The sequence below is a fragment of the Schistocerca piceifrons genome, chromosome 10 (genome assembly GCF_021461385.2).
Source record: "Schistocerca piceifrons isolate TAMUIC-IGC-003096 chromosome 10, iqSchPice1.1, whole genome shotgun sequence".
Classification (NCBI taxonomy): domain Eukaryota; kingdom Metazoa; phylum Arthropoda; class Insecta; order Orthoptera; family Acrididae; genus Schistocerca; species Schistocerca piceifrons.
Window position 1 is genome coordinate 93,298,787 of NC_060147.1, and position 144,179 is coordinate 93,442,965.

General features: G+C 40.8%; 1 protein-coding gene and 1 long non-coding RNA gene across 3 annotated transcripts; both read right to left on the reverse strand.

Moving 5' to 3' along the window:
* Positions 1 to 30,836: 30,836 nt before the first annotated feature.
* Positions 30,837 to 105,611, reverse strand: LOC124719001 (F-box/LRR-repeat protein 20-like). Of its 2 annotated transcripts, none has more exons than XM_047244671.1 (8): positions 105,447 to 105,611; positions 91,088 to 91,401; positions 78,276 to 78,381; positions 66,708 to 66,928; positions 51,871 to 52,081; positions 46,150 to 46,412; positions 38,742 to 38,990; positions 30,837 to 31,141 (listed from the first exon to the last, which is right to left on the reverse strand). In XM_047244671.1, the coding sequence occupies exons 2-7, from the start codon at positions 91,396 to 91,398 to the stop codon at positions 38,753 to 38,755; spliced, it is 1,350 nt and encodes a 449-aa protein (XP_047100627.1). In that variant the 5' UTR covers positions 91,399 to 91,401; positions 105,447 to 105,611; the 3' UTR covers positions 30,837 to 31,141; positions 38,742 to 38,752. The 2 variants fall into 2 exon arrangements, with proteins under 2 accessions (XP_047100627.1, XP_047100628.1); XM_047244672.1 differs by lacking the exon at positions 30,837 to 31,141 and adding an exon at positions 31,688 to 31,733.
* Positions 105,612 to 117,145: 11,534 nt separating this feature from the next.
* LOC124719005 lies at positions 117,146 to 118,152 on the reverse strand. Its single transcript, XR_007005964.1, has 2 exons — positions 117,905 to 118,152; positions 117,146 to 117,715 (listed from the first exon to the last, which is right to left on the reverse strand). It is a non-coding gene; the product is annotated as an uncharacterized LOC124719005 (long non-coding RNA).
* Between the last annotated feature and the right edge of the window lie 26,027 nt (positions 118,153 to 144,179).

Sequence of the window (144,179 nt, forward strand, 5' to 3'; positions counted from 1 at the left end):
TTTCTCTAATTTTATGTATTCTGTGTCAGTTTCCATATTTTACTAGGTTTTGGCCATTTTACATATTTAATCGCCTTTACCTCAAATTTTACTTATTTCACATCAATTTTTCGTGATTATACCAGGTTTTCCTCGAGTTTTAACGATTTTTTGTCATTTTTCATATTTTTTCCACAGTTTTCCGTATGTATATGGTCATATTGCCGACAAACCCACGCGCTTTTGATTTTCTAAGAGAATATTAACACATCTTTTACACCAACCTACTAAAAAATCTAAGACTTGCCCTCTCCCTGATCCACATGCATGCATTTTGGGTAGGATAATCATGAAAAGCATAATAACAGTCTCTTCAGAACTGAAGACTCGATTTATGTCCAAGATGTGACAGAGAAATGGAGTACTTTGCAAACGTCTTCGTTCGTCTAGAGGAGAGTGTTGAAATAGGTTTTTCATCGATGAACATGATTCATCACACATGCGTTGGAAGCCCTCTGCTGACTGTGGTTTGCTGTTAACGATTGCAGGTAGATAGCGCTCTGTCACACACTGAACACGCAATTGTATACAAGTCGATCGTAAGTTATACAAGGCAACTGATGAATCCAAGCGAACAATCGAAAAAATGGTTAAATGTGTGCTGAATGACCTGCACCAATATCTCCCTCTCTCTAAAATACATCATCAGTCTGCCATTAAATCATACCTTGTTACAACCCCTCTGAAGCGATCACTCCATTTATTTTCTATCATCCTTTAATGCAGATTCATGTCAGTTTAGAGGCTGATGGTTCTCTTTTGCAGGAAAGCATCTAAGACAGCAGTCAACTTGCATGTGTCACCATTACCTCAATAGACATACAATAGAATGTTATTAAAAAACCGCACAGCAACTGTTCTGTAAGGAATTTGTTACCTGACACCGCATGGTTGTAATTGGTGGAGAGTACAGATAGGCACATTGTGAATACTGATTGTTAGGGTGCAAAACACCTAAACAGTCTTGCACAGGATCAAACTCAAGATATATTCTGTAGTTGTATGGGGTTTGTCAAGAAAGTAAGTTCCGATTGGTCGCGAAATGGACACCACAGTGAAAACACAATGAAGCTTTGCTCAGATGTGTTGGGTAGTGTCTCTAGTATGACCGTCGATCGCATCAACACGCTCTTTTCAGTTGTGAGCGCACTGTGAGCGAGTAAAGGTGCCTAGAACAACGATGTCTCCCGCCAAGTAGGAGGGCCCGCTGAGAGGCTTCGCCTTAATGAATGCAGCCCACCTAACACAACTGCCACACCTTCCTTCTTCGTGGCAATTCTCAGCCGCACTATGCAGGGGCAACGAAGACACTCCTGCAGCCTTTTCGATGGGGAGTGTTCGATCACCCACAATACAGCCCTAATTGGCTCGTCCTGAGTACCATCTCTGTTCACATGAAACGCTGGATACAAAGACAACACTTGGGCGCAGGCTACAAGCTATAGACCACCGTAGAGAATTATCGGAAAGCGCAGGCGGCTGCCTTCTATGACGATAGTATTGGAAATTTGGAATAAGACTCCGACAAATGTCTTTAAGTCGGAGTGGCTGAGCGGTTCTAGGCGCTTCAGTCTGGAACCGCGCGACCGCTACGGTCGCAGGTTCGAATCATGCCTCAGGTATGAATGAGTGTGATGTCCTTAGTTTAGTTAGATTTAAGTAGTTCTGAGTTGTAGAGGACTAATGACCTCAGATGTTAAGTACCATAGTGCTCAGAGCCATTTGAACCATTTGGACCATCTAAGTCAGAGTGGCGACTATGTAGAGAAGCATCTGGAAAGTGTAACTAACTATTGCAAATAAAATGTTTCTGATTTTCACTGTGATTTCCATTTAGCGACCAATCGGAACTTACTTTCTGGACAACCCTCGTATATTGCAGTCACCTCAACTGGTAATACAATGTTCTTTAGCAAAGGACGCTTTATAAAAATCTATAAGGCGGTTGCCGGTAAATCTGGAGTCACACCTGGGCCTGTGATCCGACATATATAAATTTATTGCTCTAGATTTGGTGGTCGTCCACGTTAAACATCCAATTCCCACTATCTTATCGCTGTCGACGAAGAATGACTGTTTCCCTGGTTGCCGGTCTTATATATCAACTTTCTCTCGTATTCCTCTTGCTGTCGCATACTCGTTGCCACGTACACGAATTTTCCTGCACCAAGCAGAAGACATGCAAGTACTCCCACATTCCCCTCAATTTCCCCGCATTTTGGCGTATTTGCCCTCAATTTATATGTATTTTTCGTCATTTTATCGATTTTATGTCATTTCTGTCCATACGATCATGACATCACTTATCACCACTTATGCTAAAACTGGTTGTAATTGTAATACAATTGCCAACATCTAGCACAAATGCACTATTTTTCTGGTCAGACGATATAGTGTAGCACTGTACTCTATAGCATCCAGATAGCTCCTACGACATATTCTACTGTTGCAGTGCACTTGCTCTATTTTCTGTGTATCTGTGTCTGTGTGTGAGTCCTTAGCCGAATCACTTGTGATACGGTTATTTTATTACGAACTTACACCGATATCGACGTCCACTCGCACTTTCGGCCTGTTAATACACACCCCACGATCACCGTCTATATTCAGTGTCATGGTAAATATGTGGAAGACCACTTCTTTCGGAAGCGATACCATACCTCGATTTATAAAGCATGTACAGTTTTTAACGTGGATGTCGTTGGCGATATTTGTGTTTACCTGTAGAACCAAGACTGCTTCTCATGCAGGGTGACAATAACATGGTTGCTGCGATCATGTTTTTAACATCTGGTTGCTCACTAGACGATTACGTCTCTCTTTGTAAGATGCACTGGTGCCACTCGCAAGAAAAACAAATGAGGCATGTCCATCCATCGTGGATTTGCTCTCAGTATCGTTTGGTGCCACCAGAATTCAGTTACTGGCCATGCAGTATACTTAGCAGGGGATGTGTGACAGATTCACCGAGATTGGCAGGCTTGTGTTGGGGTGTAAAGTTACTGTAGCCATTGTTCCAACTCTTACAAAGAAAATGGCTATGTCTGGTCGTAAGAGAGGTATAGATTTGACGTGGGAGATTGAGATTTCAACGTACTTATAACCAAAAGGGGGATGAAGGAATTTATGTGGAAAATTATGTCCAGTCATAAGAGGAATATAGATTTGATATTTCCATAGCCACAGCCAACAGAAGGAGGTACTTCATTCATTGCCCATTGTCATCTGACTGAAGCTGCAATCGTAATATTTAATTGTAATCTATATATATAAAAGAAAGTCGTGTTAGTTACACTATTTATAACTCAAGAAAATTGGTGGAGAGGTAGCTTAGAACCAGGAGACGGACATAGCATACTTTTTATCTCGTTCGACCACTATAAAGCAAAAACGCATCTGGCATGGAATAACAGAACGAAAATATCAGCTAAACGTCACTATAAAACGTGGTATAACAAAACACATCTGACATGGAGTAACAAAACGCAAATGACAGCTAAACGTCTATCACGGCTGATTAAAATTACCGTTAAATCTTCAAGCTATTGAAGAACCAACATGCAATATTACAAAAAAACTCAGCAATGGCCAATGTTTTATCAGCATCCAATATCATCATCTGGGACAAAAAACACAATGGCGCATAAACGTATATTAGAGGCACTTAACCGAACATTGAAAGATCTGCGCAATGACTCGAGATGTTTTGGAGGAACAATGATTTTACTGTCTGGCGATTTCCGCCAAACATTGCCAGTACTTCCAAGATCAACGGCTGCAGACGAAATAAATGCTTGCCTCAAATCATCGAATCTATGGTGCTATGTGAAGAAACTTCAGCTGACAACAAACATGAGAGTTGCATTGCTTAATGATACATCTGCTTAAGATTTCTCTGAGCAGTTGTTAACTATCGTTAATGGTCGAGTGCTTGTCGAAGAATCGAGCGGATTGATTTAATTTCCTCATAATTTCTGTAACTTTGTGCCATCGAAAGACGAACTTATCAAGAAAGCATTCCCAAACATCATTACTAACTACAAAAGTAATGAATGGTTGAGTGAGCGAGCAATTTTAGCGGCTAAGAATAAAGATGTAGATGACCTAGACTACATAATTCAGAGTGAGATCATTGGTAAAATGCATTCATTCAAATCTATTGACTGTGTAACAAATGAAGATGAAGCCACCAACTATCCAATTGAATTTTTAAACTCCTTGGATGTGCCTGGCTTACCACCGCACAATTTACGCCTAAAAGTTGGCTCCTTAGTAATCATGCTTCGAAACATAAACCAACTAAAACTGTGCAACGGTACGCGTTTGGTGGTAAGTAAATTGATAAACAATGTTATTTACGCGACGATACTCAAAGGAAAATTCGAAGGTGAGAAAGTTCTCATTCCGAGGATGCAGATGTTCCTAACCGATATGCCGTTTGAGTTTAAAAGACTTGAATTTCCGATCCGTCTTGCATTCGCCATGACCATTAACAAATCACAAGGCCAATCCTTGAAAGTTTGTACTTTAAATCTGGAATATCCATGTTTTTCACATTGTCAATTATATGTGGCATGTTCAAGGGTCAGAAGACCACCTGCGTTGTTTGTCTTGCGCCTGATAATAAAACAAAAAATGTCATGTATCACAAGGTACTTAATTGAAGAGTGGAAGCTTAGCACCAAAACACATAAAGAATAAAGAATCATTAAAATACTTAATTTTTTATTTGTATTTCCTAATAAAAAATTGAACTTTAACATCCAAAATCTGATTATTTATTGGCTTTAAAGCGGAACAGAGTTCGCCGTTTTGGCTAGTTACAGTGATAAATACGTGGATGGTTTCCTAGGACGACATAGCTGAATAGCGAATGCATTGCGCTGTCTCCGCGGTCACATGTATTTTCAGTGGAAAACTCTGCAATTCAGTATAAATTCCTGTAAAGTGTTGCCGCTGGACATATTGATAATATCCAAACTCCTACCACGCCATTCATCCCTGGGTGCCCTCCGTGGCTGGTGTGGTACACTCTGGCATACACGTGTGTCCACAACTGTGGCAGTTTTCCCCAGCCTCTGACAAGGGAACCTCCCCATTGCACCCCCCTCAGATTTAGTTATAAGTCGGCACAGTGGATAGGCCTTGAAAAACTGAACACAGATCAATCGAGAAAACAGGAAGAAGTTATGTGGAACTACGAAAAAATAAGCAAAATATACAAACTGAGTAGTCCATGCGCAACATCAAGGAGAACATGAGTTAGAGCGCCATGGTCCCGTGGTTAACGTGAGCAGCTGTGGAACGAGAGGTCCTCGGTTCAAGTCTTCCCTCTAGTAAAAATTTTACCTTCTTTATTTTCGCAAAGTTATGATCCGTCCGTTCCTTCATTGACGTCTCTGTTCACTGTAATAAGTTTAGTGTCTGTGTTTTGCGACCGCACCGCAAAACCGTGCGATTAGTAGACGAAAGGACGTGCCTCTCCAATGGGAACCGAAAACATTTGATCGCAAGGTCATAGGTCAACCGATTCCTCCACAGGAAAACACGTCTGATATATTCTATTCGACACTGGTGACGGCATGTGCGTCACATGACAGGTATATGTTGTCGACCCACCTAACTTGTACACTTGGCGAATGGGTAAAAAGATTCTACTACCTTGCCCGATTTAGGGTTTCTTGTGGATGTGATAATCACTCCCAAAAAGTGATGAAAACATAAGAGTTTGTCACATAAACTGCAACAAATGAATGCAACAGTTTCACAGTCACACAGTTTTCCCTGTGCTCTGTCAAAACATATGTTTTTAACGTTTTCAAATTTTTCCGTGTGTGGACCGTCAAATCCTGCATACGTCCAAGCAAATCTGAACATGTCCTGGAATTTTGGAGAGCGAAGTTGATTATGTGTGAGTGCCTGAACTTTGATTATTGTCTGAAAACAAAAAATTAAACTTTTCACTCGAGGGAAGACTTGAACCAAGGACCTTTCGATCCTCAACTGCTCACGCTAACCACGGGACCACGGCGCCCATAACGCACTCCGTCCTTGATGTTGCCTATCTTGCACATGGACTACTCAGTTTGTATATTTTGCTTATTTTTTTCATAGTTCCACACAACTTCTTCCTGTTTTCTCGATTGATCTGTGTTCAGGTTTTCAAGGCCTATCCACTGTGCCAACTTATAACTAAATCTGAAGGGGGTGCTAACTAAATCTGAAGGGGGTGCGATGGGGAGGTTCCCTTGTGAGTGTTGACGTCTGTGATGAATGATGGAATGGGTGCGCTGCGTGTGGACATCTGGGGCTGAGTGAGCTGTCGTTTAGATGTTCTCAATACATTGCAGTGCAGTCTGTCTTGTTGTTGTTAGTGTCCTGTCACGCAGAAGACACTTCCTCATCCCCCTCGCCTCTTCCTGCTCATTCTCCGTCCTGGTGTAGTTGAGAGAACCAACTTATGGGTAACATAATGCTTTAAAAACCCACCAGTCCAACAGGCACTGTTGACCGCACAGTTGAGCGCCCCACAGAGCAAACATCATCATCATCATCTCCCTCAGATGCATCGCCAATAGAATAACTGTGGGACGAACTTAGACATCACATCTGCTCCAGTGCTAGCATCCACGATATCCAGGAGCATTTACAATAGTTGTGTGCCATCTTGCCTCAGAAGAGGATAGAATGGCTTTATCACACCCTTCCCAACCGAGTCAGCCTATCGATGTCAGACGGGGTGAAACGTTATAGGTATAAATGGGCTCAGCGACCAAGTCCTTCGTGTATCTGATGCCATTTCGTAATCACTGAAATAACATCTCATATTCTTTCAACCCCTGAAGTTCCACTTCGTATCCTCCACCGCATTCGGGTGGATCACTTTAGTCAGTCTGTGAACTTCATTCCTAAAAACGAGTTGATTAGTTGCGAATAAATATTGTTAATCATTAAAAAAAATTTTTACTCTGAGGTCATTCTCGTCCTCGCAAAACTTGTCGAAGAGCTTCTATATTATATCCGCAATATCCTTTCTTTCAGGAGTACTAGTTCTGCATGTTTCGCAGGAGAGCTTCTGTAAAGTTTGGAAGGTAGGAGACGAGATACTGGCAGAAGTAAAGCTGTGAGACCGGGCTGATTCGTGCTTCGGTAGCTCAGATTGTGGAGCACTTGCCCGCGAAAGGCAAAGGTCACGAGTTCGAGTCTCGATCGGGCACACAGTTTTAATCTGCCAGGAAGTTTCATATCAGCGCACACTCCGCTGCAGAGTGAAAATCTCATCCTGGAAACATCCCCCAGGCGGTGGCTAAGCCATGTCTCCGCAATATCCTTTCTTTCAGGAGTGCTAGTTCTGCAGGTTCGCAGGAGAGCTTCTGTAAAGTTTGGAAGGTAGGAGACGAGATACTGGCAGAAGTAAAGCTGTGAGTACCGGGCGTGAGTCGTGCTTCGGTAGCTCAGATTGTGGAGCACTTACCCGCGAAAGGCGAAGGTCCCGAGTTCGAGTCTCGGTCGGGGACACAGTTTTAATCTGCCAGGAAGTTTCATACCAGCGCACACTCCGCTGCAGAGTGAAAATCTCATTCCAGCTTCTATATTGGTTTAATTTGTTTGTCGTCCGCCCCCGGTAGCTGAATGGACGTGGGCGATACGTGTGTTGTTGTCGAGCTGAACGAACAAACTTCAACACAGAAGAAAATGAATGATATTTTTGCCGGCAAGGTAGCTCAGCGTGTTCGGTCAGACGGTTAGCTACTCTCTGTAATAAAAGAAACTGAGTGAACGGATCAACAAACAACCTGAACGGGTGTCAAGAGACGTCCGCCCCGAACATGTACCACGAACAAAATAGAACAAAATGAGATCAACAAAGAATTAAAAAAAAGTGGTCAGCGCGACAGAATGTCACTCCTAAGGGCGCGGGTTCCATTCCCGGCTGGGTCGGAGATTTCCTCCGCTCAGGGACTGGGTGTTGTGTTGTCCTAATCATCATCATTTCATCCCCATCGACGCGCAAGTCGCCGAAGTGGCGTCAAATCGAGATTTGCACCCGGAGAACGGTCTACCCAACGGGAGGCCCTAGTCACAAGACATTTACATTTTTAATTTGTTTGTTAGGCAAGAAGTCCTATGCAGCTTGCAACGTCCATACTGTCAGGCTGCAACGTCTTACGTGGAGCATTAATTCTTTCTTGCGGTTAATATTGAATCTGAAAAGGGTAAGATTATTTTTTAGGATTTATTGCTACACTTCGTTTGTCACATTGTTTACTCTTAAGAATTATGTTTTCAGAACCGTAAGAATGTCAGTGAATCTCTTGAGTGTACATGCGGCTTGTTATCTGCCAGCCCAACATGGTGGATTTAGTATCTTTAGCATTACTTCGGAAGAAATCACGGAACAAATTCTTAATTCTTCCCACCGTACCAAGTTGTGACAAAAAAAAGATGTTTCCAGCTTTTTCCAAATACACGGCTTTTTCTTGAGTAGCCTCTTAGCCCCTACAGCGCCATTAAGGAGAAAATGTAAATTGTGACTCAATTATTTTTTTGATCACCATTGAATACCGATGACCTGTCACAGCCTTGACCGAAACGCTTCCCAACATCTAGTCCCTATGTATTCAATTAACTGGCGTTCGTATTCTAATAAAGCCTGATCTTTTACATGGGTAAATACGGAAGTGATTCTCATATCTTTACGTCACAATGATTTCCACGACAAAATTTCATCATTTTAACATAGCAAAAAACTTCTCGACACAAAGATTTCGCCAAATTTTTCTCTTTTTCTTCCCATTTTAATTTCTCCCCATTTTTTGCCTGTTTTATCACTAGACAGTTTACTTAATCGTGCGGTAGTTATTTTCTGCATATCCTCTCAGAGTAAACAACACATCCCGACGTGCCGCGGCTTTCAACAATACGGCGCCATTGCGTAGCATCAGTTCGAGACGAGGTGACACGCGAACAACAGGAATGTATCCGTCCCCTGTCAGCAAAATCTTACGAAAACAAGGCAGTACAGCAGAAAAGTGGAGCCACGATGGCAGTCAGATGGTAAGCCATCATCAAACAACTGAGCTTCTTCAATACAGACGAACCAAGACACAGGCTTCACGTCAAGTGCACCTTTCCCCAGACGCATACAGGGGTGTATGCTTGATGAATATGGAGATGATCGACACTGCACTTACATTCACGGTAATTTGGTTTTGCAATCTTGTCATCTAGACTATTTATAAAAGACTGTCTGAGATGGTTTGTGTTGGAGGAGCACCAATTTTACAAATCTTGTAACTACAAAAAAGCGGCCTACTACCAATTACATATTCCCCTTTGAATTTTCCGTGCCAAATGATCTCTGTATTCGCTCATATGGGTATTGTTCGGCAAGTCATGTGTGTGTCAACGTCGTGTCTTGAAACATACGTTTTTCATTCGCATATCATAAGAATAATACATTTTACTAGAATTTATAATTTGAAAAGTGATGGCGTGTTACTGCCAGAAAACTAATAGGCCTTTTAAATCATAGGCATACGTGTCTCATAAACGGCATGAAAACGATTTGAAATTGTCGTATCTGCTAACGTATAATTAAATAAGACGGGTCAGCTTTCGTCTTTGCGCCAGAGCAGTTCGTATCCTCAATCCCAGTACAGCACACACTTATTTTCTTGTCTCCCCAGTACTGAAACGTTAGAGGTCGGTGGTACTCGAGCTACTAACGTGTTGATCCTTTTCGCTGCCAGCTTCGGCGATCCAAAGAAAGGATTACTGTATGCAACTGGCCTCTTGCCGTGTCAGCGAGACTCATCCACGAGTTTTACAGACCTGTGCCTTGATGACTAAAGTTCTTCTTGGTGTCGTACCGCGTCATGAATAAATATTTTAACTGTAAAACGAACGTTTCGACGGTGTTACAACGGCCTTCCTAGGGGGTTATACTAGCTTTGGTGGAGGAAAGGTGGCTCTTATTTATTGCAGACGATCGGTGTCAATACGTCATATTTGTGAAGTTTTATTGGCCCTCGAATATAATAGGCTAGTCATGACGAAAGGGGACAGGGTGGGAAACAAACAATTGGGGGGCTAGCCGGGTTGTCTGTGACTGGCGGCTGTCTGCCAATCAGCGATTCGTTCATGGAAGCTTTTGAACAAACGGCCGTAACTTCTGCACCATTACGCCCCCATTGCTAACTACGGTATGTAGATGACACATTCGTTGTCTGGCCACATGGGGAGGTGCAGTTGGGAAGCTTCCTTCAGCATCTAAACAGCCAGTGTCTTCAAATGTGTGTGAAATCTTATGGGGCTTTAACTGCTAAGGTCATCAGTCCCTAAGCTTACACACTACTTAACCTAAATTATCCTAAGGACAAACACACACACACCCATGCCCGAGGGAGGACTCGAACTTCCGCCGGGACCAACCGCACAGTCTATGACTGCAGCGCCTCAGACCGCTCGACTAATCCCACGCGGCTAAACAGCCTGAACAGGAGTATACAGTTCACTCACGAAACCGAGAACAACCGAGCGAGGTGGCGCAGCGGTTAGACACTGGACTCGCATTCGGAAGGACGACGGTTCAATCCCGCGTCCGGCCATCCTGATTTGGGTTTTCCGTGATTTCCCTAAATCACTCCAGGCAAATGCCGGGATGGTTCCTCTGAAAGGGCACGGCCGACTTCCTTCCCCATCCTTCCCTAATCCGATGAGACCGATGACCACGCTGTCTGGTCTCCTTCCCCAAACCAACCAACCAACCAACCAAACCGAGAACAGCACGCTGAGTTACAATTTTTGGACGTGGAGTTATATATAACTGCGGATGGTACACTGGGGCATTGTACCGGAAGCCAACCCACACAAATGTACCTGCGCGCCAGGAGGTGCCACCAGCCAGCTCCGAAGTATTCAGTTCTGCACACGCAAATTTCCCGTGCCTGCCGCATAAGTGACACTAATATTATCAAAGATGAACTGAGGGAGCTGCACCACACGTTTCGCGCCAACGGTTATGACAACGTTATAAGAAAGGCGACCGAGGCCAACCGAAATAAAATAAGAGAAGGATGCACGGAAGAGAAGCTTTTGCTAGTGCACCGTATATGAAGAGCTTCAGTGAACGGTTAGGCAACGTACTCCGCCGACGAGATGTTAAATAGATTTTCCGCAGCAGCCATTGGATCCACAGCATGATAAGGTTCCACCAAGCATGCAGTCAACAACTAAATTCTATAGGAGTATATTGACACTATACCGTTCGGCGACGCCACAGTGGTGTGCGCGAAATAGCGGTCAACGGCCGGCGACACCACAGTGGTGTCCTGTGCATAGTATCGCGCTGTGGCCGGCGACAGCTCTTTAGCATCTTTTGCATTCTGTTGGTGTTTTGTTTAGGTAACTGTAAGTTACACATGACAACAAGTTTCTTTTTATGTACTTGTGCCCTTTCATCATGGCGGACGAAAGAGGCAATAGGATGATTTACGATGAATCCGTGGACGTCTTGTCTGACGTTCCGGACGACTTGGGAAGAAGACATTGGATATCAAAAGAATGAAAGTGAAGTAGAATCGTAGGAAGATAGTGAAATACGTCCAAGGAGAACTCGGCGAACGCTACGGCTGCCAACTGATTCGGCTGAATCAGACGAAGAAGACAGTGCACAGTGGTCAGACTTTGATTTACCGAGGACCAATAATAAATTTGAAGGATCCCCAGGTCCAAACATATTTCCCAAATATACACAGAGCGTCCGTTGGTAGACACACCGGTATTTCGCAAAACGATGTTTATTTATTTATTTATTTATTGTTCTGTGGGACCAAATTAAGGAGAAGTCTCCATGGTCAAGGAACGAGTCAATACATGAAATTATAACACGATATTAGAAACAGATAAAATGAAATATAAAAAACATATTCAGGTGACAAGTCGTAAATTTAAATAAAGAAAATCAACACTGTAACACTGGAATTTGCTTAATTTTTTAGCTCTTCCAGAAGCTCCTCGACAGAATAGGAGGAGTGAGCCATGAGGAAACTCTTCAGTTTAGACTTAAAAGAGTTTGGGCTACTGCTAAGATTTTTGAGTTCTTGTGGCAGCTTATTGAAAATGGATGCAGCAGAATACTGCACTCCTTTCTGCACAAGAGTCAAGGAAGCTGCACAAGAGTCAAGGAAGTGCATTCCACATGCAGATTTGATTTCTCCCTAGTATTAACTGAGTGAAAGCTGCTAACTCTTGGGAATAGGCTAATATTGCTAACAACAAACGACATTAAAGAAAATATATACTGTGAGGACAATGTCAGAATTCCCAGACTATTGAATAGGGGTCGACAAGAGGTTCTCGAACTTACACCACATATAGCTCGAACAGCCCGTTTTTGAGCCATAAATACCCTTTTTGAATCAGAAGAATTACCCCAAAAAATAATACCATACGACATAAGAGTATGAAAATATGCGAAGTAGACTACTTTTCGTGTTGAAGTGTCACTTATTTCAGATACTGTTCTAATGGTAAATAAAGCAGCATTTAGTTTCTGAACAAGATCCTGAACGTGGGCTTTCCACAACACCTTACTATCTATCCGAACGCCTAGGAACTTGAACTGTTCCGTCTCGCTTATAATATGCCCATTCTGTCTGATCAAAGCCGGCCACAGTGGCCGTGCGGTTCTAGGCGCTACGGTTTGGAGCCGGGCGTCCGCTACGGTCGCAGGTTCGAATCCTGCCTCGGGCATGGATGTGTGTGATGTCCTTAGGTTAGTTAGGTTTAATTAGTTCTAAGTTCTAGGCGACTGATGACCTCAGAAGTTAAGTCGGATAGTGCTCAGAGCCATTTGAACCATTTGTCTGATCAAAATATCGGTTCTCGTTTAATTGTGAGTTAGAAACTGTAAAAACTGAGTCTTACTGTGTTTTAGCATCAAATTATTTTCCACAAGCCACGAACTTATTTCATGAACTACATTATTTGATACTGTTTCAATATTACACACAAGATCCTTCACTATCAAGCTGGTGTCATCAGCAAACAGAAATATTTTTGAATCACCTGTAATACTAGAAGGCATATCATTTATATAAATAAGAAACAGCAGTGGCCCCAGCACCGACCCTTGGGGAACGCCCCACTTAGCAGTGCCCCATTGGGACTGAACATCACTACCACTCTCAATATTGCAGAGAATTACCTTCTGCTTTCTGTTCTTAAAGTAAGAGGCGAACCAATTGTAAGCTACTCCCCTTACTCCATAATGGTCCAACTTCTGCAGTAATATTTTGTGGTCAACACAGTCAAAAGCCTTCGTTAAATCAAAGAAAACACCTAGCGTTCGCAACATTTTATTTAATCCGTCCAAAACCTCACAGAAAAAAAGAGAATATGGCATTTTCAGTTGTTAAACCATTTCTAAAACCAAACTGAACATTTGACAGCAAATTATGTGAATTTAAATGCTCCAGTAACCTTGTATACACAACCTACTCGATAACTTTAGCAAACACCGATGGCATAGAAATAGGTCTATAATTGTCAACATTATCCCTGTCTCCCTTTTTATAAAGTGGCTTCACTACCGAGTACTTTAATCGATCAGGAAACCGACCACTCCTAAAGGAAAAGTTACAGATATGGCTAAGTACTGGGCTAACATACACAGAACAATACTTCAGTATTCTGCTAGATACCCCGGCATATCCATGAGAGACCTTGGTCTTTAGTGATTTAATTATTAACTCAATCTCCCTCTTGTCAGTATCATGGAGGAGCATTTCAGGTAACAGTCTCGGAACACTTTTTTCCGCTATATGATTCCCTGTTGGGACTAGGTTTCTATTGAGTTCACCTGCTGTATTCAGAAAGTGATTTTTAAATACTGTACATATATGCGACTTATCAGTAACACGGACATTCCCACTACGCACTGATTCTATATCCTCGACCTGTCTCTGCAGACCAGCCACTTCCTTTACGACTGACCATATGGTTTTAATTTTATCCTGAGACTTAGCTATTCTATCTGCATACCACATACTTTTTGCCTTCCTAATAACATTTTTAAGCACCTTACAATACTGTTTGTAATGGGCTGCTGCATTTAGATTTTGACTGTTTCTAACGTTTTGATATAATTGCCACTTTGTTCTACAAGATATTCTTATCCCTCTAGTCAGCCACCCAGGCTGCCTGTTTGTGCTAGTACCCTGTTTTGAACGTTCTAACGGAAAGCAACTTTCAAAGAGCACGAGAAAAGCATTATATTTATCGTCTACTGTATCAGCGCGATAAACATCTTGCCACTCTTGTTCCTTGATAAGGTTTACAAAGGTCTCTACAGCAACTGGATCAGCTTTCCTAAACAGCTGATGACTATATTTAACACGTGTTGCAACACAAAAATCTTTTAGAGCTAAAATTTGTGCATCATGATCTGAAAGGCCATTCACCTTTTTGCTAACAGAATGCCCTTCTAGTAATGAGGAATGAACAAAAATGTTGTCTATGGTTGTTCTACTGTTCCCTTGCACTCTCGTTGGAAAGAATACGGTTTGCATAAGATTATATGAATTAAGGAGGTCTACCAGCATCCTCTTCCTTGCACAATCACTTATACAATTAATATTGAAGTTACCACATATAACTAACTTTTTGTATTTCCTATAAAGTGAACCAAGAACCTCCTCTAGCTTTAGCAAAAATGTTGTGAAATCGGAGTCTGGGGATCTATAAATAACAACAGTTAGGAGTTTAGCTCCGTTAAATTTAACCACAACTGCACAACATTCAAACACCTTTTCAGTGCAGTACTTTGAAACATCAGTTGACTCAAATGGGATGCCGTTTTTCACATACATGGCTACTCCCCCACACCGCAAAGAGCTCCTCGAAAAGCTGCCATCCAACCTGTATCCTGGTAAAGGAAGCCTCTGAATTATCTCCTTATTTAAGAAGTGTTCAGATATACCAATAATTTCAGAGTCAACATCTATAAGTAGTTCACTACTACTTAGTATAACACCTTGTATATTTTGATGAAATATACTAATTCCCTCATTACTCGGATACCTAAGCTTTGTCAAAAATGGTTCCTTTGTTAGAGAGATTTCCCTTAAGCAGGAATACCTATCAGCTGACTTCAATCTAAAAAAGGTGCAGCTCTAACACAATACATGGCTACTCCCCCACACCGCAAAGAGCTCCTCGAAAAGCTGCCATCCAACCTGTATCCTGGTAAAGGAAGCCTCTGAATTATCTCCTTATTTAAGAAGTGTTCAGATATACCAATAATTTCAGAGTCAACATCTATAAGTAGTTCACTACTACTTAGTATAACACCTTGTATATTTTGATGAAATATACTAATTCCCTCATTACTCGGATACCTAAGCTTTGTCAAAAGTGGTTCCTTTGTTAGAGAGATTTCCCTTAAGCAGGAATACCTATCAGCTGACTTCAATCTAAAAAAGGTGCAGCTGTAACACCCAATACTGCAGGAATTTTCCCATGAGTGATCCCACCAACCCCACCTAAGCTGTCACCTATAAGCTTTGCCAACCTCCCCTTCCCACACCCGTTGAGGTGCAGGCCATGTCTAGTGAAACCCGTCCTGCTGATAGACTCCACCGCAACTTATTCAGACAAATATCATTTTTACGTTTTTTCAACAGCAACAATAAACTGGCTAATGCCGACGGGCTTGTCAAACTGCAATTAGTAATTTATTATTTTTCCAGAAAGTTTAAGGAAACGCTTAATCCAAGTCAAAACATCTCAAATTGAAGGAATGATGCCGTGGTGTGGACGGTTGAACTTTAAAAGTTTACAATCCGTCGAAAATTACGAAATACGGCATACTCTTTCGGATACTGTGTGATTCGAGTACGGGATACATTTCCTCATTCAAGATATATTCCGGCGCTGGACAGCCCTTAGCAAAAACAGTGATGGAACTATTGACACCTTGTGATGGAAAGTGGAATCACTTCCGCATGGTTGATTATTACAACAGTGTAGAACTTGCAGAAAAGTTCCTTGAGAAGAAAATTCGAGTTTGTCGAACGATACGGCAAAATAGGGGATTTCAGGAAAATTAAAGCGCGCAAAAGTTAATGTATTTGAAGCTTGTCATCAACGGAAAGGTGACAAGCGGCCGGCGACGAGCGCCAAGTAATCCAAACTAGTGCTGCCGGCGCCAAGCGAATAAATTTGTACGAGACATGCGGACGGCAAAGTGTTAACTACGTTGTGAGTGCGGAGCTGTCTATGTAGGAGAGACCAGTTAGTACACGAGAAGCAGGACACGAACGCTATTTGCGATTAGCACAGCATAACAAATCGGCGACAGCTGAACACCACTTACCTTGTTCCAGGAAGCTCGTGTGCTGGCGAAGAAGTTGTGGACGTGCCAACGTAAAATTCGCGAGGCGACTGAAATTATCAAGCAGCCAGACATCGATAGAGAGGACAGCTATTAACTTCGCCGTCCTGGCTGCCGCCTTCCCAGTACAACGGGCCGCGAGCGGCCGCAGGGTAAATGCCTCACAGAGCATGGACGCGACAAACTAAACAAACAGCTATATGGGAACTCGGTGCATTTCCGCGCAATAAGACGACTTGCCCACCAGAAGCCAAGCGCCGATTTGCCGACTGTCGTCAATCACTGACAAGCCAGTTAGCTCACCCACAGCTCCTGTCCTACCCTCTCCCCTTTCATGACTAGCCTAATCCGAGTTGCCGATAAAATTTCACAAATGTCACGTATTGACGCCTATCATTTGAAATAAACAGAGCCACCCTTGCTCCACCAAAACCAATCCAGCCCTGAGGAAAGCCGTTGTAATACGGTCGAAACGTTGGTTTTACAGTTTGTAATTAAAGTATTTATATAATGATGCAACAAGACCCAAAACAATTTTAATCATCATGTGACCGGCTGCAGAAACCTATGTAGTTAAGCCTGTGACCATTCGTTCTGCCCTTCATAGTGTGTGGTCAATATCTCCTGTTGGTCCTATTTGATATGAGGTCCAAACACTTGAGCAATATTCTAGAACAAGTCACACGAGTAATTTGTAAGCCATATGCTTTGTAGACTGATTGCAGTTCCCCAGCATTCTACAAATAAACCCTAAGTCCACCTGCTTTACTACAACTGAGCCTATGTAATCATTCCATTTCACATTCCTATAAAGAGTTCTAGGTATTTCTATTAGTTGGCTAATTCCAATAGTGGCTCATTGACATTATAGTCAAAGGATACTAATTTTTTTTTGTTAAATGCACAATTCTACATTTTTCAACATTTAATGCAAGCTTCCAATATTTGCACCATTTTCGAATCTTATCAAGATCTGACAGGATATTTATGTGTCTTCTTTTGGACAGTACTTCATTATAAATAACTGCATCATCTGCAAAATGTATGAAGTTACTATTAATATTGTCTACAAGGTCATTAATATACAACATGAACAGCAAGAGTCCCAACACACTTACCTGGGGCACACCTCTAGTTACTTCTACATCTGACGATGATTCTCCACCCATGGTAACATGCTGTCTCCTCCCTACCAAAAAGTCCTCAGTCCAGTCACAAATTTCACTTGATACCCCATATGATCCAACTTTTGATAATAAACATAAGTCTGGTACTGAGTCAGATGCTTTTCGGGAATCAGGAAATACTGCATCTACCCGATTGCCTTGATCCAAAGCTTTCAGTAAGTGCAAGTTGGGTTTCACATGATCAGCATTTTGGAATCTGTGCTAGTTGGCATGGAGGAGGTAATTCTGCTTAAGATATCTCAGAATGTGTCTAAGATTCTATAACAAATTGATGTAAAAGATATTAAATAGTAGTTTTGTGGATCACTGTTGTGTACATAGTTCCGCGTAGTCAGCGCATACACAACTTTCCCACTAGAGCGCACCCCGCTAAGCACAACAGCACAGGCGCAGCACTCGTCCGTCTCTACACTACGAGATGGCGCTGCCTTAGAGACGGACCAAATTCTGCTTCCGCTGATCCGCGTATTAATATGTAACGCAGCCAATGAGATCGCTGCTAATGTAGAACCTTTTATCCTCGCAGATCACACTCGCGCAGTGATACATGAACGCACGAGGTATTATAACAAGTGTACAGACCTCTGATTAGTCAGTCTGCATTTGTCTGTACCAGTCTATAGTCAAGTTTCAGTCTGCACCTAATAAAATTATCATATTCCTGTACATAGCCATGAAGATAAATGAATAAGACACTTTGTCAAGTATCAGAGATATGTGAGAATAAGATTAACGTACCAAGACCAAAGCAAATTCAGATTGTCAATTGTAAACAGCATCCAGAATCAAGTTACGTAATATCTACGCTTTTTATTATTTTAATAAATGTGTGTGAAAATTAATCAAGTTCTGTTTAAAGTTGGTCACCGTCAATCTGCTACTCTAAGCGTGCAAGTGGCATTTCTATCGTCTGACCTAACGGCAGAAGATAAACACGCCACGATAAGACTACGAGACATATTGTTGACACTCGCCTACTTTGTTAGAGCAACAAGTCAAATAATCTGATGGTGGGTGTACCGAAGGTCTTACAGTACGCACACCACAATCACATTACCTACCCTTCTTGTAGATCGGTGTGACCTGTGCTTTTTTCCAATAACCGGCCACAGTTTTTTGTTTGAGGGATCTACAATAGATTATAGACAAGATATGCTAACTTAGTGCCAAATTCAGTATAGAATCTGATAGGGATTCCATTTGGTCGTGGACCTTTGTTGAATTTAAATAATTTCATGTTTTTCAGCACCACTGACACTAACACTTATTTCACTCATCTTTCAGTGGCACGAGGATTAAACTGTGGTAATTCTCTGAAGATTTTCTTTGTAAAGGAATGTTTGAAAATGGAGTTAAGCATTTCAGTTTTTGCTTTGCTATCCTCAATTTCAGTCGCGATTAACTAGAAACTAACTTCGGTGCCACTAACTGCATTTACAAAAACTAACATAGAATCAGAGCACCACACAGTGACCTTAATTCCTGTACTAAATGGATGCAAATAGTTCGTGTCCTAGTTTCAGCTTGTTCAAAAAATGTGTACATTGGATACACTGTATTAAGATATCTTCATGGGACTCAGACCAATGCAAGAGTAATTTCTCTGGAGGAAATAACAATGAAGCTACAAAATGATCTGAGAAACTAAAATGATATTTAGCCTTGCTTCTTTTTCCTACTCAGTATTGTCCAATTTCCTTCTCTTCCACAAGCAGTCAGTACTTCCGTTACTGCTGGTAACATCAATTTCTTCTCAGATCTTGATCTTCAGCCCTCTAAATGTTACAAAGGAGTGAAACAATTTGGGACAGAATATTAAAAAGGTAACTTTGATTAGTGACATAACTTGATGGAAGAATTCCAACCAGTAATTAAAACTCCAATTGGAAACAACCTTTTTATGATCAAGCTCCATGTAAATTGTAGTTTCATCCTTTACAGAGTCACCTTAAAGTATCCGGTTCTTCCACTTAATGTATCGTTTTTCTGGTGGTCATAAATGTGTTTACAGATCAGGACTGAAAATTCCACCCAGTAGAGCAAGATCAAAGCAAACAACACTTGATCACTGTGTGTTGTTAGTTGATACTGGCTTGTTTATTATAAAACTGACTTGATGAGCATAACAATGCATATTTTATGTACAGGGATAAAAAAAATCTGATATCCCACTAGAGGAACCAGCCATAATGGATGCTTAAACCTAAGTCCGTTTTTGGGGAAATTAAAAATTGGAAAGTCCAGGATGGAATAACAACAATATGGAAAGAATAGACTGCTGCTATTCACCACACAGAGGATACTTGGAGTCACAGTCTGTTTTAGGGAGTTTTATTTACTTTATGCTTCTTTCAATCTGTAAACACAAGCAATGTTAGTGTGTTGTGTTTTGAAAGAGACAGAAAACTCATGAACCCTTGCTATTTGGTTTGTCTCTTATTATGAAACAGAAGACAATGGCCATCTGAAAAAAATTTTGAAATGTCACTGGTTTCATTTCCTATAATATTATTTTGGTATTTCTTCCTGGCATGCCTCAAACTTAATGTGTAAAAATTCACTTTGGATTGTTTTTGTTGTTCCTTTGAAAAAAGTTGCTTTTTCTAAATAAAATTTTAGTACAACATCCAATTGGGTACTAAAAGTAATTAGTCTCCTGAAAACATGTATGTCTGAAGACAGTCCAGTTTCATCATAACCCCTTAAGGTCAGTTCAAAAGAAATGTGAAAACAATATAGTTTATTAAAATATTTAACACTTATCTACAATGCCTAACTTTTCCATAATAACCAGCAATTTTCTTTCCATTTACGCTATCTAGTTGTGCAGATACACGGGCATTTCCAGAAAGTGACAGCCTTAAACAGTTCTGTATGTGTAAAACTGAAGATTTACATTTCTTTAAATGTCTGTGACACTTACTCTGTTCCCTGCACGTTCCCCATCAAACAGCAGACACGGGAAGCAGAATAACGCCTTTCTTAACTTCTTAGCCACATAATGAATCACTATTTTTATAAATATCCCTTTTAATTGTTCTCTTTAACTGTCTCTTTCTAGTGTTAATATTTTGCACAGTTTTAAAATTTCGTAATGGTCTTCCAAGTGTCATTATAGTAAGTCTCTCTGCATCAGAAAGGCAGGAAAACTAATTTTAAATCATTCACACTATTCACTTCCACTCACACTCTACAATACTGACACAGTACTCAAATCCAGAATCTATTGATATAACAAATGCTAAAAAATTATTTGAAACCAAAACAACCACACCAAAATTTATAGCATGTGCAGAAAGTATACGTAACACCCACATTACACTGACATTTCACTTAGTCTAGTCACTTTGCACCATGTGACAATTTCGGCACTAATCTCGATTTACCTTTGACAAAAATATAAAATGAAGTTATGCTGATGAGAAAACATGTCCTCCGAAACTCTATGTTCATAACAAATTTGTTTCTGAACCAACATATGTATGACTGCTGACGAAATGCCACTGTTGATAATGTTAAGGGTGGACAGTAAGGTGTAACCTAGCAGCATGGAGAGTAGGTGTCATTATGCAAAGTGAGAAAGCAGGAATGAAATAATCTCTGAAGATATTTCCTGTTACAGGGGTTGCAGGCATGATGCTGCAACACCTGCTGACAGACACAAGTGAGGTTTTCACCTGCTGCTACCGACAGCTGCTCGCTCGTCCCTGCTGAAACTACACTGTGGCGGGCAGTCCACTAGGGACTTGCAATAGGAAAGTAACACCCACATTTCATTCGAAGCCAGCAGTGTTTATCAGTCCATTGGGCATTAATATGTCAACCACCCAGAGACAATTAATTTTAACATATTTTACAGGATATGCTATGTACTTTAATGTAAAAGATTAGAAAAAGGTGGAAATGGGTGTAAAATTACTTGGAGTTGTGCAACATTGGAACTGCTAAAAGAAGCTTCAATGGCTTAAAGGACACAAGGGCAATTGTATTCTGGGAAACACGCATAATCTGCAATAGCCAGGCACATTCTGGGGCTAGAGAAACATGAATTTGGTTCTAAAATATTTATGTTTTATTAAAGTCCAATCATTACTATGTTAGAATGGACCACAATGCTACAGAAATTAAAAAACACGCATATACACACAAAATTAACAGATAAGAAGGCAGCCTGAAACTGGACAAGTCACAGGACTTAGGGCGAATACAGACTACTCAGACGAGACTTGGAAACACGTGGGCTTACATCATAACGCGCGTGATATAAAAATCCAACACAGGGTTTTCTGCGTTTATGTTTATATTGAGCTGAAGTGACGTGGGAGTGCGTTGGATGATGCAATCTGACACTACACGCCTTATGACACGTGGGAAGAATATCTAAAGTTCTAGATTTTTGTCAGTCGTGGGAAGGCGTGATTTTTGTCAGTCGTGGGAAGGCGTCAGAAGTGTGAAGTGGTTTCTCCTCTACCGTTTGCAGTTATTATTTGAAGATGGAGGAGATGTTGATTGAATATTTTCGGTCAAATCCGGTGCTGTATGACCCTACAAACCGGGAATATCATAACCAACATTCAAGGAAAGAGGCTTGGGACGAAATAGGAGAAAAACTCGGATTTACAGGTTAGTGAAAACAGTTACTTTTTCCACATTTTTTATTAGTTTTTCTTTTTTACAATTTATAATAGTTCAATAGGCGTTATATTTTATATTGATAGGAAAAAAGTATCAATCCATAACAAGTAAAACCAGATATGAATATAAAAGATATCTATTATATAAACTGGATTATATGAATTTTAATTAAAAATAACACCCAATTGCACTTAAAATGGTCTGTTATAACGAATGCACGTATTAAGTAAATAATACTGGACTTGTCATGGAGCAACTCTACCCTTTCTAATGGAGTGCCATTGCCAAGGACAACTTGCTGAACCATAATAAGAAACGAAGTACTTTTTGAACTTATCTCTGGTGATGGCCACTTCTCTCATGAAATTTCTACGAATGGGCTCGAGGTTGGCTACACCATGAATGTGTTCACTTTCCATTCTGATTTGTTCCTCGAAAGGGGAAATATTTGTTGATGTATTCCGAAGCATGATGTGTAGACAGGTGGAAGCTAAAACTATTAGACTGACAATTTCTGGTTTAGTTTCAATAGGCTTTAGAAATATTCTCCAGCGCCCGGCTAGAATTCCGAACGCATTTTCTACAGTCCGTCGAGCTCTTGAATGACGGTAGTTGTATACCTTCTCTTCGTCACTTGTAATGGCTGCTTTGCTATATGGATGCATCAAATAGGCTTTAAGAGGGAAGGTTTCATCTGCAATAATTACATAAGGAAGCTCCATTGCTGGTAGTAGCTCTTTGTCTTTTGGAACGGCGTATTTGTTGCTTTCAAATCTTTTCCCCATCTCAGATCGGTCAACAGTTCCTCCATTGCTATTTTTGCCGTAAGCTCCAACGTCAACAAGTGTGAATTTGTAATTTGCAGCTACCAAAGCCAATAAAACAATGGCATATATTCCTTTGTAGTTATAGTACAATGAACCAGCACCAGCTGGACATCGGATTTGAACGTGCTTGCTGTCCAAAGCTCCTATGCAGTGTGGATAATTCCACTTCTCATCATAATCCTTGGCTATCTGTTCCCATTCATCTTTGTTTGGTTCTGGCATGTAAATCGGTCGTAGAGTTTTCCAAATTACCTCACAACACTCTAACTATTTCTCCAATAGTTGAAAATCCAATCCGAAAAGAAAAACCCAATGTTCTGTAAGAATTGCCAGTCACCAAGTACCTGTGAACCGTGAAAAAAGCCCACTTATTGAATTATTAATCTTCACGTTGTCCTTTGGCGATTAAGCGACCTTTGTCTTTTGAGCGCCAAAGGAGAATAAATGAATAATTAATAGATAACTACGGTGCATTTAAAATTACTTGCGACTTTTGACAGTTCGGTACGGAGCGAGTGGAGGGGAGTGTTGTTGCCAACGCGTGCCAGCAGGCGGCAATATCTCCACGTCTAAAAGGAGCTGGCCGCCACATAAACATTCTTTAGCGGTAATGAAACGACAATAATGAACAGAGAACGTTCTTTGGCGGCAAAGAAACAATTGTGGTAGTATTTACCTACGGCCTGGCGACAGGAATGCCTTACAGGCTGACACCAGTGGCGGCTCGGGGGAAAGCCTGGCTCGCCATTGGTGTTGCCTTGGCAACAGAGTCACGTCACCTCCGGCAAGCTGAACGTCAAAATTCGCAACTAATTTTAAACGCACTATAAAGACTAGCCTAGAATTGTAAACTAATTTCTCTGTTCTAGGTAATGAATGTAAAGACAACTGGAATAAACTGCGGAATGCATACATCCAGGCTAAACACCGTAGAGCCACAAAATCAGGTCAGGCAGCAAAGAGTTTGAGCAAATGGAAATTTGAAGATAAAATGGCTTTTTTGAATCCAACTCTCGTAACAAGAAAAACTTGAGGAAATGTAGAAGACAGCCCCAATAATGAAGATTATAAAGGGAACACGAGAAGAAACTGGCTTATGTCCGATTGATGAAACAGACTCACAAGTGGCCTCATCAGAAAGTTCCCAATCCAATCCACCAAGAAACGATACTGAAAAGTGCAGTCCCTACAATGGTGGAGGCCATCGACAATCCCACTGCTAATGTATCAGATTCTCCAACAACTTTTACTCAACCTTCAGCGAAGCCCGTAAGGCCTTATGTTGGGGAAAAAAAAAACATTTGACATCATCCGTACAAGAAATGGTTAAAATAATGGAAGACAACCAACGCTTCCGCTCTCAAGTACTTCTTCAAAGTGCACACGCTGCATCAAGTGACAACGTGGACGATGAATGCGAACTTTTTTTCCTCAGCATGGCAAATGTGAAAAAATTGCGTCCTGATGAGCAAATTAGAGCGAGCAACACTGTTTTGGGGGCAGCGTTGCAAGCAGCACGTGGGAGCTTATTTCAGGTGAACCCTGGTTACCACAATACTCTTAATACAAATCCATCATCATTCTATCAATCCTCCTCAACACCATCTCCTCAACGATCTGAACACAGCTTGGACTGCTCAACGGACTCAATGTTGTCCTACACTTGGCAAGAGAAACAGCAAGAAAACTTTTGTAATTTGTAATTACCTTTCTGATGTATAATAAAACACACTTTGTGAAAAGAAAATCAATAAAAATTCCAAAATGTCTCTGTGATAATTTTTTCCCTCCCAGATATTTAACACAATAAAGTATTAGCACTTACCTCAAGCAAACTGCAAGTCGTATCTCTGCCGGAATGCTTTCCCTGAGTTGAGTGGAGCGTTTTTCTATTATCGGACCAACCAAGCTCAGGAGATGGTAGAATTCAGTTTCTGTCACTCTGTAATACCACTTACACCGCTCTTCGGAAGAGCAAATGGATGCAATACACAGAGCAGCCATTTCTTCTTCTTCTTCTTCCAGCATGTCAACAACACACAGTACATTCATGGTTGCAGGTTCAAAGCAAAACTGTCGGAAAATACAATGCAGACGAAGTAGTTGTTTCATGCTGCTATAAGTCAGGCCAATGTGAACACAGCTTCATGTCTGACGTGGTCCCACGCTGTCTGACGTGACGTGGGAACACATCACATCAGAGTAGTCTGAGTTCACCTTTAGTGCTAAATAAAGCAAACAACACAAATTATTCTCCATTACAAGCTCCATAACACACTGGCATGACTCTGTGATCTTTGGCAGTAGTTGGGTGACATCACGAAAAGGGGTGGAAATAACTTTTTGAAACACCTATGCAGTGGAGCAGGTAAGTGTACCAGTTATCAATGCCCACCCGTTTACCCTGATGGAGCCTCATTTGTGAATGACTGGCAAAAAGGTATTTCTTGTAATCGAATAGAGCCTTGAATATAACAGTAACTTGGAAATGTCATCATAGCCTAGTGATTCAGTTCTTTAGCTGTTAAGATGATGATTGTGGATTCAGGTACTATGGGGTGCCATCAATTTTTTTCATTGTAATGGCTGAGATACATATTTTCTTTTAATTAATTGTTCTGAATATATGTTTTTCCTCATTTCTAGTGCTTTGCCACACCATTTTATTAATTTCTTATTTACTCTAATCTTTTCTTCTGTTTATTCTTTTTCATATGGAATCTTTGCCCTTGTGATTTTAATCTTTTTACTTATAATATTTATATGTTTAAAAATACTAATTCGTCAACTAAAAAACAAAATATGAAATAATATTTTTATATTGGCTTTGAATTGGTAACAAATATATGTTTTCCAATACACTGTACATTTTTTTGGCTGGTAATCATCGCACAAATATATAAAACATAAATACTTCCCGCACCATAGTCAGAATATAAACATTATCTTACCTCAATCACATTTTTGCTTTATAAATTCAAAGAAAAGCACACTTCATTAACTTTAGAAAATACTGTATTTTCATTACATAATGTTGATCTACACCAGGCACACCGTACCATATTACTAACTGCTCGTGCGTGGTCTGATGCACACAAAGCAAAAACCAGCAACAGTGAGTCACCTTCTCCCTCCCAAACTGTATCACAATTCTCTGACGATCACTCTATGTATGAAGATGTGTATCTGACTCACCCAGGTCAACTGACCTCAAATCTAGTGGGAACATGTAGGAAATTAATGAGAAAGATGCATGCACCTGGAGTCACCTCTGACCTATCTCCCTAAATTCTGAGAATTGGATGAGCAACCATAAGTCACGCCATAACACTGACGAACACAAGAGCTGTCTGAATAGAACTCTGGAAATAGTGTGGTGTTGCAACAGACATTTACAAAACTGTGTTACATGACTGGTTGAGATAGGCGTGCGATGCTGCTGCAGTCAGGCCACTGCAAATGTCAGTGATCTTGTTGTTGTTGTTGTGGTCTTCAGTCCTGAGACTGGTATGATGCAGCCGATCCCTTCATCTAGTCAAGTTGTGCCACAAACTCCTCTTCTCCCCAGTTCTATTCAATACCTCCTCATTAGTTATGTGATCTGCCCATCTAATCTTCAGTATTCTTCTGTAGCACCACATTTCGAAAGCTTCTATTCACTTCTTGTCTAAACTATTTATCGTCCATGTTTCATGTCCATACATGGCTACACTCCATACAAATACTTTCAGAAACGACTTCCTGACACTTTAAGTGTCTCATTTCCTAATCTAATTCCCTCAGCATCACCCGACTTAATTCGACTACATTCCATTATCCTCATTTTGCTTTTGTTGATGTTCATCTTACATCCTCCTTTCCATTCCGTTCAACTGCTCTTCCAAGGCCTTTGCTGTCTCTGACAGAATTACAATGTCATCGGCGAACCTCAAAGTTTTTATTTCTTCTCCATGGATTTTAATGCCTACTCCGAACTTTTCTTTTGTTTCCTTTACTGCTTGCTCAATATACAGATTGAATAACATCGGGGAGAGGCTACAACCCTGTCTCACTCCCTTCCCAACCACTGCTTCCCTTTCATGTCCCTTGACTCTTATAACTGCCATTTGCTTTCTGTACAAATTGTAAATAGCCATTCGCTCCCTTTATTTTACCACTGCCACCTTCAGAATTTGAAAGAGAGTATTCCAGTCAACATTGTCAAAAGCTTTCTCTAAGTCTACAAATGCTAGAAACGTAGGTTTGCCTTTCCTGAATCTTTCTTCTAAGGTAAGTCGTAGGGTCAGTATTGCCCCACGTGTTCCAATATTTCTACTGAATCCAAATTGATCTTCCCCGAGGTTGGCTTCTACCAGTTTTTCCATTCGTCTGTAAAGAATTTGCGTTAGGATTTTGCAGCTGTGACTTATTAAACTGATAGTTCAGTAATTTTCACATCTGTCAACACCTGCTTTCTTTGGGATTGGAATTATTATATTCTTCTTGAAGTCCGAGAGAATTTCACCTGTCTTATACATCTTGCTCACCAGATGGTAGAGTTTTGTCAGGGCTGGCTCTCCCAAGGCTATCAGTAGTTCTAATGGAATGTTGTCTACTCCCGGGGCCTTGTTTCGACTTACGTCTTTCAGTGCTCTGTCAAACTCTTCACGCAGTATCATATCTCCCATTTCATCTTCATCTACATCCTCTTCCATTTCCATAATATTGTCCTCAAGAACATCGCACTTGTATAGACCCTCTATATACTCCTTCCACCTTTATGCTTTCCCTTCTTTGCTTAGAACTGGGTTACCATCTGAGCTCTTGATATTCATACAAGTGGTTCTCTTTTCTCCAAAGGTCTCTTTAATTTTTCTGTAGGCAGTGTCTATCTTACCCCTCATGAGATAAGCCTCTACATCCTTACATTTGTCCTCTAGCCATCCCTGCTTAGCCATTTTGCACTTCCTGTCGATCTCATTTTTTAGACGTTTGTATTCCGTTTTGCCTGCTTCATTTACTGCATTTTTATATTTTCTCCTTTCATCAATTAAGTTCAATATTTCTCCCGTTTCTCAAGGATTTCTAGTAGCCCTCGTCTTTTTACCTACTTTATCCTCTGCTACATTCACTATTTCATCTCTCAAAGCTACCCATTCTTCTTCTACTGTATTTCTTTCCCTCATTCCTGTCAATTGTTCCCTTATGCCTGAAACTCTGTACATCATCTGGTTCTTTCAGTTTATCCAGGTCCCATCTCCTTAAATTCACACCTTTTTGCAGTTTCTTCAGTTTTAATCTACAGTTCATAACCAATAGATTGTGGTCAGAGTCCACATCTGCCCCTGGAAATGTTTTACAATTTAAAACCTGGTTCCTGAATCTGTGTCTTACCATTATATAATCTATCTGAAACCTGCCAGTATTTCCGTGCGTCTTCCATGTATACAACCCTCTTTTATTATTCTTGAACCAAGTGTTAGCTATGATTAAGTTGTGCTCTGTGCAAAATTCTACCAGGCGGCTTCCTCTTTCATTTCTTCCCCCAATCCATATTCACCTACTACGTTACCTTCTCTCCCTTTTCCTAGTACCGAATTCCAGTCACCCATGACTATTAAATTTTTGTCTCCCTTCACTATCTGAATAATTTCTTTTAACTCATCATAGATTTCTTCAATTTCTTCATCATCTGCAGAGCTAGTTGGCGTATAAACTTGTACTACTGTAGTAGGCGTGGGCGCCATATCTATCTTGGCCACAATAATGCGTTCACTGTGCTTGGAATGTAGTTGAATTAAGTTGGGTGATGTTGAGGGTATTAGATTAGGAAATGAGACACTTAAAGTAGTAAAGGAGTTTTGCTATTTGGGGAGCAAAATAACTGATGATGGTCGAAGTAGAGAGGATATAAAATGTAGACTGGCAATGGCAAGGAAAGCGTTTCTGAAGAAGAGAAATTTGCTAACATCGAGTATAGATTTAAGTGTCAGGAAGTCGTTTCTGGAAGTATTTGTATGGAGTGTAGCCATGTATGGGAGTAAAACATGGACGATAAATAGTTTGGACAAGAAAAAAATAGAAGCTCCCGAAATGTGGTTCTGCAGAAGAATGCTGAAGATTAGATGGGTAGATCACATAACTAATGAGGAGATATTGAATAGAATTAGTGAGAAGAGAAATTTGTGGCACACCTTGACTAGAAGAAGGGATCGGTTGGTAGGACAAGTTCTGAGGCATCAAGAAGGGATCACCAATTTAGTACTGGAGAGCAACGTGGAGGGTAAAAATCGTAGAGGGAGACCAAGAGATGAATACACTAAGCAGATTCAGAAGGATGTAGGTTGCAGTAGGTACTGGGCGATGAAGAAGCTTGCACAGGATACAGTAGCATGGAGAGCTGCGTCAAACCAGTCTCAGGACTGAAGACGACAACAACAACATGCTGTTTGTAATAGCTTACCCGCACTCCTATTTTTTTATTCATTATTAAACCTACTCCTGCATTACCCCTATTTGATTTTGTATTTACAACCCTGTATTCACCTGACCAAAAGTCTTGTTCCTCCTGCCACTGAACTTCACTAATTCCCATTATATCTAACTTTAACCTATCCATTTCCCTTTTTAAATTTTCTAACCTACCTGTCTGATTGAGGGATTTGACATTCCATGCTCCGATCCATAGAACGCCAGTTTTCTTTCTCCTGAGAACGACGTCCTCCTGGGTAGCCCCACCCGGAGATCCGAATGGGGGACTATTTTACCTCCGGAATATTTTACCCAAGAGGATGCCATCATCATTTAATCATACAGTAAAGCTGTACGCCCTAGGCAAAAATTACGGCTGTAGTTTCCCCTTGCTTTCAGCCGTTCGCAGCACCACAACAGCAAGGCCGTTTTGGTTAGCGTTACAAGGCCAGGTCAGTCAGTCATCCAGACTGTTGCCCCTGCAACTACTGAAAAGGCTGCTGCCCCTCTTCAGGAACCACACGTTTGTCTGGCCTCTCAACAGATACCCCTCCGTTGTGGTTGCACCTACTATCTGTATCGTTGAGGCACGCAAGCCTCCCCACCAACGGCAAGGTCCATGGTTCATAGGGGGAGTGATCTTCTTATGTCAACTATATTATACCTCTCTCATTATGTTGTGTGATTTATATGAATCTTTTGTCCATACAAATCAGGTTTATGCCCTTGGTACCAAAACCATTATGATTTGTAACACATGCTAACAAAATTGTGAAAGGAGGATAACAGTTTAATATTCTTGATTTGTCAGAAAAGGCCTTTTCCTTTACATTTGACTCATAACAGATGGGTCTTTCTCAACTTAAGCCTGAAACCTGTTTCCCCTCCATTTTTTTCAAGCTCTCCTTAACTAACCCTTGTTTCCTCCATGGTCGCAGCAACTGTCTAAGTTAACATAGCATGTTAGTGGAGTTGATGTGACTATCAATACTTTCTTCCCCTGATGATTTATGGAAGAAGGAGCCAAGTTTGGAATCATGGTGTAATGGGGCACAACCTGTGAGGTTCATGTAGTTTCTGATAAAGACTACTGTCTTAGGAAAATGATTAATAACATCCAATTTTCTTTTCATTACTCCTTTGAGTTTGGATGCTGTGGTAAAAGCAATAACAGTTAATGATTTCCAATGAAAATCTTAAAAAATTTGGCAAGTTTTTTAAATAATGTCTGTGTTCCCATTTATTTCTCTACAAAAAGTAACAAAATTGCTGACTGAACAGTCTTCTTGCTCTGATCATTTCCATTAAGTGTTATTAGGTAAGTTCACAACAATACTTTCAATAGCAAGGGAAATGCCAACAATGATGAAAATACTATAAAAATGGTAAAAATATTAAAAATATGAAAGTTCCTTGTCGAAAGCTGCATAACACATATCAAATAATTATGGAAGACCCGTGTATAACTGACTACTACAAGAAAATTCCACAAACTTTTTCTTCAGAACTCTCTGTCGGTAACCTTTTCCCACAAAGTCCTGTTATGATCAAGTGCACTTGCAAGCACCCATCAGTTTCTGTTCCTTACTTGAATACAAGTGCATGACCTAGAAAGAAACAAAGCACACTGAAAATTGTAACTACAGGAACAATTTATTCCTTTAAATATCCAAGAAAGAATGCAACAAGTTGTATACACCTTACTTATTATTACTGCCACATATAATCAATTACTACTACTATTACTAATACTACTATTTGATATCGTAATAAAGCACTGGAAAGTCAGCCTATGACAGATACTGCCTGAGCAGTTAAGCAGAGAGCAGGAGGTGTGCCGTCACATTCTGAGGACTATTAGGTATTCATTAGATTTTTCATTACTACTACTATTACCAATACTACTATCTGATATAGTAATAAAGCACTGGAAAGTCGGCCTATGACAGATATTGCCTGAGCAGTTAAGCAGCGAGCAAGAGGTGTGCCGTCACATTCTGAGGACTATTAGGTATGCGTTAGATTTTTCAGAAGGATTGTTTTCAGTTATGATGGCCAGATCACACAGTCCTTAAGACGAATAGACAAGTGAACTTATCAATCTTATCCTGTCATTTTCTGTACAAACGTTGAAAATCAATGTTATCAAGTTTCCTGTTTACTGGATTCATAATTCTTGGTATAATGTCAGCATATGCACTGAAATGACAATACACTGACTCATTAATCAAATAATGTTTCAAAATTAATATATAATCCAAGGGTTCATGATTAAAAAACAATTTGCTTTTCAATATCTGAGGGGGGAAAAGAATGTTACCAGTGCATTTCACAAGAGAATTGTACCTACACACGCTCTTGTGTATAATGTGTTTGTAACAGTGAGTCATTACAAATTGATAATAGGTATGTAGTACACAACGAAGTGTAATTTTTCTGCCCTGTTTATTTGGATATGAGACAACATTTGATTAAGTGGCTGTTCTTGAGTAACAAACAGAGTAAATAAAGAATACATTCACGTCCTGAAAATGAATCTTCAGTGCCCACAGTTCAGTAGCACTGTTTTGTTGCTCAGTGACCAGAGAGAGTTGGCCTATGACAGATATTGCCTGAGCAGTTAAGCAGCTAGCAGGAGGTGTGCCATCACATTCAAAAACAAATGTGATGGTGGAAGTGCATAGGCTTCCATGGTCAGGGTCAGTTTGAATAAAACACTTCTGGGCATTAGGCCACATCATTCTGAAATACTAGACACAACTATGAAACTGATGTTTCGACCACCTTTGCAGTGGTCTTCTATAGGGCGACTAAACTTACTTTAGTCATCCTTAACAGTATTGCTACAAAACAGTACGGATATCAGTTTCAAAATTACTTTTATTTCAAAATTAAATGCCCCAAGAGTTTTAGTCAAAATGTGGGTGCGTAATAATCAACAAGTTTGTCGTATTCAATCCAGTGCTTTTCTACACCTACGTCTATACCCTGCAAACCACCACAAAGTGCTTGGCAGAGGATACATTCCATTGTGCCAGTTATTAGGGTTTCTTCTTGTTCCGTTCACATATGGAGCAAGGGAAGTATGATTGACTGAATGCCTCTGTGTGTGCTGTAATTTTTCTACTCTTGTCCCCACAATCCCCATGTGAGACCTGTGCAGGGGGTTGTGTCGTCATCTAAAGCCAGTTCTTGAAACTTTGTTAGTAAACTTTCTTGGGATAGTTAACGCATATCTTGAAGAATCTGCCAGTTCAATTCTTTCAACATCGCAATGACACTCTCCCACAGGTCAAATGAACCTGTGACCATTTATGTTGCACTTCTCTTTATATGCTCAATATCCCCCAGGTCTCACACACTTGAGAAATATTCTAGACCCAGTCGCATGAGTGACTTGACCCAGTCGCATGAGTGACTTGTAAGCAACCTCCTTTGTAGACTGATTGCACTTCCCCAGTATTCTACCACGTGTACCGCTCGCTTTACACACCACTGAGCCTATGTGATCATTTCATTTCATATTCCTACGAAGTTTCACACTCAGATATTTGCACAAGTTGAGCAATTCAAACAGTGACTCGTGGATATTATACTGATAGGCTTAGGATACTACTATTTTTTTTTTTTTTTTTTTTTTTTTTTTTTTTTTTTTTTTTTTTTTTTGTGAAATCCACAATTTTACATTTCTGAAGACTTAAAGCAAGTTGCCAGTCTTTGCACCACTTTGAAATCTTATCATGATCTGACTGAAGATTTATGCAGGTTCTTTCAGACAGTACTGTATTACAGGTAAGCACATCATCTGTAAAACATCTGAGGTTACTGTTAATACTCTCTACAAGGTCATTAATATACAACATGAACAGCAAGGGTCCCAATACATTTCCTGAGGCACACTCGAAGTTACTTCCACATCTGATGATGACCCTCCATCCAAGATAATGTGCTGTGCCCTCTCTACCAAAAGATCCTCATTCCAGTCACAAATTTAGATTGATATCCCATATGATAAAACTCATGACAATAAGCGTAGGTGTGGTACTGCGTCAAATACTTTTCGTAAACAAAGAAATACTGCATCTACCTTTCTGCCTTGATCCAAAGCTTTCAGTATGTCATGTGAGAAAAGTCTGCGTTAGGTTTTGCATGACTGATATTTTGGAATTCATACTGGTTGGGATGGAGAGATTCTGTTCGAGACACCTTACTATTTTTTGAGCTCAGAATATGTTCTAAGATTCTACAACAAATCGATGTCAAGGATATTGGGCAGTAGTTTTGTGGATCACTTCTACTACCCTTGCAAACGGTTGTGACCTGTGCTTTCTTCCTAATACTGGCAGTTTTTTTTTGGTTCGAGGGATCCATGATAGATTATAGTTAATAGAGAGGCTAACTCAGCAACAAATTCAGCATGAAATCTGACAGGGATTACATTGCACCCTGGAGCTTCATTCAGTTTTAATGATTTCAGTTGTTTCTCAGCAACACTGACAATAATAATTATTTAATTCATCTTTTCAGTGATACAAGGATTAAATTGGGACACTTCTTCTGGGTTTTTCTTTTTAAGGGAACGTTTGGAAAGAGAGTTAAGCATTTCATTTCAGCATTTGCTTTGCTACCTCCAATTTCAGTTTCTGTCTCATTCGCTAGGAGCTGGACACTACCTTTGGTGCCACTAACAGCCTTTACATACAATCAGAATTTCTTTGGGTTTTGTGGAAGATCATTTGATGGTAGTCACTGAAGGCTTCATGCTTTGCTCTCTAGACAACCAAACACGTTTCATTCAGAATCTCTCTATCTATACCTCTATCCTTTATTTTACACCTGTTATGCAGTAATCTCTATTTCTTTAGAGGTTTCTTTACAGTCATTGTATACCATGGGGAGTCCCTCTTATTATGAATTGTTCTACTGGATATGTATCTATCCAATGCATGGTCAAGCACCCTTTTAAACTTGAGCCATAGTTCCTCTACATGTTCCTGCCCCGCTCTGAAAGTCTCAAGTGCACTGCACTGATATATGACACTACTGATTTTTTGTCTAGTTTACTGGACATGTACATCTTTCTACTCGTTTATTTTTCCTTTGTACTTTGCTAATCATTGTTGCCACAACCGCATTTTATTTTCTATCTGTCATAGCAATATGATAAAGGACATTTAATCTTTGGTTCGGGATGTCCGCTGTTTCTACAGCAATTTTGTGGATCTTTCTCCACATTGAAGTCCTTTTTACTAGCTCACTTTCCTTCCGTCAAATTGGCTTGACATATAGTTGCTTTTTAAGTTCTTTTACTTCTTGATCATCTAAGGTTATGGCTTGGGCACTTATGGCCTTAGTTGTTTCTGCACCCTCAAACAAATAAAACAAACTGCACCATGGTCACTGATACCAGTTTTGGTGTGGACATCATCATAAAGTTCAGGCCCACTTGTTGCCATTACCTCAAATACACTTCCATCATGAGTGAGGTTCCAAACTATCTGTTCTAAGTAGTTTTCAGAGAAAGCATTCAGTAATGTTTCACTGGATGTCTTATCATGCCCACCACAAACAAAACTCTAATTTTCCCCAATTGATTGTTGGATGATTAAAATGTCCACCAATTATTACAATATGATTGAGGAACTTACATACCAGTGAACTGAGGTTCTCTCTTAAAGTTTACAGTTACCTCAAACAATTTCATGTGCAGCTTCGATTTCTATCTTGCTGGATTGCGACAAATACAAAACTCCGGCACTTTGCTGCGAACGCTTTAGCAGTTAACCATTAGGATTTTAACTCACTCTCCTTTGAGAGGAATTTCTTTTGATCTGACACTGATACTTCTGGATCTGCTACAGCTATCATTACCTGGATTCAATGGAGAGTCACCTAATCCAAAAAATTCTTGTGTGTACCCCACAAAGTCAGCTACAGTGGCCTTTGATGTGTAGCGTGCACCTGGCCCATTTAGGGGGACCCTTCAGTTCTTACCCCTACGTTGAAGTCCAGAAAGTCGCAGCCTAGCTCATTACAGAACCCTCTAAGTCTCTGGTTCAGCCCTTCCACTCAACTCAGAACCAAAGAGCAACAATCAGTTCTGGCGACAATGCTACAAGCTGTAAGCTTCATTGAAACTCCTTGCGCAATGCTGGGATTCTCAACCTTCTCTGCCAGTTGCTGGAATGACCCAAGAGTGACTTTAGAGGTCAGACGAAAGGCATCATTTGTTCAAACATGTGCCACAATCTGCAGTTGTTAGCTTTGTCTAGTTTAGTTTTTTAGTTATGAACAAAGAGTGACTTCAGAGGCCAGACAAAAAGCATCATTTGTTCAAACAAGTGCCACAATCTGCAGCTGTTAACTTTTGTCTAGTTTATTTTTTTAGTTATAATTCAATTCTATTTTGTACCTTCACATTCTCATGGTGTATTAACTGGTTCATACAACTGCAGGACAAAGTTTGGTTATGACTGATTTCCCAAATTTTATGGATCAGTTCTATTTTCTTTCAACTACATCTAGTGTAGTGAAGGGTGAAAGTTCGACAGTTGAAGCTAAACAGAGGAAGAACAGCATGATACATAGACAAGCACCAAACTGTTTGTAAAAGGAGAAAAATGATTACTCAGTGAAGGGAATTTTAAATCTTTAAAACATTTGTAAGAAAAAGGACACAAAAATACAATGAACTCTGTGATAACACTGCACGACAAAGATGAAGATACCAGAGAAAAAGCGCTTGTAGAATAAGTAAATTGCAACATTGGACAATTTCCAGAAAGATAATATTTGTAATTTTATAGATTACTATCACTGTCAAATAGATGTAGGTAGATCAAGGTTTAGCATCCTGAAGGCAATGAAGACTTTAGAGACAAAGCATGAGCTTATGTATGACATGAATGAGGAAGCCATGTACTTTCCAAAAGAACCATCCCAGCATTTGTCTTAATAGATTTAAGGAAACCTAAATAAAGATGGCCCTAATGGTTCTGAAGTCCGTTTCTCTGGAATGCCAATCCGATGCCTTGACCACTGTTACACCTTGCCAAGTAACCATTATTGGAAAAATGAACATCTGATACTGTTTTGTGTATTCTGAAAGGTGGCTTCCTCTTTCATTATGGCCTCTGTATGATCTTGTGGAGCACATTCATAGATTGAGTTTTCTTCTTCTCCCTCAAAACTTCTTCACACTTTTCTTGTCTTCTCTCACACACTTCTGAGATCTTCAGTATCCTCTTCTCTTGTCTGCTCCACTGGCAACACTCTCTGCTTTACTGTCGTTGACATCTGGCATATTGGCGGTATGCACTTCCGTCTCCCATTTTGCTTCCCATTCACCTTGATCCTCATCTCTGAGCAATCCTTCCCAAATTTAACAACCCACTAGCACTAGGTTCGCATCTTTCCTATTGTCACTCCAGCTCCCCCCCCCCCCCCCTTTCTTGCTCTTGCTCATATGCATCCTGATCACATGTCCCACGTATCTCACCCTTTTCAGTCTTGTTTCTCCTGATATTTTTCCTAGTGGTATGGTATAGTTCTTTGACAGGTCTTTGCATCTGTTGTCAGGCCTCTTTATTTTCCTCAATATTTTTCTCTCTTCTTTCTCTAATTGATCCATGTCCGGTCTTCCTCATGTTACCATCTCATCTACATACGTACATACGATACAGCTTTACCACCATTGCCTTACAATGTGTGGTCTTTGTTCTGTATGTATTTATTTTACTGTTTGTGTGTGGAGGGGGTGTGGGAGGGAGGCATACAGAAAGCTCGCTCTATCTCCATTATCCTCTCTATTACCACCTCACTGTTCCTGGGAACTCAAATGGGGCTCCCTGGAGGACAGACAATGTTCTTTTCGCAAAACACTATTGAGAAAATTTAGAGAACTGGCATTTGCAGCTGGCTTCAGAATGATTGCATTGCCACCAACATACATTTCACATAAGGACTGCTAAGACAAGAGAAGACATATCAGTAATTGTACAGAGTCATATAGTCACTCGTTTTCCCTCCATTCCATTTACAAGCGGAACAGGGAATGAAACTGACCAGCAGTTGCACACGATAACCTCCGCCATGCATCATACTGTGGCTTGTGACATATGTATGTAGATGTATATGTTATATATTCTCATAGGTACATAAATTTGGCCACCTTCTCTATGTTACTTTCAGGACTTATCCAATTGCCAGTGGTACTGTGTTTTTATTTTGCTGCATGCAATCCTTGGCTTTCTAACTTAAGTTACACTGTTGTTGTTTCCCATCTTCTTCCAACTCATTTACTATCGCTATGTCACAAAAAAAGGGCTGGCAGTGCACTTGGGTTCTAGTGTCCTTTTTGTCTCCCATATGTGTCTTTGGTATTCCTCTTTGGTTGTTTATTGCTCTTTGCTGTTTGATTATTTTTTTCCACTGTTATGGTGATCTTGAAAACAGTAAATTTTCTTAGTGACCAGTACTGAAAGACTAAGCTTCAGTATGAGGTTATTCATGTGTAAAAAATATTTCCTGAAAAGAGAGAAGTTGTTTTTTATGCACAAAGATAAGAATTAATAGTGGCTACATTGATCTTGGCTCAAGGTCACTCACTCACCACAGACACATCTCGAGTGGAAAATGGCAGTTTGTAAAGTAATGCAGGTATATGACACTTTTGTACTAAATTTTGCATTAATGTTTTGTTCAAAAAACAGAGGTGATTATTACTAACAGATGAACAGCATAACTCTCCCAAAGTGCATTCATCATCTAATAGAAATTCCATTAATTTCCAACCCTGTGGCATACACTGGTGTTGAAGAACCAAACAGTTTTTCTTTTATTCTATAGGCAGCATTTGTTGCTAACCTATTACAGACTTTTGTACTTTAATATTAGAATGGTTTGTGGCAGCAACATGAAGTCTCTACAAAACTGATTTGATATTTTGTGTCATGATAATTCCAAATTTATGTGAAACTTAATTGATATGCAGTGAAAATGTAAGAGTTGGCGAGAAATGTGTAAAATACCTGTGTATGATAAGACAATGGGGATTGAAAAGTGTGTGTGTGTGTGTGTGTGTGTGTGTGTGTGTGTGTGTGTGTGTGAGTGAGTGTGCGCGTGCACGCACACGTAAGAGGACAATGCTTGAAAAGATGTGGGTGACATAAACATTTCACCAAGTTATATTAATGCAGACAGATTTACCTTTTGTAATTTCACCGATCCTCTGGCCCAACAAGGTCACCTATGACGATCTTCAGCTGGGGCATCAGAGTACGCAACACCCGTAACCCACCTACACCAATTCCCTCACAGAAGGAGAGTTTGAGCATCCTCAGATTGTGGAGGTGTTTCGGGAACAGTCCCAGTGGCAAGACGGACACAATGCTGGAAGTCAAGTCCAACGTCTCTAACTTTTTAAGTCCTAATAGGTGGCGCAATCCAGGACGTAATCTGTGGAGAAAATGTTTAGTTCAGATAACTGATACACAGCAAAAATTTCTACAGTGTTAATACAAAGATTTTCAGCTGCTCCCTTGGTTAACGCTCGGTCAAACAAGGTGTGGGCTGGTTGAATGCACTACTGCTACATGTCTATGTACATCTCACTAGCAGTGAGCACAGCACATACTAGCAGTGCAATGACACTCTGTTGTAGCTTACTGGCAATGGCAGGCAGTTGACATGTGATGGTGTGAACCCTTACTAAAGAATCTCAGTTCCAAGTTAGATCTACCTATATTTACTTTGAAGCATTTAACTGAGGCCCCATCAATAATTACCCAAATCCACAACTCTTGTGGATATACCCCTCTTTGTTGATGTCAGTTTAGCCAGAGTTATAACTGATTGATGTCAGTTCATCCTGAGTTATAACTGATGGCTTCATTTAATCTTTGAGCTGAATAACAGAAAATATTTACAGAATGTTTGAAAATGTACTTGGAGAGATAAAAAATCTACTCACCAAGAGGAGGCAGGAGAACACACACACATAAAAGGTATAACAGTTTGCAAGCTTTCAGGGCTAGTCGCCCCTTCTTCTGGCAGACAAGTTGAAAGTGAAGAAAGAAGAGTGAAGGGAAAGGGCTGGTGAGGTTTACCAAAAGAGGCAGAGTTGGGAAAAGTCACCCAGAACCCCGGGTAAGCGTGGACTTACTGGACAGTATGAGAAGGGAAGAAGGTTTGTTTATTTTACCTTACAGCATAAATACACATATCTATTACTCTGATATGAATGTATCTGTGTTGCAATCATACACTTCCCCAAAATGAAAACAGATTGTAATATAATGTGACACACAGCACATATAGACTTTGCCTGTTGTGGTAAGCCCACAGCACATACCTTCAGGTGAGGCAGCTTATTTTGTAATGGCAGTTTGCGACACTGTTGCAGCTGTATACCATACTCGGAACATTCTTTTAATTTGTATTACTCTTTACATTAAATAATGCTGCAGGACTAGCGATCCACACTGGCTTTGCAAGGTTAGCACTACGTGCCTATGGCTGGATGACTTGTCTGATGTTGCAATAATTTTGTTTATAGGGCAGTGCTTAGGGTTATAATTAAAAATCAAAGAACACTGTTAGGTTATGGAAAATTAGCTCCAGACTTTAATAATGGTGTTGAACAAAGTTTGTTGAGTTTAACCTCTAGAAGAAGCCTTTAAAAGCTCACTGTTTACTTTTAACTGTGGCCCAGCAGATATTATCTGCATATTTAATACATTTCTTTGTATACAACACTGATTAGGTGCAAAAATGAACATATTACGTAGCGATGTCACAGGGCCATGTACAAGTGACTATATGACAAACACTGCACACTTAGTTCAATTCCAGCAATGTTCAGTGTCTGGACTTGTGCTTTGTTAATTGTTATACCAAGAGTAAGTGTAATGAGGAATTGGAGCCATCCGAGCAGGAAAGGTAAGTCTGTGGCTATTATTGCTGTTCCTGGTATCAAAACAGTTTGTCCAGCACTCAATCAAAATATTTTTGACACTGGTTATTCAGTGCTTTGTTCTGCTGGAAAATTGAGATGTGTTCAAATTTCTCAATAAAATAGTAGGTGCACCTACTTTTGGTATTAATGCATGCAGTAAAGTTTCAGTCAGCATCGATTTAAAAATTCAGTAGGGTGATGCACTGCTTCCTCTTTACCTGGGACCAAGTCAACACAGTAATGAATTTGTGATAGGGCCTCAAACGTGGACAGAATGAAATCATTTACTCTACTGACTTGTTCATTTAAATGAAATTAATAATATAAGGCAAAAGGTAATACTGCTGCTTGCCATAAAGATGACACATTGAAATGCAGACAGAAACAACGGAAACACTGTTACACATTTAGCTTTGACCCAAAGCCTTTTTCAGACAAGGAAACACTCACACAAGCAAGCACACCTCACACACACGACTGCCATCTCAGTTCAGAATGCAGCTGGGGAATGGATAACAGGATACGGGTGTGGGGAGAGAAGAGCGCTCTCTGGTGGAGCATGAAGGGGGCATGACAAGACTCTTGACAACACTTCTGATCGATTCCTCCCCTACTGGCATTCCCCACCCCAGTACAAAGTGCTAAGCTATATTGCAGATGTAGTTCTTTGCTTGAGCATTGTCCTCAATAATATTTACATAAAACAAAAATATGAGGAAAGACGAGCATTGAATAAAAATATGAGGAAAGACGAGCATTGAATAAAATATTCCCAGAATCGCAGTCACTGTCAAGTGCAACTAAGTGCCGTGCTGTTGCTGGGCCTCTCCCTACATGGGCGTAGTACTGTGCTCCGTCTGTCACTGTATAAGCCAGTGTTTTCATCATGCATCTGCCTTACCTCTTTAATCTTGGGATGGGCAGCTTGCATACTGTGCTCAGGTGCAAACCACTGTCTATACTGAAGGTGTTATTGGATATTTTGGTCTCTATAGCTTCTGTAATTACACTATACTAGGCACCATTAGTCTCCATGATGATAGAGGTGTCACTGAATGTAATTATACAACACATGGCAAAAACAAGCCACTTTTTGTTCTCCTCATTCGTACATTTCAGCTTGCGGGTATCTCCAGAAAGTGCCCACAACATTTGTTTGTTGCAGCTACTCTCGCACAACACTTTTCATGGGCAGTTAAGTTGTGTGAAGTTTTTGGTGTCAGAGATTCCACTGAATGAACCCGGTCCCGGAACAGTCCACTTTTCAGAGTGGTAGTGGTGGTCAAAAGTGTGCAGGTACTGGTCTGTATGAGAGTGTTTTCTGCACAGACTGCCCTTGAGGCACCTGTATGGTTTTTGGTCAACAAAGATGTCACAGAGGAGCGAGGCACAGTCTTTTCTGACCTCCGTCATGAACTTGAAGGCAGTGTCTTCCCCTACCGTGACACTTTATCCACAAAAACCCTGTGGGTTTCTGAGCTGCAGCATATACAAAACTTGTGCACATAGGCCTGTATCTGCACACTTTCAGCAGCCACCACCATCTGCTCCAAAGGTGAACTTTACACAAGACCTGAACTGCCTATAAAAAGCCTTTTGCGAGAATAGATGTAACAGACAAACACACTCCTGGAAATGGAAAAAAGAACACACTGACACCGGTGTGTCAGACCCACCATACTTGCTCCGGACACTGCGAGAGGGCTGTACAAGCAATGATCACACGCACGGCACAGCGGACACACCAGGAACCGCGGTGTTGGCCGTCGAATGGCGCTAGCTGCGCAGCATTTGTGCACCGCCGCCGTCAGTGTCAGCCAGTTTGCCGTGGCATACGGAGCTCCATCGCAGTCTTTAACACTGGTAGCATGCCGCGACAGCGTGGACGTGAACCGTATGTGCAGTTGACGGACTTTGAGCGAGGGCGTATAGTGGGCATGCGGGAGGCCGGGTGGACGTACCGCCGAATTGCTCAACACGTGGGGCGTGAGGTCTCCACAGTACATCGATGTTGTCGCCAGTGGTCGGCGGAAGGTGCACGTGCCCGTCAACCTGGGACCGGACCGCAGCGACGCACGGATGGTGTGGGGAGCGATCTCCTACACTGGCCGTACACCACTGGTGATCGTCGAGGGGACACTGAATAGTGCACGGTACATCGAAACCGTCATCGAACCCATCGTTCTACCATTCCTAGACCGGCAAGGGAACTTGCTGTTCCAACAGGACAATGCACGTCCGCATGTATCCCGTGCCACCCAACGTGCTCTAGAAGGTGTAAGTCAACTACCCCGGCCAGCAAGATCTCCGGATCTGTCCCCCATTGAGCATGTTTGGGACTGGATGAAGCGTCGTCTCACGCGGTCTGCACGTCCAGCACGAACGCTGGTCCAACTGAGGTGCCAGGTGGAAATGGCATGGCAAGCCGTTCCACAGGACTACATCCAGCATCTCTATGATCGTCTCCATGGGAGAATAGCAGCCTGCATTGCTGCGAAAGGTGGATATACACTGTACTAGTGCCGACATTGTGCATGCTCTGTTGCCTGTGTCTATGTGCCTGTGGTTCTGTCAGTGTGATCATGTGATGTATCTGACCCCAGGAATGTGTCAATAAAGTTTCCCCTTCCTGGGACAATGAATTCACGGTGTTCTTATTTCAATTTCCAGGAGTGTATTTCGCATGCTCCACTGTCATGAGCATCACAGAAAAGTTGTTGAAGGACAGGGCAAATGACAATGGGTGACAAGCTGTTGGATGTCCATACTTAATTCAGAATGTGGGTGTCGACGGCTTGCCTTTTCTGTAAAGCAGCATATCACAGCACACCATTCAGAGCACATTGTTGAATGTGGGGCTGTGCAGCAGATGGCCTTTGCATGTCTCAATGTTGATCCATCAACACTGCCAATTATGATTGCCGTGGGCACAGGCTTTTCAACACTGGAGCCTGACAGATTGATAGTCGTGTCTGGTTATGCCATCATCCTGGCAGACAGCTACTTGACCGCTCATTGCACCATGGAGCTGGGATTCCATGGGAACTGTGGCCGTAATCTAAAGGATCATGAAAGTTGTGGACTACAGTACATTATTGTGGACTAACTGTGTCCATTCATGCTCGATGTCTTCCATGACGGCAATGGTACCTTCTAGCATGATAACTGTCAGTATTACAAGGCCAGAAATGTAGTACAGTGGCTTCAGAAGCATGACAGTGAACTCACATGAATCTCTCAGCCAACAAATTCATTTGATTTGGACCTGATGGACCACATCTGGAATGATATCAGCATGCACATATCATCAGCCCTTAATTTACAGGAATTGTGCGACACGTGTGTAGACATCTGTTGCCACGAAACACTGGAAACCTACCGAGGACCTGTCGAATCCGTACTATGCAGAACTGGTATTGAACTCCATTCCTGGGTGGCCCAGCACACTATTAAATAGGTGGTCATAATTTTTTGGCTCATTTTTATACATCCAATTTAAAAAAAAAATGGTTTTTTATCTTGTTGGTACACATATTCTTGATGTAGGTTTGTATTTTCAGCTGTTTTGAATAATTAGTTTGTTGATAGCTAAAAAGGTTATATATGTGTGTTTTCGAATGCCTAATGAACTTTTACTTAAAAAAAAAAAAAAAAAAAAAAAAAAAAAAATTGAAAAATTGAATTGCCTTGGACACCCTAGCATGTCAATTATTGATGACAATGTGGAGGAAGTAAAGATATTGTTCTGAAGAATCACTGAATCACCATCAGAGAGTTTGCTGATGGTTTCTGCATATCCTGCAGCTCATGCGAAGCATTTTGTTTGGATGTTTCGGGCAAGAAATGTGTAGCGGCAAAGTTTGTTCCGAAATACTCGAATTGCAACCAAAAACAACATAATGTAGACATCACTCAGGAATTGCTGACTGAAGTCAATAACAATCCAGAGCTTCTAAACATGGTTACAATAGTTTGTTGCGTCCCAAGCATGGGTTTTACTTGAGACTGAACAACACAGTTCGTAACAACAGATTAGGTGATTGGCCGTAGTGCAAGGGAGACTTTTGAACTAGCTAAGAAGTTAAAATCTCTGGTATAAAGGTAAATAGGCTCTGAGATAACAGAAGTAACTCTCCAGAAACATCATTCAACAATCTGAAGATTATTCAGACACAGAATGAAATCCTAACTGCTCTGGCTGAGATGTTTCCAATGAGCAGCCAAGTCTGATACAGAGACTGCAAACAACAGTTGTTGTTCTGTCTGCTCTTCACATGTGACCCATATGACTAATCCATAGTCCCACAGCTGCTGCCTATCTGATCATCAGCTCCGGATGCTAACTCTGTAATGAGCCCTGGCTCTCCCTCCAGCTCCTTGCATCAGACCTCTGTCTAGCACTCTTCTACCAATCTTCTGACTACCGATCTCTCTCTCAAAGTGTCTTGTTGACAAGTTTTGTATACTTCTCCCCTTTGACCCTGCTGGCTATCGCCATGACAAAATGTGTACTGTTCTTCAGAGGCTGAGAGGAGGGGTAGAGATGCCTCTCTTAATAGGGTCACACAATGCATCCTAAGCCCTGTATCGGCTTCGCATGATGTAGTGCTGTGCCCATCAAAGACCCTCTCTCTTTCTCCCTCTCAGCACTTGCTCTCTCTCTCTCTCACCAGAAGTGCTGTTCGCCTATTAACTTCAGCCCTAATCCTTGCCAAGCACCCTGTTGTCAGAGGTACACAGAGCCCTCTTTGTGCCTATATAGCTTATAGCTTTTATTTCTTTATCAAACTTGGCTGCCCATCAGCCTGGCGCCAGCCAGCCAGCCCACTTCCAGGTCTGTCGCTCCTCTCGCCGCGCCTAAATACATTATTTGCTTCTTTTAATATTATAGTTTCCCTTTTTGTTATTAACAATGCCTTAACAGGTCCTTGTTTTGTTATTAACAATGCAATTCACGCTTGGCTCCACTCATGGATATAACAAGTTGATGAAACATGGGTATATGTGTATGACATCGAAACCAAGACCCAATCATCCCAGTGGAAACTATCCGAAGAGCCGAGATCCAAAAAAATTTGACAAGTTCGATCACATGTGGTTCTCCTCACTGTTTTCTTTGATTACAATGGGATCACAACCACTTGTGGGAATTGCGTCATGATAATACCCCCTCTCACACCTCAGTGCTTGTTCGTGATTTTTGGGCAAAAAACAGAACTGTTATGTTGCCTCAGCCACTGTGTTCACCAGACAGGAGCCCCTTTGACTTTTTTCTATTCTCATTGCTGAAGAGAACCATGAAAGGACACAATTTTTCCACCATTGATGAGCTAAAAACAGAATCGTTGATGGAGCTGAACACTATAATGAAAAGTGCTTGCAAGATTGGAAACAGTGCTGGCATAAGTGTATTATATTTGAAGGGGATTACGTTGGAGGGGACAAAGTTGATGTTGATCAATAAATAAAACTCTTTAAGAGAAACAAAACATTCCACTACCTTTTATCACCCCTCGTATTTGGTATCAAAGGAAAATTCAATTCAGAAAACTAATAAATTACGACAAAGAATTAACTGCAAGTAGTTAGCTTCACAAGGTGAAATGCTTAGTACTCCTGATAGACACATACAAGAAGGAACTATTACACACACACACACACCTGGACATGTCCTGGCATTGGAGCTGGAGGTTTCGCAGCCCTGGGCAGCACCTGGCGATGGCCGTGATGGCGCCTCCACCCAGCGAGCAGCAGTTGGACAGGTCCAGTGTCTCCAGCCCATTGCCCAGCAACTGGAGCCCTGCATCTGAGATCTGCCTGCAGCCACCAAGCAGAAGCTCGCACAGCTCCAAGCAAGACCGACAGATTGCCAACAGCGCGTCGTCATCTACGGCCAGGCCACTGCTGCGCAAGTCCAGCTTCTTCTGAAAACCAATAACACATTTGCTTACTTCTCGCCGCCTTCTCAAATTAACCTGTTCACTGTTTTCTCCTAGCACCAGTCTGATATGTGCCAAGCGCACAGGACACCAAGTTGTCTGTGAGCAGAATGGAGTAGGTCCTCATGTCAGTGGTGACAGAGATATACAGGGTGGGTCCAGAAACTAACGCATTGCAATTTTTTTTTATTTGACTACATGTTGTAGAGTGGCCAGATCGTTTCTGGGGGACTATTAGCTTCCCATCAGTAGGTCACTCAATTGCCTTCATGCTCTTGTAGGGTTAGGATGGCTTCTTTCACAAACCTCTATGTAGCAGTTGTGTCAAACTCACAATACAGAAAACTTTAGGCAATGCTATGCAATAAAGCTTCACGAGAAGCTCAACAAGACACCACTGGAAACTTTTGGAATGCTCAAGGAAGCCTTTGGGGATGACTTCCTTTCCAGATCACAGTCAAACAGGTGGCACATGATGTTTAAAGACGTGCGGGGCACACGTCAACATCATGAATGGATGACCCTGTGACTTGTGTGTGCCAATTACTGAATTCATACCATCAAATGAGTGTTTGCTTGATTTCAGAAATATTGGACTTGCTGAAAACTGTTCTCCATGCGACTGTATTGGTAAACTCAGCCATGTGGAAGATTTGCACAAAACTTGTGCCTAGGCTTTTAACCAATGATCAAAATCAACACCGAGTGGAAGTGTGTGAAGAATTCCAGCAACTCTGTGAAGATGATCCCAATTTCCTCGACAACATGACCACTTGGGGATGTCACGGGTCTTTCAGTATAACTCAGAGTCAAAGCAGCAGAGTGCAGAACGGCACACGATGTCTTCGCTGCACCAGAAAAGCCTCCAGGATGAAATCCATGCGCATTGTTGTAATTTTTTTTAATGGCTCTGAGCACTATGGGACTTAACATCTGTGGTCATCAGTCCCCTAGAACTTAGAACTACTTAAACCTAACTAACCTAAGAACATCACACACATCCATGCCCAAGGCAGGATTTGAACCTGCGACTGTGGCGTTTTTTTAATGCAAAGGAGATAGTACACTATGAGTTGGTACCCCCTGGGCTGAATTTTGTAAGGCAGTGCTCCAGAGGCTGAATCACAGAGTTGCCCACATTCACAAGGAGTTCCGTGCATTTTGGAAACTGCACCATGACACATGCTGGCTCACACCGCTTTGTTGTTACACTCTACCTAACACATATCAAGCGTGACAAAAGTGCCATAGCTGCCCTACAGTCCCGACATGTCCCTGGGAGACATTTTTTGTTTTTGTTTCTTTGGCTGAAAAGGGACCTCAAAGGAAAGCCTCTTTAGTCATGGACAATGTGCACGTTACTTTGACGGCTTCGCTGAAGAGCATCTGATTGAGGTGTTCCAGAAAGCTTATGATGCAGAGAAATAATAATGGCAAAAACGTAATGCTGCAGAAGGGTCATGCTTAAACAATTTTAAGTTGTTGAACTTATATGAGCAATACTTTCTGGACAATCCCTGTAAAGTCAATCACATTGAGTCTGTTTATTCTAATGATGTGGTTTACATTGTGACCCTCCAGAAAGCAGTTTTAACCATTCAAGCCAGCAGTTTACATTCTCAAACCTAGGCAGCAGTTTACATGGCTGGCTGGTGCAGGAATTCAGTATTTTAGTTCAATGGTTCCAGCTCAGGAGTTATTTGTTGAACCTGCCAATGCTCTTGCCATGTTCAATACACCAGTTCTTGCCTTATCACCAAATTAAGCAATGTTGGGCCCGGTTAGTACTTGGATGGGTGCCTACATGGGAGCACCAGATGCTGTTAGCTCAGGGACACGCACATCATCGAAATGGCATGCAACTTCAGCACTTGCAGGAGGCCTTTAAGCCATATGACATTATTATTATTATTATTATTATTATTATTATTATTATCATCATCATTATCTGTCAAAAGTTAATCAAACGTTCAGGAACTGTTAACAACAGACCTTTAACATGTTTAAAATGGACATGATCAGTGTGATGAACTTTGAAGCACTCTTAAAACTGACAATTTACAGTCATGTCAAAATAAATAGAGAGGGAACTGAGGCAGAAAACCTGTCTGCTCTTGAGTAGAATCAAATAACAAGAGAGGCACATGACAGAGCTATACACCACAAGAGAGAGAGAGAGAGAGAGAGTGCATGGATCTCAGTGCAGGAAGACACAGGAGGAAGTTGTGTGTCTCCTGAGTGGTTACTGAAAGAATGCTGGACTATGCTGTGAGTCATTAAGGACTCTGTACTGTTATCCATCTTTGGTCCATCAATTTGGCTCTTATGTAGCCAGCATGTGTGCCTTGCTAGAACAACGGCATACACAATACTAAATCTTAAAGAGAAACATAAACAAACAACTTATTCAGTGCTACATCAATGGTAAGAGTAACATATGGAGAGGAAATAATAACTGTGGTAGAAACTTCAAAAATGTTAGGTGCCCATATGGATAAGAATTTTAAACTGGAAAAAACACATTTTATAATTCCCAAACAACTTAGTTTGGCCATATTTATATTTATGTTTTGATTTATTACAAATCTATCGGAGGGACAAATCTGTAAGTTAACATATTTTTTGTATTTTCACTCAATAATGCAATATGGAGTAATTTTTTGGAGTAACAATATTTAATACAGAACATCTTCACTGCTCAGAAAAGTGCTGTAAGGGTAATATATGGCACTCATTCACAATCATCTTGTAGACATCTGTTTAGGGATTCAGTTATTTTGACTACTGCATCACAGTCTATTTACTCCCTCATGAAGTTTATTGTAAATAATCAACTACAGTTCAAAATGAATAACGATATACATAATCACAAAACCAGAAAAAATACTGACATTCATTAATCTACATTATGACTAATTTGGGCCGAAAAGTAGTGCAAAATGCTGCAACCAAAATTTTTGATCACATATCAAATCATACAAACACAAAACTGCCTTTATTACGGTGTATTGATAAGTTATACGTTTTAGAAAATCGTGAATGCTACCTTCCACTGAAGATGCCTTGCAGATAATAAAGGCGGAATGCATATGACATGAAAATTGTGTTTCATTCAGTTGTAGTCAGATGGTCCAAGAACAATATATGGTGATACTACACGCAACTGAGGAAGACAAGACTACAAAGTTAAACAAAATTGCGTGGCGCAATCACAAGTAAAACCTAATTTCACTATGCTGTAAATGGACTATTATTCAATATATCTGATCTTCTTTCAAAATAATCTGATATTACGCCCTCCCCCTTCCCCCCACCACTGGGTAGGAGTGCAAGCACCGTGGCTGACTAGAGTTTTTCTGCCGCATAGTATAAACAGGCTGTTATTATGACAGCAGCGCACGCCAAAGATACTGATAGGACGAGCTCCATAATGACTCATAGATGCTGTTCTTGTTTGGCACTAAATTATTGTTACTTGGTTTTTTAGGTTGATTAGGAAGCTCATCACAATAGCAATAAGTCTTTTGCATTAGCTCAGTTGAGCAAAGTGTAATATAAAATGGAATAATATATTAATCAAACAATGGAAAATCCAAGATGGAATATATCACAATTATGAAAAGGAAAGTTGCTTCTCACTATATAGCGGAGATGTTGAGTCGCAGATAGGCACAACAAAAAGACTGTCGCAAATAAAGCTTTTGGCCATTAAGGTCTTCGTGAATAACACACACACACACACACACACACACACACAACTCACATACACGACTGCAACATAATATATTAATGGAATAACATATTAATATAATGGAAGGAAACATTCCACGTGGGAAAAATTATATATAAAAACAAAGATGAGGTGACTTACCGAACAAAAGCGCTGGCAGGTCGATAGACACACAAACAAACACAAACATACACACAAAATTCAAGCTTTCGCAACAAACTGTTGCCTCATCAGGAAAGAGGGAAGGAGAGGGGAAGACGAAAGGAAGTGGGTTTTAAGGGAGAGGGTAAGGAGTCATTCCAATCCCGGGAGCGGAAAGACTTACCTTAGGGGGAAAAAAGGACAGGTATACACTCGCACACACGCACATATCCATCCACACATACAGACACAAGCAGACATATTTAAATATGTCTGCTTGTGTCTGTATGTGTGGATGGATATGTGCGTGTGTGCGAGTGTATACCTGTCCTTTTTTCCCCCTAAGGTAAGTCTTTCCGCTCCCGGGATTGGAATGACTCCTTACCCTCTCCCTTAAAACCCACTTCCTTTCGTCTTCCCCTCTCCTTCCCTCTTTCCTGATGAGGCAACAGTTTGTTGCGAAAGCTTGAATTTTGTGTGTATGTTTGTGTTTGTTTGTGTGTCTATCGACCTGCCAGCGCTTTTGTTCGGTAAGTCACCTCATCTTTGTTTTTATGAATAACATATTAATATATATTAATTACCAGCAAAAAATACTGGACTACATTTTTAAGTCATAATGATGAAAACAAAAATCATAATTAATTTTTTTCTGAGTTAATTGCCTTTTTTCAAATTGAGGCAGCTATCTAAAAGGAAAATCTCAAGAACGGGAACCATTATACTGGCAGACATAAAAGTTAAATTTGAAAACAAACTGAAAACGTTTCTCCTTGACAACTCCACCTATTTCGTAGCAGAATTTCTATTTTTTGTAGTCTGTAAAATGTGGTGGGTAGGAATTACTAACTCAAATCTGTATTAAAAAGTAACGCGCCTTGTTAAATGGTCAGAATGTAGCCATATTTACAAATTAATTTTTAATGTGAATGATGACTCATTCCACACCATTACAATTAGTCATACAAATGATCTATGGAACAACAATTGATCCATGCAACATGAAACTAATTACATCTTGTTTTGTGAAATTTATGTTCTGTTTGTCTTTCATTTATAACTAACATAAAAAAACAGACTTTGAGTTTATGATTAATAACCAGTGTATGATCAAAAGACAGAAGGTATTCAAAGTATGCTATAAGAACTTTTCCAAAGATCCAAAATTTATAATTTTCTGGAAATAAAAGTGATTATGACATGCTCTGATTACATTCCTGCAGTAGGGACACTTTTGCTGTTTATTTTTATTGATTAAAATTCCACATGAAAGTGCACTGTTTATGATTAATAAATGTAATTTTGGTAGGTCAGCTTTTCAAGGCAGATAATATAATAAATCCATCACCATATAAATTAACTTCCTCTTGAACAAAGACATCAGGACTTTTACAACTGATAGGATGTTTTACATCAGGAATGCCATACAGGAGAATAATTCAGTATCTGCCATCTGCATAAATTTAAATATGATCTCTTAATAAAATATCGTTTTGTGTCAAATCATTTATTACACATAATATAGTACTTCTATTTCTAAAATTTCTGTTGCCTGTGTTACTTAACACTCACCAGTCTACAGATTGCTGCCCCACTGAACACCTGTGCCAGTATGCCAGGTGGCAGCCCATATGCGTACGGTGCCGCCAACTCCTGCAAGTTTACAAGGTCACGCAACGAGAACAGGGCACTGGCAATTCTGTCGATAGGCACGTCATACCATCCCAAGGTCAGACGTTTCAAACTAGCACCACACAGAGTTGCCACCATTGGCAACACACATCTACAAAAGGAACACAAGATATTTGCTGCAATAAAGTAATTTTATTTCTTCTTATTATTATTACTGTGATTGACTCAGAAGTATGTCTAATAGACTGGATCAAAATTTAGTGTACAAGTAAATATGCTCTTCCCACTTCCTCTTCTCATTACTAAAATGCATTTTTATCTTTTATTTATGACTTGTGGCTGTATAGTCAGGTGAAGGGATGGTAGCTGCCTCCCACTATAGTGAAAAATTATGTTTGTAAAATGAACTTTCATCCTACCCAAAGACACACAGGTGTTATTATTCAAGGAAGCCAGAACATGAAAAATGACAATGAATGGTAGCAAGTGTGCACAGAGCCAACTGTCAAGAAATCTTTGAACTCTTTTTACTATTTGCTGCTAATCTCTTCACAGCGGAAAATACCACACAGTTCTGTTTCCTAAAAACCTTCCAACAGCACCATAAGTTCAATTTGCGGGGTTCTTCTGGTGTTACCAGCAAGTATAAAAAACTGCTAAAATATGTACATTGAAAGCATTGGCAAGTTTCTGTCTGACAGCAAAATTCCATGTGGAAGACTCAATACTCTCCCAGTTAAGTACACTGTAGGTAGTAAGCACCTATTATAAAGTGGTAGCATTAGTATGTTTGCAGTTTAATAAACAGTTTAGAGTTTTATAACAACAGTGTAGGAAATTCCTGGATAGGTAATACCTAAAATAAAGGAAAAGCAACCACTCATCTATAGCTGACTGACGTGTAGCACCCAGAAACAGATCACAGAGACAGTATTTTACTACACACCAGTCAGCTGTAATGGCTCTGAGCACTATGGGACTCAACATCTTAGGTCATAAGTCCCCTAGAACTTAGAACTACTTAAACCTAACTAACCTAAGGACATCACACACACCCATGCCCGAGGCAGGATTCGAACCTGCGACCGTAGCAGTCCAGCGGTTCCGGACTGCAGCGCCAGAACCGCTAGACCACCGCGGCCGGCCCAGTCAGCTGTAGTTTAGAATTTTATTTAGCAATAAATACATCTCCATTTCCTCCACCCCTGCTCCTTTCCCAAAACTAATACAAGCCTCTCTCCACCATCTACACTACTGGCCATTAAAATTGCTACACCAAGAAGAAATGCAGATGATGAACGGGTATTCATTGGGCAAATATATTATACTAGAACTGACATGTGATTACATTTTCACGCAATTTGGGTGCATAGATCCTGAGAAATCAGACCCAGAACAACCACCTCTGGCCGTAATAATGGCCTTGATACGCCTGGGCATTGAGTCAAACAGAGCTCGGATCGCGTGTACAGGTACAGCTGCCCATGCAGCTTCAACACGATACCACAGTTCATCAAGAATGGTGACTGGCGTATTGTGATGAGCCAGTTGCTCAGCCACCATTGACCAGACATTTTCAATTGGTGAGAGATCTGGCGAAAGTGCTGATCAGGGCAGCAATCGAACATTTTCTGAATCCAGAAAGGCCCATACAGGACCTGCAACATGCGGTCGTGCAGTGTCCTGCAGGGATAGAATGAAGGGTACAGCCACGGGTCGTAACACATCTGAAAAGTAACGTCCACTGTTCAAAGTGCCATCAATGTGAACAAAAGGTGACCGAGATGTGTAACCAATGGCACCCCGTACCATCACGCCGGGTGACATGACAGTATGGCAATGATGAATAAACGCTTCCAATGTGCGTTCACCGCGATGAACGCTTCCAATGTGCGTTCGCCGCGATGTCGCCAAACACGGATGCGTCCATCGTGATTCTGTAAACAGAACCTGGATTCATCTGAAAAAATGACGTTTTGCCATTCGTGCACTCAGGTTCGTCGTTGCGTACACCATCGCAGGCACTCCTGTCTGTGATGCAGCATCAAGGGTAACCGCAGCCATGGTCTATGAGCTGATAGTCCATATTGTTGCAAATGTCGTCGAACTGTTCGTGCAGATGGTTGTTGTCTTGCAAACGTCCCCATCTGTTGACTCAGGGATCAAGACGTGGCTGCACGATCTGTTACAGCCATGCAGATAAGATGCCTGTCATCTCGACTGCTAGTGATACGAGGCCGTTAGAATCCAGCACGGCATTTGGTATTACCCTCCTAACCCACCGATTCCATATTCTGCTAGCAGACATTGGATCTCGACCAACCCGAGCAACAATGTCACGATATGATAAACCACAATAGGCTACAATCCGACCTTTATCAAAGTCGGAAATGTGATGGTACGCATTTCACCTCCTTACACGAGGCACCAAAACAACGTTTCACTGGGCAACGCCCGTCAACTGCTCTTTGTGTATGAGAAATCAGTTGGAAACTTTCCTCATATCAGCACATTGTAGGTGTTGCCATCGGTGCCAACCTTGTGTGAATGCTCTAAAAAGCTAATCATTTGCATATTACAGCATCTTCTTCCTGTCAGTTAAATTTCACATCTGTAGCACGTCATCTTCATGGTGTAGCAATTTTGATGGCCAGTAGTGTATGTTACCAAACGACTGACGTGCAAGTTGGGCCTCAGTACCAGTTACCACTTTCAAATGACTTCCAGGGGATTTTTATTTTTTTCTATATTTCGCTTGATTATAGACTAAATTTAAATGCTGTCATAATCAACTCATTAAAAGGTATAATCTTATATTAAATGTTTAGCACAATAAGACAAGTATTACAGTTAGAAATAGTGTGTCTGTCTTGAGGCGGTGTAATTGATGTCCAGCTAATACCCAGACTTTATTCATCCAGTATTTGAGAATGAGAGCACTTCGGGACTTCCTATAACCTCTACATGTTATTTCAAACCTTTACAAAACTTTTCCTCGCTGACCCCCACAAAGTGATGAAGATACAAAGTTTATTGCTTACATCACTTTCACTATTCTTGCAGCCAAACTTCAGCATTAGGAGTGACGTAGTATTTATTACTTCTCTACTACTGACTCTATTTGCAACACAGTTTACAGGCAGTATCCACATATAAGACTGAATCTACTCGCAAAATTGTATCATTCTAAGACACATAGTTCAGGAGATATGAGGCCACTAACACTGATATGCATGAAAAACTAGCTTTCGCTTTGTGTGTCCTGGCTTCCCAGAGGAGTTTTACAAGAAAATGCAGAACCTAGTACCACAGGTGTAGATATCATTAATTTGTGTGGCTTGTCTTCAACTACACTCCTGGAAATTGAAATAAGAACACCGTGAATTCATTGTCCCAGGAAGGGGAAACTTTATTGACACATTCCTGGGGCCAGATACATCACATGATCACACTGACAGAACCACAGGCACATAGACACAGGCAACAGAGCATGCACAATGTCGGCACTAGTACAGTGTATATCCACCTTTCGCAGCAATGCAGGCTGCTATTCTCCCATGGAGACGATCGTAGAGATGCTGGATGTAGTCCTGTGGAACGGCTTGCCATGCCATTTCCACCTGGCGCCTCAGTTGGACCAGCGTTCGTACTGGACGTGCAGACCGCGTGAGACGACGCTTCATCCAGTCCCAAACATGCTCAATGGGGGACAGATCCGGAAATCTTGCTGGCCAGGGTAGTTGTCTTACACCTTCTAGAGCACGTTGGGTGGCACGGGATACATGCGGACGTGCATTGTCCGGTTGGAACAGCAAGTTCCCTTGCCGGTCTAGGAATGGTAGAACGATGGGTTCGATGACAGTTTGGATGTACCGTGCACTATTCAGTGTCCCCTCGACGATCACCAGTGGTATACGGCCAGTGTAGGAGATCGCTCCCCACACCATGATGCCGGGTGTTGGCCCTGTGTGCCTCGGTCGTATGCAGTCCTGATTGTGGCGCTCACCTGCACGGCGCCAAACATGCATACGACCATCATTGGCACCAAGGCAGAAGCGACTCTCATCGCTGAAGACGACACGTCTCCACTCGTCCCTCCATTCACGCCTGTCGCGACACCACTGGAGGCGGGCAGCACGATGTTGGGGCGTGAGCGGAAGACGGCCTAACGGTGTGCGGGACCGTAGCCCAGCTTCATGGAGATGGTTGCGAATGGTCCTCGCCGATATCCCAGGAGCAACAGTGTCCCTAATTTGCTGGGAAGTGGCGGTGCGGTCCCCTACGGCACTGCGTAGGATCCTACGGTCTTGGCATGCATCCGTGCGTCGCTGCGGTCCGGTCCCAGGTCGACGGGCACGTGCACCTTCCGCCGACCACTGGCGACAACATCGATGTACTGTGGAGACCTCACGCCCCACGTGTTGAGCAATCCGGCAGTACGTCCACCCGGCCTCCCGCATGCCCACTATACGCCCTCGTTCAGTCTGTCAACTGCACATACGGTTCACGTCCACGCTGTCGCGGCATGCTACCAGTGTTAAAGACTGCGATGGAGCTCCGTATGCCACGGCAAACTTGCTGACACTGACGGCGGCGGTGCACAAATGCTGCGCAGCTAGCGCCATTCGACGGCCAGCACCGCGGTTCCTGGTGTGTCCGCTGTGCCGTGCGTGTGATCATTGCTTGTACAGCCCTCTCGCAGTGTCCGGAGCAAGTATGGTGGGTCTGACACACCGGTGTCAATGTGTTCTTTTTTCCATTTCCAGGAGTGTATCTTAAGACTTATACCACTGATGATTAACTAAAGCAATCACACACCAATTGTTGCACACTAATGTACAGTGAGCATTGCTTTCACCTGTGTTACTTTTCAAAAGACATTCTGGTGTCTTATTATCTTTTACTGGATCTGCAGCTAATGACCACATAGTGTGGGCAACACTGAGATACACAAATTTCTGCTATGTGACATAATTACATTGATGTTCATGGGGAAAACGTAACCTCCCCCCTCACTTATCGACCTTAATGACAGTGAAAAATTAAACCGCGTGTACCTAATGGAAATTTGGGAAAAGCAAATGTCACCGAAGTTAATCTATCGGTAAAGAGGGAGGAAAGGGTTACATCTAAATGAAAGGAAAAATGCAAATGAAACTGGTGGAAATTAATTTTGAAAAGGGGTAAAGTTAATAAAGAAGGTAAATGTGCAGCCGTTACGTTAACAATTAACTAGCGGTAATTAGGTATTTGAGATTTGGGGAAATCACGGTCGCCAGTCCTAAGGACAATTACTATAGTAACTGAAAAAGAAAGGTTATTACACATATAATTAGCACTAGAAGCGTGGCAATTGAAGGTTGACACGTGTAATGTGAAAACTGAAAGTTTGTCAGAAGTAATAAATTTCGCTACACCCTGACTTAATTTAGCAAAAGAATTAATAAAACCGGAAAATCGAAAGTTAATTTAGTGACTGAAGTTAATAGTGAGCTTTCTTTCTGAAGCACATCGAAATTCAGTAACATACAGTTAGTCTTGGACTACCTCAACAATCATTTCAAAAGCAACTTGACTCTACGCAATTTAGAAACAAGATATTTAACTTTGAACTTGAATTAAATGATTCTGAACTATTAACAATAGTAAAATTTAGTACGTACCAAGCTGAGCTGCAGTCACAGGTAAGCTAAAATATGCTAACAAAACTCGCACTCTAAATTTGTGCTCGTGTAACCTAAATATTGTAGCCAGCTACTGAACTTTGAAATTAAAGCAGTGAAATCTAATCATATTATTTTAATGCTGGCGTTTGAATTTCAACGACACTCGGGTTCATTTCGGAAAAGGAAGGGACCCTGCTTGGCAATGCAATTGGGACAATGAGCAACAAAGGTTCATGCTAAGTTGCTGTAATTTTGCGAGGCAAATGGAACAATTTGAAAAGCTGAGGTCTGCCATACAGTTCTGAAACTTTACGTGCTTTTAGTCTTCCTTGTTGGTTGATTGAAGGTTTGAAGCCGTCGATCGAGGAGGCGGCGACAGTCACTCATTGTCGGCCGTCGCTGTTGCAGAAGCTGGATGTTGGCGCGCCTTCTTCTCGACACGGTCACCAGGCGAAACGGGCTCTTGATGTGCGCCAGCTAATGTTTCCCGTCCGCGACACCATGTCAGAAACTATTATCGCGAGTCGAGCGCAATTACTTGCTGCCAAACCCCGAAAGCGCGGCAACTCGCGGGAGCGTCACACGACACCTGCTCCACTCGCTACTCCCGCCAGACTCTCACTGCCCTGCCCGCGCTCCACGCGGCAGAGTTAACACTACCAAAGATCCTACACACTTTGATTCTTCACACGACCTATCGATGTAATCGTTCGATAGCAGTTTTCCCTAGGCAAGACCCAGCGTAAAAATACAAATAATATTTACGAAACAAACCAATTATACATCGACATGAGTGCATAAATATATATATACAAACAGTAAAACAATTACAATATATAAAGAGACAGAAATGTCATATCTTGAGGTAACAAAACAAGGAAAAAAAATAATAGTACAATAGATGGAAATAGGAGTATATGCATTTCCGGCGTTACACGTGCCCCACATTGTCTGAGGATGTTCGTGTAACGTAAACAGACTCAGAAAATGTCCCAAAAAAGAAACAGCGGAAATGCATATGCTCAAAACATCAACAAAATTTAGCATTCGTCTAATTAATCATAAATCAATTTTTAGACCATAATAATTGAGTGGGGACACTCCTAATCTTATTCCACTCTGTCATCTTGCACAAAATAAAACAGGTTGACAACATATTAAAATTCATAGAAGATATAGAAAATGGTTTAGCTATTCCAAAATCATTAAAATTCGTAACACTATGAGAAATGGAATACTATTTGCAAAATTAATCAGAGTACATGGTCATAAAAACAGGTAGATCAAAATACGCAAATTAATAATTAATTACATAGAATACACATTTTTACATAACCTTTTCATAATTAATATCTCGTCATGAGATTCCACTTAACGCTAAACAAGAAAATAATATTCAGTAGATCGAAAAAAACATAAATATTGACAGCAGAATTCTTTCACATCAGCTGTCCGGGAAGAAAAACTATTCCGCCTTTCGTACTCGCAAGTACAAAGAATGCCGACAGCGGCACAAGAGCCAACAGCGGCACAAGGGCCGACAGCGGCTCGCCTCGCCAGTATTGTTGCGCCCGCGTGTGCGGCACGCTTGATCTCACTCGCCCTTGTGACGGCGTTTCCAGAACGTCCGTTTCACTGAATTCTTTAGGAAAAACTCACTCCCGAGTAATCTCAAGGAGTCCCTTAATACTATCACAGTGGATAACTCAACACTGTCCATCATCACACGCATGTACTAGCCTGAAACTTAAAACAGCGTCTAAGTACATCGGCAATGACTAGTAAAACACACATTCATGAAATCTTACAGCTACTTACAAAATCATATTTACGTTGCTTAATCTACTGTGACTCAGCTGAAAACTTAAATTAGCAGCTTGGATTTTTCAATTGATAAATAATCACTCTCTCTTAAATCATTTACTCAAAATTAATTACTTATTAATTACAACTTCTTTAATGTCCTCTTGGTCAGTCAAAAGCATGGCAATCTAGCAAACCTTAAATCTTACACTCTATATTTTCATATTGTACAAATTACCCTATCTGTGGTACTAATCAATCCTTGGTTGGTACAATTTCAGGTCTACAATGGTCCATTATAAACAAACTTAAATTTAGAGATTTCATTGTCTATCTCGCTCGATTTCTCATGAGCTTTTACAAGTACTAAGTCTCCGATCGCAAACTTAGCAAAACGCGCTTTAGCGTCATGACGACGTATGCGAGCATCGGCTTTTAGCTTCATTACTTCTCGCAAACGATCTTTTTTCACACCAATACTAATGTTAATCCGTGGAGGGAATTTGATTATCTCTTCCACTAAACTTGTACTTCTGTCACCCAACAGGATTTCCTCTGGAGAAAATCCCGTAGATTCATGTCTCAAGGTGTTCATAATTCTCTTAAATTCTGCTTCATATTAGCCCCATGTCCTATGGTTGTGATGACAATAGGTACGGGAAAGTCGGCCTCGTCTTTGTTCGTGTGTTACGTTTGACACACCGTCTACAATACTTTCCAATTCACTTTCTACATTATTGTCAATGCCGAGATTCCTCATGTTACGGCAGTTCAAACTCATTCCTACGTCAATGTCATCCGGCCAGTTAACAATGTGTATAGGCTGGTATTGCCTATGCACACCGTCTCCTGCCTCGTCAAAACCAACTACCATTGTTTTATCTAGTGAGATACATGTCAAAGTTTTGCTTTCGCAGTTAATCACTGCACGGTACTTTAATAGCCAATCTAACCCGATAATTACTTCCGTAGTTAAGTCCGGCACGACGACAAACTCTTGTTCAAATCGTGCCCCACATATCTCGAAGTTGACAAAAATCTGTTTTGTGACCGGTTTACTGGCCTTCCCAGTAGCACCGATAATTTTCACTCCTGTTACTGGCATAACTACGATGCCAGGTCTGTCTTTCAGTAACTCAAATATTTTCCCAGATACAGCACTCAATTCTGCACCGGTGTCAATCAACACGTTTAGTTGTAGGTCGTGCATATTAACAGACACTACTATCTGTCTACACTTGTCCTCGACTGTTTCTTTATTTTCCCACAGTAAATCCTCGTCTATATCCAGGTCATTCCAGAAAAAACCATCCGGCTTTGATCCTAAATCCGGTTTATCTGGCGGCTTTTTCAGCTTCTGTTCACATACAGTTTTAATTTCAACACGTTTGTCCTGAGGCTTAGTCTGTAGCTTCGCCTCCAATACCGAAATCTTTTCCTGTAACTCGTCAACTAGTGAGTGCTGCTTTGCTATCAATTCATTAATCGTCACCTTCGTTGATTCCACTTTGGTCAGATTAATCTCATCCGCCAATCTACCTGGAGGAATGTGCCCAGTCGCATCTGAAATTACTTCCTCTGGATCTGCGCAACCCACACTGCTACCGTCTGACCGCATAACGTCAGCTCTAACCTCATACACGCTGAAATCTATGTGCTTTTCTACCAATTGTGTCCGGCTATCACTAAAAATTTCGTAATCTTTCCCCTTAATACTCTCGCAATGTTTAAACTGGAGGTTTGCGTCGGATGGGTCGGCTACTTCTACCACTATAACTTTCGGTAAAGTCTGCCGGTTAGGGCCAGAACTTTCCGTTACTCCTTCAACATCTAACTCCTGCGGGACGAAACACGACGAATCTTGCTCGTGCTCCCCATTAACATCAACTATTTCTGGTAAAGTCTGCCGGTTAGGGCCAGAACTTTCAATCACTTCACAAATACTATCTTCCTGTGGGACGAGACGCGGCAAATACTGCACGCGCTCCCCATAAACACTTCTCCCATACAGACCCCTATAATCTCTTAGTTCGTCGTATAAGCGACCGAACTGCCTTAACCAGACCTCATCCCTCTCTGCATCCCCTCGCTCGATGACAGACGTTTTATCCGACATCTGATCTTCTCTCAACAATTGCGAATCATTCTTAAACTCAATCTCCAGTTCCGCTGTGGGTATTACAGCTGCCACTTTATAATCGATTTCCGGAACACTACTTAAATTGTCCTCACTGACAGTGAATGTATTTTCTACTGCCGTGTATACAGCTGATCTACTACTTGTGGGCGCACTCCTTTCTCCTAACACTGGCACACTCTCCCGCCGTTGATTATTCCATACGGAATTTTCATAACGACGACACCTGGGTTTTCTCTTGTTATTGGGCCGCCAAAATTTCTCCACGCCCGGTCGGCCCCTCACCGGCGCGGCTAATGGTTTCCCTGTCTCGTCCCAGCAGATACGCTCCCCGGATACTGCTGAGGCGGCTGGTCACACCTTCTGGCGTTATTACTATTCTGCGCAGCCCGTATCACGCTAGTATGATACTGGTTTCCGTCATTCCGGTTATTATTTGCATTGTACCGATTGTTATTACGGTCCGAACCATTATTGTTATTGCTGCCATGGTTGCGGTATGCATTATTCCCATGGTTATCGTTGGTGTGGTTGCTGTGGTACCCGTTGTTGTTACCACGGCCTCTACCACTGTCGCGATTATTGCGCCAATTGTCCTCGTCCTCCACTCTTTCCAGAAAATCATTTATTGTCCTGTAATTGCTTCCTACGTAGCGTTTTGTATCATCTGGAAGCTTTTTGTAGAGTTCCCAGACTATTTCGGATTCCGTGCGGCGATCACGCAAATATTCCAACTTGCGGATCCAGCCCTCACAAAACTCCTTCATCGAGCCGCGCGAATTCGCATCGAAAGGCCTCGATACGACAAATTCGCGCCAGACACTTTGCTGTTTTTGCTCTGACCAGTATTCAGCCAGAAACAAATTTTTAAACTCGTCAAAAGTCAGGTTCGTAATGTTGAGATTTAGGCCTCAACGCTTGGCATCACCAGCCAACACATCAATAACCGCATTAATTTTTCTCTCATCAGTCCATGATCTGGGTAAAACTCTTTCACAATTTTTAATGAAATCCGTCGGGTGTATACCGCCTTTTTTCAAGGGGTCGAACCGCTCCTCTTTCGTCAACAACTCCGAACTATGTGCACAGATTGGCACATAGCTCTGTTTTTCGTCAAGTTTCCTTTCTAATTCCGACACCCTCGTAATCACTTGGCAAGTGGTTGTCGCAAGCGTTTCCACTTCCCTCTTTTTCTCTTCGCAGGTGTTAGCCTGCTTCGTCACTTTGGTATCTACTTCGGATACTAAAGCCTTTAAAGTTTCCACCTTCTGTTGATCCTCTTTTCTCACTAATTGAATTTGTTCCGTCACCTTATTCTCGATGATCGGAGCAACTGCGTCTCCTACACTTTTCTCGATTCTGCTAATTTCGGAATCAAAACGAGTATTTATGCTCGCAATTTCCGCCTGAACGCCTATCATTTCCTGTTTAAGGTTACCGATTTCGGTATTAATCACGACAATATCGTCTTTGATTTTATCAACTTTTGTGTTAACAATTTCAACATTGTTGTTAACAACATTAATAGCTTTGTTCTGATTGTCTAGCATTCGTTCAATTTTTTCAGACAGAGCTACTTGCTTGGCAGCCTGAGCTGCTTGCTCGGCAGCCTGAGCTTCTTGCTTGGCAGCCTGATCTTTAATTTCTGCCGATTTACTCTTGATTTCGTTAATCAAAACATTCAATAAATCAGTTAAATTCCCGGAAACCACCGGTTTTACTTCCGTAGCGGCTTCCTCTTTCATTGTCCCCCCGTATTCGTCATCAAGGGATTCAGATTTGATTTTCACTTCCGATTCCGAAACATTTTCTAAAGTCTAGAATTCCATTTCTGCTCTTTGTTGCGTTTCGGCGGTCGCATCTTTCATGCTAGCCGCCTGTCCCTGAACAATGGGTACCGCGGTGCGCGTTCCCCACTGTTCGACCGATTGTTCCTTATCCAAGCCTACCAAATTTTGGTAATTGTTGCCTTCACTCATTTTAATAATTTTCAATATAAATGCCAAATCTCAAATCTAATTAGGATTCCTCACACTAATATTCTCGCTGACGTATCGACCATTTCGTAACCAGTACTTTGTTACGAGATTTTTACAATGCAAAATTCGTGTCCAGAACAACCTCAAAACTGAAGATCGTCCTGTCACGGTCGCCACGTGTAACCTCCCCCCTCACTTATCGACCTTAATGACAGTGAAAAATTAAACCGCGTGTACCTAATGGAAATTTGGGAAAAGCAATCGTCACCGAAGTTAATCTATCGGTAAAGAGGGAGGAAAGGGTTACATCTAAATGAAAGGAAAAATGCAAATGAAACTGGTGGAAATTAATTTTGAAAAGGGGTAAAGTTAATAAAGAAGGTAAATGTGCAGCCGTTACGTTAACAATTAACTAGCGGTAATTAGGTATTTGAGATTTGGGGAAATCACGGTCGCCAGTCCTAAGGACAATTACTATAGTAACTGAAAAAGAAAGGTTATTACACATATAATTAGCACTAGAAGCGTGGCAATTGAAGGTTGACACGTGTAATGTGAAAACTGAAAGTTTGTCAGAAGTAATAAATTTCGCTACACCCTGACTTAATTTAGCAAAAGAATTAATAAAACCGGAAAATCGAAAGTTAATTTAGTGACTGAAGTTAATAGTGAGCTTTCTTTCTGAAGCACATCGAAATTCAGTAACATACAGTTAGTCTTGGACTACCTCAACAATCATTTCAAAAGCAACTTGACTCTACGCAATTTAGAAACAAGATATTTAACTTTGAACTTGAATTAAATGATTCTGAACTATTAACAATAGTAAAATTTAGTACGTACCAAGCTGAGCTGCAGTCACAGGTAAGCTAAAATATGCTAACAAAACTCGCACTCTAAATTTGTGCTCGTGTAACCTAAATATTGTAGCCAGCTACTGAACTTTGAAATTAAAGCAGTGAAATCTAATCATATTATTTTAATGCTGGCGTTTGAATTTCAACGACACTCGGGTTCATTTCGGAAAAGGAAGGGACCCTGCTTGGCAATGCAATTGGGACAATGAGCAACAAAGGTTCATGCTAAGTTGCTGTAATTTTGCGAGGCAAATGGAACAATTTGAAAAGCTGAGGTCTGCCATACAGTTCTGAAACTTTACGTGCTTTTAGTCTTCCTTGTTGGTTGATTGAAGGTTTGAAGCCGTCGATCGAGGAGGCGGCGACAGTCACTCATTGTCGGCCGTCGCTGTTGCAGAAGCTGGATGTTGGCGCGCCTTCTTCTCGACACGGTCACCAGGCGAAACGGGCTCTTGATGTGCGCCAGCTAATGTTTCCCGTCCGCGACACCATGTCAGAAACTATTATCGCGAGTCGAGCGCAATTACTTGCTGCCAAACCCCGAAAGCGCGGCAACTCGCGGGAGCGTCACACGACACCTGCTCCACTCGCTACTCCCGCCAGACTCTCACTGCCCTGCCCGCGCTCCACGCGGCAGAGTTAACACTACCAAAGATCCTACACACTTTGATTCTTCACACGACCTATCGATGTAATCGTTCGATAGCAGTTTTCCCTAGGCAAGACCCAGCGTAAAAATACAAATAATATTTACGAAACAAACCAATTATACATCGACATGAGTGCATAAATATATATATACAAACAGTAAAACAATTACAATATATAAAGAGACAGAAATGTCATATCTTGAGGTAACAAAACAAGGAAAAAAAATAATAGTACAATAGATGGAAATAGGAGTATATGCATTTCCGGCGTTACATAGTGTGGGCAACACTGAGATACACAAATTTCTGCTATGTGACATAATTACATTGATGTTCATGGGGAAAACATTTTACTGATGGACCTGGATCTAATCCCTTCACTACTATACTCATGAAATTGTTTCAAAATGGACTTAGCTCTGTTTCAGTTCAAAGATGAGGTTCATTCATCAGCATCTACATCTTAACCACACTGCTGGCTGCTAACAAAAAGACACCTAATCTAGCCACTGGACCAGAAATTGTACATTGATAATAGGCATCATTTAACAGACCAACTGGTTCTTACCAACTTTCTCAGATCTCAAAATATAACTCTCAGAAGAATGGTTATACATACAAGAATCAATATGCCACAAAAAGCAACCACGTAAGTTTATTTCAATTTTAACAAATGTGGACAAGTCTGTTTCTTCGACCAAAGCATTCTCTAGTTCACTTTTATCCCCAGCATACAGAGGCTAAAACACAATTAAGTCTCTGTTGAATCCCTTTAAACACTAGCTGCTTATGAAACACTATAGTAATTTCATACGAAGCCTTGTAGCTGAATTTAACAGTGCAGATTCTATGCAACATAACTTTCAACTTTACAAGATCCCAACTAGTGAAAAACTATATCATTTGCTTATGTTTGGGAGGTTGCTAACCTGGCCACTTCACTCTGCCAAACCTACCAAAACTGAAGTCCAAAACAAGTACAGAGGACTGTTCAACATTCAGACTTCCACATTTATGAACTACCAATGGGTTCCATCCACCCTTTCCTCTTGATGGTACCTTTAATTACTGTTGTCTTCATTCCAATATTCAGAAAAGTTTTAACTGATTTTGTAGAAAACTCTCTGACAATTTAGATCAGCCCAAAACTCTCACAAAGTTTGTCAGTCAACACTGTGAACCTTCTAAAGTCAACTCCGCTCAGTTTAGAAAATCCATCTATTCACAAAATGACAGTTAGCGTAGGGGAGACAATTACTAATGAAGAGCTACAAAACTTCTATTGCACAAATAGTAGCGCACTAAACATATGCCACAGCTTACACAACTAAAGTAACATCCCTGCAACAGTATTCATGTACACCATATTTAACTTGTGTTTAACCATACCCCAAATTAAAACACAAATCTGATAATGTACTTGTGTAAAAGCTCATTACCTAGAGACCTGGAACTGATGTTAGAGTTTTTACTCAATAAGCAAATATGCATCTTTATCACATATCACTTCCAGGAACTGAAATGTCTTCAGTGCATGTTATCTGTTGGGAAATCATCAAAACTTTCAGCAAAGCTTGTTGCTCTGTTCACAGCACTAGGTAAAACAACACAAATACATCTTTCACATAAATGTCCACAAAGTTTTTCCTGGTGATTGTGCACATTTTGTTAACTTATGTGCTCACCTCCTATCTGAAGTCATCCATCGGAGCTCCAGTGCTTCTATCTGTCCAGCCTTAACAGCAAGAAAGTTGTCCAGTTCATCACCAGCACAGAACTGGAGAGGAATCTCCAGACATCGAAGTTTGGGGCAACCATCAGCTAGCTGTTGCAGCCTGAAAGGCTGATACGTCAATGTCCGATACTCAAATCGCAGTGACTTCAGGTTTTCCATCTTGCTAATGAGCTGTAACAGATGTGACACTTTTATGAATATGATTAGTGTTCAAGAGTAACAAAAAATAAACTTTCCTTATATTTAAAGTTAAACAAAAATATATGCAATGAAATTGTGGTTTTTAAAGAAAATACTCCAATAAAATCTCAAAAAAATAAGCTATCACTGTACTGGTTCCACATTTTATCAAACTTTTTTTTTCTTCATGTTTCATACTCATAGGTACTCTCTGACTTTAGTGAGTAATTTGTGTTCGACTGATGCATTTCGTGTGTGTCATCATCTGTAGGGAACCATTCAAACTTTTTGTTAATACGAAACTTTGAACCAACTTCAAATTTTGTGTAAATAATAGTGTTTAATTTATTTCTATGTCTGTCAAGCCAGATATTACAAACAGCCTAACAGAGTGTAGGAGAGTAACAAGTACAGGTATAGGAGAAAAGACATTAAGCTTGCATTTTAATACTGATACTCAGCTCCTCTTCATAGATTTAAAAAAGGCATATTATAGCATACACTGACCAAACATATTAAATGTATTGTGAGAATTACATTTGCCCTGTAGGATTATGTGACTAGAGAGGATCTTTTAGGATAACCATTCTGGAAAGTTACAACTGGCAGAAGGGAATCTGTTGGAGTTCTTGGGCGAAATCTGGTCCAGGACAAGAATACATGTAATCCAAAGTACTAAGTAAACCTAGTACTAGAAGGAACTGACAGAAAATTCCAAGTGTCAACCAAGAGGAATAAAAGTATGCAGAGTAGATCTACCCCACTATGTCTATGCAAATCCCATCGTCCTAGTAAGTAAAAACACACACCACCTCATTGACATGACCAGTACATACAGAAACATGGTGCTACAGGCAGGGCTCCAAATAAATGAGGAGAAAACAGGAGTATGGTGTCTTCAGTAAAACTGGCAATGGAAAGAAACATCTAGTAGTCCGTGACTGGTCACTGAAACGAACAGACAGCTTTAAATACCTGGGAAATATTTTCAATGTACATAACAGCTATGGAAAGTAAGTTAAGGAAAAAACTGTCGACAGATTAATATAGCACCTCATACACTTTAAGAAACAAATCACTAGGAGGAAGTGAGACTATTCCAATACTCTGGTCAACCGGTAAACCTCTATGTATACACATCATAAACTTCCCAGAATGCAATGGACAGATATTGACAGGTTTTGAACAGTAGAAACTAATAAAAAAATTGGGCTCTATGGCAGATCCTTAGAAACAAGAGGGAAGTTAAAAAAAAAAAAAAAAAAAAAAAAAAAAAAAAACGAAGAACTGATAGATTAGTACTAACATTCCAGAGCTGTGAAGTTTTCTGCATATAATATATCAGAAATATCAGTGACTAAATTTGCACAGCAGATGACATTCGTCAAAAATTGAGCCACACCTAGGGCACTATCATTTGCAAGCATAAGTTCCTGTGAAGTGAAACCCTGAAATTTAAGGGAGGACTTTGCCTTATCAGCACCAGTTCCCAAGTGGTTAAGGGGCCTCCAAACACAATACTCCTTGTTGTGGCTGGCCAGAAGATGCCTCACAATTCCATTGAAAAAGTGTTGTCTAGTCTGGATGGAGTTTCAAAAGTTCTGCTGTTTTAAGGAAACTTTTTATTGAATTTATCCTAGACTAGTGATGTGGACGGGGCAAAAGCCCAAAATCTGAGTATTTATAAAAAAAAAAAAAGTATTTTTTAAAGTTTTTGCTGTTAGAATGTACAATTTACCAATTAAATTAAGGGATGTGATGATACTAACAACATGAAAAGTTAGTAAATGTTTAGACTGACTTACGGCTAAGAATATTATTGTTTGCATTTATTGCTAAGACTGAACTTCTTTTTTTCATTTTTTATTTTTTTAACTGGTATTCGAACTTGCTGTACCGAGAAAGGGCGCTTGTTGTTGACAGCTGCTTATAATTTATAATGTCCTATTTCGTTTAAGGAGTTCTACTCTTCACTCTCTCTCTCTCTCTCTCTCTCTCTCTCACACACACACACACACACACACACACACACACACCTTGCTGAACAGCTGTGTTGCGATAAGCCGGTATACAAAAACATTGTCCTTAGATCTCTCTATAATCTATGTTGAATCTCTGATTATTACTGATGAATGATTATTAATAACAAAATTATTACTAAATGCATTAAACAACTGGCAAAGAGTTTTTTAATGATTGAGACAATTATACTTTTCTATTCTGCTCCTTTCTTTATCTACTTTCATATGGCTGCACTGCTGCGAAGATTAAATGAGAACATGAATATAAAAAAGATTTAATAACAAAGATTCGATACCCAAAATGATGGAATTGTTCATTTCTGATAGGAGTCAATTCCAAGAGAAACAGCAATTCTTGGAATAGTGGAATCAGAGTCTGAAAATGACACATCCCTAATTAAATTCATTATAGATAAACATTTTTTACTCTAATTCCAGTTATATTCAGGTGAAGCTATGTTGTTGTTGTTGTTGTTGTTGTGGTCTTCAGTCCTGAGACTGGTTTGATGCAGCTCTCCATGCTACTCTATCCTGTGCAAGCTTCTTCATCTCCCAGTACCTACTGCAACCTACATCCTTCTGAATCTGCTTAGTGTATTCATCTCTTGGTCTCCCTCTACAATTTTTACCCTCCAATGCTAAATTTGTGATCCCTTGATGCCTCAAAACATGTCCTACCAACCGACAAGTTGTGCCACAAACTTCTCTTCTCCCCAATCCTATTCAATACCTCCTCATTAGTCACGTGATCTACCCACCTTATTTTCAGCATTCTTCTGTAGCACCACATTTCGAAAGCTTCTATTCTCTTCTTGTACAAACTGGTTATCGTCCATGTTTCACTTCCATACATGGTTACACTCCATACAAATACTTCCAGAAACGACTTCCTGACACTTAAATCTATACTCGATGTTAACAAATTTCTCTTCTTCAGAAACGATTTCCTTGCCAAGGAGTCAGAATTTCATGATTCTTCAACTTGTGAAGTTCAAGAAACTGATTGAGAACAATTTTTTAATTTTTTTTTTTTTTTTTTTTTACATTACTATAATTAAAAATACTACCAACAGCCTACCCGCTTAATGTAAGCTATACTTTACTTGAAAAATTACTTTTCAACTTGAATGTTGTTTCCTCTTCTTCTTCTTCTTCTTCTTCTTCTTCTTTTATGTACTACCCCAAGAACTGACTTCATGAAAGATGCAAAAAGTCATATTTACAGGCCTGTTTATGTCCTCTAATAACTCTTCCCTAACTCTCAAGAAGCTTGATAACCCCTAAAGAAGCAGCGTTGCAAAACACCTTTTCCGATACAGGATATCGGATTAATTTTTCTTTTTTTCTCATAAGCACCACTTACAAATTATCTTTAAATTGCATAAATTACCAGGTATTTATGAATTTGGGACATTTGCCCAGACTTTTATAGTGGGCACTTGCCCCAACTTATTAATGCCCAGTCATTTTACACCACTATCCTAGGCTGAGGTAGTTAATGGCCAAACCAAAGTTCTATGGCTTCAGTCCTTCTTGATTGGCAGCAACTTCTCAACAAATATCTGAAGGAGAGATACCAGAAGACAATAAATCTTCCCAACAGGTGCAGGTTTTAAGTACCCTGTAATAGCCTGCAAACTTTGTTTATTGCAGGGTGCACAGTTTTGGCATGAGGTGATTTACACCAAACAGTGGAGGCATACTCCACTGCAGAGTAGCGAAGGGCCAAGGCACTGGTCGTAAGAACTTGTTTCTTAGTTCCCGTGTCAGTGGCTCTGAACATTCTCAACATGTTACTCCAAGTGCTGGTTTCCTGTATGACACTGGAGAAATGTTTTCTGACCATGGGGCACAGTCCAGTATTGCTCCTTCTAGGTACTTTGAAGTTGGTCAAAATTGGTGCTATTTCAAGACACACTGAATTTTCTTGATGCCTCCCTGTTCCTGAGATGGAAAGCACAGAGTAATAGTATGTACCTATTTCATTAAAAGGTGGTTTAATTGATGATGATACAAGGTAGACTGGCACTAGAAACATTCAGAGAAGTAGTGGACAGCAGCAGCAGCAGCTGTGTGTGTGTGTGTGTGTGTGTGTGTGTGTGTGTGTGTGTGTGTGTACGGGCGCATGCCTGTCAGCAACTAAACGCCCCTACTGTTAGCTGAGTTGCGACCTTTGTTCCTAAATTCATTACTTTATGACAATTAACATCTTTACAAAGTAGTTCACAATACTTACAAGTCATTAAGCTAAAATTAAAGACTGCTGTAATAATTTTGCTCTTAATTAACTTTTTGCTGCAGCCCCAGAGAACTCAATATTAAATACTTCAGTTTAACTAAAAATATTCTATACTGATTATTATTTTTTGGTACTATTTGACGTACATCTCCATGGTATTTAAAAGTTTCTTTGCTTGTCTTCCACACTTGTTTTGCTTCTTTTCTTTATGGTGCATCATCAATGCCAATTTTGGGCCCTGCAGAGGTGCAAAGGAAGGATTGTACGAGATTGCCATTGATGATACTTCGTAAATAAAAGAACGGAAATTAATATGGAAGACAAGCAAAGAGACTTTTACAGATACTAAGAAGATTATCATGATTTATGACAAATACAAGATTTAGTATTTCTACCTACAGAAAAGTTTTACAACAATATCTATTAAATTTAAAGTCCAAAATCATAAAACGAGCTCCATAAAATGTAAACAAACCAATATACAGATTATTCATAACTACATCTGTGGTTTCAGAAGATGACTGCATGAAAACTTTAAGACACACAGAAAGCTGACACTCATCACTGGATAGAGCATCTCTACAAGCTTTTAACTCACTTTACAGGTGCTCAATACTGACACTATTTGTGAGGCAGCAATCATCAATATAATATTTAAAGTCCTGCCATCTAAAACAAAGTGTGGCCGAGCACTGTCTCAACTGCCACACTGTAATTGTGGCATTAACCATTGCTGCAGCATGTCCAGGTACACCGGTCACAGTTTTCTTCACAGAGAAAAATGATCGATATAATTTTGAAGAGGACATGGTATAGAAGACATTAACTTAAGATGAATCAGAAATATGTTCCACATTCTTCAGAATGAAGCTCACTGTCCCAAGCATTCTGCCCATGTAACAACTGCAGCCAGCCCCATTTTCCACACATTATGTTTGCGTAGAATCCACCAGACAGTCAACTGCGGTATCTGCACATATGGCCGATTTCTTTATGCTCTTGAACGATTCTCACACACGTACCATCTTTTTTTGCTGACGGTCCCAGCAGGACTCTTTTCTTCATCACATGAGCAGCCAGCCTCGTGCAATATGCTCGGACCATTTCATTTCTTTGAGCATTTATCTGATATCCGGTATTAAATCATCGCTGTACTGCCACAACTGACTCACATTTAGTGAATCAGAGGACACAAAATGCAAGCATTGCTCCATTATATGCTGTGTTCTGACATGCCTGCTTCCTAGTGGTGTACTCTGCAACTATGCTGCAGCATGTATTATGAATGAAAACCAGGAGAGATGTTTTATCCACTGATACGTGTAATTTTTATGTACATTTTGTAGTTTTCAAGCATTCATCTTCTCCAAGCCTGGAGGTACTAATGAATAACCTATATAATATTTCCTCAGCTACTGGGGAACATGCTGTTATACCATTATGCAACCATATGAACAGGATTAATCTATGCTGTACAGTATGAACTGAGACTGCCACAAGGGAATCAAAAATTACTACATCACATGCAGCTATAACAAAGGAAATGTATGTTTTGCTTTACGCTCCTACAACTGTTTCATTGATAGTCTCTATTTGACACACAGTGTGAGGATTTCTTAGATTGTTCTATCCTGATCAAGTATCCTGCCCTGTCTACTGAGATTAATTCTGCCATCTTGTTAATTGTTCTTTCCACTGTCTTCATGTTTCAGACATCTTCCCAAACTGAAAGAGGCAAGTCCTCAAAGTACTAAACCAGAATAAATGAACAGGCATTAGCAGTGTGTGCATGTGAACATCTTCCTGTCCCAAAGAACAAAAGACCAGAATGTCAACAATGACAATTATACTTTTCTGTTCTTGTGCACTACTCATTACGTCATCTTTAAAAGTAAGTGATCCTTTCAATCCTTGTTTCCGGTTCATCCACAACTATGCATTTTGTAATTATAATCCTACAATAAATTATTTTCAATTACAAGTCTAAATAGTCGGAGCATTATTGGAACATGCTAAGCTTTAGATAACAGCTTCGTTTACTGAAGTAGCTTGTCTGTTACAGAATTTTGAATTTATTTTACTTATTTTTGAATCACTGAATTTATACTAATTTTTGAATCATTGAATTTGTGAAATTTGGACCCATTAAGTAATTTACAGATGCACCATACAGCAACATGTTTCATCAACAATACTGCAACGTTTTGCATAAGGCTGAGGAGATAATTTCACTTTTTGTATGTTAGATTAATTTTTTGTGAGTGAATTTAGTCTGACACAGCAGTTCTGTTGCTTTTTCTTTTGAGCTATTGCCTCTATTCTTTCCAAATGGGTGAGTGATCCCATAAGAGTGATAATTACAGAAGTCTGTGGTCTCTTTAATATTAACCATATCATTTAATTTTTTTTGTCAAGTACAGTTTTTAATGATGCATCAGTGAATCAGTTCCAACACTGTCTTTAACTATTTTTCAGAGAGCATGGCCTTAAAATTTACAGCATGACAAGCTAATAGCAAATTTTCTAATTTGTTACATCATCAGACATTTCACTGCAGAATCTAGAATCTACAGAGTATTATTTTTGTAATAAAGGCTACCTTTCTTGGATGTATTTTTTTCCTGCTTTGCTTATGAGAATCCCCAGTGTAAAACCTGTCCCATGCACCCTCCCACCACCACCTACTCCAGTCCTGTAACCCGGAAGGTGTACACGATCAAAGGCAGAGCCACGTGTGAAAGCACCCACGTGATCTACCAACTGACCTGCCTACACTGTGACGCATTCTATGTGGGAATGACCAGCAACAAACTGTCCATTTGCATGAATGGACACAGGCAGACAGTGTTTGTTGGTAATGAGGATCACCCTGTGGCTAAACATGCCTTGGTGCACGGCCAGCACATCTTGGCACAGTGTTACACCGTCCGGGTTATCTGGATACTTCCCACTAACACCAACCTATCCGAACTCCGGAGATGGGAACTTGCTCTTCAATATATCCTCTCTTCCCGTTATCCACCAGGCCTCAATCTCCGCTAACTTCAAGTTGCCGCCACTCGTACCTCACCTGTCATTCAACAACATCTTTGCCTCTGCACTTCTGCCTCGACTGACATCTCTGCCCAAACTCTTTGTCTTTAAATACGTCTGCTTGTGTCTGTATATGTGTGGATGGATATGTGTGTGTGTGCGAGTGTATACCCGTCCTTTTTTCCCTCCTAGGTAAGTCTTTCCGCTCCCGGGATTGGAATGACTCCTTACCCTCTCCCTTAAAACCCACATCCTTTCGTCTTTCCCTCTCCTTCCCTCTTTCCTGATGAGGCAACAGTTTGTTGCGAAAGCTTGAATTTTGTGTGTATGTTTGTGTTTGTTTGTGTGTCTGTCGACCTGCCAGCACTTTCATTTGGTAAGTCACATCATCTTTGTTTTTAGATATATAAAATCATACATGGTATCAAAAGAAAGCCAACAATTAACTTTCAGTTTGTGTAAACAAAAACTTTTCAGCAGAGTACATTCAAAGCTCGAAGATATTTTGTCTGATACAGTTATTAATAAGGGCTCACACAGCTGCAAAATAATAGTTAAAGACAGGGTGATCAGTTACTCAACAGTTGCACATCTATTTGCCAGCACATCTGCCCAGCTTTTGTTCAGCCCTGTCATCTATGGCAGTTGCCTTAGTGCTGGTTTTGGATAGCACCATTTTGCCAAGCATGGTGGCATGTCCGAAGTTTGCAAATTCAGCCATTTCAGAAATGCTTCCACCATTGGCCCAAAATCCAATGATCATACCCGTTTGGACATTAGATAGATCACTTCATTTCCGCATCAGCCAATGACTGCACCATTTTCTGTGTCTACCCAACATATACCCTCCACTTCTAGTGCTGTCCCCTGCTGTGTGTGAGCAGTTGTTATGTTGTTGCTGAACATAGTTGGTTGTCACATCAATGTGAGTGGTCCATGTACATTACACCTAGCAAGGAAATAGGAAAGTATTATGAAACTGAGCTCAAGGTCTGTCACAAAAGTGACTAGTCCTGTACAATCTTCCTGTTTATAACATTTTTCACTTTCCATTATCAGTGTAAATTTATCCCTCTTTTTACCTGTTTTCTTCTTTGTCTCTAGCTTCTTGAATAATTTAAGGAACGTACTATTTTGTACTCTCACAATTATTTTGATCTCCGAATGGTGCACTTATTTTTAGACCCAGTTGTAATGCTCACACCACCTGTCAGTACACAGGAAAGATATAATACTGGTAAGGGCTAGAGCTAAGTGAAGAAATACTTATAGGAACCCAAAAAAGCAGGCAAAGTGTGAAATTGCAAAGTTAGACACATATCTTGCTACAAAATAATTTCATGTTATGTCCATGCAAAACACTCCAACTGCAGCATCCATGAATTGGTGGCTACATTCCTGAGTTTGCGCTACTTCCCATGCCACAGGTGCTGATTAGTTCTGATGTAACCATCAACTTTTCTCAACTTCTTTTTCCCCCTAGCCTTAGACAGATAAGGGGAGAGTTAGCAGTATTATGTAGACACTTTAATGTGACAACTGGCTGTGAGTGTAAACAGGGCACAGGGCACTTTGAATGCCATGGAAGTTCTCTACACTCAAAGGGTTAATTCTCAACATATAGTCCTGTCACACAGTCAACTAAGGTCGATTCATTCTGGATGTCAGTGGAATGGAAGGTAGTGCCATAATCAAATGGAGGTGTCGTCACACTAGACAGTACATCAATATGTCACATAAATTAGCCCAATATCGAATGACTTACTGACTTTTTTTCCTTCTTCTTTTGGTCCACACTACGACCTCTCAAAATATGTGAAGAAAAGGACTTGCAGCAGTAGAGACTTATTTCACAGTATTTAAGATGAAGAAATGCTTATAGCTGTTAAGGTATGCATTTCCAAGTTTACAACATTATTTTGCCTCAAATTATTATTTCTGTCACATCTCTGAATACTACCCAATGCTGGGGGTCAACCTGTATATACATAGAAACACATCAAAAATATTTAGATGGGAATATGTAGAAGGTTTTTATGTTATTCATTATGTTTTTGTCTTCTTTCTAAGTGCTGAATAATGTCAGAAACAACAGTACAGTTAAAACTTTTACCTATTACTATGTGGAACTTTGTGAATGTGATGAATAAAAGTTTTCAGAAATAAATGCACACAGCTGTCTTTTGCGATGGTACAACACAACTTCTATTTTACCTTGACCAGTTTCAAATCATTTAGCAACTTCTTGTAAGACGGTACCAGTTCTTAGCATTGTTTGTGGGATTGTTCTGTATAGTTATTAGCCGGCCGAAGTGGCCGCGCGGTTCTGGCGCTGCAGTCTGGAACTGCGAGACCGCTACGGTCGCAGGTTCGAATCCTGCCTCGGGCATGGATGTGTGTGATGTCCTTAGGTTAGTTAGGTTTCACTAGTTCTAAGTTCTAGGGGACTAATGACCTCAGCAGTTGAGTCCCATAGTGCTCAGAGCCATTTTGTATAGTTATTTGCAGCCATAGGAACAATCCTGGGCACAGATCACTTTGGAAAACACAGTGTTGTGCCACAGCTTTGAGAGGAAGCAATGAACTCTTCTTGCATCAAACAGAATGACATCACAGAGAGGGGAGCAGCTGTTGGCCTGATGACAAGGCGCCGTTTGCTAAGAGAGCATATTCAGGACCAAAAACCACGCATTCAGTAAGCTAACACCACAAACTATGCTAACCAGTATAACTCAACCAGTTCTGATTCCAGGATGGGGGCGTTGCTGTTGGAGATATACTACTCAGCAACTCTCATGTATACTCTCCCTCTCCCCCACCCAAAAAATCAGACCATCATTCTCAGATGTTCTTTGTACTTAGCAGTAACCATGTACATACTGTGTGATGCAATCTACACCGGTCAATAACTACGAGACAGACAGCATTTGCAGTAGTACAAGATGGAGCAGCCATCTGCCACCCACAGACTTTGCCACCTGTAGGTGCAGGCTTCTGCCACCATGCTGTTGCCAGAAACTGTGGCTTCACACACACACACTGCCTGCCATTTGGATGAAATGCTAACACAGGCATGTTGTTTGCCCATGGCCAACTACATCACCAGGCCTCCATCCTGATTTGTGGAAAATGGTATTCCATCCTGATTTGCCAGCAGCTAAACTCCTGCCACAGTACGGGTCACGTCATGACCCCTACAACACTTTGTTTAGTTATGTTCATTACATCCAGATAATAACTCCCATATGCTTTACAGGAAGTAACCAAACCATGTTTCTCAAAATGATCTGTGCACCACAATTAATCTCAAAGATGCAAATACCTTTACCCAACGACCCCCACAACACTACAGGCGATCACAATCTGACGAAGAGGTGCCTGGTAACCTGAGGCCACTCTTGGTAAAATAGAAACTTTACTGTGAAGAGGTGACTGGTTGCAGTTACTTCCGAAAACTGTAGTTTTCTTGTTCAATACAATTGACGTTTTCATTGTTAAATTTTTTTTAATGAAAATGGTTCCATCAATTTACGTCCTTATTTACGTATAGTGTACACTTTCTCTTTCTTTAGGTATTGTAAAGTGTAAACCAGTTTTCACTTTCACATATTAGACTTCTTTTGTAAAACAACACACACAGGAAAAATATCAAAAGTCCACAAACACCTTCTCAAAATGTCACAATGCAAAGCAAACAAAATAAAGACTAAGAAGACAAAAAAGAGCAAAATTCAGTACTGCAGTACGAACGAACTCACTGAGAATAGGTTAAATTCCAATGACAGAGGACAATGCCACCCCCTCCCTTCATCAACTGATGTGTAAATGTCACACCTTCCTTCTGGGGAATCCGTGATGTCACCGTCTCGTTCTGGCCCCATTCTGTCGACAGACTGTGTAAATGTTGCTGTAAGAAACGCATTCTGTTCCACGACATCGAGTGTGAATCGACCTTAAAACTGGTATTATTGCATGCACACAAGAAGAATAATATGCTTCTGTCAGCTGCAAACAGAGCAACCTCACTCCAGCAGGTGGGCCATACCTCCAGATGCTCGACCGTTGTTCGCTGGCCAGGCACTACAAGCCTCTCTATGTTGGGGCAGTTCTCGACCAGGCAGCTGAGCTCAGAGGGCAACAGCTTGTGTCTCCTGAGGGCGGAACACAATAACAACAAAGGCTCAAACTACTGTTGCACAATCTGTGTGCAACAACACAATTGGTGGTGTACAATAACATCATAATTTCAATTTCCATAAAAAGAAAACCTTGAAATATGGGCTAACACTGTCCTGGACACCAACATATTAAAATTATTTATGAGGAAGAATTGCTGGTCAGTAATTACTTTCAGGAGGTGAAATATCAGTACTGCCAATAGGCAGATGTAAAAATAACGAATCAGAACAAAAGTTCCTTCTAAAAGAGCAATATGTTGGGGATGTTTAAAAGGGGGTAGGTAACTCAGCCCCATTGAGAGGGGGGACAATATGAAATGGGAGGAAGGGAGTGGGGTGTTGTCAGAAGGAGTAGGTAAAAGTACGTTGGTAAGCACTATGCCAGCTTTGCCAGCTTCAGTCAAAAGAGAGAGAGAGAGAGAGAGAGAGAGAGGTAGGGAGGGACAGAGGGAGGGTGGGGTGAATGGAGGGGGCCAAAGACAAAAACATAAAGGCAAAAAGAAAGTATAGAAAGTGATGAGACATAATACATGTAACAAAAAAAATGATTATGACAATCTTCTGTCATTATCAACAATGTTAAGAAATTACTCAACGTAAAACATGACCTGTTCAGTTGCCGACAGGCACAGTGGAAAGAATGTTAAAGATTATAGCTCTTGGCCAAAGCTGTTTTGGGAGGGATTGGAATGATCTTTCTCCAATGTCCCTCATTTCAGGGCATTATGATAGATAATCAGACCACTGATGAAAGATGTGGTTCAGTTGTTCCACTTCGGTGTGGTATTAGGTGACAAAGGAGGGAAGTCTTTTGTAGTTGGCTATCTTGGGGAAAATGGCACAGGAAATCTGTTTGCGGACTAGGTCTGTGGGATAGAGTCTGTCTATGAAGGCTTTGGTGAGATTTTCAGTACACTGGGAAAGGGAGTTCTTGTCACTGCAGATATGCTGTCCCCCGGGTGATCAGGCTGTATGGGAGGCATTTTTTCATGTGGAAGGGATGGCAGCTGTCAAAATGAAGCTGCTGTTGATGAATTTACTGTAGACAGAGGAGTGGATAGAGCCATCAGAGAGTAAGAGATGCACGAAGGTGCAAAGCTGGGTTGACGATGACCAGGGTGTCTTGGCCCTGAGTCCATATCATCAATGAACCTGGACCAGATCAGGAGTTTGGGGTTTTAAGAGGCTAGGAAGGTTTCCTCTAGATGTCCCATAGACAAATTGGCATAGGAAGGTGCCATGGGGGTGCCCATGCTTGTGTCACGGACCTGTCTGTACACCTTCCCTTCATAGAAGTAGTAGTTATGTGTTAAGTTAAAGTTAGTTAGTTGTATGAAGAATTAGGCAGTGGGTTCAGAGTATGGCTGTTGATAAAATATTGATATATCGTTATTTTTTACAAAAAAAAACATCGATATATATCGGCAATATTTTTTCACCAATATATCAATATCAAAATGGCAATATCAGGTGTCGATATTTTATTTTATATTATATTTGCTTGCAATTTTTGGTAAATATTGAACTTGTAGTAGAATATAATTTTGCTTTCCCTGTGTGAAAGCGTCTTACCACTTTTTGAGCTTTCATCATGTCCATTCTTTATCTCTGACTGTGTGAAGCAAGTACAGATGTCACAAAGAAGAAGTCTGATTGCACTGGCAGGTGGCCATGTGAAAGGTAAACCCGATATCCAATGTGAAGAAAGCTTACTTGTTTAGCAGTCTTTTGTTGTGCTGACCTGCAACTTAACATCTCCGCTATATGGAGAATAGCAATCTGTCCTTTTCATAACATTGTATTATTGAAACCTGGATTTTCCACTGTTCGATTTTGCCCAAAGTGGTATGTACAATGATTGCAATTTAACAAGGGTTGTTGGAAGCTATTGCAAATGAGCTCAGAATCACACTTGATGGAACATACAAAAATTTTCATGGCCCATTTTACAGAACCTTAACAACCTGTTGTGTATCCTGAAAAGCTAGCAAAGATTATCACCCATAATTAAGGCACACAGCATACAAAAATGAATTCAAATTATGATAACTTTATAGTGAGTTTAATACATGAAGAAAATTTTCCCTTACCCACTGTTTTCTTTTTCTTTTGAGTGAAGGAATTTGTCATTGTAATTTATTGTACCATGATTATTTTATGCTACATTTCTCAGACAGGATACAATTTCTCACTATTCTTGTCTCTGAATGCTCTCCAAGTCATGAAACAATGTAATTTCTGGTTAACTGAAGAGAATGAAGGCAGCAAAGTGAGCAAAGTGCAATATTGAGGAGAATAATGTTGACAGTGGCTAAATGAAATGGAACTCATAACTTTAACCTTCGAAATGATCTAATGACAACGTTCTGCTGGTGGCCAACTTCTTAACAGCTGACAGTGAGGACGCACCCCAAAAAGCCATTTCTAAATTAAATATAACTGTACAGAACAGTAACTTAACAATCTTGACCACAAAGTCAAAGCCCAAGACCAGGTCCCAAGAAAAAAATGCAATAACCGACCAGAAAATAGAGAGATTCAATGAATTCTCCTTCGCAAATGAAAAAGATATACTGGAAAAAAATGGAAGATTCAATCATATTAATGGAAGGAAACATATGCAGAATGCTGAGAAAAAAGGTGAGAAAAAAAGCCTTAATGAAGTTCTACAAAACAATGGCAATGCTAACTACACTTGATGGTAGTGAAACTTGGAGAATAACAGTTGGAAACGAAGAAGAATATGAGCTACAGAAATGGAGAGCAACTGACTACAGACTACCTGCAATAACAATTGGGACCCGAAGGTATAAATGAACAGATCAAGGAGTACAGAAACGAATGTAGAGTTCATATCACAAGAATGAATGAAAATAAAATGCTTAAAATAATAATGAATTACTGACCAATAGGGTCCCTGCATGTCACATTAAGAAAGGCCAAAATCACATAGAGCAAGTACATAAATACACATACCTTGGCACTACAATAAATGACCAGTGGGATCTTTCTGATGAGGTGAGAATTTGAATTGGAAAATCCAGGGCAGTCTTCAATAAGACAAGTAACCTTTTCAAGAATCATGGCTTAGAAATGACGACGAAGGTCAAACTTCTACGCTGCTACGTATTTTCCACCCTCTTCTATGGTGTCGAAACATGGACTCTGACAGAATCGTTGGGTAAGTGGCTGGAGGCTTTTGAGATGTGGCTGTACAGGAGAATGTTAAGAATACCGTGGACAGCGCATGTCACAAATGTCGAGGTTCTATGAAGAATGAAGAAAGAGAAAGAAGTACTGGCCACTGTGAAAGCAAGAAAGATCCAGTACCTGCAGAACAACAACAGATAGCATCTCCTCCAGATCATCCTGCAACGAAAAATACCAGGGAAGAGAAGCATTGGCTTAATAATATCAGAGCATGGACCTCTAAAACATCTATAGAGCTATTTAGAGCTGCAAGTGACAGGAAAAGCACTGCCAAGATGGTTGCTAACATCCGGAATGGATAGGAACCAGATGAAGAAGAAGAAGACCAATAGGGAAAGTTCAAAGGGTAGACCAAGAAAGAGGTGGAGAGATCAAACACAAACTAACCACAGGCTACAGAGGCACTGAAAACAATGAAAGAAGCAGAAGAAAGGGGAAGCAGAAAGAATATTTGCAAAGCACACTCATAGCTGGCAAAGAAACAAATTATTTGGTGATATGTTGTTGTTGTGGTCTTCAGTCTTGAGACTGCTTTGATGCAGCTCTCCATGCTACTGTAACCTGTGCAAGCTTCTTCATCTCCCAGTACTCACTGCAACCTACATCCTTCTGAATCTGCTATGTGTATTCATCTCTTGGTCTCCCTCTACGATTTTTACCCTCCACGCTGCCCTCCAATTGGAGGGCCCTCCATTGATGTTAAATTGGTGATCCCTTGATGCCTCAGAACATGTCCTACCAACCAATCACTTCTTCTAGTCAAGTTATGCCACAAACTCCTCTTCTCCCCAATTCTATTCAGTACCTCCTCATTAGTTATGTGATCTACCCATCTAATCTGCAGCATTCTTCTGTAACACCACATTTCGAAAGCTTCTATTCACTTCTTGTCCAAACTACTTATCGTCCACGTTTCACTTCCATACATTGCTACACTCCTTACAAATACTTTCAGAAACGACTTCCTGACACTTTAATCTATATTCGATGTTAACAAATTTCTAGGGACCGATGACCATAGCAGTCTGGTTCCTTTAATCCCACAAACCAACCAACAAATTTCTCTTCTTCAGAAACGCTTTTTTTGCCATTGCCAGTCTACATTTTATATCCTCTCTGCTTCGACCATCATCAATTATTTTGCTCCCCAAATAACAAAACTCCTTTATTACTTTAAGTGTCTCATTTCTTAATCTAATTCCCTCAGTATCACCCGACTTAATTCGACTACATTCCATTATCCTCATTTTGCTTTTGTTCATGTTCATCTTACATCCTTCTTTCAAGACACTGTCCATTCCGTTCAGCTGCTCTTCCAAGTTCTTTGCTGTCTCTGACAGAATTACAATGTCATCGGCGAACCTCAAATTTTTTATTTCTTCTCCAGGGATTTTAATACCTACTCCAAATTTTTCTTTTGTTTCCTTTACTGCTTGCTCAATATACAGATTGAATAACATCGGGGAGAGGCTGCAACTGTATCTCACTCCCTTCCCAACCACTGCTTCCCTTTCATGCCCCTCGACTCTTATAACTGCCATCTGGTTTCTGTACAAATTGTAAATAGCCTCTCGCTCCCTGTATTTTACCCCTGTCACCTTCTGAATTTGAAAGAGAGTATTCCAGTCAACATTGTCAAAAGCTTTCTCTAAGTCTACAAATGCTAGAAGCATAGGTTGCCTTTCCTTAATCTTTCATCTAAGATAAGTCGTAGCGTCAGTATTGCCTCACGTGTTCCAATATTTCTACGGAATCCAAACTGATCTTCCCTGAGGTCGGCTTCTGCCAGTTTTTCCATTTGACTGTAAAGATTTCGCGTTAGTATTTTGCAGCTGTGACTTATTAAGTTGGTAGTTTGGTAATTTTCAGATCTGTCAACACTTGCTTTCTTTGGGATTGGAATTATTATATTCTTCTTGAAGTCTGAGGCTATTTCGCATGTCTCATACATCTTGCTCGCCAGATGGTAGAGCTTTGTCAGGACTGGCTTTCCCAAGGCTGTCAGTAGTTCTAATGGAACGCTGTCTACTCCCGGGGCCTTGTTTCAACTCAGGTCTTTCAGTGCTCTGTCAAACTCTTCACGCAGTATCACATCTCCCATTTCATCTTCATCTACATCCTCTTCCATTTCCATAGTATTGTCCTCAAATACATTGCCCTTGTATAGACCCCCCAGTGCTCTGTCAAACTCTTCACGCAGTATCATATCTCCCATTTCATCTTCATCTACATCCTCTTCCATTTCCATAGTATTGTCCTCAAATACATTGCCCTTGTATAGACCCCCTATATACTCCTTCCACCTTTCTGTGTTCCCAGTTTAATGTGGAATCCAAACCACCTATTGTTCCTGGCAAATCTTCACATTACTAAGAGATGAAGGCTAGGTTAAAAGCAGACTGAGAGATTCCACTATCCAACCACAATCCAATCCCATGATCTTTCAGTTACCATGCATGTTCTTTACCATTAGAAGTGACTACTCCTTCCTTAACAATTACCCATCATTAACAGATATGAATTGGTAATATAAAAAAACAAAAAAGTAAAAATTTCCAGAATTGTTTACATCTAACAGTTTTTTCTCACTCTACTTATAGGAGAATTTGATGTTTAAAACATATTCATTAGATGAGACATTTATCAGTATCTGATGAGAAGTGTTTCAGAGAAATCACAATAACCTAAGACAATATATATCATGAGTTAAACTATTATATTCTCACTTAAAAGCTAAAAATGTTACTAGGTGTGTATCATAGTCTTGTTGTTGGCATCATTATGTCAATAACAACAACAACAGCAATAATAATAATAATAATAATAATAATAACAACAATAATAATTCTTTGTGGCTTCAGCAGCCAGGTGCACATCTAGCAATTGTTCACCACTTTGGTGACATGCATGCCTCTAATCTAAACCAGTAATTTTACTGAGGAAACAGTTTAATGTGGAATCCAAACCACCTATCGTTCCTGGCGAATCTTCAAATTACTAAGAGATGAAGGCTAGGTTAAAAGCAGACTGAGATATTCCACTATCCAACCACAATCCAATCCCATGATCTTTCAGTTACCATGCAAGTTCTTTACCATTAGAAGTGCTTACTCCTTCCTGAACAATTACCCATCATTAACAGATATGAATTTTTAAAACAACTGATGACAGCTATTATCAGGAAGGTGGTCTTTTATTACTCAAGTACTATATTCACAGCTTAAAATACAGGTAAATTTCACACTCTTTTCTTTTACATTAGTTGACTTATATTTGTCTTAGGAATGTCTTTGACCACTGATTCTACAGAGAAAAGGCTCCCCAAAATCACAATACAGATAGTAGTTTGCCGACAGTAAGGCGTCAAAGTTGAGTGAGTGTGGGAAGATACAAGATGACTTAGACAAAATTTCCAGTCGGTGTGATGAATGGCAGCTAACCATAAATGTGGAAAAATGTGTAGTAGGAAGATCAAACCTGAAGTGTTCTGATACAATATACTGGTGTCCTGCTTGACATAGTCAGTCATTTAAATATCTGCGCTTAATGTTGCAAAATGATATGAGGTGGAACAAGCATGTGAGAACTGTGATAGAGAAGGCGAATGGTCGATTTGTAACGTTCGGATATAGTACTACTAGTATCCTGCTTGACACAGTCAATTTGTTTAAGTATCTGCGCATAAAGTTGCAAAGTGATATGAGGCGGAACAGGCATGTGAGAACTGTGGTAGGGAAGGCGAATACTCAACATCATTTTGTTGGGAAAATTTTGGCAAAGTGTAACTCACCCATAAAGGAGACAGCATATGCAACCCATTTTTGAGTACTGTTCGAGTGTTTAGGATCCGCACCATGTCATATTTAAGGGAGACATCGACACAATACAGAGGCGGGCTCCTAGATTTATTACAGGTAGGTTCAAACAACAAGTGTTACGAAGATGCTTCTGGAACTCAAATGCAAATTCCTGAAGGGATGGTGCTGTTCTTCTCAAGAAACACTTGAGAAAATTTAGAGAACAGTCGTCTGAAGCTGACAGCCAAATGATTCGACTGCCACCAACATACATTGTGCCTAAGGACCACGAAGATAAGATATGAGATATTAGGGCTCATACAGAGGCATGTAGAGTGTAAAACTTCCTGGCAGATTAAAACTGTGTGCCCGACCGAGACTCGAACTCGGGACCTTTGCCTTTCGCGGGCAAGTGCTCTACCAACTGAGCTACCAAAGCACGACTCACGCCCGGTACTCACAGCTTTACTTCTGCCAGTACCTCATCTCCTACCTCCCAAACTTTACAGAAGCTCTCCTGCGAACCTTGCAGAACTAGCACTCCTGAAAGAAAGGATATTGCGGAGACATGGCTTAGCCACAGCCTGGGGGATGTTTCCAGAATGAGATTTTCACTCTGCAGCGGAGTGTGCGCTGATATGAAACTTCCTGGCAGATTAAAACTGTGTGCCCGACCGAGACTCGAACTCGGGACCTTTGCCTTTCGCGGGCAAGTGCTCTACCAACTGAGCTACCGAAGCACGACTCACGCCCGGTACTCACAGCTTTACTTCTGCCAGTACCTTGTCTCCTACCTTCCAAACTTTACAGAAGCTCTCCTGCGAACCTTGCAGAACTAGCAATCCTGAAAGAAAGGATATTGCGGAGACATGGCTTAGCCACAGCCTGGGGGATGTTTCCAGAATGAGATTTTCACTCTGCAGCGGAGTGTGCGCTGATATGAAACTTCCTGGCAGATTAAAACTGTGTGCCCGACCGAGACTCGAACTCGGGACCTTTGCCTTTCGCGGGCAAGTGCTCTACCAACTGAGCTACCGAAGCACGACTCACGCCCGGTACTCACAGCTTTACTTCTGCCAGTACCTTGTCTCCTACCTTCCAAACTTTACAGAAGCTCTCCTGCGAACCTTGCAGAACTAGCAATCCTGAAAGAAAGGATATTGCGGAGACATGGCTTAGCCACAGCCTGGGGGATGTTTCCAGAATGAGATTTTCACTCTGCAGCGGAGTGTGCGCTGATATGAAACTTCCTGGCAGATTAAAACTGTGTGCCCGACCGAGACTCGAATTCGGGACCTTTGCCTTTCGCGGGCAAGTGCTCTACCACTTGCCCGTGAAAGGCAAAGGTCCCGAGTTCGAGTCTCGGTCGGGCACACAGTTTTAATCTGCCAGGAAGTTTCATATCAGCGCACACTCCGCTGCAGAGTGAAAATCTCATTATGTAGAGTGTAGTTTATCCTTCATTCTATTTGCAAGTGGAACAGAAAAGGAAATGACGAGTAGTGGTACGGGGTACCGTGGTGGCTTGTGAAGTATCTATATAGATGTAGATGTAGGTGAGAGGGGGCAGCTAAAAACAGACAGGTCAGAAAATGAAAGGTGTAGAAAACTAAAACGGAGTGAACAAAGTAGTAATTACTGTGAACAAATGCTGAGACAGATGCAGAGCATGCTCTACAACATGACAGTCATGTAATCAGTGCTTGTTTCACTGCACACACCATCTTGATTCTCCCCTTGGACTCCAGTTTCTCATAACTCCACAGGTGGGAACTACAGCTACAACATATCCTCGGTTCTTGTCACTCACCTCACCTTAATTTACATTAATTTTTTCTGTCTCAGCATTTCTTCACAGTAACTATTCCTTTTTTCAATCTGTGTAAGTTTTCTACTTCTTTCATTTTCTCAGCCTCCTCCCTCCTCTATTACATACAATACATTTGGATTTTCACTCTTTATTAGCTTGTGCACAGAGTTTCAGCAGTAACCTCTGTCTTGCATACTACCTTGTCTTCCATCTTTAAGCTCTTAGGTTTTCAAATTCTTTCTGGTGCAGTCCCCTACAATCAGTTTTCCTTCTCGTGCCATCCAGTAAGTGTCCCCTGATCCAGGTTTCTGGCTGAGTTTTCCAAGTTCTATCTCTTTTCCTAGACCTCTCCAGTGCCTTTCCCTTTACCCCTCTACCTTCCCCTTCAACCCTTCTGCTGGAAGAAGGACCCACTGGCTAGAAAAGCTTGCGTTAAATTAAACCTTTTTTTAAATGTGTATTCTCCTGTCACCACTTAGTGAGTAGATTTTTTTGTCCATCCAATACCAAACAATGGAATATCCAAATGGAATGTAACAATGTTATGAAAAGGAAAATTGCTACTCACCATATAGTGGAAATGCTGAGTTGCAGATAGGCACAACAAAAATACTGTCACAAATTAGCTTCCAGCCAGTATGGCCTTCATCAAAAATAGACGATCAACACACACATGCACACACACACGCACACACAAACACACACACACACACACACACATGACTGCAGTCTCTGGCAACTGAAGCCACAGAACTGGCCAAAACCTAATTTGTGAGTCTTTTTGACAGTCAGTCAGACAGACAGACAGACAGACACACACACACACACACACACACACACACACACACACACACACACACACACACACACACAACTGCAGTCTCTGGCAACTACTGGCCAAAAGCTAATTTGTGACAGTCGTTTTGTTGTGCCTATCTGCGACTCAATTACATTATACTGTTATTAGTTCAAAGGAATAACAAGTTGAATTTGCCAACTGTTCTGCACTGTTTTAACAGTACCATGGGTATTGATCAGTCTAATATATAATGCCTCCCAAAAAGAAGGACACCCAGAAGACATGGTCAGATGTCAATGTAGCTACACACCATCAGCAGACATGTAAATGATTACAGAGTTGCAATACTCTATGACAAGTAGAACAGCCACCAGAGAGTATTACCATATTTTATGTTTAGAGTTACCACCAGGACTGGCAGAGTATATAAGGGATGTAAAGTGCATCAGATGTTGAGTGATTATTGTGAAGGATACAGAGATGCAGAGTACTCATGTGACACACTGTTATCAACACCTGACAGTTTGAGAGAAGCCTCATTGTGGATCTCCATTGCCTGACTGGTAGAATCATAACATCCAGTTTTTTGGGGTATTTGGATGTGACAGTGACCTGATGTCAGGCTGCATGGGAATGTGACTCAGCGTCAGGGTTCTGGTCGACAACAACTGAATACCATGAACTGTTCCTGCTGCCTGAGAATGAGCAGTTGACTTCCTGCGGTGAAGTGTTACCCTGCACGACTGGTTGGAGACTAGCAGCAGCAGGACTTGGGTATTAATGTGCAGTGGTGCCATGACAGGGGAGCATGGACTACTGATGAATGACATCGCATGGTGTTCAGTGGTAAATCGTGACACTGCACTACCCCCAATGACCACTGTAGGTGAGTATGGCAGCAACACGTCGCGAGGTCCCATTCTACCAATGGTTTGGAGAAACACAGTGGTGTTACTCTTGATGCCATGGTGTGGGGAGCAATTGGATATGACTGGTCACAGCTGATACTGGTTTGAGGGAACTCTGTCAGCACAACAGTATGTCATGTATATCCTACACCCTCATGTGTTGTCTCTTAAGTGACACTGTGGTGCCATTTTTCCTCCACCCATGGCATGTGTCTCTATGAAATGACTGCATGATGTTGAGGTACTCCCGTGGCCAAAAAGATCCTCAGATCTGTCCCTGATGTATGTGGGACCAGATCAGACATTAATTCTGTCCCCGCACCTGTTTCAAGGATATGAAAGGCCATTTACAACAATTGTGGGCCGGTTTGCCTCAAAACAGGATAAAATCACGTTATGACACCCTTTCCAACTGAATCAGTTCATGCATCCAGGCAATATCATACTGATAAGTGGGCCCCTATTGTCATGTACTTCACAAATTTGACTCAATTGTCTAATCACTGCAACAATATCATATAACTTTCCATCCCACAAAGTTTCATTTCGTTACCTGGTCTCTTCCGGGTGTTTCACTTTTTTTGTCAGGCAGTGTAGGTTTCACTTAATGGTTTGCTCACTTATTTTTGCATCCTTCAGTTCACTTTGTAATTTTTGCAATGTGGGGTATCAGTTTGTTTATTTGTATTTTACAGAGACAAACTTTATACAATTTATGAATCCATGTGGTTCTGTCATGTCAAAGTCATCTTCGGGATACTCTGTATATTTCTGCCATATTTTAGACTATCTGCAATTAAAAGAATTGTTTTAAATCAAGTGTTTAATTGGGAATGTTTGTAGTAGTTATATTAACACTGAAAATGTAATTTTGTAAAGAAATTGCATTAAAAATAACAATATTGGTTTTATATGTCTGAAATATTTGTTTATCACACCATCTCTTGTGAACACACGACTTTGCTAGGGCACTGACGTAGCTTTTGTGAGAGTCAGTTGCAAGAATAGTTCACAATTGAACTAAGTTGTGGTTGAAGAAAATGTACCAACAAGAATAGAAATAGATGCTGTATCTGTTGATAACAAAGTCTGAAAGTGTGCTCACTGTTTACATTTGAAATATTTATTCAGCATGATGTATGTGAATCTTACAAAGAACCTGAGATACCTGTAACTGTTTAACAACTGCCTGCAATTGCCAGCACACTATTGACCTACCAGTATGGTTTATGTTGATGCTGTGTACACTTCTATCTTGTTTACAGCATGGTGCTGTATAGTCAACTTAATCACAGACAACCACTTTTAGCATGCTATCCGCTTTTATCTTGACGATGGGACTTGGTTCTAAGCAATTACTTTGCTTTGCCACGACAGTTTATAAATCAGGCAGTGTGAAAGATTTTATTCATCATGCCAGCAATGAAGTAAATCAGATAAACGAAGATTTTGTTGCACTGCTAGTTATCAGTTTTCTTCACAATGTGCAAAATATGCATTATACTAGAATTAAATGTACATGGAATAGATAAGTCTTTACCGTTAGGTGAGAATGAGTATGTTACAATTATTGGAAATAAGAGTCTGATCAGTAAAGTACTTTCCAATTTCTTTCTGATATATATGTCCATGTTTCCCAATCCTTATTTCTTTTTCTTAAATGATGGCAACTCTAAAACATAAGCAAAAACACAAAGTAACCAATCATTGAATTTAAAGTGATTTTGAGGCTTTGCTCCATCATCAAATGATATTTCCGGTGTTTATCAAGCATACTTTGCTCCTGAGAAACTAATGGTGTTGAAATATCTACAGTGTTTCAAATTGATCATTTTGAGTGCAGAAAGTTTTTGGGGGGTTAGTAAGAAGAAATTCTGCAATAAAAGACACTTATTTAAAATATTCTAGATATTTCATGATGGTCAATTTACCGAGCAATGCGCCTGAGCTAAACAATGGAACTGACATCTGAATATGGACCAAAGCCCCCAGAATGCACTGTAAACACACACACACACACACACAGTTTAGTGACTTGTTACTTTTTGTTTTTATTTATAATTATTCTGCACTCCTATGTCGCTAGCCACCCTGGAGTACTTTACAGGAAACATACCGACCTACCAAGCTTTCAATAGTTGACAGCTGGACTTACCAGTGTATCTCGAGCTCAGTGAGGCTGTGGCACGTGCGGAACACGTGATGCAGCATGCCAGACGGTAGCATGCGCTGCAGCCTGAGCACTCGCAGCTGTGGCATGCTCATCACCAGCGACAGGGCCTCTTTGTCAGTCTGGTTTTCACCGACGACGTAGTCACTGTCGCGCCAGAGTGTGTCATCATTACACACGGCCTGCCATCGCCTGTTCACATGGCTCGGCCCTGCGGCCAGCTCCTCTCGGGACAGGTACGAGAAGATGTGTAGGAGGATTTCATCCGGGAAATCACTGATGTAAATGGAACCCATAGCCTATTTGGAAAGCACACATGTTAATTATGTAGGAATACAAATTTGAATGCAACTTCAAGACTTGAACAAGTCAAACTCAAATACAAGTAGTTAACACACAAGACAGAAAATTAAGACAATTCATCGGAGACATTACGTTAATACCTGGTAGCACTGTGTCCAGCCTTGACACCGAACTTAATCTGGCAAGGAAGAGAGTCGACAGGCTCCTTCAGTTATGCCATATCCAGTTTGTAATGTAACAGACCAAGATGTGTTATTGATGAATGACTAACACTGACTATGTCACTTACAAGCATAACCAATATCACTACTACTCAACTATGTTTGCCACATAAACACAGCAAAATTACTAGTATTTTCATAATCCCAAATAGAAGTAAAAGTACAACTCTGTATAACATTAAGTTTTGAAAAACAACCATTAGTAACATGTTTGGTAAATTAATTAGGTGTAGTTGATGTGAAGACTTCTGACTGGTAAAAACATATATTTCACAAAACAGAATCTAAAAGGATGTATATTACTCGACTATGACTAGAAAATCTGTGTTTAAGTTTTATTAATAACGCCATGATGCATTTCATTTTAATAGATCTATAATCCATTTTTTGTAATTATAATTTAGTTAAAAAGTAACTGTCAATAATACACACACTGGTTTTGACTGTTAAGAATATACTTACAATTCAGTGGCTGTGCCTGTGAAACCAGTGCAAATTTTGTTCATGTGAGTGCACAAGATCATGTCAGTAGGCGTGCATCAAAGTTTTGTGGAAATTCAACCAAGGTAGTTTAAAAATCATTACACTAAATATGTGATTAGATTTATTGCATACATGTTATTATTTCGAGTACCAACCATGCCAAATAACACACCTCATGACTATGTTACTGCAGTGAGCAGATATAATCAGCAGTTATCTTCGACAACAGAACATTCAAGTTCTCAAACAAAACTGTGACTTTTTCTGCCAAGAGGTACTGAAATTATACCAAACTTTGTAATTACATTGATATACGCACAATTTAAGTGCATATTTAATCTGAATTACAGCCTGGAGGGATGGTACAGGCTGAAGCCACTCCTCGATAATTAGATCCTACAGAGCTACCAAATTACAGGGATGCTGATTGGTGCATTTCACCTACTGTTGAAAACGGCCACAGACATTTTCCACGTAATTAAGATTGGGATACTAAACAGGTCACTTGAGGTGCAATAGGGAGCCTCCGTGTTCATCAAAACCAGAAACATTATGTGTGCAGACCAGTGAACATGGTTTTTGTTGTCTTGAAAGATGCAAGTCTCCACAGCACACTCATGATGAATATGTACAGGGAGACACAAGTAAACTTGAACTAATTCAATGGGTCATAATTTCCCTCTGAAAGCTTGTAGAAATGGGAGAGTTGTTTTAATGATTTCAGTAGCTCTGTGAGAGTCAAAGTACTACCCATTGTCGGCAAGTTGATTGTTGTTCCAGAGCATGAGGTCCTTTGTCTGGTATAATGCCATGCTTGCTTGGATTGTATCAGTTAGTTGGTAGCCTCAGCCGTCACCGCTTGTGAAGTCTCTGAGTGTGTAGTTCTTACTGCATGACAATAATGGGCAAATTAGTGATTTGTTTGCAGTCTTGAGCTGTTAGAAACATGCAATACACACTTCAAGAGCGGGTTTTTATAGTGAAAACATAATGGAGGGCAGACTCATTGGTTTCAACGAAATGGCATTCCAAAGAGAATTCAATATGTGCAATTTTCTGAAGAGAATTCAATGTTTGAAATTCTCCAAGAAAAGCAACAATTTTATTAACTGTTAAGGAAGCTGGAGATAACTGGTGTACTAAACAGTGACACTGGTAAACATAGACCATCACTGAGTGCAGAGGTTATTGATAATGTTCGAAGATGCTTGGAAAACTCTGCTAGTGATTAAGCCAGGAGACAGGCATTTCAATTGCATATTGTGTATGTCACAAAGCTGCAAAGAAATCGGCACTGCTACCATACAGAGTGTAATGATGCAGGCATTGCAAGAAACAGATCATGAGAAAACAATGTGTTACTGTCAATAGTTTCCTGATTTGAATGTCAAGACATTAACTTAAGTTTACAGATTATGCATGATTCCATCTGTCAGGTTACATCGACACACAAAACAGCAGATACTGAGCTGGTGTAAACCCATTTATCATCCACAAACCACCACTGCATGATGAAAAGGTTGGAGTGGAGTGTGCAGTGTCAGCTTCTAGGCTTGTTGACCCTAATGTGTCACATGTCTAACGTTTTCATGCAACTTGTAACCAGTTTCTTTGGTGACCAAAATAATCTCAAAAAAATCTGCCCTCCCTCCCATCACACGACCTAACCCACCAAGATTTTTTCTTGTGGGGGTATCTTAAAAGTTGAGTGTATGAGATTAGACCATGGACTACCACAGAACTCCATAAGGCCATTTACACATGAAATAAGCAGCACTGGTGAGGATTCACTTCACAGAATGTCGCGGAATATGATGAAATGAGTACTGTTAGGCATTGATGCTGGCAGGGGCCACTTCCAACATTAGCTGTGAGGACTTCATCTCCCAAAACTGCAAATGTGCCCTATTATTGGTTACAAAATTATGACTCATTAGACTAGTTCAGGTTTATATGGATCACGCTGTAGAAGAAAGGGCAACACTTGCCTGTCAAGAATTTTGAAATAAATATCCCAGTTCATGTTCACTGTAATCTGAATGAGTGGGCACAAATCATGGTGTGAAAGACACCCCAAAAACATAGAACCACCTACAACCTGAACTACACCCGTCACACACTGAGGGTTAAACATCTCATTTGGCAGTCAGTGCACTAAATGCCTTAATTGAAAGAGAGATGAAAATATAACTCTTTGGATCACACTACATGCCTTCTGTCAGCTACTATTCACTTTCTGTGTCATTCAGCCCTCAAAGACGTGCACTTTCATGTGCCACTGTGAGCTATGGCCATTACAGAGGTACCTAATCCCTAATGTCTACTGCATGCAGTTCTATTCAGGATGTTCACTTGCAAACTGGTTGGGTTGGCCTTGCATTCACTGACTCACAGGATTACACTGGCACCTCATTCCTAATGCCTACTGCAAGCAGCTCTCTTTGAAATGTTCATTTGGAAACTGGTTGAGATGGACCTAGTCACTGATGGCCTTTAGTTCCTTTTGGACTTGAAACTGATTCTCATTGATGATGTGTGACATTGGTCTCTGTTCTCCATCTGTTAGGTTCTTTTTACAAGCACTGTTCTTACATTCAATTACATAGTAACAAGCAGTACACCTTTCATGTAGACTCACTGGGTAGGCTGCATTAATACGCCAACAAATTGACCAACTTCATACACGGTGCAGTCAAGGATACATCCAAATTCAACAGCTTCATTCTTTTGCATCTCTACACAGACCTATCTTACTGCACTGATTTCGCACAACTGACTGGCGTATATGCATCACTCCACAGGTATGACACATCAGTGGTCCAGGGTCATGTGAGTGCCTGGTACTAATTCTACATCACCTCATTGTTACAAAGTGACCAACAGCAGGTGAACAATATTTTGACCACTATGTGTATATTTACAATCTTGGAAGTTATGAAGAAAAGGAGAACTAGTTGTAGCATATAACACCAGCAAATAATAAAATGAGTTAAACACACTCACTTTCACAATCAAGTTTGCCATACAAGTTTCATCTAAATCTGTACTCACAAGCCTTTATATTGTGTGCACCAGGGGTACATTTTCTCCATTTGTATTCTGTATGCAGGTCCTACATGGGAAAAGAGATTGTTGGTATCACTCTATATGAGCCTAAATTTCTCTACATTTAGCACTGGAGTCATTACACATATTTTTTGTTAAAGAAAATATAATTCACAAGTTATTGTTGAACGTCAGTTCTCTGAATTTAGTGAATAATGCTCTCTATGAAGCTCAACATTTTTCTTGGAAAGTCTTCCACTGCTGTTTGTAAAAAATTTCTGTGACACTTTTGTGCTGGCTAAACAAATCCCAGACAAATCACGAAGCTCGTTTTTCAATATTTTCTTTACCTTCCATTAATCCAAGACTAACAAACTCTACTGAAGAACTGACCAAACAAGTATGACTTTTCTTCCAATAAATATGAATCTGGTATCTGCATTCCCCATGGCTAAATTTATGTGGTTTCCTGTAGTGTTACAAATACAGTAGAATCATGACGATTCAACTTCCGATCAACCAACTCCTCGGATTATCCAACCATGCATCTGATCACCCATCTGTGCTTTGCGCCGAACTGTGTGACAGCATTATCTATTGATTTTACTAACCACGTACAACTGTATTCCTAGGTAAGCGCCAAGCTACCCCTCTGAGACTGAGCTCCAACGAAGTTGCATGAAAGCTATGTTTTTGCCCCCCGCTTACCCATAACGAATGGACCTGGATGTTACTGGGTGGTTAGAACAATGTTACATGAGAAAATACATCAGCACTTTTTAGAGACAACAGAAGAAAGTTGTGATCTTTTTGAAGCAATGAGAAGCCTTGACACAAAGTATGCAATTTACTACATGGCTGCCAAAGCTTGGGAAGAACGTAGAAAAACCATTCCAAAAAATAATGGAAGAAAGTTTTTCCTAACCTAAATCAAAAGCAAAATAGTGCCAGATACTGCAGATTGAGTTGCTGGTTTAAAAACTTTTCATAATGATATCCATCCTGCTAACAAAGAGGAATGGGTAGAAGAAAGTGACATTGATTCTATTACGAATGAAGAACTTGAAGATGATCAGAGCCGTGCTCTTGTTTTGCAACAGTATAGTGGTAAGCAAGAGGAGTCAAATTATGAAAAGAAGAAGAGATGAAAAGATTAGCTACTCTGCAGCGATGGATGTGTTCTGGACTGCCCTCAAATATTTAGAACAACACCCAATCGCTACATCTATGGACATATTGTGTGCATAGAAGTGGGTTGATGTAGCCGCAAAGTCAATAAATAAATACACACACACACACACACGCATTTTCAAATAGATTTACAGTGTCCAATATTTTCTGTTTTTCTTGTTGTTTATTAGAAATGTAGTAATTTTGACTTAATTGTGATTTACTATATTGTTGCCGCCATTGTGGCCAAGTGGTTCTAGGCGCTTAAGTCCAGAACCGCGCTGCTGCTACGGTCACAGGTTCGAATCCTGCCTTGGGCATGGATGTGTGTGATGTCCTAAGGTTAGTTAGGTTTAAGTAGTTCTAAGTCTAGGGGACTGATGACCTCAGATGTTAAGTCCCTTAGTGCTCAAAGCCATTTTAACCATTTTTACTAAAATGTTCTGAGCTCTGTAAATGACTTGTCTCATTCTCCTCTGATAATCTGACCTTTTTACCGCTCTGACCACCACCTGGTCCCAAAAGTGATGGTCAATTGAAGTCCTACTGTACTGGTGGTAGCACTTCTGTTATTCCCTTCTGAGCAACATCAGGTCGGCATCTATATTTTTATACTTCAGAGTATTTACATCACCTGTATTGCCAAGATATTTACACAATTATTTTTATTTTTATGTTTAATGTGGAGTTTTTAAGATCCCGATAATGTGGTCTTGCCTTTCTCAATTGACACAAGAACTTATAGCGAGGGGAGCCGCAAGTGTCGAGAGCCTTGTTGCTCTTTATTGTAAAAAATAGAAACAAAAAGGAAATGTGAAAGCCTTGTAAATAGATAGTCAGTATCACGAAATGAGTCAATTCTCACTTGTCTGTCAAACGGAAATGGTTTGCGAATGTATAGTATCATAGTGTATTAATCTTGTCAAGGGTGTTACCTGTAGCAAGATAAATGGTGAGCATTAAGAAAGTTATTTTTCAGCTGAGGAGAATTTTATTTATTCTGCACGATAATTGGAAGCAAATAAGGAAGAAATATGTAGAGTTCAATATCCAATGAAATGACGTCATTTAGAGACAAGAGCACAGGCTTCTTTTACAAAGAAATCATTCCATCATTTGCCTGCAGCAATTTAGGGAAATCACAGAAAACCTAAATCTGGACAGCCTGAGGGGATTTGGATCATCTCCCTCCTAAACTAGGAGAGTATTTCTGCCTGAAAGAGCAGATAGGCAGTTGTTAGCATCCCACTTAAGATAATGAATTGACATCATTTAGTTCCAGTAAAATAGGAATAGAGGAATTATGGGTAAAGTTTAAACTGATTGTAAATCATACTTGTGGTTAACAGAAATTCACAAATCTGTAAAATGATGTGTGAAGCTTACAACAATTACCATCAACATACCTTAGCAATAGATCTTGCTGAGAACCCCAGAAAATTCTAGTCCTACGTAAAATCACTAAGTGGGTCTAAGGCTTAGATCCAGTCATTCGTTAATCAGTATGGTGTGGCAGCAAAAGTTAAGTAAAAGTTTTACCTTTCACATTTAAGAAATCGTTCACGCCAGAGAATCGTACAATGATACCGTCCTTTGACCATCGCCGTAGACTCCTGTATGGAGGACTGAGTAATAAGCAACCATTCCCTTCATCCATAACACAAACCCAACACTACACTGTGTGTGCACTAATGAAAGTCATCCAAAGGACACAGGTGCACACTTGACACTTCGCAATAGTTCATAGGAAGCAACAGCAAATCACTTCCACTAGGACCTTGACACAAACACTGACGGAAGAATTCTGCATCTGCCTCAACATGCTCATTCCATGATTCTGGTAGAGAACAAACTAACAGAAGAATACAATCTGAGATATAGCAAGGAGCAATAGTTCCACTTTCTACAATTCTACTCCTCAACTAATTTTTTTTTTTTTCTATTATATACTTATTTCATATAAAAGATGTCCCGGAAAAGTTGCGACAAATTTCCAGGGAAGGTGGGACACACAATAAAGTTTGATAATTGCACAGCAGTCCATGGCTGTGAATGTTAGGTTTAAGTTTAAGTGGTAACAGTGGTTGAGGATCTGAAAGGAAATGAGAGAATGATTAATCTGAAATATTTATAATGTACAACATGAACATAGCTCTAATTTTATAAAAGATGCTCGAAGTTCACACCATCAGCATCAGACGCCTGACACCAACAGAGCATTGACTGCCAGACACGCTTGAACACACCGAAAGTTTCTTTGATTGTGAATGATTTCATGGCTCCCCATGGAAAGGCACCTAGACTTGATAAATCTGGTGAGTGTAGTAGCAGTACTCTAGTATACATCATTTGAAGGTATGGGTTGCTATGTGATTTTCAATCCTTATCATGTACCCCAAGTCCCCCAAAAAGTTTATGCCACAACATTTCCATGACATCCAGTATGCAATGTACACAGATTCGATTAGATTAGATTAGTACTTGTTGCATAGATCATGAATATAACACTTCGTAATGATGTAGAACTGCCAAACTCTGCAGAATTTCAATAATTTTTATTATTCACAATTACAGTAATCTATTTATTCCACATGGAAACAGTTTATTTACACAAATATTCACAATTTATGATCCCTGTAAACAGTATGTCAAATTTGAACACCCTAAAACTGTTGGTTTTAAAACCGACATAGCTTATTTAAAAGCTCTCGTTCTCCAGTCTTTAATTAATGATTTACTTTTCTAAAAATATTTCAAAAGTTATTCATATTTGAATTTGTGTGTTCCAGAATGCTCCAATCTTAAGACGTATGTAACTCTTTCTAAAATACAGTGTTATAGTTTTTAGCTCCAATTTTTCTATCTCCTTTGTGTACACTTTCACTAACCTAATATGTCACTTTAGTAAGTATTCCAATTAGGAAATATCACTTTCTAGAAAATTCTTGGCCAACTTTCAAATCTCCATGCACATTAAAAGCCACCCCCCATAAAATAGTGGCTATTATTTTGCTGTTTTCTAATTATATGGCTCTTGACTACACAAATTTGCTTCACTGTCTTCTGTATTTCATATCTTCCACTTTTTATATCTTATAATATCCAAAATGTATTAGCCTTGTATTTAAAAATTTGTAATATCTGTAATACACATATCCAAAAAAGGTTATGTGTGTAAAACACCGGTCAGTCACTTTTCAGTAATCGTCAAGAAAAATAACATGTTAATAAGTCAGGGCCCAGTTGTAAACAAGCAAATTTCTATGTTCAAAATTTCATCATGTAATTTTCAGTCATCATTCTGTAATAACAATATTAAGTCAATCACTGCCATTGTAAAACTTCTCCTAATTGTTGCAGCTTACCAATTTGTGTTACAATATTGATGTTCATGCATAACAAAAAGAGCACTCCATCGTCTGGCCACAAGAGGCCTACCGGGACCATCCGACCGCCGCGTCATCCTCAAGTGGAGGATGCAGATAGGAGGGGCGTGGGGTCAGCACACTGCTCTCCCGATCGTTATGACGGTATTCTTGACTGAAGCCGCTACTATTCGGTCGAGTAGCTCCTTAATTGGCATCACGAGGCTGAGTGCACCCCGAAAAATGGCAACAGCGCATGGCGGCCTGGATGGCCACCCATCCAAGTGCCAACCACACCCGACAGCGCTTAACTACGGTGATCTCACGGGAACCGGTACAAAGTCAATAATCAAAACTGAATTTAGTGTAAATAAATGTGAAGAGAATAAAATGTAACTTCTACAGTGTTGTGCCCAATAATTCTTCAATATGTTGAATACAATAGCTCTTCACTACTTCAAACAATCACAGGACAATTAAAGAAAGAAATTTCTTAAGCCAAACTGATGAAATAATATGCAAAAAAATTCTTTTGCCATAATACAAAATCAGTTGTCACCTAATCAAACAATGATGTAAGTTGGTTGGTTTGTGGGATTAAAGGGACCAGACTGCTATGGTCATCGGTCCCTAATGATGTAAGTACAATTTCTGAAAACATTTGTAGCCAGTTAACAAAGAGTGTGAACAAAACTTCCTGCAGCTAACAAAGGTACTAAGGAAGTGTTAAAATCATGATTTTAAGGTGTTTATTCAAGAGAAAGCTTACTTTCACCCATATGTATGCAAGTCTCTCATAGAACTTGGAACAGGAATGATTTTTGTGCATTGGATATGGTCTGCATTATAAAATAAATCATCTGCAGACAGGCAAAAAAGAAGAAGAAGAAGACTGTTCCACATTGAACCTTCAGCCAAATCATTCTTTAGAAAAGAAAGGAAAACACATACACACAAACAGGTACAGCTCTTGCACACATGACTGCTATCTCCAGCCAGCCTGGCCAGACTGCAACTGTTACACTGAACGGAAGCAATAATCAAGAGTGGGGCAAGGAAGGAGGGGAGGGGGGGAGATAACAGGGCAAGGGTAGGGGAGAATACCACTGTCTGGTGGAGTGTGCAGGAACTAGAAGACAGCAGAGCACAGCTGACAGATGCTGCGTGGGAAACTATGGGGGGTGGGAGTGGAAAAGGAAAGGAGCAGAGAGGGGGAAAAGATTGGTGGGTGGGTGTGTTGGCAGATAACAGCACACAGCGAGAGTGAGGGGAGGTGAATTGGGAGTAGGTGATAGGACAGAGGAGGCGCGGAAACTGTAGGGTGCAGAGTGTGAGGGGCAGTCATTTATCGTAGGTTGAGGCCCGCATAATTTTGAGAGAGGAGTCCTGCCCCATCAGATGCCAGGCCACCTGTGAAGGCATACATGTCACATACCAGCCCTGCTGCAACCACTGTGCAGCTTTTTATATTGGTATGGCCATCAGGATGAATGGCCCCCGCCAACTTTGGCCAAGAGCAAAGTAGACCACACTCTGGCATAACATGCAGCTAAACATAATATGCTTGATTTCAATGGCTGCTTCACAACCTGGAGCATCTGGATTCTACCCTCCACTATCAGCTTTCCTGAACTGCGCAGATGCGAGTTATCCTTAGAACACATTCTTCAATCTATGATAACCTACTATCCCGACACAATCCACCAAACAATTTCCGCCCCCTCCGTCCTTTCAGCTCCTCCCAATTCATGACCACTCACACTCACTGTGTGCCACTATCTGTCAATGCACCAACCACTTTTTTCCACTTTCCAGCCCCCCCCCCCCTTTCCCTTCCACCATCTAGTGCCTGCACACTCCACAAGACAGCACTCCCCCCCAAAGCCATACTCTGCTATCCCTCCCCCCTTCCTTGCCCCACTCTCAGTCTGGCCAGAGCAGACAGAGATAGTGGTAATGTGCGTGAATGTGTGTGTCTTTCTGTATTTTCTGAGAACACTTTGGCAGTAAACTCTGTATGTAACAGTCTTTTAGTTGTGACCGTCTGCAACTCAATGTGTCATCTTTATGGTGAGTAGCTATCTACCCTTTCCATAACTGTTGAAAGTAAATTATCTTTAAGAAGTCATTTTCCTGTGTAGGTTATTCTTTTATTTTGAAATAAATACTTTATTTCACAATCAGCAAGCAGCTAATATTCTCCCTTGAGTTTTATCAAGCTGCACTACACCAAAAATTGTTGTGCTTACAGCACGAGATGATCCACAGACCAGTCAGCATGTGGTTGCATCCCTAATAATAGTTCACCATAGCCATAGTAGGTATGTGCTCACAAAGTGAGATGGTTAGCACACTGGACTGACATTCAGGATGATGATGGTTCAAATCCACGTTCGGCCATCGTCACTTAGTTTTCTGTGATTTCCCTAAATCGCTTCAGGCAAATGCAGGGATGGTTCCTTTGAAAGGGTGTGGGACTGATGACCTCACTGTTTGGTCTCCTCCACCCGAATCAACCAACCAATCAAAAGGTGGTGAATTTTGAACTGACTAAACAATTGCACACCTTTTGAAATATATTATTCCTAATTATTACTTGTAAAACTTGATTTCTGAGCATACAGAGACAAAAGAATAGAAAACATTGGAATGCTTCAAAGTGAAGTTAAAATTACCTACTACTGAATGACGCATTAAACAAGATCTTTGGAATTTTTGCACAGCATTTTCATATGCAGATTTAAGAAGAAAAACCAGTGAGGAAAGTCATCCTTCCAGGACTGTAGTAAAGAATGTGAATGACCAGAGTAAGGTATAGCCATGCACATGTTCTGCTAGTAGAAACACAGCAATGCCTGCACACACATAGAGGGAAACATGCCAGATGAAACAGTGTTATAATATGGTTACATATGTAACAGCATGGTTGACACGCACCCATGATCAAGTGTTTTGTGCAAGTGCTTACAAATCCCTCACATCTCCACATGGGTTAAGCATGCTTGTACAAGCATTAAGGAGAGACGAACATGCCAGATGCAACAGTGCTATAACATATGCAACTAAGTGTTTTGTGCAAGTGTGTACAAATTCCTCACACCTCCACATAACTTAAGCATGCTTGTACAAGCATTAGTTTGTACCTGAAATATGTCAAGCTCAGAAGATAATGCACTGAGTTTAGCAGCCATTATCCTTGCTTTGCAAGAGAAACAAAAGAGGAAATGTGATTATCAGAAATTAATTCACTGACTGCAAATTCCTGGACGTCTGTTGTATTCTGTGTAGATCTGCTACACAATAGTGAGATTTGAACATTTGTACTGGACTGGAACTTGAACCCAGATTTTCCACTTACTGCGAGTCTTAACCACTTCCGCTATCCGTACACGCTCCCCAGACTGTCCAAAACTTCCACATGTCACACTGTCTACATCCTTCTATTGCAGTCCACTAAATTCGGCACCTAATGCTCGCAACATTACTTGGATGCACACAACAAGCAGACAGTGGCAAGGAGGAATCAAGATCACTGGTGTTAGCGTCGTATGCCCATCTACACCAACATTTGTCTTAATTCCTTGTTGTCTCACTCCCCTGTTGCAGAAATCCAAGTAATGTTGCGAGTATTAGGTGACAAATGTATTGGGCTATGATATAAGGATGTAGTCAGTGTGACATACAAAATTTTGGTTCAGTCCAGGGAGCAGGCTGGGACAACTGAAGCTGTTAATGCAGCTGCTCATGATATGCGGGGAATTTGGGTTTGAGTCTTGGTTCAGGACAAATGTTTATACATCACTATTGGGTAGTAAATATGTAACTAACACAGCTGATGTCTAGAAATTTTCAGTCAGTGAATAAATTTTGAAATATTTTGTGCACCTGTAGACCATCAACAGAGTCCATTCTTTCAGACATGCATGTAAATGTGATTATCGTCATATTGATTTACTCATTTTGTTGAAGATATATCCACATGACGGGCACAATTATATCAGGATGACTGAAGAAACACATCTGAACCTTCTGTCACTCATTACATCTTTGAGAAACAATCATAGGTTTCCAGTGACAGGAAGGAATTATGAAGACTTTTCATACACATCTGCATGTTCATACATGGCACTAAGCGTTATAGTTCCCTTTACCATCATGTTTTGTGCAAAGTGCTGAAAAGTTAGTGAAAAGTAAGTGGAGGATTTCTTTCACATTAACTTTGTATTAAATCTTTTACTTTTAAAACAATTACATACACAATGAAAGTTAGAACTAGCTGCAATTTGTTAACAAATGATGTCACTAAAATGCGATGGATATAATGGAAGTGCGTCCTGCAAATCACTGCTACTGATAATTCCAATGGTTTTACAACAACTTGCAAAAACCACACTGGTGGCAGGAATATTTACTGAAGTTGTATCAGCACTGACATCACATATTGTGTGTATGACAGTTTTATTTCTCCCATTTCCATTATGAACAATGTTTACAATCTGATATGTACCTCATCTTCACCGCTACATCTTTCCAAATATGACAAGTCCTCCTACAACATTTTTGGGTTTCTTGAGGTGACCTGTTATAGCCCCTAGTAACAAATCAATAAGACTGCAGGTTTGTTGATATGTAGGAGATCTGTCTGGTGATTTCTTCACAATCTGCTTGATAGACTAACCTGCACAAGGCTTATGCGTGATCTATACATGCCTAGAATGTGTACCTCCAACTCTTCTATAGGGCCAAAGATAGTGTTCACGTGTGTGAGGTGTAGCTGCTTGTGTGAATGTGTTTGTTTTCCTTTCTTTTCTGATGAAAGCTTCGCCCACAAGCTTAGTGTGTAACAGTCCACTGTGTCCGTCTGCAACTTAACATGTTAACTTTATGGTGCTCAGCAATCCATGCTTTCCATAACGGCTAGTTTTCTTTTACGAGGTGTATATTTTACACTTCTCATGCTTCATTTTGCAGATTTAACAATAGTACACTGTAATAATTATATACTTGCTATTGTAACTGCCAAATTAAAATTTTACATTATTTTTATTCATTTTCTACGTTCTTGAAAAAGAATGCAACTAGTCCACAATAGTGAAAGATGTGGAAACGAGGAGAGAATTTTCCACACACTATAGGGTATATTAATGGGAAACCAGCAGATGCAAATGATAAAAGAGTTATTCTAGACCAAATTTCGTCACATATGGCAAAGCATCAGATGGAGGTGTTCTTCAGACACAGAGTTCAGGTTACTTGTTACAATTAATTAGGCTTGATTCCAGTGTCTGTCAGTGTAACATTTGATCAATAATGAAATCTTCTGTAGGACATAGTACCGCAACTAGCGTCAACACAAACATTACAGGTGAACGCTCATGTAGTGCTGGTTCCGCAATAGGATATGTAACATTTCTAAATGCCCGCTATATATTGGTAGCTGGTTATCAGGATATGATTACTTTGTGATTTTCTAATAACTCTTTATATAGTCTTTTTACTAGTGCAAGGCCTTGTAAATGTCCCATTATCGGCACTGATATTACAAACAACAAAAAGGGTATTACCGGTGTATCTATTTGCGCATTGTGGAGAGATTGTTCAGCTGGTTTATCCCTTCACTCCATATACATTATCCTTAAAACTATCGGCTACGCACATGCCGCAGCACACAACACAATACTGAAAAGGATCCTTTAACAATAACTATCATACAATTATTGGTTTACAACACTCAACAAACTACGCAGTTATAATTACCTCTCGTCTTTCAACGTACTATGCGAAGAATAATAGTCATACGACTATTGGATGACAAAAGTAATTATTTACTATCGACGGTAACTACTCGAATAATTCTCAAACGCTGAGAACAAGCGATAAAATCAAAACATCCCTGAACACTTTTTTGTTGCGCGCTTCTGAAATTTCTTCGTATCGATAGTGGTAATTATCGATTTGTTTCAAGTCGATTAATTAGAGGCGTGAGATCGTGTTAGACGGAGGTGAAAACATTTATTTACATTTTAGTTGTGTATCAGATTAGCGAACATTTATTTCCAAAATCTTGAAAGCAATCTGATAATCAGTTCATAACACCATAAAGACTGTACGTACATAATAGACACAACTTATGAAAGTTCGTAAGTATGTGTGACTACTCCGAACACGTACAGCATGTGATCGGTAGGTTTAGTTCACTGATGTGCGGTGGGCGTTTTAAATTCATAATTTGTATTCTGTTGCTAGTTTATATTTTTACTACACTCCGTTGGTACGTCAGACACCTCCGAAACTATCCATTTTTACAGAAATTTATATTTCTAAGGCTGTCGGCAGCGATTTGACAACTCATTTACAATTTCTATCGTACTAACAAGACTATTAGTCATGGGGGAGCAGGGGCAAAAAGAAGGCTTAGTAATCATTAAAGTTTAAATAATATTTGACCTGTGCTCATCTAAAGTTCACTGAAAAATTTGAGTCTAGTTTTACCGTAAAACAAATAAGGACAAAAACGAACAGGAGCAATGGTAATAAGTGGATAACTCCTGGGATTAAAGTATCATGTGTTAGGATGTGACTGCTCTTACTAAGTCAGAGAACAAACGGTAGTCAAGACATATGCAAGAATCATGTACTATGCTCAACGAATAAAACCCTTCAAGAATAAGACAAAAACTTTCAGGAATATTACAAAAGATAAAACAGACAACAAAGTGACGCAAATGAAACTGAGTCCACAGAATGCAGGTCTGTCAGAAATGGTGACAACTTCAAATCATTGGACACCAAATGCAATGATTACTTCCTCACAGTGACAGCAAACATTGTACCCACTAATAAACAACAAAATATAGATACATTAGATTTACTTGTGCAGACAGTCATGCACCACCAAGGGACACTAGTTTCAAAAATACCACACTTAAAAATATAAAATTTGTCAGGTCACTAAAAGATAGTAGTTTTGCTGGCTATTATGGTGCTTCCAGTAGAATATGAAAATCTTACGCTGACCTAATATGATTATCCTTCAGCTATCTTTGTGATGAATAACTTATTCAGTGCATATTTCATGATATACTTCAATATGCTGTAGTATCACCCATCTACAAAACTGGAGATAAGAAAACCACCTTTAATTACAGGCCTATATCACTCCTTCCAGCCTTTTCCAAAATGTTTGAGAAGGTGGTGTATGACACAATACGGACTCATTCCAAAGAGCAGAATTTGTTAACCGCCCCTTAGTTAGGTTTTCATAAACCTGACATTGAACCCCTGCCTTGAGTAGTTTCGACCACAATCCTAACTTGATCCACCACTACCTCAGGATAATCCCTTACAAGCCTTCCAAGAATTCCTCACATTCAGCATTGCTTCACAACCTTTCCTCAGGTCCCTACAACATGACCCTAACCTTCCTCTGCAGAAACCCAGGCTCTGGGTTTCCGAAAAGCTGACGACTCCATCATTATCCTCCCAGAATACAAGGGACCAACCACTGTGGTACTTGACTGAAAGGAATATGTGAAGGTCCACGCCACCTATCTGACACTTCTATGTACAGCATCTGCCATCAAGATCCCATCCCTCTGATTCAAACTGACCTCCACACCTCCTTAAAACCTCAGGGCACTCACAACGATTAACACCTCAATCTATAGAACTTACCTCACCCAAACCATGTACTCCCATCTTTTACCTTCTTCCCAAGATCCACAAACCCAATCATCCTGGCCATCCTACAGTTGCTAGCTTCAAAGCACTCACCAAACATATATATGCCTTAGTTTATCAGCAACTGCAACCCATAGTACAGACTTCTATTTATCGCTTACGCCTTGGTCCCGCACTGTGCGCTGGGTTGGCGTGGTTAAACCGGATTTGGCATGTTAATGTGAAGGGGTGGCCGGATGCCCTTCCTGCCGCCACCCCATACCCTCCTGGGACGGAATCAGAGTACCCCATCTGTCTGCATCTAGTGTAACACATGGAAAAGTGCGGATGTGTGTCAAATGTCTGAGAGTCATGTAACTGAGGCGGGACATGGGGACCAGCCCGGTATTCACCTAGAAGGATGTGGAAAACTGCCTAAAACCGACATCCAGGCTGGCCGGCACACTGGCCCTCGTCGTTAATCCAGTGGGCGGATTCAGTCCGGGGCCGGCGCGCCTACCCGAGTCCAGGAAGCAGTGCATTAGCGCTCTCGGCTAACCTGGCAGGTTCCATAGTCCAGACTTCTCTCCTATGTCAAAGACACCAACCATTTCCTAGATCATTTGAGATCCTTGCCTGTCCCACTCCCACCACACATCTCACTTGTCACCATTGATGCCATCTCCCTCTACACCTACATACCCCACGTATATGGTCTGCCTGCTCTGAACATTTCCTCAGTCAGTGTTCACCAGATTCCAAACCTATGACATCCTTCCTGCTCACCTTAACTAGCTTTACACATACCAACTACCACCTCAACTTTGAGGGGCAGACATACAAACAGATCAAGGGTACAGCCACGGGAATCAGGATGGCAGTGGAGGCTTTTCTAGGATACGGTCTTCAGGCCCTAGTTTGGTTTAGATACACTGATGTCCTGTTTGCTATATGGACTCACAGTGAGGCTGACCTGTTAAAATTCCTGGAATCTCTGAATACCTTCCTCCAATGAAATTTCACATTGTCCTATTCCAAATCCCGTGCCACCTTCTTTGATATTGATCTCGTCCTCAATGAAGGCCAACTGCTCACTTCTGTTCGCATTAAACCTATGAACAGATAACAGTGCTTACATTTTAACAGTTTTCATCCTTTCCACGTCAAATGTTCCCTCCCATACAGCTTTGGCATTTGAGCCAACACATTTGTTTAGATGCAGACTCTTTGCAGCAATACACCACCATTCTCACCTCAGCCTTCACTGGTCTTAATTACCCCACCAGCATAGTTCATAGAGAGCCGTCGTCAGATGTCAAAGTAACTTCAGGTGTGCCCCATGGAAGTCTGTTGGGGCCCTTGCTATTCATGTTGTATTTAATGACCTTATGAACAATGTTAATAGTGACCTAAGACATTTTGCAGATGATGCAGTTGTCTATGGTGAAGTACTGTCTGAAAGAAGCTGCAGTTAGATCTTGATAGGATTTCAAAGTGGTGCAAAGTTTGGCAACTTTCTTTAAATGTTAAAAAATGTTGAATTGTGTACATCATAAAAAGAAAAATGTAGTATCCTGTGACTATTGCAAATACCTGGGCGTAACACCCTGTAGAGATATGAAATTATCTCACAGGCTGTCAATGGTAGACTTAGGTTTATTGGTAGAATACAGGGGAAGTGAAACCAGTCTACAAGGGAGATTGCTTACAAATCACTCATGTTGCTGTTTCTAAAATACTGCTCAAATGTGTGGAACCCAAACCAAATAGGACTAACAGGGGATCCTGAACACATACAGAGAAGGGCAGTGTGAGTGGTCGCAGGTTTGTTTGATCCTTGGGAGAGTATAACAGAGATACTGACTAAAATAATCTGACATACCCTTGAAGATAGATGTAAACTATCCCATGAAAGTTTAGTAACAAATTTTCAAGAACCAGCTTTGAATGACGACTCTGTGAATATACTACACCCAATACATATTGCTCACATAGCAATCATGAGGGCAACATTAGAATGATTTCAGCAGGCACAGAGGTATTCGAGGAACAATTCTTCATGCGCTCCATACATGAATGGAATGGGAAGAAACCCTAATAACCGGTACGATGGGACATAACTTCCATGTACTTCATGGTGTTTGCAGAGTATGGATGTGTATGATCACAGACATCATGAGTGTATTGCAGTTCAAAGGAACAGGAGGTTGCTGTCAAATTTAAAGGGTGCAAGATATTTTGCACCTTAGGGGAGAAATGCATCAACATGTTAAATAAGTAGAGAGAAGTGTCCAAGACATTTCTGGGCACACTTTAGCAATGTCCTATTCAAGGAGGAGCCACCAATTTATTCTACATAGCAGTGTTAAGTTTAAATGTGTCCTGCTGGCAATTATATACAGGTGTACACATTGCAACATAAGTGTTGTGGTGGTTTTTAGGTGTTGCAGGGACTTTATGTATTGCTCAAAGATTTCACAGTAGAAAGTAGCATCATTGGGTGGCATTGATATTTATATTACAGGATAGTACTATCTTTTGTAAGTGAAGGTGGCTGTCTTCAGTTAACAACTGAGATTTATGAGAGAATTCTGCACCAACATGATATGTTTATGATTGAGTTTTGTAACTAACCCCCCCCCCCCATGAACCATGGACCTTGCCTTTGGTGGGGAGGCTTGCGTGCCTCAGCGATACAGATAGCCGTACCGTAGGTGCAACCACAACGGAGGGGTATCTGTTGAGAGGCCAGACAAACGTGTGGTTCCTGAAGAGGGGCAGCAGCCTTTTCAGTAGTTGCAGGGGCAACAGTCTGCATGACTGACTGATCTGGCCTAGTAACACTAACCAAAACGGTCTTGCTGTGCTGGTACTGCGAACGGCTGCAAGCAAGGGGAAACTACAGCCGTAATTTTTCCTGAGGGCCTGCAGCTTTACTGTATGGTTAAATGATGATGGCGTCCTCTTGGGTAAAATATTCCGGAGGTAAAATAGTCCCCCGTTCGATCCTCCGGGCAGGGACTACTCAAGAGGACGTCTTTATCAGGAGAAAGAAAACTGGCATTCTACGGATCAGAGCGTGGAATGTCAGATCCCTTAATCGGGCAGGTAGGTTAGAAAATTTGAAAAGGGAAATGGATAGGTTGAAGTTAGATATAGTGAGAATTAGTGAAGTTCGGTGGCAGGAGAAACAAGACTTTTCGTCAGGTGAATACAGGGTTATAAATACAAGATCAAATATGGGCAATGCATGAGTTGGTTTAATAATGAATAAAAAAATAGGGGTGCCGGTAAGCTACTACAAACAGCATAGTGAAAGCAATATTGTGGCCAAGATAGACATGAAGCCCTCGCCTACTACAGTAGTACAAGTTTATATGCCAACTAGCTCTGCAGATGATGAAATTGAAGAAATGTATGATGAAATAAAAGAAATTATTCAGATAGGGAAGGGAGATGAAAATTTAATTGTCACGGGTGACTTGAATTCGGTAGTAGGAAAAGGGAGAGAAGGAAACGTAGTAGGTGAATATGGATTGGGGCTAAGAAATGAAAGAGGAAGCCGCCTGATAGAATTTTGCACAGAGCACAACTTAACCATTGCTAACACTTGGTTCAAGAATCGTAAAAGAAGGTTATATACATGGAAGAAGCCTGGAGATACTGACAGGTTTCAGATACATTATATAATGGTAAGACAGAGATTTAGGAACCAGGTTTTTAATTGTAAGACTTTTCCAGGGGGAGTTGTGGACTCTGACCACAATCTATTGATTATGAAATGTAGATTAAAACTGAAGAAACTGCAAAAAGGTGAGAATTTAAGGGGATGGGTCCTGGATAAACTGAAAGAACCAGAGATTGTACAGAGTTTCAGGGAGAATAAGGGGACAATTGACAGGAATGGGGGAAAGAAATACAGTGGAAGGAGAATGGGTAGCTTTGAGAGATGAAATAGTGAAGGTAGTAGAGGATAAAGTATGTAAAAAGACGAGGGCTGCTAGAAATCCTTGGGTAACAGAAGAAATATTGAACTTAATTGATGAAAGGAGAAAATGTAGAAATGCTGTAAGTGAAGCAGGCAAAAAGGAATACAAACGTCTCAAAAATGAGATCGACAGGAAGTGCAAAATGGCTAAGCAGGGATGGCAGAGGACAAATGTAAGTATGTAGAGGCTTGAAACTTCCTGGCAGATTAAAACTGTGTGCCGGACCAAGATTCGAACTTCAGACCTTTGCCTTTCATGGGCAAGGGCTCTACATACTGAGCTACCCAAGCACAACTCACACCCCGTCCTCACAGCTTTACTTCTGCCAATGCCCCGCCTCCTACCTTCCGAACTTTACAGAAGCTATCCCGCAAACCCTGCAGAACTAGCACTCCTGAAAGAAAGGATATTGCGGAGACATCGCTTAGCCACAGCCTGGGGGATGTTTCCAGAATGCAGCGGAGTGTGCGCCGATATGAGTGAAAATCTCATTCTGGAAACATCCCCCAGGCTGAGGCTAAGCCATGTCTTTCAGGAGTGCTAGTTCTACAGGGTTCACGGGAGAGCTTCTGTAAAGTTTGGAAGGCAGGAGGCGAGGTACTGGCAGAAGTAAAGCTGTGAGGACGGGGCGTGAGTTGCGCTTGGGTAGCTCAGTTGGTAGAGCACTTGCCCGCGAAAGGCAACGGTCCCAAGTTCGAGTCTCGGTCCGCCACACAGTTTTAATCTGCAAGCAAGTTTCATATCAGCGCACACTCCGCTGCAGAGTGAAAATCTCATTCTGGATGTAGACGATTATCTCACCCGGGGCAAGATAGATACTGCCTACAGGAAATTTAAAGAGACCTTTGCAGAAAAGAGAACCACTTGTATGAATATCAAGAGCTCAGATAGAAACCCAGTTCTAAGCAAAGAAGGCAGAGCAGAAAGGTGGAAGGAGTATATAGAGGGTCTATACAATGGCGATGTAGTTGAGGACAATATTATGGAAATGGAAGAGGATGTAGATGAAGATGAAATGGGAGATATGATACTGCGTGAAGAGTTCGACAGAGTACTGAAAGACCTGAGTCGAAACAAGGCCCCGGGAGCAGACAACATTCCATTAGAACTACTGACAGCCTCGGGAGAGCCAGTCCTGACAAAACTCTACCATTTGGTGAGCAAGATATACGAGACAGGCGAAATACCCTCAGACTTCAAGAAGAATATAATAATTCCAATCCCAAAGAAAGCAGGTGTTGACATATGCGAAAATTACCGAAGTATCAGTTTAACAAGTCACAGCTGCAAAATACTAACACGAATTCTTTACAGACGAATGGAAAAACTAGTAGAAACCAACCTCGGTAGATCAGTTTGGATTCCGTAGAAGTATTGGAACACATGAGGCAACACTGACCCTACAACTTATCTTAGAAGGAAGATTAAGGAAAGGCAAACCCACATTTCTATCATTTGTAGACTTAGAGAAAGCTTTTGACAATGTTGACTGGAATACTCTCTTTCAAATTCTGAAGGTGGCAGGGGTAAAATACAGGGAGCGAAAGGCTATTTACAATTTGTTCAGAAAGCAGATGGCAGTTATAAGAGTCGAGGGACATGAAAGGGAAGCAGTGGTTGGGAAGGGAGTGAGACAGGTTTGTAGCCTATCCCTGATGTTATTCAATCTGTATATTGAGCAAGCAGTAAAGGAAACAAAAGAAAAATTTGGAGTAGGTATTAAAATTCAGGGAGAAGAAATAAAAACTTTGATGTCTGCCGATGACGTTGTAGTTCTGTCAGAGACAGCAAAGGACTTGGAAGAGCAGCTGAACGGAATGGATAGCGTCTTGAAAGGAGAATACAAGATGAACATCAACAAAAGCAAAACGAGGATAATGGAATGTAGTCGAATTAAGTCGGGCGGTGCTGAGGGAATTAGATTAGGAAATGACACACTTAAAGTAGTAAAATAATATTGCTATTTGGGGAGCTAAATAACTGATTATGGCCGAAATAGAGAGGATATAAAATGTAGACTGGCAATGGCAAGGAAAGTGTTTCTGAAGAAGAGAAATTTTTTAACTTCGAGTATAGATTTAAGAGTCAGGAAGTCGTTTCTGAAAGTATTTGTATGGAATGTAGCCATGTATGGAAGTGAAAAATGGACGATAAATAGTATGGACAAGAAGAGAATAGAAGCTTTTGAAATTTGGTGCTACAGAAGAATGCTGAAGATTAGATGGGTAGATCACGTAACTAATGAGGAGGTATTGAATAGAATTGGGGAGTAGAGAAGTTTGTGGCACAACTTGACTAGAAGGGATGGGTTGGTAGGACATATTCTGAGGCATCAAGGGATCACCAATTTACTAATGGAGGGCAGCATGGAGGGTAAAAATCGTAGAGGGACATCAAGAGATGAATACACTAAGCAGATTCAGAAGGATGCAGGTTGCAGTAGGTACTGGGAGATGATGAAGCTTGCACAGGGTAGAGTAACATGGAGAGCTGCATCAAACCAGTCTCAGTACTGAAGACAACAACAACAACAACAACAACAACAACAACAACTAACAATGGATGTTTGCAGCTGGCTTTTTGCTTTTGACGGCACTTAATGGCACTGGAGCTTTAAAGGTACATTATACTATAGGAAATATAAATATTTACATGTGTAGAATCACAATTTATTGAATTTTTTCTCATTTTATAGCACTTGATAATGGGGTAACGTACTCCTGGAACATGTTGCGAGTAAATAAATCGCATATTTGCTAACTGGTGCGAAGCATTCTCAGTACTGCAAACAAGCTATGCTGCTACATTTAACAAAGTTAAACAAGTGTTCGAAGATCATTCAAGACAGAGGAAAATGAAACAGAAAAATAATACTAAAACTGGAAAGAGAAACCTATTTTCAAAAGAACTGAACTTGCCTGGAACAGTGCAAGCTAAAACGAATGATCCTTCAGTTTACTCACACCATGAGGATATTAACGGTCAAAATGAGGCCAAAGAATAAATCGTTAGGCCAGCTACTCAAGACAACTGTTATGTAGGACTCCCTGGCAAGAACAAAGTTCACTGTACCAGTAAGCACAGATGCCTTTAATCCGATATCAATCTAGAAAGTTAATGTTCACTAAATACTGTAAAATAAATTGACATCACTTTCAAAGAATTCCTTTTTCTCATCATGTAATTGTAGCTTGTATTCTGAAGCAGTTGAATAATACAAGTTTTGTCAACACTAACATTTTTTTCATGCTCATTGCAATGTATGCCAGTACATGTTGCACTCTGCCCCATACTGGGGTGAACTGCAACTGTTGAAAAGTATAAAGCAAGACTTAAAGTTTCGACACTTATGTGGCTGTCGAATATAATTACAATTACTGTGTACTGACTAAAGATAAAGAGATGGCCTGGAGGCCTTCATCTTGCCAGGTGAAATCAAGCATTAATCCTTAAAGGCACCCCAAGTTACTTGCTTCAATGTTTCTCAACCACTGTATTTATTGTACCTTGAGCACAAGTATCCTTAAAATTGTCAACACTTTAGTCTGATGGAAATCACCCTTTAAGTGCAAAAGTATGGCTGTTTCAAATTTTAGGATGAACACACCGATAACAATAGGAACATAACTGACCTCAAACACTTAAGCACAACACCTTCTGTTCATGGCTAGCTTTCAATACACAACACTCACCTGGATTTTCTGTACTCAGCATCTTGAGGCAAAATCTGGAATTGCTCTTCATTTAGAAATTATATATTCCATGAACCCAAGCAGAGAGGATATGTTGTTAGCTAAACATGACCAACATCACTTATTATTAAAGCTGTCAATGGTTCAAAGATGTGTAACATGCAGTATCAAAAATTCTTTGATGAAACAAAGTTTGACAGTTGCAAAGTGTTCCTAAACCTTAACCAAACCTCTGTTAATTACAGCATTATAGACCTACATTTGGAAAAAAAATAAATTATTTGAAGTACATCGTGTATGGAAGGCCGTTCAGTAAAAGTTATATACTGGACACCCCTCCGCTCCCCCACCTTGTGTATTTCAATATGGCACCAACATAACCATTGGACTTCACTACCAGTCAATTTGTTACAACAACCAGATTTTCTGCTCTCATATTTGTTGGCTTCCTCAACACATATTTAAATTATCAACTTCCAACCTAACCTACATCTCGAGCTGAGGAGCAGATAATTCTGTCACCACAACGAAGATTCCAGAGAGGGAGAAGGTCAAAAACTTATCTTTAGTCAGTTCTTCTGTGCTTCTGCTAGTAAATTTTTAACCCTTCTGGTATTATGAAATGTAATAATGGTCAACATGTAACTGCACATAAAAATAATACATGCCAATGGTAAGCTATAAAATCAGTAAATATGGCAGGGAAGGGAAATACGGAAGCGTCCGATCCCACCCGTCTGCTTTGACCCATGACGTCACAAATATGGCGGAAACAAAAACAAACACTCACACTTTCCACAAGAAACCTAATGACACTAACGGGACAAGCGCGGGAAGTGGGGTGTTTTGGGTGGGGGGCAAACTAAATATAAACAAATTTAGACGCCTTGCGTAGCTACAACGTGTAAGTGAAGACAGCCATGCATGAATACCCACCCACCTCCCCAAGGGTCGTAACCCCTGCAACCCATAGAAGATAAAGATGCTTCAGTAGCTGATTAGTGTTTTTTGTCTTTTTTTTAAAAAAAATCTCATGGGAGAGAACGAACAGATCAGAAAGATAAATATAATAAACTAAAACAGAAATTCGAGGTAACAGATAATTAAAACAAGTAATAAGTGTTCTTAAATTTTAAAAAAAATCTCATGAGATAGAACGAACAGATCATAAAAGTAAATAAAATAAGATAAAAAAAACTGGAGACACCCACACTCAAACCAAACTCCGCGCCGTCATGACGTCACACACAACAACACCCTTACGTCACGGGTCGAAGCCGACGCGTGGGATCGGATGCTTCTGTCAAACCCAGGGAAGTTATGATAAAACGTCTCTACCTTGGCAAAAGACTTTTTCTGAACAACAACATGTTTCCATTTTTTTTGTGTGCCTGTCAACAACTAAAGAGCTCTATTATTAAGTGAGCAAAATTGGCTTATTTTTTGTCTGTCAATCACAGCTTTTTTATTATTTCAAACTGGCTGGTTTTGGGCAATGGTGCCCATTTTCAGATCATTTTTTGTAGTTACAGAGTAAGTACCATTGGCAGAACAATAAATTTCACTGCCATAATTGTCTGAAACTTATTAGTTTGAAATAAGAAACACTGACTGACAGACATAAAATGATACTATGTTATATAAATCAGGTTACAGACAAATATGTCCAGTTCTGACGAAGTCAGTGCTGACAGAAATTATGAATGACTGATGGAACATGGAACTAACTAAACTACATATACATATAAATGCTCTAGGACACACTAATGTTACAGCATTTAAGCCAACTCTAGGAACAACTGATCAATATTAACAAGACACCATTCATTAGGCTTATTCTGGTTAGAAAAAACAATGGTATGGTTCAGTGCACCCTTTACAGCATATCAAATTCTAATTCCACATTAAGTCCTGTCATGTTTAGTGTAGTATTCCTGAAGGTATTGTTGAAAAGTTTACTTCTCAAGTTCACTGCCTCAATCACACTAAAAACTAGCGTACAACAACCAATTGTGTTGAGCGTTTCCGATTTCCGTCTTTTCATATTACAGCAATCGAAACAATGCATTATTTTTTCAGGAGTAAGTAACACAGTGTGTTAATACTCTCAACTTCATATCTGTTATGTACCACTCTTTATTAGATATTTGAGTACAAGCTCTAAGTCAAAATGCACTTAAACACAACGCTTCTTATAGTGTCAACCATGTTCAACTGTCAAAATGCTAAGCAATTTTAACACATTCTTAACATTTAAATCAAAATGCTTACACCACCATTTTGTATTTCATATCATAATACTGTCTAACATCGTCACAGAGGTGTCTGCTGAAATTCTAGCTGCATTATTTTAACAAAATTCTGTCAAAAGGAAAAGAACACTCCTTATAACATCAATTTATTTCAATTAGAGCACGATATAATTTTAGCATGAAACTACTACATGGAGTCCTTTAATATGTTCGCAATTTCTCACTAGCACGTTATGTTCAATTAACAAACATTATACAAATTCACTACAAAAACACGAACAAAATAAACCAGTGTTCCACTGTTTGCATTCCTTTTCACCTCACTCGACTGCGTTATCAGCAGGCGTACTGTGGCTGTTGCGTTGGAAGCAAATAAAATCTTCTCTTTGTCATTATTCTCTCTCGGGAGTATTTATCCTCTGGTGAAAATCGAGCTGCAAAGAATTTGTGTATCAGTAAATAGCACCAATTGTTTGGATGATTCGTATACTCAATTACAATCAGTAATAGATGACAAATATAGAGAATACTGAAAATAACATCTACTGCTAAAATCTCTCTTGTGCAGTCTCCCTAGTTAGCGAATTGTTTCAGTACGTTAGTCCGAGACGAAATGTACTTACCAGGATGAGCTGATGCCGTGGGTCTGCCCTTCGGATCGACTTTCTTCAGAGTATACACTCTGTCACCATTTCCGTCAAGATAATACATTAAATACATCGTGAATGCTTCCAAAAATCGTTATAGTGCGATTAAAGTACCAGCTCTCGTTTCGTCCACTTGTAAACAACAAACGACGGCGCACGTGTTATCCTGTATGCCAGCGATAATCTTTGTTTGTATGAAGGTAGCATCCGAGATGCAAAACACAAGACAGCGTCAGAGTATACGTTAGGACGTGACCAATCTCTAGAGTCTAGAGCAAGAGTTGAAGCAACATCTTATTGACTTGTTCAGTTTGTGGAGCTCTTTCTCTTCAATAAATCATCCAGTTTTTCTTTTTAATTTTTGTCATTTGTTTGTCTGCACATGAACACCACTTCTACTCTGATTTCCGTTCCGCTCAAATAATTCCTCCGGGTTAACTTAGACTGCGCGTTGTACGACAACATTTTGTCCCCGGTTAGGAATTTCCGGAATAGCGATCCCGGCCAGTTAAGTTGGTAACAACTTTGGAAAACACTGCGTATTTTCGCTTACATCATTTCATAATTAGTTACTTACTTAAGTTACTTTAATCGTTGATTCGTTGACTGCAGAAGTAGCGGATCCAACGTGAGCGATAAGCGTTCCAGGTCGCAAAATTATTCGTTTGAGCATATTTTGAGGCTGGTTGATACTGTAGAAGAGTTCAAGAGTGTAGCAGAAAACACGAAAACTTCTGCGGTCTCATTCAATGAAAAGATGAAAACGTTGGTGGAAGACAGTGAACTAAGTTTGCTGGATACTTGCATGTATAAAAGCATAGCGACTTGACGTAAAATTAGTTAAATGATAAGGTGTGTGTTGTTTGACAAGTAAGAAAACTTTCTAGACTTCTGAATAAAATACGAGAAAAAAACAACTTCAAACAGATCAACAGAGCAGCTACAACAGGCCAACGATATCCCCCACGCACGTGAAGAAAGGAACACATAAATACAATGCCTAGAAAAGGTAACAGCGGTGCCTATACGTGGAATGTGAGTTCCAGGTTGTGTACTATGAAATTTGCGAATTGATAAAGTTGCCAAGGAACACGCCACAGTCAAGTAAGGACATAATATAAAAGCAACTGTGAAATGCTGTCTGATTTGTGAAATGCTGTCTGTTTTGTGAAACAGTGGTTCTTCCCAGAGTCTTCAACTGTGACATCGCAGCCAAAATTGAGATTGATTTGAATGAGAATTCTGAGAGGTTAACTGGCTAACTTGCTGTTGTATTTATATCTTAGAATGTTTCATTCATTACAGCAGCAAGACTTTCCATAGAAAGTATCTTTGCTGTAGTACTGAACATTGTGCATCCACATCTGCAATTGTTTGACATTTATAAATCTTGTTACTATGATGTGATTATTAACAATTATGTTGAGCATATATATGAAGTATAAGATGCCAACATTTGCAATAAACAACAATAATCTTTTTTTATTATCCTGGGGTAGAAATGTATCTATGGAAAATATCGAAATTGGAAGCTATCATCATAACTCACCGTAAATATTTGAGGAACAGTAGCTATTTCATACACAATTTTGGCTTTTGCAAACAGCTTGAGCTGTCATATTTAATCTGGGAGGAAAGGGGAAGTAGCTGGAGGCATGACACCTTCACTGTGTTCATTTTCTACAGTCATTTTAGCTTAAAACTGTTAGTTTCAGTTTCAGAATAAAAATATCTGTTCTAAAATGTGGCAGAATTAGAGTTCAGGGTGCTGCTTCAAAAGTAGCATGACAAGAACAAGAGACAGGAGGAAGAACTGTATTAGTTAAAAAAACGTTAATTAGGATCAGAAAATACAAATAAAACAAATGATTTCAGAATAAAAGAATATCATTCCATATAAGTGCATTTATTTTATTTTCCCATAATTACATGATAGAGCTGAAATAATTAACAAAACTGTCTCTTGTATATGTTCTCCAGTGTCACACAGACCCTTTTCAATAATCCTGCTATCTGTCCCCTTGTCAGAACCAATGAAGTATCCAATGAACAGAAAAAAATCACACAGACAAGGTATTTGAGTGTCAGTAGTAACTGCTTCACTGGTAGAACAGTGTCATTTATGAAAGAAGAAAAAGAACATGAGACACTTTGTTTGACAATTCTAAAGAAATTTAAAAACATAACTTGCTAGTCACTCCATCCACTTTTATGATTATGTAGATTCAACAGCTAAAGATTCCTGTCAGCTGAATGAGAAGTACCTATGTTCTTATGACACACAGATAACAATTACTTTATGATAAATATGGATGTTGTTATGTGGATAATACTAATAAGTGAGAAAAACACCAACCAAACAGCTTTCTGTTACTTTTACTATATTAAACCTAGCTTGAGTGAACACAAATAATTTATATGTTTACAGGAGTAATTCTAGGTGCTGTATAACTTTCTTGCTCTGAAGCATTCACCAAAAGATGGAAAGTTGTTATTCGAATGAGAGATACGTGTGAAGAATATTTTCTGCTATGGATGTGGCTGAGTGAACTCTAGACATTAGTATACTTTCAAACTTTTTGTTACATTACTCAGTCATAACAAGCCATTAGTTTGAGAAAAATGGTACTTCATAGAAGTGCAATATAAGATATTTCAGTTTAAGTTACCTTCAGCCAGCTACAATCTAAAATAAAGGACACTGACACAAGATCCCTCTTTTGCTCTTATAAATTGGATATATAGTTATTATTTTATGGTAAATATGGATGGACTTATGTGGATAATACTGATAATTGATTGCAATTTGCATGAAAATGCTATTAGATAACGTGGCCATCGGATGCACTTTTAATAGTTACACTATGTCCTGATCAAACTTTTATTTTTCATCAGCCTTACGCGTTTCGACTTTCCGTCATTTTCAAAGACTACAAAAATACAGAATAAAACTGGTATCTGACGATATGAAAATTTGATACATTTCACCATTGTTAAGAGACAGATCCTTGAGCCTCAGTAGAAGGTGATGCACTACACTTCGCCACTATGCAATATTCTTTTCGCCATAAATGGCATACCATTCTGTATTTTACCCCCAAGACTATGCACCTTTGTGTGACTTCCTCCTTGTTGTGTTTTGCGCACAAAATGAGTAAAACTTTAACTATTTACTGCATATTTAATGTCATATGCTCGGATTGGTCGTAGACCGAAAGAGTATTCATAAGCAGGTGCTCAGCGTCTCATGTTGCATGGCACAAGTTGAAAACTGTTGACAAAAGCACTGCTATAGCTGTTTAATATCACATTATTTTATTTAGGCTGTCATTTTATTAACATTTTGTAGGTACAGTATTACATACAGTAAAACATGATATTTTAATGTGTTAAGACTGATATTGTGTGTAGTGTTGGCAGAAGAGCCAACACCGTGTTACTAGTGGAGGCCGAAATGCACGCGTTTTAGCTCACGCAGGCTGGCGTGAGGGGGGAAGAACTATACTAACGTGAGATCTGGAACATAACAGGGAATTAGAATTCAGAAAGCGGGCGTAATTAGTCTGATACTTAACTTTAATCCATTAATGATGAACGTCGTTCTTGACGGTACATGATTCACAATATTATCTGTTCAGAATAATAACTGAATTTGGCGCCTTGCTACGTCGTAGCAAATGACGTAGCTGAAGGCTATGCTAAACTATCGTCTCGGCAAATGAGAGCATATGTAGACAGTGAACCATCGCTAGCAAAGTCGGTTGTCCAACTGGGGAGGGTCCTAGGGAGTCTCTCTAGACTAGACCTGCCGTGTGGCGGCGCTCGGTCTGCAATCACTTGATAGTGGCGACACGCGGGTCCGACTTATACTAACGGACCGCGGCCGATTTAAAGGCTACCACCTAGCAAGTGTGGTGTCTGGCGGTGACACCACACTGTGTACCCCTTAACCCTTCCTCGCTTCCCATAATTGTGACATGACGCTCTACAATGGCAATGTTTGTTATTAAGATCTACACTATGTGAACAACAGTATCATGTTACACGCCACTATTCATAGCAGCAGGCGGTTGCAGGTTGCGTCAGTGAAGTGGGGATGTTGAGCCAGTAATATGCATGACGTGTAACACCTCAACTGACATATGTATACTGCCTGACAAAAACAGTGAAAAGCCTGGAAGGGAAATGTGAAACGAAATTAAACTACACGGATTGAGAGGGAATGTGACGTTCTTGCAGTGATTACAAAATCGAGTGAAATCTACAAAGAACATGACAGTAGTGTGGCCACCCTCTCTGGCCTGGATGCATGCATTGATTCGGTTGGGAAGGGTCTCATAATGGTGTTGTAGCTTCTATCGAGGTGGCACAAAACTTTTATAATAGGTCGTTGGTATCCTGGTATCCTGAATTGTATTGTATGTTAACTGGAGAGGCTCTGTCCCTGCCGCAGCCACAGTGGTCCACAGCCCCATGATGACTTCCGCAGTCCACTTCACCCCTCTGCCGTCCTACACCGAACCACTCTTTCAGGGTTACTGTGCGGTTCGGCCCCCGGTGTACCCCCCCCCCCCCCCCACCCCTGGGATCGTCTCACACCAGACAAGTGTAACCCCTATGTTTGTGTTGTAGAGTAATGGTGGTATACGCGTACATGGAGAACTTGTTTGCACAGCAATCACCGACATAGTGACATAGTGTAACTGAGGTGGAAAAAGGGAAACCAGCCCGCATTCGCCGAGGCAGATAGAAAACCGCCTAAAAACCATTCATAGACTGTCCAGCTCACCGGACCTCAACACAAGTCTGCCAGGTGGATTTGTCCCGGGGACTAGGCGCTCCTTCCCGCCTGGAAAGCCATGCATTCGACCGCACAGCTAAGTAGATATCTGGGATACTGGCACAGAGCTAATGTCCCAACTGGTCCCACCCATGTTCTATTATGGAGAGATGTGGGGCCCTTGGCACTCAAAGGATTACCCCAACATCACGTAAACAGTTGATAGAGACACGTGCCATATGTGGACGAACATTGTACTGTTGAAAGAGGGCACTACAATACTACTGCATGAGAGGTAACACATGAGGATGCACAATGTCTGTCATGTACCATTGTGCCATCAGAGTTCCCTCAGTTGCTACCATCGATTACCTGAAATCATATTTTATGGCTCGCCACAACATGACCCCAGGAACAACACCACTTTGCCTCTATAAAACATTGGAAGAATGCGACCTCTGACTAGGTTGCTGCCATACTTGCCGACAGTGGTCATCCACGGTAGTGCAGATCCCCCACTCATTGCTGAAGGCAATGTAACGCCATTCACCAGCAGTCCACACTTCCACTCCAAAGGCAGACATTTATGTTGTGTTGTTAACAGCAGCCAACACATGGGACCACAATTCAGTGATTTGGCTGCAGTTAGTCTTCACCAAATGATGCAGGATCACACAGAATGTTGGAGGGAATCTATTGTTTTTGGATGGCAGACACAAATATGAATGAGTTACGATGTGGTTGGTGCACAGTACAATGGCCTTCCATTGTGGCGGTCAGATGTTGACTGGGACCTAGATGATGAGTATGCTTGCCATCATATTTCCATGCAGTCAAACATCAGGCAACTATCATCTGAATGTCCAAGAAATCTGAATATTGCACAATTCGACCAGCCAGCCAAATGGAGATCCACAATGAAGCCCCACTGAAATATCTCAGAAGCGCTGATAATGCTGTCGTTCATGAGTATCTCTGTGTGCTTAGTGATCAGTCAACATCAGAAACTGTTGATGGCTCTTGAATACCCGACCGGGGCTGATAGCAATACCGTATATGAACAAAGCTAATGTACTCTGGTGGGCGTTCCTCCTGTCACAGAATATTGCAACTGTAATAGTTTACATATCCACCAATGCTAGGTACACGAATGAAGTTACATTGACATCTGACCATTTCTTCTGAGTATTTCACTTTCTTTGTCTGACAGTGTACACTATGAGATCAAAAGTATCCGGACACTCCCAAAAACATATGTTTTTCATATTAGGTGCATTGTACTGCCACCTACTGCCATGTACTCCATAGCAGTGACCTCAACAGTCAAAAAAATGGCTCTGAGCCCTATGGGACTCAGACTTAGAACTACTAGGGGACTAGAACTTAGAAGTACTTAAACCTAACTAACATATGGACATCATACACATCCATGCCTGATGCAGGATTCGAACCTGCGACCATAGCGGTCGCGCGGTTCCAGACTGTAGCGCCTAGAACCGCTCGGCCACCCTGGCCGGCCCTCATTCGACATCGTGAGAGAGCAGAATGGGGCGCTCCACGGAACTGACGGACTTCGAACGTGGTCAGGTGACTGCGTGACACTTGTCTCATACGTCTGTACGCGAGATTTCCACACTCCTAAACGTCCCTAGGTCCACTGTTTCCGAGGTGATAATGAAGTGGGAACGTAAAGGGACACATACAGCACGAAAGCGTACAGGCCAACCTCGTCTGTTGACTGACAGAGACCACTGACAGTTGAAAAGGGTTGTAATGTGTAATAGACAGACATCTATCCAGACCATCACACAGGAATTCCAAACTGCATTAGGATACACTGCAAGTACTATGACAGTTAGGCGGGAGGTGAGAAAACTTGGATTTCATGGTCGAGCGTCTGCTCATAAACCACATATCACGCCAGTAAATGCCGAACGATGCCTCGCTTGGAGTAAGGAGTGTAACCATTGGACGATTGAACACTGGAAACACGTTGTGTGGAGTGACGAGTCACGGTACACAATGTGGCTGACTGATGGCAGGGCCTGGGTATGGCGAATGCCTGGTGAACGTCATCTGCCAGCGTGTGTAGTGCCAACAGTAGAGTTCAGAGGCGATAGTGTTATGGTGTGATCGAGTTTTTTACGGAGGGGGCTTGCACCCCTTGTTGTTTTGCATGGTACTATCACAGCACAGGCCAACATTGATGTTTTAAACACCTTATTGCGTCCCACTGTTGAAGAGCAATCTGGGAACGACGATTGCACCTTTCGACATGATAAAGCACCTGTTCATAACACACGGCCTGTGGCTGAATGGTTACACGACAATATTATCCCCGTAATGGACTGGCCTGCACACCTGAATCCTGTAGAACACCTCTGGGATGTTTTGAAATGCCGACTTCGTGCCAGACCTCACCGACCGACGTTGATACCTTTCCTCAGTGCAGCACTCCGTGAAGAATGGGCTGCCATTCCCCAAGAAACCTTCCAGCACCTGATTGAACGGATGGCTGCTAGAGGGGAAACTGTCATCAAGGCTAAGGGTGGGCCAACACCATATTGAATTCCAGCATTACCAGTGGAGGGCGCCACGAACTTGCAAGTCATTTTCAGCCAAGTGTCTGGATAATTTTGATCATATACTGTATATAGTAGTACTGTATTTTTGTCAATAAGTGTTTACTGACGAAAGGTGTTGTGCAAAACTAATAATTACCTAAGGCGTAATTGACATGCAGTGAACAGTATTCTCTGTATGACTAAAGCATAGACATTCACACTATCCTTGGTTGATAATTAAAAACCAATACATGTGTACCTCGTTTACAGTGCAATTGATATACACTCCCGGAAATGGAAAAAAGAACACAATGACACCGGTGTGTCAGACCCACCATACTTGCTCCGGACATTGCGAGAGGGCTGTACAAGCAATGATCACACGCACGGCACAGCGGACACACCAGGAACCGCGGTGTTGGCCGGCGAATGGCGCTAGCTGCGCAGCATTTGTGCACCGCCGCCGTCAGTGTCAGCCAGTTTGCCGTGGCATACGGAGCTCCATCGCAGTCTTTAACACTGGTAGCATGCCGCGACAGCGTGGACGTGAACCGTATGTGCAGTTGACGGACTTTGAGCGAGGGCATATAGTGGGCATGCGGGAGGCCGGGTGGGCGTACCGCCGAATTGCTCAACACGTGGGGCGTGAGGTCTCCACAGTACATCGATGTTGTCGCCAGTGGTCGGCGGAAGGTGCACGTGCCCGTCGACCTGGGACCGGACCGCAGCGACGCACGGATGCACGCCAAGACCGTAGGATCCTACGCAGTGCCGTAGGGGACCGCTCCGCCACTTCCCAGCAAATTAGGGACACTGTTGCTCCTGGGGTATCGGCGAGGACCATTCGCAACCGTCTCCATGAAGCTGGGATACGGTCCCGCACACCGTTAGGCCGTCTTCCGCTCACGCCCCAACATCGTGCAGCCCGCCTCCAGTGGTGTCGCGACAGGCGTGAATGGAGGGACGAATGGAGACGTGTCGTCTTCAGCGATGAGAGTCGCTTCTGCCTTGGTGCCAATGATGGTCGTATGCGTCTTTGGCGCCGTGCAGGTGAGCGCCACAATCAGGACTGCATACGACCGAGGCACACAGGGCCAACACCCGGCATCATGGTGTGGGGAGCGATCTCCTACACTGGCCGTACACCACTGGTGATCGTCGAGGGGACACTGAATAGTGCACGGTACATCCAAACCGTCATCGAACCCATCGTTCTACCATTCCTAGACCAGCAAGGGAACTTGCTGTTCCAACAGGACAATGCACGTCCGCATGTATCCCGTGCCACCCAACGTGCTCTAGAAGGTGTAAGTCAACTACCCTGGCCAGCAAGATCTCCGGATCTGTCCCCCATTGAGCATGTTTGGGACTGGATGAAGCGTCGTCTCACGCGGTCTGCACGTCCAGCACGAACGCTGGTCCAACTGAGGCGCCAGGTGGAAATGGCATGGCAAGCCGTTCCACAGGACTACATCCAGCATCTCTACGATCGTCTCCATGGGAGAATAGCAGCCTGCATTGCTGCGAAAGGTGGGTATACACTGTACTAGTGCCGACATTGTGCATGCTCTGTTGCCTGTGTCTATGTGCCTGCGGTTCTGTCAGTGTGATCATGTGATGTATCTGACCCCAGGAATGTGTCAATAAAGTTTCCCCTTCCTGGGACAATGAATTCACGGTGTTCTTATTTCAATTTCCAGGAGTGTATAAGCCATATTGTGTGTTGTCGAATAGCACGACTATTTTCCCTGGGTCCAGCAATCTTTTACTTGGAGGTGTGGCACTAGCCCCACCAGAGGGCAATCGTTGTGGCAGATGAAACCACTGTAAGTGACACTGCCGTGGAGCTTGGAGAGTGGACAGCGTGACAGAGTCATACTGGAGAGACACCGAGGAAAGCAGTTATGTGGGAAGCCTATTCCAAGACCCTAACTGAGTCGGTATGCACATCAACACCAGAGGGTTATGGTCAGCAAGGACGATACTGGCGTGTGGGCAACAACCTTTTGAAGCAGGTGTTGTTTTCTCTGGTTGCACACATGGCATTGCAGGAAAGTGAGGAATGGCTTCAGTAATTGTAAGGAGCACACCTACAGAGCTTTTGGGTTCAAGTCGGTATACTGGTACTCTTGTGCATTAAGTGAAGTCTGTTGTACCTCATCTCATCCAAAGTTTCAAGAATAAAGTTACGGATTGTCGCAGCTATTGCATTTGGGGCCATGCTAATTACACACTGTGTATAGCACACAGAGTGTGCTGAAGTAAATATTGTGTCTCAAAGCAAACCAGGTTATATCATTACATGCAGTGCATGTGATTGTGCAAAAATTAAATGTAACTTAAAAGCTTGTTACAGCTGTGGATCTATTCCTTACTCTGTCATTTTAATATTGATTCATGGACAAGGAGATCAAAGCATGTTAATGGTACACCAATGGATATGAAAAATCGACATCAATAAGGGCAATGCCAATAACGTGATGTGCATGTATATTTCGTGTTTGGGTGTTCTCCTATATTAAATGCACAGCAACAGACTGAATGATACCACAGATTCAAATAATATAATCGCCCGTGCGTGACTATTGCACAAAATACGAAATCACTGTGCTGCTTCATCCTCCATACTCTCCAGACCGCCCCCTGTGGATTTATTTTTAATTTCCAAAGCTGAAAAACCCGCTGAAAGGACGAAAATTTGCAATGACAGACGAGATAAAAGAAAATTCACAAACGGGAAAATTCACAAACGGTGCTTCGTACAGTCCAGCAAGAGGCGTACCGAGACTGCTTCTGGAAGTGGAAACGGCCTTGGGAGTGGTGTATCAGTTGTGGAGGAGAGTGTTTAGATGGAGACCATCCACAATGAGTAAAAGGTAAGCGTAGAAAAATTATGTGGACAAAGTTCCGGAATTGTTTGAACAGACCTCGTACACCGAAAAGTCGCGACGCTAGAAAATTGTAGGGAAATGCAGAAAGAACTGCAGAGTATTGAAAAATGGTGCAGGGAGTTGTAACTGGCCCTGCACGTAAACAGATATGACGTACTGCAAACACACCGAGAGAAAGACCCTCTATTGCATGATTACACAATCGCAGAACAATCACTGAAAGGAATTGCTTCAACAAAAAACCCCAAGCATGTGCACCGACCGATCTAAATTGGAATGACCACATAAAATTAAAAGTGTGTTTGCCAGCAGCCTGACTGAGATTCACTGAGAGAATCCTCAGGAAAGGTAGTACATGAACAAAGAAGTAGCTTACAAAACACTCATTCGACCAACACTTGAAGATTTCTCGTCAGTATGGGATCAATATCAGATAGGACTGATAGAGGAAACAGATAAGATCCAAAGAAGGGCGGCGTGTTTCGTTACAGCTTCGTTTAGTACGTAAGGAAGCGGCGCAGAGATGATCAACGAACTCCAGTAGCAGGTGCTGCAAGAGAGGCGTTCTGCATCACGGTGTGTTTTTACTATTTAAAGTTTTGAGAGCGTACGTTCTTAGAAGACTCAACAAATAATATCTCCTAAGTATATCTCGCGAAAAGACCGTGAATATAAAATTAGATTCGAGCTAATATGGTGGCTTGCTGGCAATTGTGCTTCCCGTGAACTATACTCATGCTCAACACAAAACTGGCGCTAATACCATAGACATATAGGGAACACACACGACACATATCTGTAAGTCCACGGTATTGGTGATAAGTTGGTGAGAAAACCGCCCTGAAACACATGTGCTACAAAACGCCACTGTTTCCAGAGCAAGTACCCCAATGTCAATACGGGATATGATCACCATGCACACGTACACAGACGGCACAACGGGTTGGCATACTCTGGATCAGGTGGTCGAGCTGCTGCTGGAGTATAGCCTCCCATTCTTGCACCAATGCATGTCGGAGCTCCTGAAGTGTCCTAGGGGTTTGAACGCGTGCAGCGATAGGTCGACCAAGAGCATCCCAGACGTGCTCGATGGGGTTTAGGTCTAGAGAACAGGCAGGCCACTCCATTCGCCTGATATCTTCTGTTTCAAGGTACTTCTTCACGATGGCAGCTCGGTGGGGACGTGCGTTATCATCCATCAGCAGGAAGGTGGGACCCACTGCACCCCTGAAAAGGCGGACATACTGGTGCAAAATGACGTCCCGAAACACCTGACCTGTTACAGTTCCTCTGTCTAAGACATGCAGGGGTGTACGTGCACCAATCATAATCTCACCACACACCATCAAATCACGACCCACATATAGGTCTCTCTCAAGGACATTAAGGGGTTAATATCTGGTTCCTGGTTCACGCCAGATGAAAACCCGGCGTGAATCACTGTTCAGACTATACCCGGACTCGTCCGTGAACATAACCTGGGACCACTGTTCCAATGACCATGTACTGTGTTCTTGACACCAAGCTTTATGGGATCTCCTGTGACCAGGGGTCAGTGGAATGCAACTTGCAGGTCTCCGGGCGAATAAATGGCGTCTGTTCAGTCGTCTTTAGACTCTGTGTCTGGAGACAACTGTTCCAGTGGCTGCAGTAAGGTCCCGAGCAAGGCTACCTGCAGTACTCCGTGGCCGTCTGCAGGCACTGGTGGTGGTGAGATATCGGTCTTCTTGTGGTGCTTTACACTGTGGACGTCCCGTACTGTAACGCCTGGACACGTTTCCTGTCTACTGGAATCGTCGCCACAATCTTGAGATCACATGGAGGGCCCGTGCTACGCCCTTCTGTGTTTGACCAGCCTCCAGTCGCCCTAGTATTCTACCCCTCATAACGTCATCAATACGTGTTATTTGAGCCATTTTCAACACACAGTCACCATTAGCACGTGTGAAAACGTCTGCACACTTATTCGCTGCACCATACTCTGCGTATCTAGACTGCTGCCAGCGCCACCGTGCGACGACCGCATGTCAAATGCACCGCATGATCATACCCCAAGCTGATTTAAACTTGCAAACAACCCACCAGAGGGCTGTTTCACCACGTATCAGCATTATCCTTAATTTATGAGCATGAGTGTATTTTCGACTGGAACAAGAAAGAATGGAAAGTGACAGTGGGGCACAGAGTGCCCTCCGCCACGCTCCGCAAGGTGGATTGTGGTGTATAGAGGTAGATGTAGATGAAAACTGCGGACTCCGTGCGACGGAATTAAGGCTAATAACGGGAACGTTTTGCTTCCAGGCGTGTCTCGGGTCGTCATTGTCCTGCTCGTTCCACTGTTGCCACAGAGTGGAGATTTGCAGTGTTATCGTGTTGGCAGTGCTTGAACCGCGATGACGCTTGAGATATTCAGTATATTGTCCAAGATCAGTTCTATACTGGACAAGCAATTTGCCCACTTATCTCTGTGTTGTGCACAACGAGAATGAAGGCGCACACGGGGACACAATAGACACACGTGCTCTGCCGTCCCTCTTAGTCAGTAGTCTCCAATCTGTGGCCCAGGAAGTGGGCACCTAAAAGACGATCAGTAAGAGATGTAACGTTATGATAAACTGATCCTATTTTTTTGCGCAGCGGGTTTGTGCGGCCCAGAAATATCCGTCCTCTAAAGGTTGGATACCCCCGCTTTGCACTATATCGTTTTTGGCGGCGTAAATGTGAAGTTATAGCTGTAGTAAGCCACTGCAGTGCGAATGACTTAATTCGCACTGCAGTGGCTTACTACAGCTATAACTTCACATTTACGCCGCCAAAAACGATATAGTGCAAAGCGGGGCCACTCCATGACAGTATAAAAGATTTTACGTCCTGTTTCGTTTGCGTACTGAGTGAGGGAAAAAGAAGAACCCAATGGGGCATAGGAGACGAAACTTCACAGCTTGGGAGGGTACATGCCCATATTTCAGTGATTACAAAGTCGAGGCAAACTGATGAAGAACATGGCAGTATGAGTCAGCTTATGAGTATGACGTTGGATTCCCTCTGGGTTTAATTGATACCCTTACTCGGTCGGCAAGGGTTGCAAAGGCGTTGTATCCACTCCTGAGCCACGCTGGCCGACAACTGTTGTAACTCGTCCTTGATGTATGGGGGGGTACTGGCAAAGTGGGAGATTTGACGTCAGAGATGACACCACTCCTTTTCCATTGGGGAGAGAGCTGAGGATCCTGGTGGACACTAGTTCCTCAATATCACGCAGACCGTTCACATGGACAAATGCCATGTGTGGATGAGCGTTGTCCTGTTGAAAAATAGCACAAAACGTAACATGTGAGGACGCAGGATGTTTGTGATGTACTGCTGCGCCATAAGCCTACCTTGAATCACCACCGGCTGTGACCTAAAGTCACACTCGACGACTTTTCATGTCATAACACCAAGAGTAACACCGTTCAATCTCTCTGAAACATTTGAAAAATGCGACCTCTTTCTAGGTCGACACAATTATTCGCTGAATATGGTCATGTGCATAACCCCAATTGATCACTGAACACTCACCAGCAATCCATGCTTCCCAGTCACGACAGTAGCCTAATGCTATCGTTTGTGTTGTGCTGTTGATTGCAGCCTCTGCATCGTATGGTAATTTCGTTGTCTGACTGCTGCACCTCTCTCGCCATTGGTATGAGACAACACAGAGTGTTTCAGGGAGTCTTCAGACTGAACCGTAACTCCCTAGTCCGACTGCTGCTATTGTCTGGTCAATGATGTGGGATGGCACAGAATGTTGCAGGCAGTCTGCAGACTGAACTGCAATTAGTCCGACTGCAGTAACTCTCTGACCAACGGTGTGGAATGGAACACAATGTTGCAGGTAGTCTGTGGATTGGTCCGTAACTCCCTAGTCCAACTGCTGCTACTCTCTGACCAGTAGTGGGGGATGGCACAGAATGTTATAGGGAGCTTGCAGATTGGACGGTAATTTCCGAGTCCGACAGTTGCTACTGTCTGGCCAATGGGGTGAGATGGCGCAGAATGTTACACGGAGTCTGCGGATTGGACCATAATTCCGTAGTCCAACTGCTGCTACTCTGACCAATGATGTGGGTTGGTAGAGAATGTTATAGAGAGTTTGCGAATTGGACTGTAAATCCCTAGTCTGACTGCTGCTACTCTCTGACCAATGCTGTGGAATGAGACACAATGTTGCAGGTAGTCTGTGGATTGGACTGTAACTTCATAGTCCAACTGCTGCTACTCTCTGACCAATGGTGTGGGATGACAGAGAATGTTATAGAGAGTCTACGGATTGGACTGTAAGTCCCTAGTCTGACTGCTGCTACTCTCTGACCAATGGTGTGGGATGGCACAGAATGATGTGGGGAGTCCATCAGTTGTTTTCGAAAGACAGGTGTAGATGTAAAGCAGCTAGGATGTGCTTGGTGCACATTACAGCTCCTTTAAACTTTTGGTAAGCAACCACTTTTGGAAAAGACTGTTGGCAAATGATTTGAGTAATTTCGGCGTGGTTGTGCGGAATCAAATCTGTCAGCAGTAGACTTCGTAAAGATTGATTGAAACCAGTTGTCAATCCAGAAAACTGACAGTGTGAGGAACATGACTGAAGAGGCTTGAAAAGTGACTTTACTGTGAGATGGAATTGGCTTTTGGAAGACTATGAAACATTATGTTTTGCACGAAAATTTAGCAGCGAGAAAGAGCTCTTCTCTGTGGTTTCCATATAAACTGACCGACGCTCAAAACGCAGGCTCGTGTCAATGAGTGCAATAAAATACATAAAAACTTCGGCCAAAGAAATCTGAAAACCGTATAACAAGTTCGTAACTTCTAAACATTCTGCGTGGTGTCTGTTTGTTCTATATCGTGTCTCCCTACCACTTCCGCGCTACGACGCTCTGAGCGTGTTTTTTAGGGAATTGACTAGTTTGAACCTGGGACCTGTTGCTGGTAAGGAGACGCCAGACCACACATGACATGTAGAATTCAGAAGAGATCAGTGAGACTAGCGATGACACAACCAAATACTTAATGATTTCAGCGTCAGCTCCACTGCACTCCCTGTAAAAGAATCTTAATACTAACTAAATTTAGTGGAAGGGGTTCAAGGCTTTTCTATTTTTAGTTAGCTGGTAAAATAACGTCGAAAAAGCAGTTAAGTTCACCATTGGAAATTTTATTCTACTCACAAAACATCGTTTATAAATCGCACTATTGATAAAAGGAAATGTTTTAATACAGGTTGGTAAAAACCAACTGCGTTCACCAAAAATTTGAACGAATATTCCCTGAATGGGTTTCCAAGTTCTACAATGGATCGAAGGATGACCTATGCCATATCACATCTATAATCTAGGTTTAAATTAAGTTTCACAAAAGAGAAAACTATCAAAATGGTCTACAGTGACCCTCAATTATCTTTAATTACTTATCTAACTTGTCGTAAATTACAGTGGCTGATGTGGCTTCTCAATAACTATATAACAGAAAAATCATCGCGTTTCAGATTTTTACTTTAAGTGGCAAATGTGAACACCATGAGGTTTGATTGACGACCGACACTAGTATTTCGTAAAAAGGGGATGCAACAGATGAGACTTCTGCAGTTCTGAATGAAGCTTTATGCGCTGTTATGCGGCATCGCGTGCGTTCATTACCTTGTCGGTGTTCGTCAGTGGGCGGCGGACAGCACAGCTCCGCTCACCTCGCCGTCTCCGAAGCAACTCCCCTCTAACTTCTCCTTACTACAATTTACCGAAGTTGTTTAAAAAAAAAAAAACTATCTGGCTGTGTTTTCATCTGACCAATCAGGGTCTCAATGTTAACCTTAAGCTCCGCCTACAGAAATTCTGTCTATCCAATGAGAAACGTTATACTTTTCGTGGTGGGGCAATGTTTTTAAAGTTTGCAATGTAACAGAGAAGCGAGAAAGTCTCACGCTAAAACTTGCAGCTGGTGTGGTCCTTTTAGCGTTATCGTAAGATCTATACTGTTCCTCTGGAGGGCTCTATCTTTTAACATGGGCTGGGGGGTGGTACTAACATAACAGAGACGCGAAAAAGTCTCACGCTGAAACTTGCGGGTGGTGTAGCCCTTTTTGCGTTATCATAAGATCTATACTGTTCTTCTGGAGGGCTCTAGCTTTTAACATGGGCTGGGGGGTGGTCCTAACGTAACAGAGACGCGAAAAAGTCTCACGCTAAAACTTGTGGGTGGTGTAGTCATAGCGGTTAGCTGGCGACGTGGGTGTCCATCCCTTATCGTAGGGCCTTCTCACTTAACACGGTTCTGCTCTCGGCTTCTGTTCTCGTTTCTCCCCTCAGAACTGCGTCTGTCTCACGGTGGGAAGGTATGACATGCATTTATGCATTCTTGTGTTAGTCTGTGGTATTCCATTTGCCCACTTGTTTCTCGTATTACTTTGGTTAATTTAATGTCACGATTTATTCAGAGCTGTGTGAGATACTACTGGATTTGCTTATCATGTCAGGGTTTTCATGGAAGGTGTTGGATTTGCCTGACACCTTACATATCACCACCCTTCGAACTTAATTTTTGCACTGAAGTTAGGCAATGATTGAATCGTTGTCTAAGTTCAGTAAAAAATTATTCCTTTATCTAAACTTTGTTGCCTACTGTTCAGCCACGTTATTATGGTTCTATGCTAGTTTGTATTGCTAATTTATATTTATATATTCATCCACATTATAATTAAAAATGACAAGAGAAGAATATTTTTATGCTATTATTAATATTTAATTATTTTCTTTCTTTATTTAAGTGTGAAGTTTGTTTTTTAAGAAGTTTGTTATCGAAAGTGAGGAGGCTTTCACATCGATTTTCTTAGAAATATATTTATTTTTATAAATGTAGTAATTGAGTAAAATCTATTCCTAACACATTTTCTAAATATCATGTACAAGTAGAAATGTTTTTGTTTCTAGACACTCATTTCAACATTGTTACACTAACAAATAAGAATTGTTTCCAAGAATTGCTTTGACAAAGAAATATACATACACAAGTATTGAGATATTATCCTAACAAATGGTACAAATGTTAAAAAAATGGAAAAATCCAACAAGATAATTTTTTATTCTTTGTTTTTATAAGGAGAAAATAAGTAAAATATAGTTATTCTTTTATTTTTATGATGAGAAAATATGTGGCATATAGTTTTAGTGTTTATTATGCCTTACTTTTGTTCTTTATACACTGTACATTTCAGAACTAATGACATATTTTTATCGATAGTATATTTTTTATTTAAGTCAATAGTCAATGACTGTTATTTTGTAGTTTATTAGTTGTCTGGTGTGCTTAACTTATTTAGTTTTTCACACGTTTCTTTTGCACAATTCCTACATCACATAATTTGATTTCACATGTTCACACAATCCTATGAATGTTTAAGCATGAGGTTGGCGAATGTTTTTGCACAAAGGTGATGGACTTGAGCGAGATGGATGTGGGCAAGTATTTGATGTACAGCTTTGTTCGTCGTTCCTTGTTGGCTTTGCAAGTGTGTGTTGCTGTTGTGGAGATCCCATAATGGAATGGAGCTGAGTGTGCAGAATCTCATGGTTTACTGGCTTTGTATGCGTGAAAGTCATCGTTATGTGTCGCTGAAAGCAGTCGTTTTTCGTTGTAATACTTCGCAGACAACTAGTTTACAATAGGATAGGGATTTGGGAAGGTATGTCATCTATTCTTCACCCATCTTCTTTCTTGGTCTCACTCTTGCGAATCTTCAACTTCTGTTCGTCCTGCTTTTTCTCTGCTTCTTACTTGATTCTTGGTTCTTCTCTGGGCAGGATATGGAAATATTTATTGATAACTAGTCGCTTTGAAGTTCTCCTCCTAGTAACAGTTTGATAAACTTTTTGGGCATGTCATTTTTACTTTGTGGACGTTTTCTTCAGTTTCGTGCATCAGCGTGCTGTTTAATAGTGGTAGTGTGACTTTTACACATATTTCTTGCCAGTGGTGGCTTGCCCAAGCGGTCTTCTCGTTGGGCCGTTTTTTGTTCGCTCCGCTGAGTGGGGGCGCTCGGCGACCTTTCCGGCATTCGGCATTCCGTCGCGTCACTGCAGGGATCCGCTACTGTGCGGGTCTGTGTTCGTTCCAGCAGGTTTCCGCCTAGTGGGCCAATTTACTGCCCACTTCAGTTACAAGGGCCTTCTGTTGGTCTCGCTGTCCTTTCCCTTCTCTTGACGCTTCTGCCTTGTAGGAATCGTGTCTTGCTAATTACGTCCTTTTCTTTCTTGATACTTCTCGCGTTGCAACTTGTGGGTCGTTGCATCTGGTCTTTGCTGGGGTTTTTTCAATGGTTCTTACAAAAAGTTTTACTTATAGTCATCTAACATATGTCTAGTACCTACATTATTTTTGCGCCTTTTTAAAAGCTTTACAAATTTCGGCGCCATTTCCATGTTACAATTCTAAGATATTTTGAGTCTTAACTTCTACAAGAAATCCTCAAATTCGTTTTTTTATTTTTTTTGTGTAGTGTCGTGGTATATAGCATTTTAGTATTTCATGCTGTTAGACTATCTATGCTTTATCCCTTCACCTTAATCTATGGTACTATTGGTGTTATTATTGAAACTACTTTCTTTTTCCCACCTTCCTCTCTCTTCATTCTTCTTTCTCCTGACGATCTTATCTGCAACATAATCTTGAAATATTGTGCTGATTATTTACCAGTAATAAAATTAATCTTCAAACTTTTTGAAATGGCTCACATGGTGAAGTCCTAAGGTTTTGCCTGTTTTTGGGTTCATTAGTTCCACAGAATTATCATGAGCAATTTGGCTAATTATGACAGGTCCTTTGTATGCAGCGTAAAACTTATGTATTTTGTGTTTCTGTTTGCTGGAGAGATAGTGTGTTTCCACAAATACTTTCTGGCCTACTGAGAATGTTCTTTTAATTGCTGTTCTATCTCCTGTTTCTTTTCTTTTAATGGCTGCCTTTCTGATGTTGGAGAGTGCTGTTGCTATTACTTGTTTGTGCTGTCAACATGGTACAATAGGAAATCTAACATTTTCTCTGGTTATGTTTGGGGGTTCAATATTTTTAAGTACAGTAACTGGAGGTAGTAGTGTAGTGCTATGTGACATTTCATTTATTAATTCTTGAAAATCTTTAAGGTCTATATCCCAAGTGTTGTGTCTTTTGCTTGCATATAATTGGCATAAAGTGCCTATGTCCTTCATAGATCGTACTGCTGGATTTACGCTAGGTTTGTACTTAGATATGCAGATGGGTTTTATTTTGTGTTGTTTTAACGTGTTCTGCCATTGTACTGATTTGTATTGTGGGCCATTATCCGAAATTATTCGTTCCACTCGACCTACTTGTCTGAGAAAATTTTGTGTAAATGCTTTACTTATAGTAAGACCCTGTTGCACGTTTTAATGGTGTCAAGGTAACATATTTAGAAGTAAGTTCCAAAATGACAAATATGAAAATATATCCATTTTTTGTGTGTGGGAGGGGCCCCATCAAATCTGTTGCAGCTATTTGTTTTAATCTTTTAGGGATTATTGGAAACATAGGTGGTTTGGTTTGGAAAGTGCCGTGTTTAGCCCTCATACATTTTTTGCATTTGACTAATACTGTTCTAATTTGTCTTTCCATATTACGAAAATGGCTTGTTTGTTTTATTTTTAAAAAGCATTTCTTTGGTCCAAAGTGGCCATTACTTAAATGTGTATACCATATGTAATGCAGGAGTAGGTTTAATAATGAATAAAAAAATAGGAGTGCGGGTAAGCTACTACAAGCAGCATAGTGAACGCATTATTGTGGCCAAGATAGACACAAAGCCCATGCCTACTACAGTAGTACAAGTTTATATGCCAACTAGCTCTGCAGATGATGAAGAAATAGATGAAATGTATGACGAGATAAAAGAAATTATTCAGGTAGTGAAGGGAGACGAAAATTTAATAGTCATGGGTGACTGGAATTCGTCAGTTGGAAAAGGGAGAGAAGGAAACATAGTAGGAGAATATGGATTGGGGGGAAGGAATGAAATAGGAAGCCGCCTTGTAGAATTTTGCACAGAGCATAACTTAATCATAGCTAACACTTTGTTCAAGAATCATAAAAGAGGGTTGTATACCTGGAAGAATCCTGGAGATACTAAAAGGTATCAGATAGATTTTATAATGGTAAGACAGAGATTTAGGAACCAGGTTTTAAACTGTAAGACATTTCCTGGGGCAGAAGTGGATTCTGACCACAATCTATTGGTTATGAACTGCAGATTGAAATTGAAGAAACTGCAAAAAGGTGGGAATTTAAGGAGATGGGACCTGGATAAACTGAAAGAACCAGAGGTTATACAGACTTTCAGGGAGAGTATAAGGGAACAATTGACAGGAATGGGGGAAAGAAATACAGTAGAAGAAGAATGGGTAGCTCTGAGGGATGAAGTAGTGAAGGCAGCAGACGATCAAGTAGGTAAAAAGACGAGGGCTATGTAGCGGGGCTTTGAATTTCGCCGCGCTACACTCGTTCCCTCAGATAAAAAATGTCTCGTCGCAGCGGTATGAGCGCTCGACGGCAGAGAAACTACTAAAATTGTTAACTTTTTTGTTTTTTTTTCCGTTTCAATTGTCTCTTGATAGCGGTAGCTTAAGGCAGGCGTGATCGGATGCTGACGTAAAAACTTAATGGCTAATCTTGATCTGATTGTAATGTGTAGACATTGTGGAAGTTATTAAGAAATTCGGTGGATGGAAGTAGCAAAGTGAATTAAATTGCATACAGTATCAAGATGATTTTAATTGGTATAAATTAGTGATCCCTGGACTATTACAAGATTTCGGAGCAGATTTTTTCACGCTGAAATGAAGGAGATTTTTGAAGACGTGGACGCCGCCCGAAAGAAGATAAGTTAATCTGGTAAAGGATGATCTCTCGTCTACGCCACTTCCCCCTGTCAGTTACATTCTGTTATTCTCTGTTTCTTTTCAATAACTTTTGTAGTGAAAATTTGTTTAACTTTTGCTCAAAAACGCCACAAGGACCACCCCAACAATAGCTTTTCCGAATAACGAAGTCCGATAGCTTTTCGGTAATACAAAGTCCGATCTGCATTTCTTTCATTCTTTCCCTTTTTCACGGTCTCTCTTCTCCCATTTTTTTTATTAACCAATACAACTGGCTCCCGCGACAGGACGCAATTTTCGGATGTGTCGTTTTTGAGCAAATTTGAAACTTTAATTTGTATTTTTTCCCAACAGAGAATAACCAAAAATCCTGAAGTTTAAAGGGTAACGAAAACACCAACTTTATTGTACCTAAGCAAATGATTATACAACAATATTGTAAAGAATTTTTGTAACTAATTCAATCTGTTTTTCTTTGCATGGCATATGTTGATGCAAAACTGTTATTTTGAGGACTTTTGGTGATTATCCGATGGAGATGTATTAAGAAAATCCATATTTTGACGAATACGATTTACGCAGAAGTGTTTGACCAGCCGCTGCAGGACAGAAAATTTAATGGTGAGTCACACAATTGTGTTTCATTCAAGCATTCAATAGCCAACTGCAGAATCCATTTTTCCCTTTCCACACATCCTGTAGTTTTCTTCTAGATTTTTCTAAAATTATCTATCTCTATTGTAGTTTGTGGTAATTATAGTATTGTTGTAGCATATGAAGATCATGAATTTGACAGCCAGTCATTTGTTACGAAAAATTTTGTCCGCCCTGCTGCAGCTTTCTCAATCATTGTTTGCGATAGAGCAATCATTTACATTGTCGAGAAAATATTTCAACCTAAATTTGAGTCAAATTTTTATTAATCAGACTTATATTATTCCCTTTTTGACTTACGATTATACATTCTATTACAATGGAACGCGGTAAGGTAGAGATAGTTTCGGCAGATGAGTTAAGTGAAGTAGATTCACCTTTCAACCAACAAGAAAGTCCGCGTTTCCCTCCATGGACCAGTTCACAGATCAATGCAATGATTTTGCCTCAAACTCGCAACATTTGCGATAATACACAGATGGCGACTTTAAATGACGAAATGTGGAATGGACGCGAGACTAGACCGTCAGCGCCATTGTTAACATCAATGTCAGAACCGAATATGAGACAAATTCAGCAATGTGACACAAATCGGACACAGGAAACTGACAAACTGGACCGACTATTAGAGTTATTTGCAGACATGAAACGAGACGTTAGTCAGAAAATTGACGCAAAACTGGACGCACTTGGTCAGGACTTTAAACAAAGGCTAGATAAAAGCGACGAAAAATTTGACGTATTAAACCGTACTATGACTGAAAATTTTGAACGAACGACAAAACAGATGACAGAATTAAATAACACCACTCAACAGCTCAGCCAGCGATTTGAGACATTGTCCGATCGAGTAACTAAACAGGAAGAAACTTTGGTTACATTCACACATGAAACAAAAAACAATATCACCCGATGTGAGAATCAGTTAACTCAAATAGTTAATGTGCAGCAGGAAGTGAACACTCGTGTGGAAGAGTTAGCTCAGGCCCACACTTCAGCTAGCTCCACCCAAGAAAAGCTGACTGAAGAAGTGGGAAATATTACCCAACAACTTACAATGGTAGTTCTTGAACAAACCCACCTCAAAGAAAAGATAGAAAAATTAGAAGATCGAGCGGACCTCGCGTCACTAAACAACGACACCAACATGGCCGAAAGAATTGTACACGAATGTAAATTGTGTGACGACTATCTGGACAAAAAACTTGAAACAATTACACAGGACATACTTTCAAAAACAAAGACACATGTCAAAGACGAGACAAAACACATACAAGACGAAGTGACAAAATTACGAGACAATGTTGTGCCGTGTTTGGCGACAGGAGCAAACGCATCGTCAGGAAACGACAAAACAGCTAAAACCGTGGCTAATGACACAGACAGAACACCACCTATTGTGGAATCATCTATTTCAAATCAAAATTACAATGTGCCGCTTTCTTTTCCACCGAACGAGCAATATTACGTTTCCACACCTAGAGGAGCAAGTGACCTAAATCACATCAATACAGTTATGCCAACCGGCATGGCCGATGACACGTTTGTAAGACATGGGTATTTGCAGACATTTTCCAGTGAGGACAAGCACAAAATCCACCCTATTGTGTTTATTATATCATTTGACGGTGTTTTTCCACGTAGTTGGTCAGAAGTCGATAAAATCAGATACGTCACCAATCTCATGAGAGGACGAGCAGCTAAGTGGGGTGCCGCTATGAAACGGCGGTGCCTTACGTTTGAACAGTTCGAACAAGCCTTCTTGGACGAATTCTGGTCCGAGAATGAGCAACAGAGTCTAAGGAGAGAAGTGTGCAACCCCGAGACCTATGACCCTAAAAAAGAGACATTAAGACAATACTTTGAGAGGTACTTAGACAAGACACTGTACTGGTCCAAACCAGCCGACTTGTCAGCGATAATTGACACTTTAAAGAGCCACTTACCCTTTCCATACCGAGACAGATTAATAGGAGTACCGGAGAATGACGTTAAGACTTTCTTAAACTTCTTAGATCAAATCGACGTAGTTTACAGAGGCGATTCACGCCATTCAAATTTTATTCATATTAGTAACCAAAACCAGCACCCACCCCAAAGGAACCGTAGTGACGGTGGTTAGTGGAACCATCCGTCCGCGCCGCGACACAATACGGTGCCTGCTCGCGAAACATACTCAAATGGAAACGTGTATGATGGCAGGAACAACCGCAGAAATTCGTGGAATAATAACAATAATTATCACCCATATCAAAATGGTAACTACAGGCAAAATGAAAATCACAGACAGTACATCAACAACAGCAATAGGAGACGTGAGAATAACAGGTTCAACCCGGGCTACTTTGACAGGAACATGACATATAACAGACATAATTACCACCAAAACAATAACAATCCCAACAATCACCGATAGAATATGTGGAACACACAAAATTCACGCATGACAAATCATAACCCTCCACGGAATCCGCCGCCGTTCCCCAGTACAGTTATGCACTCCCCGCCACGAAGTAGCAATAACAACTGCGGCGCGCCATCAGCTGACGCGTGGGCGCCAACCGGCCGGAATGTAAACATAGTGGAGCTGGTCAATGAACCCGGCCAAACACAGCAGACGACGGAAAACAGTCGACGACCGAGCTAAGCGCTCGTGCTTCGGTCGTGAGGTGTTGTAAGAGCGCAACGGCTGAGACGGTTTGTTTCCTCAGGTACGACGACAAAATGACAGCAGAACAGGAATTAACAAACCTATCGGGTTGACGACGTTATTCTTTTGCGTTCACATCCCAAGTCTACAGAATTAAAACAACTGAACAGAAAATGGCAGATATTATATTCAGGTCCTTTCAGAATAGCAAGCATACCTCACCCAGGTTGTTACTCCCTAGAATACCCGTTATCTCACAAGCCGAGGGGACTGCATCCCCACAGACATTTGAAATCCTTTGTGCACTAAAACAACATAATATAATGACAACTACTTTGAACATGAGCAAGCTGCTGTGAAAACGAGATCGTAAATATTTGTATTGAATACACGAACATGAAGTTATACAGCCTAAGAACACAAACGTTAATTTATGGAAATTATATACTGCAGTTACACTTGGACACATAATTACGAAGAGAATGTGAACCCAGGTGAGTACACTTACTGAATGAGGAAAGATATTCATATAGGAATGAAGTCTACGCAGGTTACATTGGTTGTTAATTGTAAATTACAAGGCGAATCAACAACTAGTTAGTTATTTCAAGGCACTATAATGACAGGAGATAATAGCTATTGAGATCAGTAATGACGTAGGTATGTAGCAGAATGAATGAGGACGTAAGAATGAATGATCAATATGAATGAGTTAATATTTAAGTTAATATAAGAAGGTAAGTTACTGTGAAGTAGTTGATGGAGACAGATTATTCGAGGAAAATATTATTGGAGTTTTATGAAAATGGAAGTGCCAAATGGCCCCACGTATGTGATATATTAATGTTTGATGAGGAATATGTTTAATGTATAAGGATATATATATTATGATGAATATGTGAGTAAGGAATGAGTGAGAATGTTTTGGTAATATTGTGCTACATAGAGAAGTGAGTAAATATTCTACATCTTTAAGATTACATAAGGATTTCAGTTTGAAAGAAAACATTTGTGATGAGTTAAAACACGTGAGTACAAGGCGTTAAAGGTGAATCTATTTACAGTGCCCTTGAAAATGAACGAATGTAAGAAAAGCAGAGTGAACATAATGGTGATTACAGCTGTTGAAAGAAGCGTAATAAGAATGTAACTTGGAAACACATTAGCTTTAATTTATTTCAGAAGTGTAACTTTGTAACATTTCGTTAAGTTTTGTTAAGCCATTGTGTGGAAGAAAACATTTATAGTTCGTGTTCAGACAGGAGAATGATATTTTAAGGAACTTAAGTTGAAATATAGTTTTTACACAGCCCTCATGTGAATGCATTTGTATAAAAAATTTTTTTACGAAAGTGAAATTTAGTGCCATATCAGCCTTTATTATAATTACATATGACAGAAAACCCTGAGGAAGCAAAAGATAGGAGAGTTATTAAGGCTGTTTTGCGACTCGTACAACACCTCCACTTAAGCGAACAGATGACAAAATTACACCTACGTTAAAGACAACATTTGACTTTTCAGGTAATGCAAGGTAAGTGCAAAGGAGCAGTGACCACCCGTGCAACCGACGTCGAGCAACGGACAGTGAGAAAGAGACATTTTACTGTCAATTATAATAATATGTTCTTTATTTATGATTTATAGATAGACATGATTTATATACACACAACATACATAATGTTTAACCTTCATTAAAGTAGAAGAAAGTTCATGGTCGAACTCTTGAGAGGAAATTTGATATGTTATCATATAATACACATTATGAGAGAGACAATCTCTGAGATACA

Excerpts from the sequence above, each read along its gene's own strand:
- LOC124719001 (XM_047244671.1), bottom strand. The coding sequence starts at position 91,398 with ATGGGTTCCATTTACATCAGTGATTTCCCGGATGAAATCCTCCTACAC. Across the intron at positions 78,382-91,087 it reads ACTGAGCTCGAGATACACTG|GAGACACAAGCTGTTGCCCT; the intron begins GTAAGTCCAGCT and ends TTCCGCCCTCAG. Across the intron at positions 52,082-66,707 it reads TGGATGACTTCAGATAGGAG|ATGTGTGTTGCCAATGGTGG; the intron begins GTGAGCACATAA and ends TTCCTTTTGTAG.